Source organism: Ascidiella aspersa, chromosome 6, assembly GCF_963924565.1.
Source record: "Ascidiella aspersa chromosome 6, kaAscAspe10.2, whole genome shotgun sequence".
NCBI classification, from domain to species: domain Eukaryota; kingdom Metazoa; phylum Chordata; class Ascidiacea; order Phlebobranchia; family Ascidiidae; genus Ascidiella; species Ascidiella aspersa.
Genome location: NC_139452.1, coordinates 12874853 through 12995872, shown reverse-complemented (window position 1 = coordinate 12995872; position 121020 = coordinate 12874853). Strand labels below are relative to the sequence as shown.

Here is a 121020-nt window from a genome sequence, read left to right as displayed (position 1 = left end):
ATAAGTACAGGTTTTTGAATTAAATTGTCCTCTAAAGGCAAATGGCTTACTCAATGTAAACTGATTTTCGAGGAAATGATTTCAGAGATTGTGTGTTGATGTATTGAGCGTTTTATTATCATTTTTTGCATCGATTTAGACCAGTGTTTCCCCAACGTTTTTCACACTAGTGCCCCCCTTGGGCTCCGTATTATTTTATATCGCCCCCTCATCTTGCTTTACAGTAAAGTATTATATTAATCGTAACATCATATTGTCTGCACTTTTGTTTCGATGATATTTTAGGTTGTCTAACATACATCTACTATAGGAATTTACATGAACATGTGTATAAATTGAGCTAAATTAATGACGTAGGTGCCTATTAAACAACTAAAGCATGTAGGTAACAGAACATATAATTTACATACAAGAATAATTGCGTTGAGGTTTAAACAAACTTGTGCAAACTACTTTGCTATTAAAATATCTGACGAATGAACATATCAACACGGTTTCATAATGAAATCCATTTTTGTCATTCAACATATAGATTAATTCGTAATATACATAAAAATTCAACTTTCTGCACCGAGACTTTAAATCAGGGGTCGGCAACCTTTTCTAATCGCGGGCACCAACCAAATTGAGAAAGGTCTCTGTGGGTCGCACAAAATTTTAACTATAATAATTGTGTTATTAAAATGTCAGGACAACTGTGAATCAGTGTCTAGCTGTCAAAGAGGCGGCGGGCCAAATCCGGCCCGTGGGCCGTACGTTGGCGACCCCCGTTTTAAATATACAACATTTTGCAGCGTATAAAACGGTGAAACGCAACAACAACAACCAATAACGTTACATAAGAAAGCCAATTGTTAGGCCAGAAGTTAACAATTGGCGACAAACTACCACAAGTTAGCAATACGAAAGTTGCCATTTAAGCTTAATTGTTACCTACAGTGCTGTTTATTACTATTTTTATGTGAACTTTTTATAAAATTTTGCGAAAAGTAGTTTATGTAACGCCCCCTTATGTACGTTCAGCGCCCCCCAAATGAGAAAAATACCCAAAACGCCCCCTTGTAACTCACCAACGCCCACAAGGGGGCGGTACCGCCCACGTTGGGAACCTCTGATAGACGGTCCCTATAAAACTGCCTCGCGGATCCCAGGTTGAGAACCACTGCACTCGAGATATTCAAATATGCAGATAAGCTTTTTGTAAATTTGACCGGGTTGTAGGCCTACTACAAATTGCAATGCATTAACGCCCGTTTATATGCCGAATATCGACGAGATAACAAATAACATCACGGTTTTCACTGATTAGCTTTTCGTGTACTTCCAGGTGATTGTTTGAAAATATTTGACCGGTTTTGTAAAATTATGCCGGAAAATTGTTCATTTTTTTAGTTCAGACTGAATAAGCTTGAGAGCAACTGCTCTACAATATAACCCTTTAACATTAAAATAGAGATAAACGTTACCATATATTTAGCATAGCAAATGTCATCTACCGTCGCGTATAAGGCAGGTAAGCATCAGCACAAAAAGACAACGGTCTTTCTATGCAGTTTAGTTGTATGACATTCTAATGAGCCGTGATGGTTTGCGCTTAACATTCATTGTGCGAAACCTAATTGAGTTAGTTTTTTGCTAGCGCAGCGCCTTCGCGACTGTTTTGATCAAATACAATCACAAAAAATGCAATATACACGGTTGTTGGTAATGACAAATTCAAAACAAATGCGAAGTTGCCTTTGATGTTAACCTATGACGCAAGGTTTATGGCATTCCTCATTCGATGAACTGTACACTTTTGTAAAAAAAACAAAATAAGAGGATGTAACAAATAAAGAGTTGCTAAAATACCCCACAACAATCAGAAATATGAAGGATAACCTGGTGACATGTTGAATGAAAAAAATTATGCACGGCGCACACAGCGTTACTTAGGCCCGATTAAACATGCTAAAAAACAAAAAGATGAAATCCAAGCAACAGCAACATAAAAGCGAAACAAACGGCTTTTAATGCCAGATTGGCATTCGGCGTTTGCATCGCCTTAACCCTTATTAAATGTATTTCGAACAGAGGATTCGAAACTGTGGTCCATGGTCCAGTGGTAGGCAATAAAGGGCATTTAAGTGGTAAATTTTTGAGGTATATATTTATTTCAAGCGTTAAATTATTAATCTTTAGTACTATAACCGATATTAACAGGCTTAAGGTATATCAAGAAATACTCACTAGTGCCAAAGATTTAGGAAATTACAAACTTACAGACGGAGCGAAACAAAACATTAACCGGTTGTATTTGATTGTAAGGCCGGGCCAATAACCGTTTTAACCCAAAATAGGGCCATGTGAATACACACTACGAAAAACACTGTTCTACACCAAGCTAACAAAGCCAATAACCATTAAATAAGCGTGTAAATTCCAAGCGTAAAGCCTCGCATAACGACAAAGGGAAGGGTAGCTGGAAAACGAACATCCGCGACGTGTTTTTGCCTGGGCTTAACCCGGGGCTTCCCAATTTGGTTAGAAAGCTGATCGTTGGTGGGTCAGTGCTGGGTCCACTCGATCTTGGAGAGGTCGATACCTTCCTGCTCCATTTCCCAGAGCGGACTCAGATCCCGGAGTTTGCGGACCTCCTCGATGACGCGTCCCGCAGCGAAATCGACTTCGTCAGCTGTTGTGAAGCGACCGATGCCGAATCTGGCGTGAGAAATTGTCAAAAAAATAAAAAAAAAAAAATTGTATTTTTTAAAAAGCGAGTCTTTTATTCAGTGACTTTTAACCTTTCATCTATAAAGCCGTTTTTTATAACTGCCCTGTCAGGCGATTTACCTTAAACATACTATTTTGAGAACACAGGAACGTTAACTCCTTTAAAAATTGTCCCAGATTCAACATTTGCTATATTGGCGCCGTAACACGCGACAAATTTACGTGGCCTTCAATACTAATGTTGTGCAAATTTATGCATCCGCCGTACTAACTTGTTCCTAAGAGGTTATCGTTACTACGTTACTAAGGGTTATCCCCATCCAAATTTGTCATACAAGAAAAGGCTGAATGCAGCCCCGTGGCAAGCTCGCGCGTAAACAATCATTGGCTCGTGGCTAAAAAACGACGCGTCAAAAATCCTGTTTGCAAGTACTCCTACCGAATCGAGGAGTGGGCGAGAACGTCATCGGAGCCGATAGCCCTCAGTACGTAGGAGGGCTCGAGTGAGGCCGAGGTGCAAGCGCTTCCCGACGACAAGGCCACTTGCTTGAGGGCCATGAGAAGGCTCTCGCCTTCGACGTGGGAAAAGGACAGGTTCAGGCAACCTTTTGGCAAAAATTGGGGTTGGTATCGGCAAGCATAGATAGAATAAGGTAGTTTTATTGATAGATTAAACATCCTTAAAATGTAAAGAATATATTGTAAAAATGTCAGACACTATTTAAATTTGAATGGACTTCTTTGACAAAGACCCCTGGCAGATTATAATGCAAAACCGCTTTCGAAGCGGATAAGTACGGTCTGTTAGAAGAATGTAGTATAACTACACAAAACCATTGCAAATAATTTCGCAAATAAAAATTAACTTTTTGGGTTTTTATTGTAGTCTGAATAAATCAATTGACAATCACACTGGGTTTTGCGACTTAATCAATTATCCGTTGTTTAGGTCCGTGATTAAACAAACGGTAGGCAAAATCGATCGAAACCAGCGACCAGCGTGATAGTTGCAATATGTGTATCACTATTACTATTTTTAACCTCAATATATATCTATCAGAACGGAAATACACGAAGTTTAAATAGGCTAAAAACGACACTTACCAGGGTAGGTCGATTGATCGTCGCCATTCCAAATGACGCTGGGCAATTCCGCCATGATTTTCTCGCGGAGACGGGTAGACAAAGAGTCGACGTGCTCCTTGTCAAAGTCCATGTCAGCCTCACAGATTCTGCAGGCTTCGCCCAGTCCTATAACGAGAGGTGCTGGGGCTGTGCCGCTTCGCAGGCCGCGCTGCACAACGGAAACAAAGTTGTAGTTTGTGCGAAACAAGCACTACTTTAACGTAATAGTTTTGAGTCAAATCAAGTGATTAACTGAATCAGATCAAAGCAAAACTTTTGCTAATCTGGTGCTATCATGGACTCCTGTAGTAAGACAGAAATTAGAATAACATCACCTTTGGAATAAAACACATGTCGAATTAGGACGCAACTAAGCCCACATTACTTTTTCCACCCCCCTGTCAAAACTATGGTATACAGACGTCGCGGCCAATTGTCCCATACCCTATTTGGTTTTGCTATACAATTGATTGTAATACTATCGCATTATTGACAATTACTCTGTACTTAGTGTTGCTTAAAGTCTCATTGATTGTTCCTACGATCACTTTATATTTGTGACATTACAGCAAACCAGCTCAAGGTTCTAACACCCCATAAAAGCTGAATACCCCAACCCCTAAACTCTAAACAGGGATCCTGATGTCCAAATTGTCTACTAATGCTTTTGTTGTGCAATATAACGTCAAACTCTCGGTGGTTGACTATGCGCAATTAGTGATATTTCAGTATTGTGACCGGATTTCAGTATACTGCCGGTGTGACATTAACTAAATTGGGTAGGTTTTGTAGTTTAAGAACAGTTCAGCTACAATTAGCCTTCATTGCTAACTCGCACAAAAGGAAAAGAAAGGTTTTAAATTGCGAAAATTGCGCTGCAACAGCAAAGGTCTGTTTCCGCTTCTAGCAACTTTGACGAAATTAGGACTTTTGCTGTTCTTAAACTTTTTTGTCCACCATTGGTGGACTTGGGGAAAGTAACAGGAAAGTGAGAAAAATAATTGTGGTGCATAGTTCTTCCCATTGGCGAAAAAAAAGGAGACCGGGATTTTTTCGAAAAGGAGACCGGGATGCCTGAACATTAGATGTTGTGTGAACCCCTTTGTGAGACTGAACTGGGATTAAGATCAAGCGAACAATTTGGGTTCTTAACATGTGTCATATATAACCTCCGGCCTGAATATTAGCAAAAACTAAAATACTAACTTGGCTTGACTTTTAAAATACTGTTTAGAAGGACAGCTTAACATTTTTATTAGGTACAACGTTTAAATATCTTACCCAAACTTAAGGTTTCCAAAAATATATATGTATATATATGTAATATTTTTCGATTCGTTAAAGTAAAATGGTGAACACTGTACCACTTGCATGAAAAATAATAATTGGAATATTCAAGTAAAAAGTTGTGACTGCACACTAGTAAGGATAAATACAACAATACCTCCTGTCCACCTCCACTCTGCAGTGGTTCAAGTCTTACTCTTGGCCTTCTTCTGACATAGAGAGCACCAATTCCCTTAGGTCCATAGATTTTGTGACCGCTTATAGACATAAGGTCAATTTTCATTTCATTAACATCAATTGGAACTTTTCCAACAGCCTAAAAAAGAATGCTTGTTTAAACTATTAAAAAAAAATTGAAGTCCTAAAAATATACAACAACCACAACCCTGTCTAGTTAACCTGTTTTGGGAAATGTGAAGATGGAAGAATTAGACCTGCAGGGTGGATTTTACACCAAGATATATTTAAGCAGCCTAATTTTGATTGCTAAATAACATTACTTCAAAAACCTGTGTATCTGTAAATGAGTTAATACTTAAAAAATAAAATAACAACCAAAACATGTACAGATTAAGTATTTTGGGGTTAGCCTACTCTAGTTTGCACACCTGAATTTGTTTTACCATAATTTGTTCTGGAAATGCGCAGCTAAAAGTACAACTACAATGGCCAAAATTTGTAAATCCTGTTATATAATACATGTTTGTATGTTCACTGCAAACTGGCCAATGAAAAAATACTTGGCCAATTGGGCATATTGGACAGTCACCCTACCAACCCAACTTTTTATAATTCTAATGCAATATATACAATAACCCTGTTACCTGGGCTGCATCTGTGTGAAAGAAAACCTTCCTTTCTCTGCACATTGCTCCAATCTCAGCAATGTTTTGCATTGCGCCGATCTCATTGTTAATAAACATTATAGAAACGATTGCGGTGTCATCCTGCAAAGCTTTCTCCAGATCTGACAGTTTAATTAGTCCTTTTGGCTGCAAGCAATATATATATATATATAATTCATCCATTAGAACAATGTAAAGTGTCCTAATAAAAAATTCATAAAAGCGCACATTAAAAACTTAGTAGTAACCTTAAGATATCTTAATGAACATGAATAATCAGAAATTAAATGTAATACATTTATTAATAGTTAGAACTGTTTTCTTAATGCAGATAACTCACTCCAACTGGAAGGTATGTAACAGAAAAACCCTCATTTTCCATGGCACGACAAGAATCTAGAACACATTTGTGCTCTATCTGTGATGTTATGATGTGTTTTTTCCTCGATCTTTAGACCAAAAAAACATTTTACAGATAAATTTAATATTAGCACTAGACCATATTATTAATAATTAATGCAATGTTAGACGGTTGATAAAACATTCCATAATATTTAAATAACTAAAATAAGAAATATAATTGCATATATATGAATATACGCTCTGTAGTTGCATTGCACGTATGGCCATACATGGATATATATTTTTGGAAATCTTCTATAGTTTAGTATTTAAATGTGGCTTTTAATATTTTTTTTGATGTATCATTTTGTTATAATATTTCTAGAAAAAAAATTACTGCAGAACTGCATGATTTAGGATACAAGGTAATTTAATTCCATATTAAATTGGCAAAACATCTCACAACCTAAGACTCTGATTTTCCTAACTGACTCCTTACCCATAAAACCTTGATACGCCCTTAATGGCGAGGTTGTTCGACTCTGTTGCTCCACTTGTGAAGACAATTTCCCGTGTTTCTGCCTAGATTAAAAAAGGCAAATATATGTAGAATATAAAATGCAGGATGGAAATTTAAAATAAAATTGAACAAAGCAAATTGATTCAATTGAAATGTGTTCCAGAGGCTAAACTTCTTAAAGAAGATTAAATTAAATGTGTTTAATAAAAAGGAAGCCAAACCTTAATTAGGCTGGCCACTTGCTGTCTTGCATGATCCATCGCAAACTCAGCCTGCCAACCATAAGCATGTGTCCGACTGTGTGGGTTTCCATAGTAACTGACCATGTAGGGCATCATTTTGTCCAATACACGGGGATCCAGAGGTGTAGTTGCCTTGAAAAAAATTAAGTTGCGAACAATTAAAACCAGTGAATATATATATCCTTTTAATAGAGGTCAAATCATCCATTTTTGAACTGGTGGACCTGCCTATGGAGAATTTAGAATAAGGAACATGTGCAGAAATATCTTGTTTTGATAGAAACGTTTTTGGTATAATTGTAATTTTGCTTAAATACAAATAGTAATATTTTTCAGCGCTATTGATACAAAAATCCTCAATTGAGTTATTTTTTGTTTCTTTGTAAGGAACAAAATAATAATTAAAACAACCCTTTTCAAAATCAATTCTAACTTTTTAGTATTGCTTAACTAAGATTAGGTACCATTTTTTGGGGCTATTCTTATGTTTTCTAAATTCAACTAATGCTTCACCAAAAATATGAACAATGGATTGCAATTTACATGCAAATAAATCATGATTTATTGTTTGGTTGTTCACCTGGGTATCCAAGTATACTGGCCGAGTGTGTTCGTTCCATTCTGTGTGACCTTTGTTGATAGTGGCTTGTGCAATTGTCAAACTCCTTAGATTAGAACTTGTACTGAGCGCTAATCTATTTTGCAAGGTAAGACTAAAACCTGTATTTAGCAGTACTCGGCCAGCCTTTCCCAGTAAGCCAGACATAATAAATTTGTTTGTAATCTAGTAGAAATATATATTCTGCAAAATACTCTGAACAATAGAATCTGTTAAAAATATAAAAAACATGTTAATATAACACTGAGAGTCCTATAAGACTATTGTGGACGCTTGCCATACTTTCCACTGTGGGCCCAGACTACCAGTATGCTTTTTGTGGAAGGTGCACATCAGAGACTTTTTTTAGAAAGCAATTTGTGTGCACACTTAAATTAGTAACTTACCCACCTAAATTTTAGAAAAAAAGTTTAGGGTCATTCAAGATTCCCAAACCTCAGATGTGCATAAAAGCCTGATTGCAAACCTGCAAATTGCTACGGGCATAATATGCGAAAAAGCCAGTCCCCGCAGTCTAAAATTTAAAGTTCGGTAAATGGCTATATAATTATCTTGCAAATAAGAAGTGCCCTCTTGGACTATGCCTACCTCAGAGATTTCAAATTATTAAAGCAACGCAGGATATTGGGTTAGTGTGTCGCATAGTGTTTGGGTAAGGTGGGTGTCAAGTAATATTATATTTATTATTTAATAATATTTCTATAATAATCTACCTGAACCTGAACACTAACCAACATCCTAACCCAAATAATGTTTGTTGTGGTAGGATTCTAAACCACCTGTACATCAAGTGCAAATGCATATTCTAGTATTACCTATATATGAAAGGATTCGATATTGTCAAATATTAACAAACAATAAAATACAAGATCTAAAAGCAGCAAATAAATGTTGATTCATACTTGTGCCAAAAAGTCATTCGCATAATATAAAACACAAATAAATTACATATGTTATAGTTGAATATTCGAATCCCTACAATTACTGTTTATAAACAAACCTCTTATACCAGTGCGGCACTCGATGAATATTCATATTTATTAATAATACCTTTTGGAAAAAAAGTGTGTTTGCTGGATAGCTAAAGCCAAAACAAGGTTTGTATAAAAATTCAGCTTATGAGCGGCACAACATACCGACATATTGCTCTATAAAAATTTCGGTGAACTCAGTCTGCTCAAGTCTGCTTCCAATGCTTTGTAAACAGCAAAAACATGCGTAAATATATTTATTATATAACAACTTTCCGCATGGTGACGCAAATATTGATAAGAGTTTATTCCAGTGGTTCTCAAACTGGGGTCCGCGAGACAATTTTCTGGGACCGCGAAGCACCTAACAAAAAAATCAACACGACGCTCCTGAAGAAGAAAAATTTTTGTGCAATAAAATTTTCAGGCAACTTACTTTTCCAAACCAAGCTCATCAGTTGTTCATTTACGTTATTGCACGCTTGAAGTTGAATTGTCCATTGTGACGTCATAGTGTTGCGTTGTGCTAGTGAAAAATTACATTTTTACAGCTTGCTGCGCTGCCACTGTGGGCACGGTTTTAACACTGTTCGTGATTGCTAGACTAAAATAAAGTGATTCGTTAATTAGAGGTTAACATAACTGATAGCAAAGAAGCAAGAGCACCTGTCCCATTGATACAATCAAAAACAACGTGTTATTTTGAGTTTATTTGTGTATATTTTTCAGGACCGTGAGCAATTCAAAAATTGGCAGGGGGACCGTTGCGTAAATTTTTAACAAAAGTTTGAGAACCACTGGTTTATTCGAATATATTATGCTGTTTAGCAGTGCAAAATCTCTTAAGAATACGTTACGTGACAAACACTAACTTAGTAAAGAATATTGTGGATAAAGCTCAATAAACGCACTATTTGGGCTAACTGAAGTAACAAACTTTTATCATTCTGTTTTTTTCCTATAATCAGATCCATTTATTTTTTTATTTTCATTTTTTTTATTATTATATAGCGACACAACAAAGCGAGTGCAAAAGAAAAAAAAGAGGCGAAATAAAACACATGTCAGAAAGCCACGAATTGGCAGGAATTAAGGCATTAAAATACAGTTGAGGTTTCGGGGTAACATGTAGTGAACTTTAAAATAGCCCTTGCCACTTGCAAAGAAAGTCGTTAATTTTATGATTCCGAATGGCGATAAGATGTTCCGATTTCTGAACCGATTTAACCAGACTTAGGAACATATTGAAATTCGGCACTGATTCGGCGTAGGCCTACTTACAGCGGTAAATTACAAAACGCGCACACGACAACAAACAATTCAAAAGGTTTTCAGATTGATCCGCCACAACACCAAACAACATATGAACAGGGTTAGGGCGTAAATCAATCAGAAGTTTCGCCGAGATCCAGGCAGTTACTTCTTCCCAGAAAGTTTCTACTTTGGTACAAAAATAAAACACGTGCGCTACAGTTTCTAATGCATCGCAACAGAAAACACATTTAGCCTATCTGAGTCTTTAATTCCAAATGAGCACAGGGCGTCATTGGTCACGATGGCCCTAAGGTTAAATTTTATCGGAAAACTTCTAAGTTTGTTTTCCACGGTACAGTCGTAGTTAATTTGGTAAAGTTTGTCCCAAGGGATTCGGTTTGGTAAAACTTGTAAGATCTGTTCCCACTTGATTTGCTGTTTAAATGGGGTAAGCCAATATGTCAGCATTAATCATAGTCTTTCAAAAAAAGGTTTGTTTACGGTATCGAACCTGGTCGTTAATCCACAACGGTCTGCCGTTCCTTGTAAATATTATGTTAATCAAGTGTTTGCAGTCCGCAATTGTTTTTCTGATAGTTTGCAAAGGAATCAGTTTCGGGCTTTTTGAGAGAGGGCAGACTGGCTGCCGCGAAGCCAACATTCTATTTCATTGTTGCTTATATACTTCTTCCAGTTTTTTCCAAGGCGCCATAACTGTCATCGAATAGTTTTGTTACCCATTTCATACCCAGCGCGAGTATGTAAGCATCCACATCGATCATGTTAGCGCCACCTTGACCAACGCTAGCGCATAATTTTGTGCGTTTTATCCTCTCCCATTTAGAGCCCCAAATAAATTGAAAAAGTTTTGTTTTAAGTTTGCGCAGGAAGTAGCAGATCCATTTATAAATAATCACCATTGGAACACTGGCATTTTGCGTCCCCCGTTGGCGGACCTAAATAAATTTTTGGTTGTGGGAATAAGATTCTGTGTACGTAACTTTTTCCAAAAAGTTTTATAGCGTGCTTTTGGAAATTGTTGATTTATTCCAATTTTTCACTTTTCTAGGTGAAAAATGTACTTTTTAGCTAACATTCGTAAGGTGTTTTGATAGTCTTTAGGTAATTGTAAATCAGTGAATATTTTTTTGTGGAGAGAGGGGTTATCTAGGTCAGCGTGGTCCAACTTTTTTTCATGGCGGGCCAAAAACAACTTTTTTTTATCCTGCGGGCCAATGTTTTTAAATAGCGATCCTTAGGCGTATTCTTAACCTTTTTTTCCGCCGCGCCCCTTTGGTAATTTTCATATTCCTTTCGCCTTTGGTAATTTTCATATGCCTTTTAGATTTCAATTATTTTTTCCATGTAGGTAGTAGGTACCTATAGCTATAAGCTTTCCAAAGAAAATAACCGCGAGTGTTTTTGAGTTATAATTCGAAGGATATTACGGAAAAAACAAATCCGTAATATGCAGGGTTGCCATCGACATGGACCAAAAAATAAGGACAACCGAAAAATTTGATTAGTATTTAAAAAACGTTTTTGTACATGCATTGTATTTATACGAGTCGTGTCATATCACATTCCATACTAATGCAATAACTGCTGTTTACTGGTAAAATGTCGTTAGCAGCTGTATTCTGGTACAGCCAAAACCGCTGTAGACTACCCTACCTATCTTACCACCTAAAAGTAAAATCCTGAGACTTGTACGCCACGGGGACGGGAGTACCTTTTCATTTGTGATGTTATAAAAACTCGGCGCAAAAGCATAATTTTAGATTATTATTCAACAACTGTTACCAGAGGAAAACGATCGAAGTTCTGTAGTTGTTAAAAATAAACTAAATACGCAGGTCAAAAATAAGGACATTTCTTAGAAATAAGGACATTTGAGTTTTCTAAGACCTGGCTCTTCAAAATAAGGACAAATCTTATAAATAAGGATGGTATGGCAACCCTGGTTATACGGGTCCCGCACCTCCCCTACCGTCCATATAAACAAGGCAGACAAGGGTTAAATTAAAACTTTGAACCTAGTGCCCGAGTCCTACCGAAAACGTCAAATTTTGATTTACAAAACTTTCAATGGACTCCAGTCGTATAAGATCGAAATACAAACAACATCTACGTCGGAATAAAACACAGTTCGGAATCTGAACCCAAATCTGTCGGAAAGGCCTAAATGGCCAGAACATACACAACATTTAATATAATCCGTACAACCATAACCCAAAGTTCATCACTAACTCCCCTAAGCATTTCAGCCCTAACCCATTTTCTTACCCCACCCATTACCCACCACTAACCCCGGGGCCCAACCAACCGCTGCCGAAACAGCGGCGCCGTTTAAAGTAATCACCCATCCGTTGACACCAAAAATCCGATGGCCCCCGATCGCCCATGTCTAGCTCTATCTACAGTATTTAGGCGTTAGGCCTATCTTGGCCATGGGCCTTATTTCCGATGAAGTTCCGACGGGTTTATCTCTTATTTAGACGATTTATATCTTATTCTGCGGTTGGTATATATACTGCGTGTTTTGCTTTCGCTTTGTGATGTCGTTGGTTTTGATAGGTACTATGGTAGGCCTATTATGGATTTTTCTGCTTTAAGTATTTTTGTGCTTCGTAGGTCTTATTGTGTGTTCTTATTGTCCCCTCTCAATGCGGCAGAAGATATCTGAAAGCAATCGGACTTACTGCAATAAAGTTTTTTCGTTACAATTTTGGCGTTAGGCGCAAATATTTTAGTACATTGCGTCACGTATTCTTAAAAAATTAGGTAGGCTATTACTTTTTTTGAATTAAAAAATTTACTATAGGTTTTACAATAAAATTAAATTTCTCATAGCCAATGACTTGTAGTCATCTTTTATGACTTCTATATTAAGACTGGATTTACGTAGCGCTTCGCCGAGAAAAGCATTCGTTGTAGACAAAATACCAGACAAGGTATTTACCGATTCTTATTCTAAGAAATTACGTGAAAATGAAATATTGGAACTTACGCTCTACTACTGCATGACGGAGTTATAACAATGTTAAATAATTACCGTTGCATAAATAAAGAGATTTTGAAAGCTCTAACCCAGCTTAGCGTGATGAAATAAAATTTAAAAAGCCATTAAGCTTTGACCTTTTTGTTTACGGTTACGTTGTAATAGCTATACGCTCTACAATACCCGATTCCCGTGCAAGTTTGCTGGAGCCGCCTGTTATAGCTGATTAAAAAAATATTTCAGCATTTAACCAAAAATATATTACATATGTGTCGCTTGGCGTGACATCAAGAGAAACAATTGGCAATGAATAACATATAAGAAAATACTGTTTTAATTTTCATACATTTTCATTAGTCCTAAAATATGCACTACCATATATGGCGCAACGGTTCGACAAATAGAAATTTTTTTTATGTTCCCTGCGATCTGAAGACATAACCTACCGTAAAACAAGTGCTTATCCGAGTAAGCATTTTCAAAACAAAAACGTTGTAAGACTTTAGGTTCAAATTGTAGCCTGGTAAAACAAACAAAGTGCAAGAAGTCATCAGCAATAGAATGTTATGCAATAGTTGCCTATAATTGTTTACAGAGGTTTTGCGCTGTGATTCGAAGAACCTTTTAAGCAGTTTGCAATGGGTGATTAACATCTCTTCACAGTAGTAGATGATTACGATGAACGTGAAATTGTCAAAGGGGCTACGCTTGTCTATAAAAAGCTCGTTATAGCAGATTAGGCACAGCCAAACGTATTATTACTAGAACATACCATTCAAAGTAAACCTAACGATAATTTTCCAAATGTATGGCAAAATTATTCTTTTCAACTTTTTAACACAAGGGCAGCCGGCCAACTGAACACTACATTTCTATGTCTTAAGTATGTCATAAATACTTAGTCATATAGGCCCTATGCATATTTTTATTCAAGATGTGAAAGAATTTACAACCTGTCTTGAAACAAAAACGCAGATGTCTTTACAATAAGGCTAAAACTATATAGATAAATATTTCAAAAAAAAACGTGTTACATTTTTCTATTTTTTTCATCCCCGCATATGTCCCGGCTTCTGCTCACGTGCTATACTTGTGGTTAGTATGCCAGAAGTCGATAACCACTGACCTTCACCAGTGCTCGCAGCCCTTTTTTTGCTTGTAACACCATAGCAGACCTAACAAATTCGGCGGCCATTCACAAATTATATGTCAAACGACAATAGCGACTTACTTTTTTGACTTTTCTGTTTATTGGACCAATTTTTTGCACAATATTTTGGGGAAGGTAAACCTCTGTAATTACGCGATTGTTTGAAATCTCTGCCCAACATTTGCGCGGGTAAACAAACTTTAAAAAGTTCAGTAACCTAAGACTTGAGTTGGACACCCCTGCTCTACACTAACTCAATGCAGCTGTCACCAGATATACGTTGTATGTTGGCATCCTGACGTGAAGTATCTGTCCTATTCATGATGCCTGGTGCTCCAGCAGGGCCAGGTGAACCGGGAAAGCCCCTTTCGCCCCTTGCGCCAATCGCCCCCCACTTTCTTGGTCTTGATCTACTCTCATTGCCACGACAGCTTGGATTCAGCAGCAACCGTGCCGGCTTGCACAACAGTAGTTCGTCGTCATTAACAACAACTGATCTTTGTGATGCGTCAGAAAGAACGCATAACAGACAAATCAGTGGTATCAGGGCGTATTGCATTTCTACCAACCTTAGTTTACTTTAAAACAATAACGGAGACCGTAAAAATAAAATCTTTTTTTGCACTTCACAGTTTCGATGTCGATTTCATGAAGCACATTTGTGTTAACTATGATGGCACAGTCAAGGCACTTGTTTATCTAAATTGTAAGTTCATACATGAACTGCTAAACATTTTATAACTTTATGTGACACAATGTTAGACAAATAACCCAATGAATCGTGTTGCATAATTACCGAGGGTAATCGAGGTTAAGCGTGATGTTTTGCAACCATATGTTTTGCAGCCGATGTTTTTCCAGCCATACGTTCAAGGGCCGGAGCAGTGATTCAATGATGTGACTTAAAATGGTAAAGGCGTCGATTTAATCGATACATTCAAGCTACAAAGAAGGTAAACTAAAAATAAATTAAAATGTTGTGCGAAAAACAATAATTCTAAGTTCACAAAACAAATAAATTTCTTTCACGATTTCAACTTAATCTTTTTGACAAAACATGTGTAAAAAGGTGATTTATAAATAAACGTACTTTACCGTTTACCCATATTTATTTAATAAAGAACACAACCGAAGCATACTGTACTTGCATGGTTAAGTAACCTAAAGGGCATATGGTGACAATTATTAAGGTGTAAGACCTTTGATACAGCCTCATTTAATCGGACCAAAGTGCCTATTGGCCCACTTTCTGACGGTAACGTGGAAATGGAGTAAAAGTATCTCTGGCACGAAATCTGAATTAAAGAACCTTGTTTAAACCAATGACAAACACTGAATAAAAAAAATCAGCCAGCATGAAAATATTTATTCCTAAGTAATTATAAATTGATATAAGGTATAGAGCTATTTGTTATTCACGAGGGTAGAATGATTCGTTATTTTATTGAGTTATTTGTGAATCACGCTCAACAAAAATTCAAATCATCACCTGACAGGTAGGAATCGAGTAAGACTACGTAAAACTTCCCCAATCCCTAATTATTTATATCGACATTTATACATTGCCCTGAGGAAGCAAGGTTGACCGGTTGTGCGAAAGCTTGTCGAGAATTCAATACAAGTTGTCTTTAAATATCAGGTCTATCACCTGATTTCCCAAAATATACTTATGACTCTTTTAAATAGACGATTTGTTAACTTAAATCATATAACCGCATGTCTTACAGTGGAGAAATACGTTTTAGCTGAGTTTGCCTAAACAACAAATGATTTATTTGTGCATTTCTTTATGTGTTCGGCCGCTAAGCTGAATGTCTTTTTTACACTATTTATTAACTGTAACTCAGTGGATACGGCTCCTTTAAAAGATGCAAAAAACATTGAAAAACACATTGTGGGCTATTATATTCTTTCACCAAGCGAGTGCGAAACAATGTAACTCCTTGACGTATTTCCAACAGGCGTATATCCTGCATTCGTTTAAGTGTGATGGTGACCATAAAACAAATAGACATTCTAGTGACATATTCGCATCATTTTACAAGAAAAGCACGATCCAATGAGCGTAAAGAGTACGTTATATAAAATACAACTGAAAACAATAATCGCGATATGCCTATAGTACACATTTGATAGGTGTAAAATGTCATGAACAAAGCGCGCGGATAGCAACAGATATAAGTACATAATTTATATGTATAACAATTTGTACTGAATGTATAGGCAATCCAATACTGGCCGTGATGTTGTTGGAAGACAATAAATAGTAAGATATTCTTGTTTGTTAAAAGACCAAAAAAAAAGACCGAGAATATAAAATCAACATTCTGTTATCCGAGAATCACTCCTCAAATCAATAATAACACATTGTGTCAAAAAAAGTTTGACTCAATATTTGTGCATTTCCAGCTAACGCGTCTTTTAAATTTAATTAGTAAGTCGTTGCGTTATCACAGTGATCAACATGTTGATGAAGAACAACCCAGCGCTGTACAATGCATTAATTGCTTTAAGCACGAAATGCAAATAAAGAGTTTAATCAAAAACCATAACGCCTTTAGGTATGAAACAGAATTTTCAAATATTATCTTATACTCTTGAAGTGCTTATGTAGCCATAATCGCAGCGCAGCTAAAGAGTCAGCAACCGTTTGCCGCCAGCAAAAATCAAACTATCCAGGTGCTGGTTTGGCGTGATCAACTCGGATTCTACTAAATGACAACGTATTGTACAGTGGAATAATTTAGAGTCACTTAGAAACAGTTATACATGTGTTTTCGTTTTGAAACAATTGAATTACGCATCGAAACTTCGAAGCGCCAATGTATCGCACCAAAGTATATAAGGGGTACACAGAACGTTATACAGTATGTATAATAGGTGCTGAGAAAGCGAATAGGCAGCGTCAGACAGCTTAATGAGTCATGGGCGAACCCTAGAGCGAGTTGGTGTCGGGCCCGAAGTGTTCGCTGATAGTCCACGAGTCGGCGCGTTCCATCTTCTTGCGCAGCGTCAGGTTTCCTCGCTTGTCGCAGGAGAGGTAGCGACCCGACTTGACGTGGCGCAGCTTAAGTTGCTCGTCGAGCGGCGACATCTCTTTGCGAAAGAGTCGCTTGTCGCTGTCGTCTGTCGCGTCGGACGGGTCGCGACCGCGGCCCACCACGAAGCGTTTCTTCCGGAAGCGCTTGCCGACCTTTGAATGTAAGGGTTTGGTCATTTTTGGTCATGTGCGCATGAAATGCCTTAAATCTGCAATTCTCAGGCTCTAGGCTGCCTTATAGCTTATTCAAACGTGTCGATTTTGACCTTAGAATGTAAGGTTTTTTGGTCATTTATAAACTGTTGCTACCAGGCAAAGCAATATAATTAAAAAACAGCTCCTCTGGTAATTTTAATTGTTTACCAACGTTTCGGCAACCTATGCAAGCGGCCTTCGTCAGGGTGAATGACCAAGAACGTTCGTACAATAAATGGAAAACACACAAAGGAAAAAATGCAGGAAAAAACGCGAGCAAAGAAACGATAAGAAAATAATTAGCGATAACGTTTTGCTGAAAAAAACTCAAATTACCAAAGGAGCTGATTTTGATTTATATGTTTTTTGGTCATGTGCGCTTAAAATGCTTGAATCAATACTTCCCAGGCTCTAGGCCGCGTAGCTTATTCAAACGTGTCGATTTTTTTTTAAATCCTGCGTAGCAGAAGTACTGTTGTTATAACCGGTTTCACATTTGAATTAAAATTACATTTCTTGTTTGTGCTGATGTTTTTTCATGTATCAGGTATTATTGTAACGTTAAACTAAATCTTGCTAAAAAGGTGAGGCTGGAAATATGGCCTGTATCTGCTGTGATGCAAACAAAAAATATTTTTTTAATCCACCAACGGCCCTTCCTTTATAAATTACTTAAAAAAAATGCTCACATCAAAAATTATATTTCAATTTTAAAATATCGTTTTTTCACTTTAAGATTTAGAATTTCAATAACGTCGGTGATAAATCATTTTTCCCATTTAAGGTTTGTTTGTCAATTTCCGGTATTAACAGAAAATCCTGGTAAACACATTTTTCACATTTTATATGATCTGACAGGTATTTTTTTGCTCTGCTCCTTATTTAAAACTCGCTAGTTATAAAATAAACTGTGGGCTATACTTTTAAAGTTTTTACAAAGTTGTTCACCTTTAAATAGAGGCTATCGTTGTGGGGGCACTCGCAGGCAGCGATGCTGAAGACAATTCCCAGTTCAGGTGCGGCCCAGACCGTCCAGGCTCGCATGTCGTTGAACAGGCCAACCGAGACCGCTGACCGGCGTTTCAGGGCCTTTGGCCAGGCTTTCCTGGCTGTGACCCGGTGTTCCAACTCGGCACAGTACAGGCTCCACTGGCCAATAATGGTTCCAGCCGGTGGGTCGCAACACTCGCCCTCTTTGTGAGGCATTTCGTTGACGTCTAGCGTTTTCCTATTATAGCACAACTTCTGCAACACACACTTATGTTTGAAAGTTTTCTGCTATGTTTGCCTATTAATTGGTGGTGATAATAAACGAAATGTAACGAAAATAACCAAAGTATAATATGAGTTAGTTGGAAAACAACCACCCAACTCCACGGTATAGGCTAAAGTATACGCCAACGAAATCTAGCTGAATTTTCGTTGTTCCATTGCAGTAATACTAAATTTGCATTTAAACTTGCTTTTACAATGTGGACGTTACTTTATCGAACTCACTAATGTGACTATTTTACACTTCACTCGAATCCAGCTTTATATCACAAAAATATCTTTCCTTCGGGGATAACCCACTATTTCACTCCATCCCAGTAATGCTAATCCCGATACTGCTGTTGCCAGCCTGCTGCATCACCGCTGTTCTTAAAGTGCGTAGTGTTGTTGTAATGCCTTTATTGAAACTAATTCAAATCCCGTGAGATTCGATACGGTCCTTTCTCACAGCGGCACGCAAAAAGCTGCGATAAATAATGCATTGGATTCACCTTCGTCCTTCTCTAAACGCCTGGGCAGGTTAAAACTATACGGAAAGTCACCTGATTGATGCGTCGTTGCTCGGCCAAAGAAAACAACTCCAACAATAACTAGTGTGTCCGATTCTATATTTTTGCTACTTTAGTTAGGGCCGGGCCCACAAACTACTTTAGTAAGGGCCGGGCCCAAAACAACAAATGTTATCTTTCAACCAGATTGGTCGTAAGATCGTGACTGGCATACGTTTAGTCGATTTTATACTGTAGATGACTATTTATTTAGTTTATGCGTTTCTCTTATACCGGCCAACCCGCCAGTTGTGATGCGGCTTTCTACTTCATTAAACAGCCTTATTTTGGTAAAATATGTAGCATGTTGAAATGAACCAAAAGTGACTAAAGTATATAAATTTAACTGATTATTTGTAATAAATCTAAAGATATTTCAAACAAAATAGTTTGCTTAAAATATATTACACTATTATCTAACATGGGTCTCTGACAACCTTATATTTTATAACACGAAGTCTTGGCTGTGGATGTATAGCTTCTTTAAATAGTTTAATAAGACTTCCGGTGTCCCTTTAAATAGTTTATAAAATGCTTAACAAAACCGCAGTTTATTTTATTCAAACAAGTTATGAGAAAAATGCATTGTTGATTTATTACCGAAAACTGAAAACAACCTGTACAAGCCGTACAATTCGTACATGCTTTGAGCAGCCAAAACATTGCACGTGAGACATTGCTTAACGTGCACATACTTCTACAAGTTAGAGAATGCGCTGATAAACAAATTATATTTTTCCAAAACACTCTACAGCAGTGGTTCTCAAACTTGGGTCCGCGAGACAATTTATTGGGACCGCGAAGCACCTAACAAAAAAATCAACACGACTCTCCTAAAGAAGATAATTTTTTGGGCAATAAAATTTTCAGGCAACTTACATTTTCAAACCAAGCTCATTAGTTGTTCATTAAGGTTATTGCAAGCTTGAAGTTGAATTGTCCATTGTGACGTCATAGTGTTGCTTTGTGCTAGTGAGAATTACGTTTTTACAGCTTGCTGCACTGCCACTGTTGGCTGTACGGTCACGGTTTTAAAACCTGTTCGTGATTGCTAAACTCAAATTTTTGTTATTCGTTAATTAGAGGTTAACATAACTGATAGCAAAGAAGCAAGTGCACCCGTCCAATTGATACAATTAAAAACAACGTGTTATTTTAAGTTTATTTGTGTATATTTTTAAGGACCGTGAGCAATTAAAAAATTGCTGGGGGACCGTTGCGTAATTTTTTAACAAAAGTTTGAGAACCACTGCTCAACAGCAAACTGTTTACTTTGCGACACAAAACGAAAATATATAAGAAAAATAGTGTATTTTTAGAATCGCCTAATTCCTAATACACGCCAAGCTATTGTGTAAAGCTCTAAATAATATTAATTTTCGTATGGGTAGTCTATACATTCATAACTTGCTTGCATGCTTGAATTTCGACTTGTTATACAAATACGTTATTTTCCAAAAATAGGAAATCTAACGAGGCACATACTCTTTTGAGATGCATTTGTTTGAGAATCACTGCTATATGATAGGATCATTATCGAGTTATAATTGACAATTTATATTCAAGAAAGCGTCGAGCTCTCTCTATAACTGACCGGGGCGCATTTAGGCTACTATAACCTATTCCTTTTAGCCAATACGAAATCGGTAGTTGCAGCGATCAGCTAAAATGTTTTTGAAAAGGGAAGGTTAGTAGGCTGCGCTCTCGACTTCCTCCAAAATCCAACGGTCGGCCGCTGTTTCGCTGGCGGTCAAGCGCGGCTTTTCTTTTCGGTTGAGAAACAGGTACTTCTCGGCCCGGACCTGATAAAAGTAATATCCGACGGGCGCCGCTTTCATCTCGAAAATGAACCGATTGGGGATTTTAAGGTGCGCGGCAGGTGCCCCATGTCGGCCGAAGGTCTTCAGGCGTAGCCTCGTCGTGTATTTACGAAATCCAATAAACTTCAGGCTGGACTCGCTTGCTGCGGTCGTCGATAAGGCACACTGGTTACCACCCCTTTGCCACAACGTCCAAGTCCTGTCGACGCCGTCCGAGGCAAACATTCCCGAGATCACTCGCTTTCCGTCGTGCCAGATTGCTCTGTTGTTTACGGCGTGACGCAACTCGTGACTACCTGCCACCTCCCAGCATGGCGCTTCGCATTTCTCATGACTTTCTTTCGCGTTGCCATTGCTTTGATTGTTGCCCATTGGTAGTAGGTCGGGTGAAACAGAGCAGGCAGTTAACTGACCGTTTATTTTTGCTTCACAACAAAGGCTTCAATAAACGCAGCCTAATAATGTTGTAAATATCGATAGGCTTATTTCCATGATAAATCGGAAACAGTTACCAGGTAATACTGTTTAAAAGAAAGGCAAATTTGTCCATTACTTTTTGCTCTTTACCTGCCAAAGCATATTATTGGCAAAGTTAAACCAATACAAACAAACTTTTAAGGTTACCCAAGTTTAAGAGCTACTGTTGCATTTGACAAACATGAACTTGAAACGCAAAAAAATCTTTGCAAAACATTTTTTCGCAAAAGCGAAAAGAGATTAAGGGCCGCAATCCTAATCTATGCCAAGCAGCGTCCACCCTTTCACGGCGTCGACGGGGTTCCTTTGTCGTTTAAAGCTGTCAAGTATTGCCTGCTATTCCACAGCGGTTTATCTTTTATTGCTTTATTGCCGCAACATACTTCAGTTGTTTTCACAGTATTACAGATTTATCGCGGTGAATGTAAACCGGTTTAAGGAAACAGATGAACCTCTACATGGTCAAGGGCCAAGGGCATGGTTCATATAAGTGGTTTAACTTTTTTAATTTTTTGTATGGCAGACCTCTTCCAACTTTTAATTGATTTACGCGTCTATACTATGAAAAATGTATAACAAGTTATATATAAAATATAGTTATAGTGAAAAAAAGTATTACAAAAATACTGAACACCACAGTATATTGCACAAAGGAAATTGAACTTATTATACGTTTAGTAAATGCCCCCACCCTCAAATAGCTTCACATACCTCAGGGTCCACGTTAAGCCGATTTGTTTAAAGGGCTACCACTAAATTACCTTGCAAATCTGTATAATAATATACTCCTTTGTAAGTGTTGTTTATTACCGACTAGTATTCATGCCCGTTATGAATTTTGCGATGTTAAAAGGGTTAGCTGCTAGTCTGAACTACACCTACTATGACATTTAATGTATTTTTTTTATCTGATACACGTATAGTAAGCTAAATTTACATTCGAGTATAGTAACCTCAATTTATCTAAATATTCTTAAATGGCAAAGTGTAGCCCGATTAACCAACAAAAAAAAAACTTTAACAGAAGGCGCTTACTATAATTCAATCTCGACTAATTGGAAACAATTATTTTCTTTTTCATTTGCACAGATTTCAATGGTATTCTGTATACTGAATAGCCAAATTGTAGACCTACTTTATTTTTATGAACTTTTGCCACATAGAAACTTCATAGTAAGCGATCGTTTATTGTTTCATTTTAACATACTGTACTATAACGCCTGTTGGCCGTACAGCCATCACAGCTGTAAATGACAGAAGAAGGCTATAGCCAGTTCCAGAAGTGGGCTACTTATTTTCAACAATCTAGTTCATACGTCTGAATACCGAAATGAAACCAAAGTTGTATGGTCTGAATGTTGAAATAAACCTGTGTGACTGCGTTGTTGGTCACAGTTCACCAAGCTAATCGCAGAAGAGATCTCTCCTTCATCGTGTAGTTGTACTTTTCGACGTTCCCTATTATTATCTTGTTATTCTTTCCTTTGTTTATTTGCGCTTCACGTGTTATCCACGCTTCGTTGGTCGTCACGGATTTTCAAATATAAGATACGTCTGTCAAATATACGCCGTGTCAACATTGGGATAGGACTGTCAACTTATCACACGCCGACTTTTTCCAAATAGGCTATGTCCGGAATTTCATAGTCAATATATAGGCACTGGTACAACGTTCAGTTAAAAATGGTTTTCTTTTATGCAGATTGAGACTTGCATTGATGGTGCAATATAGTCGTGTCCCTGCCCACATACCGCGCAAGTAAATTCGAACCTTATAGTTGTTATATGGATAACCTTAAAGCTGTCCAGGATATGTGTTTGGAATTACATAATTTCTTTAAAACATACAAACACATAGTAAAACGAATAGTTTGCGAGAATGGCAAAAAAAAGTTAATTTTTATTATAGAACGTTAAAAAATAAAATACTGTATATAATTTTGGAAGGCAGTGGCCTAGCTCAAATCAGACTCGCGCAGTTGGCGAGTCGAAATAATACGTTGCAACACTCCTGACGTCAAAATTAGTGCAAAGTTTGTAAAATGCTTTTACACTTGATTTAGAAACGTTTGTTTCATAAAGTGCCATCAATGATACTATAATAATAATCATTGGTGCCATGATGCTTGCTGCGTAATTTGATTAACACAAGTTTTTTTGAGCTCATGTAATCGTCCATCTGGCTTACAACAAATTATTTATTTTATCGTGAAATATCGACCATTATAATGGTCTTTTTAGCACAAAATAAATTATTCTGCTGTAAATGCTAAAATTTGTGACATTATTCTTATTATACAGTAACCATAGAACAGTAATTAGTATTATATGTTAGAATGTTGAACCGCGCTGCTACGGATTAGCTACGACTCTCGGAAGAGGCATGTGTGTTAAGTTAGTGAACTGCTTCAAATATAGACAGGCGGTTTGTTTACCAAACTGAAAAAAAACTGTGTCAGTTTTTTAAAACCGATCTGGTTGTGGCGTAGGTGGTAGTTTGATAGCAAAAATGGCGAGCTTGGTTATCAGAAGATGTGCAACGCTATCCGGTAATTAAAAATTGTTGAAAGAGCTGTATGTTTAAATGTATTTAGAAATTGTCAAAAAAACACTATATTTTTGCAGCTTCAACTTTACATGGTGTCAGCTATTCATCAAAACAGTCAATTTTTAACAAGGTTGGTTATTTGATAAGAATTATTTATCTTTAAAGTGAATAATTTAATCTTAACTAAACAAAACTCGGCGCTCTTTCACTGTTGTACGTAAAAATTAATAAAAAAAAAATTTCTTCAAATGCCGCATACCACAACACATATTGTTTGGGTTAGGGTGCGGGTTAGCGTTTGGTTGAGGGTGGGTCAAGTTATTATTAATAATAAACATAATATTACTCAACTCACCCAAACGCTAACCAGCACCCTAACCCAAACAATATGCGTTGTGGTATGCGGTATTATTATTATTTTTTTTTTGCATAACTTTTCACGTACAATAGTGAAAGAGCGCCCAAAACTCAGTATGACTGCATTCTGTGGAGACAGGAGACTGAAACCTATCTGTTTGCATACCTAACTTACCAGTCTGTATTTGTGTGGTAGGTGCAAGCCGGGTTGGAAAGTTTGGCCTGCACTTTCAGCCGCATTAGCACTTTCAGCCGCGGTCACAGCCGCGCATTTTATAGAAAATGTGTTCAGCCGCGCAAATCTAACTCGAGCAAACGCGCAAAACTTCAGTCGCGCAAACTTCTGTATGAAAGCACAAAAAAATTGGCGGGCCGCATACTGAAGTTGCATAACATTTTTTAACGCTAGTCTATAAGACGTATATCATATAATGCACCATATATAATCCCCTGCGAAACGCTAAAAACGCACAGTTCGGCGTTTTGGTCACGCATCAGTGGACAACGGTCACGTGTATAGTGACGTCAAATTAGGCAATATCGAGTAATATTGCATATTAAATGCTACACTATCCAACTTTTTAAATATTTTCCTGCGCACTGCGCCCGCACACCAACCAAAAAGTGTGCAGCGATTCAAGTATTCTATGAACGCTGTAAGTTTAATATAAATTCGCAATTTACAACTTTCGGTAGCCTGATGGTTTATTTTCAGCCGCGCAAGTTCAAGTCGAAATTTTATTTTCAGCCGCGCATTTTTTCAGATGCAAAACATCTCCCCCGCGCAATATCCAAAGTTTCCAATCTGGGGTGCAAGTGCAAACTTGCCTAATTAAGTAAGGAACTGTGTGCCCGGCACGCCCTGGTACCCAACTTCGAAATTCGCACAGCAGTCCACGGTAGGGTTCCTCTCCAGGAATGTTTCAACGGGAAATTTCTGGGATTTCCCGCGAATTAACAATCCCAAATCCTGGAAAATTTTTTTTTAATCCCGGTTATTCTGCAACAAAGCAAAACCTAAAAAATATGGTTGTTTTTGACCGATATAAAGAAAAAAAGGCGCTCTTTCACTATTGTACGCAAAAATGAATAAAAAAAAAATTTTTCTTCAAATGCCGCATACCACAACACATATTGTTTGGGTTAGGGTGCGGGTTAGCGTTTGGTTGAGGGTGGGTCAAGTTATTATTAATAATAAACATAATATTGCTTGACCCACCCTCACCCAAACGCTAACCCGCACCCTAACCCAAACAATATGTGTTGTGGTATGCGGTATTATTATTATTTTTTTTTGCATAACTTTTCACGTACATAAGTGAAAGAGCGCCGAAAAAAATATTACCAACCCTGCTAAAGTCGTTGCCTGAGTTGCTTTATTTGCGCTTACCAGCAGAAAAACTTATAAATTTATTCTACCAAAAAAAATGTGCTTTTTTTAAATAAAAACAAATAAGGGTGCTGACTTTAATACGAGAAGGTCTTTTATAAGATTGCAGAAGCAAGACTACAGAACATAAATTAGCCAAATTAAATGTTTGGAGCTAATATAAACTAATTTTAAACATCATAATGACGTAATTTTAGGTATAATTTTTTCGTCGGGAATCCCGGGAATTTTCATTTTTCAATCCCGTTTCCCGGGAGAACCCTAGTCCACGGATCTTTAAATTGTAATTTAGGATTGTTTATTTATTTGCTCTGCTGTATCCACAGGGGTTCGGACTAGTAATCCTCTCCGAGAATGTTCCGAAAATCCCAGGAAATCTCCCTGGAATATCTCGCAGAAACCCTACGCCAAAATAGGATGTCATATATAGGGATGTTTAAAGTAGAATATCGAATCCTTGGATTCGAAACCCATCTGGATTCAATTCTGCCGTTTATTTCGGGTAATTGGAACCGATATAATTTAATGTTTTACCGCGGATTGTTGCACCTAATTGCACAATTCTTTTGGTAAGTTGGCCTGTTGCCGCGGCGACCAATTTACAGTGCTTGCTTTAAATGTAACCTGGTAGTGCAGTGTCAGCGTTTTTTTGAGCGACCAATTAACGCGTCTCGTGATAACGTTTGTCTAATAATTAAGTGTCAATCAAGCGTTATTGGGCGAGCGACTAACGTGTAATGCCAGGTGCGGAGTTCGCAATTTCCCTAAATGCGTTACGTTGCAAAAGTAACTTTACATTGTAAAACGTGCTGGCCGTCCACAAAATGCGCTATAGGGTTACTTAAGGTCAACTTTAGGCCAATATTCAGGGAGGTTATGCAGTTATGCGCAGTGTAATTGTCAAGAATTCATTTAGTCAATAGTAACTTTGTATTCTTTGCAGTACATTATTTGACTGCATAACAGATCATGTTAGAAAAAAAATAAGCCCTAAGACCCAAACAATGCTTGAAAAATCAGGACCGAATTGCTTAAGACTTCTGTGTGCAGTGTTGCATTGTACTCAAGGCAAATTATAAGTTTTGGCAACAACCTGGACACTTGACATATTGCAGTTTACACAACTGCTTTAAATGACAGTTGTCAAGAATGTTAAACATATGGGAGATGTTTTTTATTATAATGTACACATGTTAAAAAATTGTTTGGGTGATTTATTGCTGTGATTGTGCGCCCTGTAGTGTAAATTAAGATTAATCCCTTCCCCAAACAAAATCTAGGTTAAATAATTTAATAAAGATATACTAGGATTCGCTATTCTGGATTCGTTATTCTAGATTCGAAACCTATTATTCTAGAATACCTTGGGATTCTACTTTGAACATCCCTAGTCATATACGTTACGAACGCTTATTTTTGTTTGTTAATTCACTAGGCCTGCGGTGTAACCCAGTGTTGTAATGACTTAAGTCAATGACTTGACTTCAGTTGTGCAACTGATGACTTGCACTGGGACTTGACTCGTTATTTATTCAAAAAGACTTAACTTGAGTTCAAGTTATTTTACAAATAACTTGACTGAGACTTCATTTTAAAAGGACTTATTTTTAACACTGGCGGTATCCAGCCAAATGATTCTCTGACATGATTTTGGGCCAGCATTCCATGCCAAAGATCTCTGGCGGGAAGGCACTGGAATACAATCGGTCATAGTGGAGTGTTTGACAGTATATAATAGAACGGATCATGAAACCAGAATACATTTTGGGGACAAATATTTAGGAACATTCCTAAACATATCCCCTCAATTCAAATTACAATATTTACCAATAAAAATTAAGGTGGCTTTATATTGTATTGTGTTAGAGGGAACACATCTCCAACTTGAAATTTATTAGGATAAACCCGCTGCATTAGTGTGATTTTTTAATTGATTTCTGTGCGGATACAGCTGTGGGGTCAATGGCCCTTACACATTTGGAAAATCATCCCATATATTGGGAAAATCATTTAATCCAAATAATTGGATATGTATTTGCATGATGCTTTTTTCCATTTTCTTGAATTAAAAATTTAAACACAATTGCAGTGGCACATTTTCAAATTCAACCGGGGACAGAAAGGTTGTTATATGTTTTTGTGACGTCATTTGTAAAATTTTCACACGAAAAGGTATGCTGATTAGCAAGTGTGTAGACAATTGACAACGCTAAGTCCTTAATTTTTTTTCGTAAAATGCCAAGTTGGGTGCAGCTAATGTTCCTTGCTTTTCACAGTCTTCTCAAATATCCAATGCAATGACATGTTTAGAAGGTTTGCCTGTGACTGTCAGGCGCGTTGTAAAGTTGCCATTTTTATGTAATTAAATAATAGTTACCACAAAATTATTCTCAACAAGCATATTCTAAGACCACGTGTTTAGTGTGCAAATGGCACAACTTATTTTACCTCAAACGTAAATCTATTTAAATTATTTTAGTTTAGTATTGCCTGCGACAAAAGACATGCTTGTAATTTAGCATATCTAGCACATGGAACTTAGGTTACTGTACTGCTGATGGTTGAATTCTGATTCTACTAAAATTAATTACACATATTTAATGGTCTTGGTTTAGTTTTTTGACCAAAGTTAAGGATTGCACACTAAGTGGTTGCGTAGCTAGCACCTGACAGGAGTGTCGACAATACACATTACACATGTTTGCTTTGAGTCTTAAGGTAAAGTTTTGTTGGACACTAATTGGCTCTTTCTGATCTTTTTTTTTCTATTTATAACATCAGTAAAATCACAATTTTATGAAAAAAAATTCACCACAATTTCGATTTTTTCGATAGTCAAGTGTTCAATGTAACTATTTAGGCCGGCACCAACCTAAGTCTCCTTACACGCTCCTTGTAATCTTGTATATATAAATCTGACTCCCAATGAGCAAGCGTCTAAAAATACAGTCCGTCCTTAACTCCTTGAACTCAAGAAAGAATCACATTTTTACTCAGTTGATATTGCTTGTTAAGTATATTTAAAGTATACCGTATACACAATAACGAAACATGGCTATTCAAGCGGCTGATATCAAAGTATCAATTTGTTAAACGCCAATGCCTTCTGCTTTGGTGTATATTGATAACTCTAATGTTTGCATATTGGTAGGTAAAATGCCAGTTCTTACCATCGACAATTGCTGCAAAAAGATGGTATGCAAAGGAGACTCACAGCAGGGAGAAAGTACACATGAACATCGGAACCATCGGACATGTTGATCATGGCAAAACCACACTTACAGCTGCTATTACAAAATGTGAGTCAACAAACTATGTAGCATTAAAAATAATGTTAAATGACTATTTTACTCTGTGCAAAGGTAAAGCGCAGAATAGCTTCGTACATTAATGGACTTATTAAATTTTGTTTTTGATTTGGTCACTTTTTTATTTGCACCATGTTTTCACTCACACATAGCTTTAATAAAAACTCACTTTTTTTAATTGAACATGTCATTCTTAAATAAAATAGAAAATTTTGCTAAAACATTGTGATCCTAATTTTTCTGTCTTGGTAAACAAATAAGTGAATGGATATTTCTTGCATTTAATTCATTACCTCTTTAAGATTTTGATAGTGTTAGTCAATAATATTAGTCAATAATATTATTAGAAAACCTTCCCATTTGTATTCACCTAAAGATTTTTATATTTACGTCACACAGGATAACAAGAAACGTTTTAGGACTGCAATTCTAAAAGTAAAAAAATTAGGAAAACCATAGTTTGGTCTGTAACTAAATGATAAACATTTCAATTCGATCATTAACTTAATACTATCAATTTATTCCTTCAGATTTATCTGAGAAGTTTGGAACAAAGTACCTTGCATATGACCAGATAGACCATGCTCCAGAGGAAAGAGCTAGGGGCATCACAATCAATGCATCAGTGGTATCCTATGAAACGGAAAAACGCCATTATGCTCACGTTGATTGTCCTGGTCATCAAGATTACATTAAGGTTGACCTTTTTTATTTTTTTAGGCTGCAAAGCTTAACTGTCACCAGTGTGTATAAGTTTGGTGCCATTTGAAGCAGTTGTTTAAATTGTGATGTAAAACTACACAAAAAAACAAAACAGAAACATAAAAAATATGGAAACATCAGGATGTTGACCAGGCTTAATTTTTGACCCATACAGTAAGTGCATTGCAACACAATGAACTCCAAAAATCCAGCCTGTTTATTAAAACATTGCTGTGTTGTTGTCTTTTAATCCAATTTGGACTCAAATCTAAGGATCCAATATTTTATGAACATCCCTAGTCATTTTATTTCTTTAACTTGTTTTCACAGAACATGATTACCGGAACATCAAAAATGGATGCCGCAATCCTTGTGGTTGCAGCCACCGATGGAACGATGTTGCAGACCCGTGAACATTTGATCCTCGCCAAGCAAATTGGCATCCAAAACCTCGTTGTGTACATGAACAAGACTGATATTGCTGATGAGGAAATGCAAGAATTGGTAAGTGTTTAATCCCAGGTCGCAAGTAACTGGATTTCAACACTGTATTAGTATTTTAAAACCAGTTGTGTCCAATTTTAATCATAAAGTTTGTGCATCGTTATAAGCTGGTTTATGGATTGATTGTCATTAAGCCTTGTTATTAAACTTATTTTTCCTAGAAAGTAGTTCTTAACCTAACTGAACATGTGTCACTAAACATGTTTTGCCTACTTCCTTACCTGATTTAAAAAAAATCATTATGGTAAAGTTTAATAACCCCCCCAAAAATATGAAAATATGAAAATATGAAAATATGAAAATATGAAAATATGAAAATATGAAAATATGAAAATATGAAAATATGAAAATATGAAAATATGAAAATATGAAAATATGAAAATATGAAAATATGAAAATATGAAAATACCTATTTCAGTGCCAGACGCATTTTTTATTATAGATAGATTTATGTTTGCACTTGCATAAATTTTGTTGTCCTATACATAGGAAAAAAAGTTGCTTGTGGCCCCCCTAGAAAAGTGTCTCAGATCACTGGTCGACCACTGTTATACAATCAAATATTATTATATATATATATATTTCTTACATAAAATCTGTTTTTTTAACATTGCGGTTCTGTAAAGGTTGAGATGGAAATCCGAGAGGTTTTGACTCAGTATGGCTTTGATGGGGACAACACTCCGATAGTGGCGGGCTCTGCCCACTGTGCACTCGAAGTAAGTTTTTAACTTACTTTTAACTTTTACAACTATATGTGTTAGTATAGATAAACTGTAGGCCAATGCTCCCCAACGTTTTTTATCAGGTGCAACCCCATTTTATTGTTATTTTTGTCAGACTCGCAGGATAATAATTTGATTTACATTTTGCACTCGCCCACACAGAATAAACTTTGTTATTCTAGGCTAGTAGCAGTGTCGATCCGATATCAATTTAATTTGTACATTACAGCAATGTTTTGCGATCAAGCGTAGAGTTTTCTACTTAATAGTAATTTTCAGAAAATTTTATATTCTAAATCGGACCTAAATAGGTTTTAGGGCAAAAGCAAACTTCAGCCTAATACTCTGAACATTATTGCCATTGCACCTAACGATTTGATTATCTTTACTTACTTTATTATAGTATTGACGTCATTTAGTATCGTATCGGTGGTATTTTACTCAAAATAACGGTTTTTGATAAGTGGCAGACATCCCTGGTCTGGTATGGCTGGCCTCGACTCTTTGGTGTTTAAGCAATATTGAATGTGATTGTGTAGTTGGACTTTTAAGCTATGCGATGCGCTTTTTTCATGGCATTGTGCAAGCATGAATTGTCCACGATTTAAAGAATTAATATGCTTTCAGTCCTTCACTTCTAACGTAATTGTTGCGGAGCAACAAATTGAGTCCGGTATGTCTCACAACATGAACCAATTTGTGCATAAGGCACTCGCCAGTCGAACGAATTGCACTCGCATTGGCAAGCGGTTGAGTGAAAACACAAAACCCTGTCCCTGTCCATTTAGGGCAAAGAACCATCCATTGGAGTGGAGTCAATTGAGAAGCTTGTCGTTGAAATTGATAACATACCACTACCTGAACGCAATCTGGATGTCCCACCTGTTTTACCAATTGAAACAGCCTATAGCATTCCAGGCAGAGGTAAGTGTTTCTTTTCTAATGGGTAAATAAAAATACAAAAATACATTTGGTTAAGTATTAAATGTTCAACATTTTTAGGAACCGTTGTTTCGGGTTGTGTCAGCCAGGGTGTGTTCAAGAAGGGAGATGCTTGCGAAATTATTGGATTCGGAAAAACATTGAAGACCAAGATTGGAGGTAATATATGATGATTTTAGCGACTTTTAAAAATCAAACTTTTTCGTAATAAACGCACAAACATTTCTTCTGGTTTAATAAACTCCTTAACTATGCTTGAATGAAAAAAGTAAGCATGAGATGTTTTCTTGTTAGTCAACGACATGTTATCAACTGTTTATTAAATGTTGTGTTGATTTTACCTTGTTTATTGAGCTTCGATTAGGATTTATTCGTTACTATAGGGCAATTCACGAAAATGGTGAAACAACGATATCAGAGTACCATTTTTACTCAAGTTATATATTCGATAGAAAATTTTCATTATTTGTTGTAAATTGCTTGCCGAAAAACATTTTGTGGGCTAAATGCTATATCTTGCCAAATCTTGCCAATATAGTTAAAATAGAAAGGTGCCCGGATGTTATCGCACATCCCTATAGTGTGAACATATTTCTCCCTGCGAGTCAATGAAGAGGCGGACTTTTTGGAGCCTCTAACTGAGTGTAGGTCGCGTTAACTGACGGTTTGGCGTTAGACTTATCACAAAGCACCAGCATATAGTCTCGAATCCGCTCGCCCAGACAAAGGCGTTATTTGACTTTACAGGTCTTGAGATGTTCCACAAGACGCTGGATCGCGCCGAGGCGGGAGACAACGCCGGTATTCTTGTGAAGGACGTGAAGCGGGTTGACATGAAGCGGGGAATGGTGCTGGTCAAGGCGGGCACCCTCAAGGCGGCAAGAAGTATATTGGGCCAGGTAAGCAGAACGTAAATAGTTGCGAGTTTTTCGTTGCTTATACACAGGCCTTACAGGCACCGTACTTTTTAGTTACATCAAACTAGTATACCGAAAAACCTTGTTTGATTTTTAATAAGTTTTTTGGGAATAGTTAGTCGTTTAATCAATTGTTTTGTGTTATCAATGTTTGTTGTGCGCAATTAGAGGCTAAATTTAGGTAGCAAACTCTTTTACAAATTAGAGTTAAAATACTGGCAACTTGCAAAAATAGTAGATTGTATTTTACCACAAAAATGTTGAGTTTTGGTCCTAACCTTATCGTTCAAATTTAGAAGTTTAAATCCCATTTGTGTTGCGGCTCCCATAGGTGGATTGCGTGGTGACATATACTCTTGTAAATCATTTTAATGCAGTGGACTTAAAAAATGATTACATGTAAGTTCCTCTTCAAAATCTGTATTATATTTTTATAAGGCTTTACCATTCTTTTAGAAATGCATTAGAACTACCGTTTACCAAACAAAACGTTTAAAAGTTTTTTTTTTTAATGGTAAAATCATTTGCAACAATTTGTTGACTAAATAAAATACGTCTATGAAATATCGTATATGCTCTTTGCGAAACAGAGGTGGGCAACCTACCGACCTTTTTTTTCTGCAAAATTAAAGCATTTACCTCAATTTTTCTTATATTTCTGTGCAACAAATATGTGGGTCGGGTGCACGGCCCGCACACATTTTTGTAAGCTTTTACTATTTGAAACCAAAAAGACTCAATTTTTTCGCGCTTTTTACAAAAGCCTTGTCGCAATCTTGAATATAATTCTTTTTCAATTGCATGAAAATCTTGGGTCGGTCCCTGCTGGAATAAATTGCTTAAATTATACCGGCTTTAAGCAACAAAATTGTTGGAAATGTATTACGCTATGCCGATACCTTGCTAAGTTTGGTTGTCCCGCGCCTGGGAACCCCCTGTTGCAGAGAGAGGTGATTTTATTTTAAGTAACCGTTTAACACTCTCTCTTCTCTTCAGTTCTTCATGCTTGCGGAAACGGAGAGTGGTCGTAAGCGACCGATGGCCCACAACTCGGAGTGCATGCTCTTCTTCAAAACGTGGAGTTGCAACTCGCGTCTCCTCTTCGAAGACGGAATGGTAAGCAGTCGTGCTCGTAAACCTCATTTACACAAGTTATTCCTTGGGTGGCTTGTATATCAGGCGTTGAATCGGTGGTTTAAGTCGGAGGTTTTCAGAAACCGTACGTCGCGACGCCCTGTTGCGTCATTTAAATTTTCCCAGGGCGTCGCACAATGATTTCGTTTTGTATGGAGACTTATTTGTGATACTAAATGCTTGCGTAAATTTGATCACCTAACGTACGATTGCTAACTCAATGTTATAAACAAAAGGCGGTAATTGGTGCTGATTTTCAGATACAAACCAAATTATTAAAATTAGTTTAATAAAGCTTGGTACAAAGTTGTTATCTGACATTTTGTCGTTTTATATTCCCTTTGCAGAATACGCAGGAATCCTTCAAATGTGTTAAGTTTTCTTTTCTTTTTGTGTTTAGAAACTCATAAGGCCGACGATAATAATTTTAATTTTCAGACGTTTCGAAATTGCTCGGAAATTCTTCTGTTTTTTTAAACTGCTCTCTGCTTAAGTCACTGTTCTTAAATAACTTGACTTTTTGAAAAATATCTTAGGTTGAAATAAGTATTTTCTTCCCAAGTATTTTTATAAAATTGGGCTATTTATCCAAATTTTTGCACATAAAACAATTTGCTTGCTATAGGTTTCGTTTTTCTTATTTTTTATTAAAGGTTATTGCTCATATTCGTACTAGTTTAAAAATTCTAATAGTTTTAACATTTTATTTTTATGACAAGGACTTGGCGTTGACGTCCTCTAATTATGACTTGACTAGGACTTTGAATTACGCAACTGATGACCTGGACTTGACTCGTTATTTATTAAAAAATACTTGAATTGGACTTCCAAGTTATTTTACAATGGCTTAACTGGGAATGGAGTCTTTTCAAAATGACTTGTTTGCAACACTGTTTTTCGAAAAGAATATCCGGAATAATATGCGGTTGCATTTGATATTAAACTTCAATCCGGACGCGGAAAGAAGGAAGAAAAAATCGGAAAGAAGGAAGAAAATTAGCGCGGAAGAAAAAATCAAGTGATTGTCGCGTAAACGTCCGCACGTGGCGTAAGTGAGGGCAATTTGCCGCAATTTTTTCAGTGGTGACGCAATACAAGGTTTTTGGTTACAGGCGGAAAAGAAATGGTCTTTAGGTCGTCTTTAACCGCCTTCAAAATTTTAGAACCGCCAAAGGCCATGACTATTTCTGTAGCTCTCCTCTCCGACTTGGCCTCGAAAAATATCTTCAGAAGGGACCTAATCCGTATTTTATTCCCCGTAGCCTCTGGTGATGCCGGGCGAGCAGGGCCAAGTCAAGATTCTTATCCGCGTGCCGATGGTCATGATCAAGGGAGACCGCTTCACTCTGCGTGAGGGCGGCAAGACGCTCGGTACCGGGATCGTTACAGAGGTGGAGGAGGCCGGCAAGGCCGATGTGGTCGACATCTTCGAGAAGATGCGCTACGACGCAAAGATGGCGCGCTTCCAGAAGACGAAAACTGTCAAGAAACGATAAACTTTGCCGCGCAACTTTTGTTGTTCCTCTTAGTTTTTTGGCTCGATCACGCCGTTGGTCCCCCGCCCGCTGTTTTTGCCCCTCTTATTTCTGTATGTGCGTTGATCCACGCTTCTTTGTGGTTCGCACACAAGTGTTTTTGTATCAAACGTAAGGCGACCAAAGCTAAAAGCGGGTTTCCTGGTTTAAACCGTTTTGACGACTCTGAAAATGAAATCTATAGGTTCAATAGCAAAGCATGTACTGATACCTAGTCTGTGTATTTGACTTCGTTAAATATATATCTTTCAGAACACATTATAAAAACACCTAACCTAACATTTATTAGTGTGTGATGATGTCAGAATTCAAATGTTTATACATCTAACATGCAAACCTCCTCTCGAACACTAATATTTCAGTGGCCATCGTTCTACCTTAGCCAGTAAGTTATACCTATTTTCTGTAAAAGCCTAAAATTATATTGATGATTATGCCAAAAGTTGGTGATGTATCGAGTTTTGTTGCTGTCATGTGTTCAAATAAATGTTCCAACATTGATCCCGATTTTAGTTTGTTAAGTGAGTAGTATTAACCATTCAGAATTTGTTGAAAACAATCGACAATTTCCTAGCACGAAGAATTAATTTTGATATTAAGTCAAATAAGGTGGAAAATTTTATTTCTTTCCACCAATCTCCAATCATAACCATAAACTGGCCTGCGGGATCCAGTCTTCAATTATTCGTTCCTTAATAGTTTATTCAAAAAGGTTGGTGACCCTTGTTCTAGCTTTACTTTGGCACAACTAACCTTATTAGGCTGACTGATTTCAGTTATAACCCTTCCGAAAGCATCCGGTGTTCCTGCAATATTACGAAAAAGTAAGGATGAATAAAACTAATTTGTCACAGTTGTGACGTGCAGTAATACTGACTGAAACTGTATACCCTCAATATCTTTTGTTCGGTGTATATAGCTTTGTATACAGGATACCGGTTGAACAGCACTGAGTATTGCTTCCCTGTTTGCCAACATAATCCAATGAAAAATTAATTTAAAAATTTTACACGCTTTCAGAAAGTATTCAAGACAATCCATAGGCTAATGTCCATAAACTAAACTTTTTCAAATCTGTATTTTCTGCCCTAATTGAATTAGACTGTTTGCCAATCTAAACTGGATAAACGATATAATTTGACACACTTTTTAAAATATTCAAGTTGCAATTTTCTATGTGACCATAGGCCAACGGCCTGAAAACTTAATAAGTACAATTAGGAATAAATTTTTAGTTGCACATTTGCGCACAAAATAGGCCGTTAACATTACTGCCTGCGTATAACATAAAGTTGTTTCAGCAAACTTACACAGATATAGAACAACATAATGTGAAATAGTGAAAATTAAGAACCCACAGCTTGATGAGATTCTTTTATTTTGTTTAACCACGCAAGGTAATGATTTACTTTAATGACTGGGACTGCGACAGTCTTCCTCAACAACTTTTTCTTATACAAAGTTTAGGCTGACATAGTGATAAACTCATAAATATACTTTTCAACACAGACAACGCCAGGCGTGCCCTGCTTTAAAAATAATAAGAACATTGTAAACACAAGGTTTATGTTATCTGATTTATTAAATTAGAACTTTCACTTGCGCTTCACAAACTTTTTGCCAACAGCATTAGGATTTTTCCGGTTTCTTTGATCTCTGGGGCCTCCCCTAACCCCAAGCCGGAAAGCTTTGCTGTTTACCTCGTTTGTGCTGAAAGGTGAAGAAAAACAATCATAGTCGTCTTTCCAGACATTGGTTTTCTGAAGAGATTTTTTACTAGGCCGATCATGGGGAAAGCGTTGATCCTCACAGATTACTGGATTTTTAGCATGTTTTCCACCTTGGGGTGTTGGCAGAGAGTAGCGCAGACCTCTAGGATTGAGCACTTTTGGATTACGGGAAAAAAACATTTTCATTGTCCCATCTTCTTGAACTTCAACAGGAACACGTTTCAATGTTTTGTTGCCGCATTTTGGACAAAAAACCTTCTCCATGCATTTGGTAATATTAAAACAAGCGTGGCAGCGAAGCACATAGCTCCTCGCAGATTTGATTTGCATCCCATCCACTGAGATTAAATGCAGGTTGGTTTGTATGAGAACATTCTGCATTGCAAAATCAGTTGTCAGACATGCAACCTTAATTTCAACTTCACCTAAATTATCCTTATTATCTTCCATTTTCATTTCCTTGAGTAAATTTGGTGTAATCCAGCCAGAATCATTGTCGTCAGTCTTATCACTGTCTTTATCACATGATTTATCTTCTTCCGATTGAAAACAACTTTCAACAATCTCTGCATTTTCAAGAGTAATGTTTTCAACTCTATGTGGCAATTCATGATCCAAAGCGTCAGCTATGTTTATTTCTACCTCCTCTGCTGGATCTTCAATTTCTTTTTCAGGTTTTGGCATATAAAAACCTAGTAGCTCCTTTTCCTTAACCTGGTTTCCACCTAATTGGATTTTACTTTTGTTTACTAAGTTTTCATTTATATTTTTTTGTCCTTCATATTGACAAGTCAGCTCATAGGTAAGAGCCAATAACTGAATGTCAGTATGTGACAGACTTGCATAGTCACCAGTTAGTTTTGATAGTTCAGTTACTTTTTGAATAGATGTTGGTGATGGAGATTTGAATTTAATCTCATAGGGTAGAGTGGCAAGTCTTTGTTTAGTTGCCTTGTCTCTTATCTCCGAAATGACATCAGGGCAGGTGTAAATGTTGTGACCGAGTTGGTAAAGGTCTGCATTTCTTATAAATGCCCCAGAATCAGCAACAAGGTGATCTACTTTTGTTCTTTCCATTGGGATTTAGACCTATTGCTGAAATAAATAAATAGTAATGTGTATAAAGTAAACGTTCAGGAGGACCACAGAACTTAATATTTAAACAGCTAAAGTAACGTTATGCCTTATTATATTTATTAGTTAAACATGAGAAAATCTAAGAGAAATACACCCGAAGTGATAGCAAAATATAATCTTAAATACTTTCAGATGCCATATATTTGCTTATAATTAATAGATAACATTAGGAATCTACAAACAAATAATAATGATTTTTCATATTGTTAAGTCTAGTTGCAGCAAACAACGAGCTTGTCTTTTGTTTTTATTAGTTGCTTTGTGGGAGTATGCTTAAAAACATTGTGCATTGAATGCACAACTAATGTGCTTTCATTGTGCGCCGGCTACAAATGGATGGCAAATGTAATTATTTGTAATTTCTTGGTTAAAAAGCAATACAACAAATGGATTTTTTAAGTGATCATATATATACTAATTGTAATACTAATAGGTAAAGCATTATTTGTATTTGACATTATTTGACAGCAGGATAGGTATTAAATGTTAGATGTATGGGCAAATTATTTTATGTCAGTGGTTTTCAATCTTGTATCAGTGCTGGCCCCCTACCAAAGGCTCTTCGTGATTCACCAGCAACCACTTTTTTACACCAAATGCTCAAAATTCATAGAATGGTGTAATCCAGATTGGAAACTTTGGATATTGCGCGGGGGAGATGTTTTGCAGCTGAAAAAATGCGCGGCTAAAAATAAAATTTCGACTTGAACTTGCGCGGCTGAAAATAAACCATCAGGCTACCGAAAGTTGTAAATTGCGAAATTATATCAAACTTACAGCGTTCATAGAATACTTTTGCGCAATTTTTGTTTGGTGTGCGGGCGCAGCTAAATATTTAAGCGTTTCACAGGAGATTCTATATGATGCATTATATTATATACGTCTTATAGACTAACGTTAAAAAATGTTATGCAACTTCAGTATGCGGCCGCCAATTTTTTTTGTGCTCGTTAAGTTTCATACAGAAGTTTGCGCGGCTGAAGTTTTGCGCGTTTGCTCAAGTCAGATTTGCTCGGCTGAACACATTTTCTATAAAATGCGCGACTGTGACAGCGGCTGAAAGTGCTACTGCGCGGAGGATAAATCCCCAACGCAGGCCAAAATTTCCAACCTGGGGTGTAATACCTCCCAAAAGTATAAAAGAGAATAATAAGATTTTTTTACAGTTAAATCCTACCCAACTTAGTCAGTTTACATTTTTAGATGTGGTCTGGGTGTAAGTTAGCGTTTGGCTAGGGTTCGGGTGGGTCAAGTAATTATTATTTTTATTCACCCATATATTTATTTCTTTTTTGCAATTTCATTTTTAACAACTCCTTTCGTTACTGTAAAAAGAGTGATATGATTCTAGAACAGCGCCATTTTTTGATGACGCCTTTCAAATCGGCCTTGTGAAAAGGCTAAATAAGCAGGTTTTTCTTTTTAAAACTGCATTGAACCCCATGCTGTGGTGGTGACAACTGGTATATAATGGCATAACATATTTTGGCGCTCTTTCACTATTGTACGTGAAAAGTTATGCAAAAAAAAAATAATAATAATACCGCATACCACAACGCATATTGTTTGGGTTAGGGTGAGGGTGGGTCAAGTAATATTATGTTTATTATTAATAATAACTTGACCCACCCTCAACCAAACGCTAACCCGCACCCTAACCCAAACAATATGTGTTGTGGTATGCGGCATTTTAAGAAAAAAAATTTTTTATTAATTTTTACGTACAATAGTGAAAGAGCGCCCATATTTTTTTATGTTTTTCAACGTTTTAACGCCTACCTCGTTAAGTTTTTGTACCGAAATTTTGCGCAAGGCGACAACTATGAACTATGTTATAACTTTTACTTACGTTAAAACAGGTTTTTAATATTTCATTGAGCAACAGGTAACCACTGCTGGAAAGTATGGCAGATCTCGACGAGATCTCGCGGGTGCACGGCCGAAAAAATCCGGGTGACCGGGTGCAACAAAGGTCAAAAAAGTGCACCTCGGGTGCACATTCTGATTTTCCGATGCACTCTGACTCTGTATTGCATACATTGCGCTGTAAACGTATTCCGCACAAGTGTTTTACATATTTCCGGTGCAGTTGACATTTTTCGGGGTGCACTTTTGAAAGGTTGAAAAAATCTCGCGGGTGCACTTGCCATACTTTTCACAGTGGCACGTAACCAAAACTTTGCTTACCTTAAGGCTTTCCATGATTCTATTGATACTGTATCACGTTTTACAATTTTACTGGATGAGAGAATGGATGTTTTCAATTGAAATATATTGAGGATTTGTGGATAGCAATAAAATAAACTTTTTTAAAGCACTAAAGTATGATCTTTTTTAAAATGTAATTATTTTAAAGCATGGCCTAATTTAATTCACTAATTAGTTGTTAAAAATAAATAGCATCAGTCATCCATTAAAAGTTCTCCCAATTACTGCTATATGCTCCAGTGAACAAAACTGTGCCAAACAAGAAGTGAATAATCCACTCAAATAGATGATCAGAATTTTTCGCAAAGCTCAATTACCACTTATTACGCGTCAGGATATTTTCTTATACACTTTTCGTTAGTATTTATTTAGTCATTTCATTTCAAACCAGTTATAAAAGTAAACCGGAGCTGTCCGGAACGCCGAATTTTTCCAGGTACCCTGTACCGGTAAAAATTGTCTAAATATGTATTATTCTTACCATGACATGTCCCTTTCTACCAGGCTATCTCGCCCTTTCTTTGTTTTAATATATATCTTGGCTGCATTATGACGATTTATGGATGCCTTAAAGTTTATTGGGACTATGAGCACGAGCTAATACTGCGGAGCGAGAAATGGAAAAAAATCCACAACGACGCAGTTTATGGCACGGCGATAATACTCATAATTAGTTAGATTACGTCACTACACATATTTATGCACGACGTCGAACGATAAACTCAGGTTTCGTAAGGTTTTGTCCCGTTATGACGTAACTTGTGACGCCACCCCCGAAAATTTTCAGGCTTTTCGATTAGCAAAATTATTCTTCTTTCACCTCTGTTTAAAACACAATTAGCGACGACCAGTATCTTTGCTATTTTTTAATATAAAAAGAGTATAGACCAGTGGTTCTTAACCGAGGGGGCGCGCCCCCCTAGGGGGCGCCAAGCAATTCTAAGGGGGCGCGAGCTCGACTTTAATATTTTACCTTTTTGTAGTAATTTAAATGGTTTCGTTTGGGTTAGGCATAATTCCTACATACAAACTCTGTTTTTTGCCAACTTTAACATTAAAACTGCAAAAATGAATCTTCTACTTCCCTTTTAGAAAATCCACGGTATCACCGCCCTATTAAATTAACTTATAGATAAACGATAAATACTATCGCCCTTTCGGACTATTTTTCATCCATATTTTATATATGATAACAGGCTATAGCAACAGGGGGAGTCGAACTTTTTTTGCGCGAAACTATTTTGTTTTTGCAATATTGCCGTTGAATTGTGTGTCGTTACATCTTTTGAAACACGATAACGCAATGTTTAATATTTGCGCTTGACCTGTTTTGCGCTCGACATCATACAACTCTTACAAATGTGGAGTCAATGCCCTCGCAACACGTTTGTCAAAATCAGCTCGATAAAATCAATGTGTCGAGCCCGCGCAATTTGTTGTGTGCCCAATGCGAAACGCCTCTTCGGTTGCAGTTTAGCCAATTCGACCAAATAAAACTCAAAATTTTTAAAACTCAAAAAATTCGCGACCAACAGCATCCCTTGTTTTCCCAGTGATATTTAGTCGCAAAATGTTGAAATATTTTCATAGGGGGGCGCAAGCAGACTTGGACAACTAGATAATTCTAGTTTTCTAATTCAATGAATTAGAGCAAAATGCGGCTAATTCTAATTCTAATCTAATTTGTGAGTTGCTTGTGTGCTCTAATTCTAGTTCTAATCTAATTCGGATTTTACCAAAAATCCTACTTTGTCCAACGGCATTTTTAGTCTCTTAGTAAAAACAAAGAATTTGAAATCAAACTCTTTGGTTGAAACGTAATTTTCACGGACTAAAAATTATATGCTATGCTAAAATGCTTAAAAATTAGCACACACATAATTGACATGCATACATTCCTATTAAAATACTTCTCGATTTAAATGTAATTGATTGTGAATATTAAAATGTAATTTTAGTTTAAATTCTAGTTCAAATTCGTTTTTTTAAGAATTCCGTAATTCTAATTCTAATCTAATTTGGAAAAACTGAAATGCTCTAATTTTAATTCTAATCTAATTTTAAAAAGCTAAAATAAATCTAGTTGTCCAAGTCTGGGCGCAAGGCATGAGAAAATTACCAAAGGGGGGCGCGGCTGAAAAAAGGTTAAGAACCACTGGTATAGACTATGCAAGGGCCACCAAGAAAAAAATTGACTATATCTACATGAAATAAAAACTGCTGAGAGCCGTTATAAATTGTCGTCTTAGTTTAAAATTTCATCAAGATTTAGTTTTAAATCGCATTCGACAACAAGCCTACTTAATCTTTAATAAAGAAATATGCTGCGGACCGGATTAATTAACCCTGCGGGCCGTAGTTTGGTGACCCCTGGTATAGACTAACGCTTTCTGAACATCGCGAAATGCCAAAAAATATCACATGATATAAAATGTAAATTGACCGTAAGTGTAGCTTGACGTAGTGCATCAACGTTTGTGTTAAACGAAAAATAGTAGCCTCAGGGGTCGGCAATCTTTCGTACGCAGTGTGCAAGTTTATGAATAATGTCAAAATATGAACAACTCGCGTGCCAAACATTTTTCTACGTTTGGTTTCGCACTCGCAATTAGGGCTGCGGAGTTGTTTAAAAACAACCCGAGCCCGACTCCGGCCAAATATCAGATTTCATCACGTCCCGAGTCCGACTCAGCCTCTGTATTTCACCAATTTACGTAACTAAATTAAGGTGGATATTCCGCAATCCACTCATGGAAAATATGCCACGAGCATATGCTATTCCACCTTAACAATTTACAGTTTGCTGCCTTATCAGTTTCGAAATTTGGTACTGCACATGCCGCACGCGTCGGACTCGGGTAGTTTTACCTGGTCTTACTCGACTCCCGAGTCTGACTCAGCAGCCCTGCTGTGATCTGACATCTAATATACATATCTTTTTTGAAATATATTTCGATGCTTTTAAGCCGATACCTAGAAGTGTTAACTATCAGTTTTGCTTTTTGTTGGTTTTTCAGTCGCACAAAAACGCACGTGCTTATTTTTAATGTAGAACAGTGGTTCTCAACCTTTTTAGCTTACGGCCCGGTAAAATTTTAAAACAATTTTTGCGAACGGTGGACCTTCAAAAATTAAAATCAGAAGTATGCAACTTAAAAGCAAATAACGAAAACTTCTATGTAATCAGAAATTTGCTGCTGTCTATTTGATATCATACGTGTTATACGTGGTTCTATTGAAGTTTTTTCACGTACAACTCGTCTTAAAGTTTAGGATTTAAACGAATTGTAGCCTACTTTTAAATTAAATAGTTGGGCACAACACTTGCAGAATTGTGACGTAAGATGAAGTCTAAAGTAGACCGTTAACTCTATGTTACGTCACAATGCTGCAAATTAAGGAAGTGGCTAAGTTCTAAATTTGATGGACAAGCCGCCTTCAACATCTTGCTGTTTGCAATTGAGATATAAATTTGTAATATATTTGGCGGACCGGCAGGTAAGTTGACGCGTACCGGCGGTTGAGAACCACTGATGTAGAATGCCCTGCTTTAACGTAGTAAACGTTACGACAAATTTGGGGCATTGTGACGTAATACGAACGGTTGGTAAACAACAAGTACGCCAACAAAAAATAATATTAAATACAATACAGTTAAGACACTTATTTGTGACACGAACTGGCAATGTGTGCTACCATTTAGTTAGCGCTAGAATAGGAATGTTAATGATGTGGTAGTGATGTAATGGTTGCAATTTCTTAAGGTGATATAACGTGCGCGTTAAATCAATTGGCGTGCCATGCAAAATCATCTTGCGTGCCACAAGTGGCACGCGTGCCAGGGGTTGCCGACCCCTGGCCTATGTCATGAATTTAAAACAATATTTTCGCATTACACTGTTATGCTATGTTTTTCGAATTATAGGCTACATTCAATTCCACAATTTTGCGTATTAGGCTTCGAATTCTCAAAGCATTTGTTTAGTTCTGATTTAATGTCAAACAATGTTGATAAAACATACTGTATATGGGCTACAATCTCCCGGCCTACCAGATAGTTCTAAATGTAAATAGCCAAATTGTTCGTAGAATGAGATGTGCCTGTTTTCCGTTGTTACTTAGTCCTTAAAATAACCGCTACAGGCTACAAATCGAAAATAGTCTCAAAACACTGTCAAAATTTGTAGCTGTAAAACTAGGGCCGCGAAGTCGGAGCCACGTGAAAACCGACGTACGAGTCCCGCGCAATAGTAAGTTCTAAAACTGTGAGGCGACATATTGTATTACGTCAGGGTACAACAGCATATAGGTGGAATTTCTTCATGTGGACATCTCATATAACTGCTGTAAAGTTTGGTGAAAACAATAATGTTGTATAATAATAGTTTAAGTTTCGTAGGTGTATATTAATAGCGAAGTAACAAATCAATTGAGAAATTGTTGGCACGTCAGAGAACAAGAAGCAGTCTGTTGTGGGCGGGGGCCGATACAAGGAGGTGGGGGCAAAAACACTTTTTTACCTATTTAAAATACGAAAGTCAAACATTTTTGCGAATCTCGATTACGTTTCTAGATGTCTTACCCCATTTTGAACAAATTATTTTAGCCGGAATGCACCGTGCATCTTATCGCACCTCAGGAAATAGAACAAAAATTCATTGCCTTGCAAACAAAACTACCAGATCCACGCCTAATTGTGGGGGCTACAACACTGGAACAAAAAAAAGGAGTCAGGCCAACATTTTTTTGCGAATTTCGACCAAATAAACGCAACCTTTTGTGCGCCTCGCGCCATTGGACACTTGCTTTATAAGGTTATGCTATGACATAATCTGTAACGTCATCCCTGAAAAATTGTCAGGCAACTTATACAATATAAATATAATTTTCTATACACGATTAATTAAGCCTTGATAAATCACTTTAGTGAAATGTCAGTAATATTGTTTTTGCGAAATATTTTAAGTAAAATTTCTCTCTGAGACCTAACTGAATGACTAATGCGCAAAAGCAATATACCAAAAAAACTAATCTATGATTATAACCTTTACAGCTGGATAAAACAAACAGTAATGCACCTATTTTATGTAGGCAAGTCATATTCATAATATAATTTTGTAATAAAATTTTCTGTTATAACAAGCAAAATATTCTTGAGTATGTATTGTCGTTTGGAAGTGCTCAGCATATTTTGTTTGAAGCAAATAAGGCAAATGTGATAGGCAGCACTGATCAAAATACAAACAGTCGGTATTACTAAAACACTTGAGTAACATACAAAAACTGCACATAAATGAAGGCACTCTTTTGATACTGCACTACTATAAAGGCAAGACAGTGGAAAACAAAAATCCAGTGCACTTAGATGAACTTAAAGATTCCACATGCAGCTTTCAAATATAAGTAGGTTATGTTCAGGCTTAAGATAAATGTACAGTAAATTAGACATAAAAATAAGGAAGAAGGTTGAGGAAAAGTTTGTGTTGAGCTCTTGCTTGAAAAATACAAAATCTGTGGAAAAGTTGTAACTATTTTTGTGTATGTATAGTAGCTGTTGAACAGCGAACAGATTTTTTGCGATAATGATCATAAAAAGAGACACCAATGTTCTATATACATAAAATACAATTTACATAGCACAGGGTAAGGTCACATAAAATATTTCCACAGTATACCAAGTTTGTACAAGCTTGCAACAATTTTGAAATAAATTGCGATAGTTGTAAGTGGGTCAAATAAAAGAAACTTTCCATCCAGGAGAAGTAAACATAAGTGCAAAGGCAAGACTTTGAGAGGGGCATGGGCTTGTGGATTTTAAGGGGTGCCAATCGAATACAGCCTCTCTGTCACCTACAGAGAGAGTAACTCTATAGGTGGTTGGCATGGCCGGCTTAGACTTGCGATTATCACCATCTTCCACCTTGTCAATTTTGAAAGTGATAAATAACCCCCTTGAGAAGTTGTTAAACTTAGTTGATCCTAGTGTACCATTTACATACACTCTTCCATCTGCAACTATGCAGAATGTGCCCTCCTTTGTGTGCAAGCCAGTTGCATCAGTGTCTCTTTTTGTGCAAATTCCAATGCAGTCAGTTTTGTTTTTTGTCTTTCCTTCATTTTCAATCTTGAAAGTAACTGGGTAGCCAATCATGTGATCTGAAATTGCGGAATAGATAACTTTTCCAAATCCACTCTTCTTAGATGCTGTTTTGCATTTTTCAGAAATTAGAAATGACTCAGAATCTTTCAAGGCAGCCCATTTAAATCCAGGTATTGTGGTGACTTTTTCTTGAAAGATGCTCCATGGCGTCCACTGTTTTACACTAATTTGAGCATTGTTGTCACCAAAAGTGCAACGGCAGACTCTGAAAGTGTACACTGTATTTGGGGACAAGTTTCGAACTGTGTAGTTCATTTCTGGGCCAATATACTCATCACGGAAAGTACTGACATCTTTTACACTTTTCCCCTTAATTGATTTTTTGCTAACCTTTCCCAGACAACTTTGCAGCTTATATAACACTTTATGTCCAGTTTCCTTCAACTCTGCAATAATATCAGAGTCATTTTCACCCCATACAACGATAATTCCACCTGGTCTAGGATGTAAATCAGTAATCTGAACGGGCGACTGTTTACTAATGATTCCCGCCTCTTTTATAGCACTTAATATATTCTGTGAAATTGTATCATCAAACATAATCGATATACTGGGCACCTCAATAACACTTGGTACTTCAGGTAAGCTATCCAGGGGCAAACTGTCCGACATCGATAAAAATTTAGAAAGTTGTTTTTGGCATCCTTCAGAGTCAATATCCTGCAACAAATTTTCGCCGGCAGTCACAACGGCTGCGGCTTCTTTAATGTCCTCTTCAATAACAGAGTGACAATCTCTTAAAGGATTAATGGCATTTTGTTCAATTTCATTAACCTGGGCGAGCAGTGAACTTGCTCTTGCTTGTATCGATTTTGTTATCTTCTGTTGCAGATCGGCAAAGTGCAGCTCTATTTCTTTTCGTGTAATTTCGGCTGTTGTTTCCACTTGGGAAATGGCGATATCGAGTTGGCGCCGGCGCTCTTCCAACTCACACTTATGTTGCCGAGCGCTATCTACTGTTTCAATTGCACTCTGAACGTTTTCTTCCATTTCATGAAATTATTTGCTCTTATCAATACAAGAACATCGAAATTGTCTTCAACTAGCTTAGAGAGTATTGATCCATGTCATTCTTGGCCGCCCACCCAGAACGGAAGTTGATGATTAGTGTTTATGACGCATTTTATTTATGTATAAAAAAATACTAAAGTAGAGTCATTTTTAAATGTTTTTATTTTTTAAATGTTTTTTTTTTCAAGTAACTCAGTTGATGATTACTTTAACCTATAATACCATTGCTTTAACATCGCGTTAACAATAGCTGACCAAATGAATAAAATTGCAATACGTCTTAATTTCTAAAGAGAAAACGTCATTAATACAAAGTTGAAGTAAAAAGTTACGGGATGGGCATAGGCATTGACTATTGTGTTGTCATAAATTTATTTTATGAATTTCTTTTCTCTTTTTATGTAAACTAAATAGACAAGCAGTGTTTATGTAAACTAAATAAAAAACAGTCAGCGCACAACCACTTTGTTATAACAATTTTCCGCCTGAATAAATATGAGAAACGTATTCAACCATGTAAAAAAATTTTACCTCCTGTTTAGGTTTTATGAGAAAAGTCACACGGTAATATGGTTATGTTTGGCGTCTGACAGGATAGATCATAAATAAATGTCTTGTTCCTCTTTGTTATAAGATTGAAACTGACTAATACCGTTCGTACCAATCTGTATCTTTTTTGAACTAACGTTTTTTAAACTAAAAAAGGGCCTTTTTGATTTAACTTAATGCAAAAACGGAAAATTATGAATGCACCATTGTAAACATTTCAGGTATTGCTTTAATGATATGAACTTAATGTAACTTGTCATGTCCGTATCTCTTGCTTGAAATCCCGATTAGTTTACTCTGTTGGCGATTCACCTGCTTCACATAAGGATTTATTTTTAAATAACATGTCTAAACCAAAGTTTCGTTCACCAGTGGACATATGTGCTGATTGTGGAGCTCCGGGTGAGTTTAAAATGTTATTCTTATATATTTAGTGGGTATATATGGTATAACAAAAATAATGTATGACGCCAAGGATAATCTGATTTTCAATTGTTATGATGCTACAAATTTGTTTTTTTATTTTGGTTTTAACCATGCATATAAAACAAACCATGGCAATAATATTTAACTATATCTTAACCCATGATAGTATGGTCTTCTTTAAACCCAATTAACATTAAACGCAAATCAAATTTACCTTTAGAAGTAAAAAGTGTGTGTAATTGAATTTAATTTGTATGTGTAGAAATTGTGAAAACAGTTGTTTGCGTATTTTTCATGTCTGTGCTTAAATAAAAACATGAATTTTTGCTTAGTCCATTTCCAGGCCCATGTTATTGTAAATACTATTCAAGATTAGGATGCTCAATGTTTTCTGATTAGGGCCTACCCTTATGCCAAGTTAAGGTATCATCCAGTATAGAAAGTATGGAAGGTGTACCCACAATTTATTTAAACAGACTAGACTGACACCCTCAAAATATGAAAAATACTCCGATTTTTCCATGTACGTTATAGTAGCAGGGTGCATTTTTGGCCTTAGTTGCACGCGTGAGATCTCATTTATATCTGCCATACTTTTCAGATGGGGGTATCATTAGTTATCCACTAGAGCAGTGGTTCCAAAACTTTGGTACGCGAGAGTCTTTCAGGTGGTACGCGACCAACTTCAGTATACGTATAAAATTGTGAAAACTTTCAGATTGGGTAATTTGTAAATGTCGTTTTAGTTACCTTTGGTTTCACGCGTTTATGATGTAACACTTATCTTGTTTAAGATAATAAAACGCTAATTGTTAGCTGGTTTAATATGTATGTTATAATAATGAACCGATAGCAGCAGTGTAGAATTGGCGTATGGTTTTAATGTTTCAATCATTGAACTAAACTGTAATTTGCTTCTAAAATAGAAGAATAGTGATAGAACTAAATTTTGTTAAAAATTTAGGAACGTGTCCAAACAAAAGTACAGTCAGGCTTACATAAAGTACGGGTTTGTAGCTATTAATAACAATGAAGAAGCTCTTCGCAATGTGTAGTTTGTGTGAAATATGTTATCTTGCTTGAACCGAGTGATCAAACTAGTAAATTTCTTCAAAAAATCTGCCCTTAATACTCGGTTGTTTAAACGTCTTACATCTGTTTTTTGTATTGTGCAGAGGTGCGCTGGCTCTGAAATCCATCATATTAAAACTATTTGCTGTGTTTGGTATAATTTATGGCTTTTATGTCTTCCTGTAATGACATTTGTTGAACTTTGATACAGCTACATGCTTATTTTCTTATCTATATGCTAAAATAGTTATAGTTTAGAGATATTCTAGTCAGATGTAGGCCTAACTTAGGTGGTACATGAATACTGTACAAAAGCTCAAAATGGTACGCGAGAAAAAAAGTTTGGGAATCACTGCACTAGAGAGAGATGTCAAAATTGCTGAAAATTATCAGTAATAAAAAATTGCATTTAAGGTAACTATATACTTTGCAGTGACAAAACAACTTCAAGTAATTACCCCAAGCCTGAAACTATTTCCTTTATGTTTACACAATTCAATTTCAGTAATTTTGGTTAAACGGTTGGGAAAGCTAATAAGTTGTTAGGTTTAATTAGAAGAACATTTTGATATATAACTAAATTTAATATTCTACCATTATACAAGACCTTAGTCTGGTCAATACTTGAATATGCTACTCAAGCATGGAGACCGTACAATCAATATGAAATTAATACAATAGAAAAAGTCCAACGAAGAGCAACACGCATGATAACTGAAATAAAAAATAAACCTTACACCACTAGATTGGAGGAAACCCGACTATTAAGCTTAGAAATGAGAAGATTACGGGCAGACCTTATAGAAGTTTGGAAAATAATGCATGGAAAAGAAGGTTTAATGAAAGAAGATTTTTTATACTTAGAAGCAACAAAACACGAGGTCATTCTTTTAAAATCTTCAAGCCTTAAGTAAAATCAATTGTAGAAAATTTTGCTTTTCCCAAAGAGTTATTTCGGAATGGAACGGTCTAGACAAAGAAACTGTAAGCAGATAATCTAAATGGTTTTAAAACACTACTAGATCAAAACAAAACAAATTGACAATATTAAAATGCAAATTTAACTGTATCTGACTTTCATAACAGAAATATGTGGTATTGAATTGAAATATGAACCACCTTTATAACATGGTAGCAAAACAAAAAAAAGTATAGAAACATTTATGCCAAACTTTGTTTTAGAAGTATTTTCCATGCAAGTCACATCTTTGATTTACTTTTACAGTCATATCCCCAAAGGTAAAACAAAGGTAAAAGATAGTGCACATGCCTTCCATTAAATATTGCATTTTTCTGCAGATTTGACTTGATTGGATGGAATTAGTTTAATCTCAGTTTGGTTGCATTATTTGATATAATTATTCATTGCAGATCCCATGTGGGCATCTGTAAATCGTGGAGTGTACATGTGCAATGATTGTGCTGGTCTGCACAGGAACTTAGGACGCCATGTGTCTCAGGTGGTTTTTGAATTTCCAAAATTCTATTTACTTAACAATAGTTTCCAATAAAGATTAAAAAAACACGCATATATATATAAACTTGACTTATAAAGAGTTGGGTCATAGTGATTCTTATCTTACCAAATTAGAGAATTTTCTTCAACTTTTACACCAATTAAAGTATATATATAACTTTTGTGCCACATATTTGTTCACATCATATCGTAAAACACAATGCTAATAAGACAAGTTACTTAAAGGTAAAACATGTACAAAAGAGCTACTGGCACCCCAACCAGCTAAACATGGTGCACCAGCTTGCTAAGGTAGGTGCCAACTCGATATGGGAGCATTCACTGCTCGACCCTGCGCAAGTCAGAAGTGGAAAGAGAAAGCCAAGCCCTACCGACCCGGCACAGTAAGGATAAAAAACAAGCCTATACAAGTTCATTTTTTTGTGAAGCAAGTATAGAATTGGTACCAATATCCTATTTAAACAAGAAAGAAACGGTTTAAATAAATTATATGTATATATATAGAATATAAAACATTCAAAACAAAATATGTTAACATAATTTTTAAGCTGTGGTATTTCTTATTTTATGTACAACTACATTCCACTTATTTTTAGACATGTTACCAATCAAATATAATTTTAAAATTATGATAAGAAACTAAATGTGCAATTTCTACTCTAACATGTATATATAATTGCTATACACAGCTTTGCCAATACTTATAGTTAGCAAGGCAAGAAATTATGTTTTATTTCGTGTTTAAAGGTAAGCATCTTCATTCAAGGTCAGTTAAAATGCTCATTTATGTGTAGCTCCGCTAAGAACGATTTCATCAAAGCGAAGTATGAGCAGCTGGCATTTGTCCATCGGCCACCTCGTCGTGACGATGATGACCTCGGCAAGCAGCTTCACTCCAGTGTGCGCACCGCTAACCTCGACACAAGTCTTCGCTTGCTCTCACTTGGTGCCCGTGCCAATTACTTTCACTCGGTATGTATTTTCTGTTTTGTTTTGCTTTTTTGTAGAGTATTAGAATGACAATTTAATCTTTCTACAAAAAATGTAAGGAAATGTTACCTATGTCCAAGTTTTTTTGAAACTTAGCTGACATCTAGTATTCTAAATTTAAATTTGATGTCACTATATGCATATAATCTTCTTGAAGTTTATTTGTATGCTTTTACTTATTGGCCATCAACAACCTATATCTACTCTACATGCCATTTGGTCAGCTGCTAAATGTTTAAACATTTAACATTTTGTGACATCATCCGGTCATTATTAGCTATCATGTAATCAAATAAGCTACACAGTTTGAACACTCTATGTACAGGAACAATTTTTCTGTATTTATTGTATGTTTACTATTCTCCTAACCTAGTTCCAAACCTGTGGTGAAATTTGGTGTGCTTGAAGTTTATTACTCCACCTTGTTAAGTGAGTAAGAATGACTCACACAAGTTGAGGTTGTCATTTAAGCTTCACCTACATAAACAAAAGCTTTAGGTTGTAGTTTCAACACCAGGCAGTTTTTTACACATTTATATTAGGTAGAAACTATTTTTTGGTGTAGTTGCTTTTTTGCCATAATAGCCCACACTTTTGGTTCACTATTTTGGACTGGGGCTTAGACCACTGTAGGAAATTGTGGTACACCTGCAAGTTTTTTTTTCAACCTTCTAACCCCCCAAAAAATTTGAACTTCACCCCAAATATGTAAAACGCTTGTGTGGCATACATTTACAGTGCAATTTATGCAATACAGAGTGCTTAGGAAAACATAAAGTGCACCCGGAAATTTAAAACTGCACCTGATGTGCACTTTTTTTACTTTTGTTGCACCCGGTCAGCTAGATTTTTTTGTCTGTGTACCCATACGGTCTCCTCAAGATCTGCCACTTTTCAGACTGGCTTATAGATTCATTGTCAAATATTTATGTCTTACAATTTGTTTTCAGGAGCGGGATAACACTCCCCTACATGTGGCAGCCAAGGCTGGCCAAGCTCTACAAGTCGAACTGTTAGTTACCTATGGTGCTGATCCTGCTGGGTTCGACGGCAACAGGCAGACACCAGAGGATCTTGCAAGAGCCGAAGGTCATTCTGACCTTGCCGATCGCCTTGTTGAACTTCAGTATGAACTCTCGGACAGCTTGTCTGTTTTTGTATGGAAGCTTAGACCAGGTATTATAGCTAGACAGAGGTTTCGGCTTTTCTTGCATATTCTTGTATAGGTTGAATTATGGTTGTAGCGATAGCATAATTCATATTTGTTTCATCATTAAGGCAATTTGTTTTGACTTGGCGAAAAAGTCAAAATCTTGTCCAATTTATATGTTAGGTAAAAATTACTTAAGGTCAAAATTGTTGTACAGAACATCGTTTACAAAATTCACAAAAACTGTAGTGATATTTTTAAAATTGTCACTCAGTTTAATATTTTTTCTAATTAGGTTTTGAATTACATCCAACAATATTTTTTTTGTATTATATCTTCATTAAAGCAATATATATATGATATACGCAAGTCGGCAGATTTAACTACGCAGTGCTGGTTGCCAGAAGTATAAACTAAAATATAAATCATTTCAATAGTGATGCTTCAACCAGGAAAAAAAATCTGTTATCAGTAAAACAAAAAACAAATGACAAAAAACAATGATGTCACCAAGACACTAATACTGTATCAATACTTCAGACAACAATCCATCGGTTATATCAATGTATTCCTAATAGGTAAAATTTAAATTTTACATGTTAATCACACTAATATAATGTCTCATGTAAAACATCAAAGCTGCAGTTTTTTAGTTATAAAGCATTACACTGAATAACCATTACACTTTGGTTTTACAACATGTTGCAGTTATGTAAAACCTCCATACACTTATTTAACACCAATATGTCATAATTTTATTGCCTACCTGCCTGTACTACATAGTAAAATTTCCATGTAAATTAAAATTAACAGATCACAAGACTGCAAAGCACTATGCTATCCCAAAATCAAGGGATAATGGTGTTGGACTGGATGGAAGAAAAAGACTTCAAGCAGTAAGCTCAATACATGATAAAATTATTAATTATTATTACTATATATTAATGTAAGTCTGGTGAACAATGTACTGTACCACTAGTTGTGTAAATTTTACAAATCACCAGACCTGACAAAACTACAGGAAAATAGTTCACACAAGGTCTTTCCTGTAAAAATTTTCTTGTGCAAAAGAATAATGTCACAAAACATTTTATACACAAAAAGCATTTTGCTGATAGATGCACATTTGTATATCTTTGACATATTTACATTCATTTTTTTTATTGTTTCTTTCTTTTAAGTCATGTGTTACCACACCACTGGCCATACTTATTGGCATTCTGTAATATTTTTACACTTGTGGAAAAATGAGATATTATGCGATGCAATAGTTTTTTTGTTGTTATAATTATTACATTATTTATTGTGTTCAACAAATTAGGTATTTAGCTAAAATGCTTAAACCTTTATGTGTGTGTAATTTAAATTTCCATCATTGTCTATTAATTACATTACCAGTACTGTTATTTTTATGTTATACAAAACAACATGATGGTTCTCCTATGCCAAATATGTAATATATGCAAAAGTTATTACCAAACTAATAAAGTGAACAAAATTTCAATTTTTTTTTTAGCAAAAAACGGTATTCACACAACTTATTGGTTTAATGCTTATTATTCTGGACTGTTACTTGGCTTTTACCTTGCACATAAACTTAAATGCTGAATTTTTTATTTGGTTAAATAAATAAACTGAGGTGTATTTTACTGAAGTACAAGCCTGTTTAATCTATAATGTATTTTTGTATTTGTTTTTTTAAGTTTACTTTTGTAGATGTAATAAATCAATAATCATGAAGGTTGCATGATTTTAGCAATCAAGGCTATATTACTGGATTTGGTTAATTGTGATTTGTCTTTGGTGTGCTCGACACCAGCTTGCCTTTAAATTAATTTAAATATAGTCAAGTATCAATGCCCACCTAATAATCCTACCTTGGTCTATTTATGAGTTTCCCGCCTAGAAAAATTGATAACTTATTTTCAAACTGTTTTGAATTTTTACTGATAGAATATTTTCTGTTTTGGCAAAATCTTATTTATATGTTTAATTGAAAGGCCAGATCATGTAAGCATTCCAAAAGACACATGCTTCCTTAATTCAAGTTAATGTGCTGCTTTGGACGCATTTTTTGCCGCCTTCAAAATCGCCTTCCGTATCCCAAATGGCGGAAAAAGTTATTTTTCTACTGTTGAAAAATACGATAAACTGGCCTGTCGGGTTGTCATTGTCGTGCTGAGATGTTTTAATGAATATCGGCCTAACGAAAATATATAGCAAAATTAACTTAATTTAACAAAATTTTAACGAATATATATAGCAAAATTAACGAATATCGGCCTCGAAGTGTGTTTAACTCGTCCCAAATCGTTTTCGCAGCTGAGCAACCAGATTTTCGAGGAGCTGGCGATGGACGTTTACGACGAAATCGATCGCCGCGAAACCGAACAAATCTGGCAGGAAATGAAGCAAGCCGCCGCCGGCAAGATAGCGCCCACTGCCGACCACGTGGCAGTGCCTTTCCTCCCCGTTCACCCCGAGTACTCTACAACCAGGTAAGTCCCGACAGAAATCTTGTTGTAATAGCTTCGCGAGATTTGAAGTTGTAAAATATTTTAATGTGAAGTTGCTCATACTAACAGAATGTAGAAAGCACTGGCGTTTGGTTGTTTATCGACCCGCTCCACTCTGAGCCTATGTATCTCAGTTTGTTTTGTAGAGTGACGGTCTCAGTATGGCCGGAGGTCGTAAGTCAAACCTCACTGCTAGCTAGTTGTTTTTCTATCCTGTCTTGCTTGCATCGTTGATCAAATATTAGGCTAGTCCGCGACTCTGCGTTGGCTTTCCGTGTACATTTTAATCAGTTTAGTTTATTTAAGCTCTATTTATTTGAGAGCCTTTAATAACCTCACAATCTTTTTGTTAATACTTTTTTTAATTTTTGATTCAAAATAGAAAGATTTGTTACCAGTTACCAGTTGCCTGTTTAGCCTGCCATCTAAGTAAAACTTAGAGGTTTAGGTAATTACTTTTGAATTTATCACTTTTGCTTTAAAGTTGGTATTTTTTTTAGACTTCTTTTTATCTCCCTACGTTAAATTGCTGTGGATGAATACGCATCTGATTAGGTGATTAATTTTTTTTCAGAAATCAGGGTCGCCAGAAGTTGGCGCGTTTTAGTATCTCCGAGTTCAACGTCCTCGTCACTGACATTCTCCATGACATTATCAGACGTCAGTCGATGTCGGGTAAGCAATTTCTCAGTATAATTTGGGAAGAATATTGGCCGATCACGCAATTTGCGCAGCATTTTTTTGGCATAACAAAATTTGAATATAATAATTGCAGCGGCATTAGTAGATCGCTGGTCCATAAAAGTATCTAATTTGGGTTTGAAGTTTTTTAACACAAAAAGTTTTTTTTGCTGCCTTGATAATCTATATAAAAGAGAAAAAATTGTTACATATTTACCCTATTTTAGCAACGGAAGTTAGGTATAGGTTTGACATCGGTCATCCAAAGCCTACAGCACTTTTTTAGCTTGCGACTCAGTAGAAATGTGGAAACTATTCCTGGTACACTTTTTACAAAACAACAAGTTCATACCTCGTTGACAATCGCCATTAATGCTTGGCAAGGCAGTAGGGTAATGTACAAATGTTATCAGTTTTCCAATGGAAAGTGTGCATCCGACTATTTATTCATATTGGTGTACAATGTGTTCCAAAGTAACAAAAAGTTACGCGGCACACTTGAGAAACAATGAGAAACATTACCCTTTTCTAAATATCGAGTTTGATTCACAATAGTCGCGAGGTCTTCGGTTTTAAATAAACATCACCTGTTTCCATCTATCTGTTTCAGATGGAACTTGTCCACGCCCGGCCCAATCGCCGTTATTCGAGGATCCCATTTACGATCTTCCACCGGACGGAAACCTCGACTACCAGTCGATTGAAGAGTCTGCCTGTAAGTTACAATGTTGTTTTTAGCACAGTTTAGGTGTGTTTTTTATATGTTAGTTATTATTGTATGTATCGGATGGCCCACATATTGTGCAAAGCTGCACTTAAAATATAAAAACGTGTCGCATGTTTTGAGGAATTCCTCCCCGTTACCTTCCTTAACGGCCTTCGTTACCCTTAACCCCTTTGCTTACCCGTAACCCCCCTATAGTGTATCTCCCCTAAATAAATGTTTCTCAACCGCCTTAAAATGTTGATTCAAGTCTAGGTTGGCTTTTGGCTTTAAATCCGTCATCTCAATTATCATCGTTTCGGTTTAAAACTTATTTACTGTTGATTAAACCTTAAATCCTTTATTTGCCCTTTAAGGTAAAAAAAATATTAAAGAACTTGATAATAACCTAATTCAAATGGTAACTGATATTCAGTCACCAACTAAGTTGCGAAGGAGTTGGTATTACAAAAAGCATATAAAATGGTCACATGCTACAAAGTAATCAACACTTGTACCAGTCACGAAATGTACTTTCGTGTTTCGGGCATGTAAACACGGTCGCGTTTGAACTCCCATCTACTTTCATTTGTGTGTGAAAACGTTAGCAATGTAAACAAACTTAATCTTTAAAGCAAATTTGCGCCCGGTGTATATCCTCTCTTTTATTAAATTCTCTCGCGTCTAAAAAACATAAGTTGGTAATGAAAGCATCGGATAGAAAGTAAAAAATGAAGTATTGTTACCATTTTCAAATAAACCTACCGTTTCGTTGATGTTATAAAACATTTCAACATAATATTCTTAAACTCTAGTGGACCCAAAAATTACCAAAAATTTCGATCAAATATATTGTCAAAATAAAACTTTTCAAATGACCTCCTATTTCATTTGCTTTAAATATCCTCGTGTAAAATCATTCGTGTCATATATTTATTCATTGTAGATTGCCTTACAAACTACTGGTGTTTCATTAATTTCCAAATAGGTTGACTAATGACTAGTGTGCCAATCTTCAACCGCAATTCGCAAAACATTATTTTATATATTAACTGCTCACCACGACGTTGCGAACTGTTTACTTTTTCACAAAGGATCTTTATTAAAAAAACTTTACAAAGGGTCAAAACTTGTTGCCTGTTGCTTACTTGGCCTATTGCAAAATCCCGGTTTATTTTCTTTCCTTCAGGCTCAACTATTCAACTGGAAGAGTTCCTGTCGATAAAGCAGAAGCTGAAAGAAGCCCAACAGGAGATAACCAAACTAACCGAGCTTAACAGAGACCTAAGCAACAAGGTACCCTAATTGATTTTTTAGGAATTAAAACACCTGGAATATTTTTAATGACATGGGCCACCTCTTCTTTTAGAAATGGCGCCTAGTACATATATATATTTTTTTTTAAATAAGGTTTCTATCCTATGGTTTAATTAAAAATAAGTTGCCATTACAAACTGCAGATTTTCCGACTTCTATATATATATTTTTTTATTGCATACGAGTGACCTGTAACGATTTCAGGTTACCTCCCTGGCAAAGCAAAACCATGACCTCAACAAGCGTCAGCACTCCTACTCGGTGTTCAAATCCCCCGCCGGCGCCAAGCCCCCTTTATCGGGGGTGAGCACCCCCTTGCACCCCAAGAGCTCTAATGGCCGCCATCGACCCACGTCTTCCTACAACCCCGACGATTCATGTGGGTTTTTACGTTTTAAACATTGCAAGTAGCTGTTCCCGACGTTTATAATATACCTTGTTTTTCTTAGGAATTTTTTTAGTTGTTTGTCTATTTGAAATGCCAGCAATGTCAACTAACCATTTTTCGAGTTTCACACGAACCCGAATAAAATATAACTGATTTGTATTCGACCGGTTGTCTGTAAAACAAAAAAAACAATTACTGACGTCGCCGAGACACTAATGCTACTGTTTTTAGGTCAAGATTTTCTATTTTGTTAGTTCAAAAAATAATCGCTCAATTTAAGAAAAACTTTGTTTAAAGATTTATTTTATTACTTTTTAAAAAAAAATTATGCCCGGGTAATCCTATACCAGTTTCACGCACATGAAGGTTTGAATGATTAACTTTAGGCAGTTACGCAATGGAACAACAACGGATGTTTATTAAGCTGTGCGAATAAATTGGGTATTTCCATAGAATTACTGTATTATATTCGCACAACTCATTAAATTCTCCCTATAAATCCGACAATAATAAGTGGCTGTTAAGCCGATTTTATGTGTAACCTGTCGGCGTTTGTTCCAGTTCGACTTGACGATAAGATAACTCTTACAAAACATTAAAACAATTTAATGATGAAAATAACGGCTCAAATAGACGTTAAAAGCGACATGCTTTATTTTCAAACGTTTCGGCAATTTCTAATGCCATCATCAGTGAGCCGTTATTTTCATCATTAAACTTATGAACAGATCCGTATATAGTGTTCCAAATTAAAACAATTGCTTTAACGTTTTGTATTTCTCAGTCGGAAGCCAGTCGTCGCTCACGCCGTCCGTGGACAACCGCCGAAACACAATTCACGAGACATCGGCCGCCTTTATTCCACTGGAGGGCGGAAACGACGTGGGAAAGCCCGATTCTTATGCAAGTTTATTGCACACCTCCGAACCCTATTGTAGACAGGTTGTCAGAGGATTGGGCCCACACGACTATACTTTGCTCTGAAATGTCCTATTTTTCTTGGCCAATGGGAAGAATCGAGCCACAACCCTTACCTAGTTTCTTTACTTTTTTTTCTTTCTCTTAGATCACAAAGAAATACAAAAACTATGTGTTAACTATTCGTTTTATAACTGTTAAAATTATGGTATTTACCTCCTACCTTACCGTCTAATAGGGGAGTTTTTAAGTTACAATTGTACGAATTTGTGATTTTTATTTTAGTGTTTACCACTGCTCTAGAGTGCAGTGGCGCCTTTTTGACATATTTTGCCCAAATCCTAAAAGGGCAGCCCCTTTTTCAGCGAACCAAGCTTTACCGTTTTTTACGAACTTTTGTTGTTCGTTAGAGCGAAGATAAGAGTTCCAAGAAACAAAGTCACCTGCGCGACGCAAGCCAACACAACAGCGTTGGCTCCGACTATGACAACAACCAGGTTCTTGGGTCAAGCTCTGTGGACGCCGCTGGTACTAGAAGACCCAGTGTTGGTACCGGCGACCCAGGATCCGATAAAAGGTAAGATAGTTTTGCTTTAACCGAACAAGTTTTTATCGTCGCCCCATTAAATATAGACAGTGCGGTAAACGGGGTTGTCTTGATTTGAGCAGTTTTGTAAATGCTTTGGGGCTTTGCTGTCCGGAATTTCGTTGATGACCGTTTAGCCCTTTTTAACTTAAGCTGTCTTCTGACAACCTAAATAGACTAGCAATCAAAAAATTAATGACAATTGTCTTTTAAAAAGTAAAAAGTTGCAACACTCTTGACGCAACCAAATCCCTAAAAGTATTTTCCAAAAGTTTAACATTGTTCTGCGTTGTGTTTTGTTTAGCAGACTTAATTGGGGTAAATTTACAAATTAACGTTGTACCCTAATGTTTTTATCACCTCTATTTTTTAACTTTAAATGTTTATAAAAAAAAAACTTTGCAGTTCCTCGAAAAGCGGAAACGGCTGCGATCCAGGCAACTCGAACGAGAACAACAATAACACCCAGCAGCAAGTCGAGTCCTCCTCCACAGCAAGCTCCTCCGGCTCCCCGCATCCGGATGCAAAGGACCTTTCCTCCTCACCGGGAGCCCCCGACATCCCTTCCTCCGAGCGCCCGACCTCGCTCCCCAAAGCGGAAGAAGTGATTAGGAAAACCGAGACGGTAAGTTCAAGTCGTAAATGGTTCTCTTAACTTTGTGACCTGATACCTTCAATTGGTGATGGATTTTATAATTTGATATGAAAACCTCACGCAAACTCAATTGCCAGACACAAAATGCTCGCCGCGCAAATACAAAATAACACACAGTCATACAGACCCATAAGCTACCACAGATTTACACAAATACACGAACTAACACACAGCCATACAAATACCCGAACGGTCACACAAGCACGCACGCACACAGACACACAAAATCTCACACACAAACTGCCACATAAGAGCACAGACGCACAAACACTTATCCAAAAATAGACAATACCCGCACAGATGCAAACGCACATGAGTACGTGAAAGCAAGCTGATAAAGATAACGATACAGATAACCATTGGAACCAACACCTATTAACACACACAGACCCCGGCCCAAGACACTGAAAAATAGGATAAAAAAATATCAGTTTATGAATAATACATAGACGTGTAAACGCCTGTTATGCAAGACAGGCGCAAATGCTATTTTCAACCTTTGCCGTTTCCAGGTGACCAAGATCATCCACAACCTGCTGCAAGCCGCGCAGAAAAGTAAGCTGGAGAGCTACAGGAGCTGCGCGGAAAACATCTTTACGGCGGTTCAGGAAATCATAATGCTCTTTCCCGAGGTGAGCCCAATGCAAACCACTAAAACTTTTTTCATTACTATGGTCAAGTCGACACAAAAATGCAAAAGTCTTGTCAACCAGAATACTGACAGTACTTTTTTGGATAATATCGACTTCCTAGCTGGACCTGTAAAATGCTGCTTGCGTAAGGTCTTTACGGAAACACCCTTATTTCGGAACTTTGCCAAAACAGTAATCCACAAGATGTCTAAGATGGGTCGTGGTTAATCAATTTGTTACCTCCGATCAGCAACTTTAGCCCGATACTTTTAGCCCGATACTTGTTTAATCTATTCTAGACTAGGGGCCAACCAAACAAATAAAATATCGGGCAATTAACCAGAGATATTTTACATTGGCCACAAAAATGTTTAGAGTAAAAAATACATTTTTACATATATATAAGTTATAAAACAGAAACTTATACAAGTAGGTATGTCCGATAATATCGTGTCGGATCCGATACCCACAGCCAAGTGATAGTATCGGCACTCGTCCGATACTACGGTGGTATCGGTGCCGATCTATATTTAATTAACATAGGAATATTAGACATGATTTACGATCGAATGAAGTGATTTCTATTGAGCTAAACCAAATGTTTGCATATTAACCTTGAAAAATACTTTTAAATGTTGTAATTTCACGTTTTTTGCTTGTTTTAGCATAGTAATGGCATCATTTGGTATCGGATCGCGGTGCTTTTCGTCATAAATATCGTGCATCGGTATTAATGTAAAATTGGTAAACTCTCAAATATCCCTATATACAAGTGTGTTAACAACACACAGTCACTGTTCAACTAAAAGGCAACCAATTTTCCCTTTGTCTAATAAATCAATATAAGCAATGCAAACATGACCCTTAAAAGGGTTAAAGGCATAAAGTCGTAGGCATTTTTGCTCTTTGCACAAGCAAGTAAGATGAACAAAACATTGTCTAACCACACGAATTCCTCTTGCGCAGGACCCGGGTGATGATGAAGTCCAGAAGACGATCGTGAAACTGGGAAGTGGCGCCCAGCAGTTGAGGACGAGGTGCAGGGAGGTCACTGAGCAAGGAGCCGCCGTCAATTCAAAGCAGGTCGGTTTGCTATCTTGCCATCCACGTACTTGGGTGCAAAGGGTTGTCACCAAGCATCATCAAAAATCTTTGTATAGATTTGCGTAGTAGAAAAGTATTCGAAAAACCCTTTTGTGTAAGGCTTTGATTATAATCTTAACTTGTCCCCTCTGGAATTTCAAAATGCGATAATTATTATTGCTTATAACTCAGTTTTACTAAGTTACTAATGTAATAATATTGATTTGTATATATTTTTTTACTGATATAAAGTCGTACATATTAGTATCATAGCTTCATAGGTACCGGTACTGAAGTTAAATTATGTGCATTGTGTATATATTGCCTCTGACTACACTACACACCTCCTAAGGCGCCATGAAATCTTTGCTAAACTTGGCCGAACGCTACTTTGGCTGTGTGTTTTTGCTCAAAGCTTTTTTATCAAGAAACATTTAGTATACTGCTTGGAGTTCATATAGGTCTGGGACATGTGACTAAAGCGTTTAAATTTAGCATTTCATACTCAATTTAGGTGGGCAACGACTTTGACTATATATATTTTTTTCTTATATTTGTAAACAAGTTAACTTGTACTATAGTTGATTGTTGACCACAGTGATTACGAACATACGATTTTTTTTACCGTTTTTCGAACCCCAGGTTACCGAGAGCATTATCAAGACCGCTTACGAAATCGCCAAGGCCGAGAAAGAGCTTGTCACCATGACAACCAAGCTCCACAACTCGTCATCTTCTGCCGGTTCCGCTGCCCCGCCCGTCTCCTCTTCAACATGACGTCATTCATGTTTATGACGTCACCCGGTCAGCGTACTATCGATTTTTTTGGAATGCAGATGATGACGCTTTACAACTATACTTCATTTTTTTTAAGCTTCGTTTTTTTTGCGGCGAGTTTTTTTAGCCCGGGTAGTTATCTTGAGTAATTGCGTTTTGTTACTCGCGTTTTTCTGAATGTCGTATGCCTATTATTATAAAGAGTGTACGTAAAATGCAGCTCTCTGGTTAATGTTAACGAGTACACTTTTTAATTCGTGCTTGTTAGCGGTAAAACGTATGTACGATAAAGTGTTCAATGAGTGTCGCTAACAATACCAGTGCGCAATTTGCGAAGTATTATCAAGCTCGCCGAAGAAAGTACTTTCGCATACTTAATTGAAATGGGAAGCGGCATTTGGTTGTTTATTGTGCGATGAAACGCTTTTGCTAGGTGTCTAATAGAACTCACTGTAGTGGCGCACTTCTATCTAATTTCGGCTTCGGTTGCTTGCGACTATCAAGCAGGAATTAAAATCTTTTTTTTTAAGTGTTTATCGTTTCGTAATTTCAAATTGTATTTTGGTACGCACTACGCAGGCAGCGAAATATTACCAACAGGACAAAATTTCATTTCATACGAAGTTTCGGTTAGGAACCTTTTGAGAAGAACCTTAAAATTTGTTCACGATTGACGTTTATTTCTAAAGCTTTTGGTATGGTGTACTCCACAAAATGTTGCTAGAAATCGAACGGGCTTGTTTGTACCTTTTTGTTCCGGTCGTAAAAGGAAAAAAAATGGGTTAAATCGCCAAAGGGGTTTTTCATTTCTGTTTAGTTACAAAACAATCGTGCTAGACGAAAATAACGCACCATTAATTTTTTGGAAAGAATGAGATAAGCTCAAAATATACTTAGAGGCCGCAGACAAAAAAATAAAACCGCAATCGGAAATGTGGCGAATATGCCATTGGATTTTGTCTACATTGTTTTGCGCAGGTTCACAATCAAGTTGTAACGCGAAATCGTCACCGCGCTTGCAGGAACTTTTAACTGTAATCAATAACCGTGCGTTTTAATACTTCGTTATATCACGTGTTAAATATTTCTGATCCGTTGCGCTTCTTACCGGTTTCAAATTAGAATCCCAGGCAACCGCCGACTTTTTTTGATGTCTGGTGCTGCTTTTTTCTTAAACGAGTGTCGAGCCACGATACTATGATGCTTTCAATTTGTTCTAAAGAAGTAATTATTGCTCTATGGAAGTGGTTGGTTCTCAACCTTTTATGGCTTACGGCGCCCCTTAGAAATAATAAATGGATTGCGGCACCCCCAAAAGATGTTTCCGTAGGTTTCTAATCTTACACAAAAAGTTGTAAGAGTTGAGCAAAAATCAGATTCTCAAATATCTCTCGGCACCCTTGGGCATTACAAATGGCACCCCGGTTGAGAACCACTGCTTTACGGTTTAGATTTTTCCTTTTCTGAGTCATCTTTTTTGTGTTTAAGGTTTGAGCGAAACGTCGATTTCGCAGTGTTTGAATCACTGCTTAGCGCGCAAAGTCGCAGCATGTTGCGCACCGTGCTTTTCATTTTACTCAATTTGTCGAAATTTTTGTAACATGAAAAAAGTAATCGCTCGTCTTTCTTCTCTCTGTCTCGCAATCATCACCTTTTTCGTCTTCGGCTCGCTGGACTTCTGCTCGTGTTTCTTTTATTGTTCTCCGTTGTCGTTTTGACGTAACCTTCGGAATGCCTGTTCGATTGGGGCGAACGTGCTATATCCTTCAGCCCTATACTTGTGTTTCTCGACTTTCCATCATCAATTATATAATCTATACTAGCACGCGATTGGATCCCTATTTTACTGAACGATTTGTCGGCACCCAGACGGTATTCATCTTTAGACCTTGGTCTCATGTAGCCATACATGTCGTTTGAGCTGATAGAACTACAAAGTTGAGTTAAAGGTGTCAGGAACAAAATGTCAGAAACACTACGGCCAAATATCACTGGGCTTAATAATTGTCAAGGGACGAATTTGTATTGATGACTCTCTGTAAATAGGTCTCAACACAAAAAGGCGCAACTGTGGCCATTTTGCTCCCCAATTGTTACACTCGTATATTAATATACCCTAAATGATAAAACACAAGCATTGTAAAGTTGCCTGAGAAGGCCATGAAGGAATGTGATGAAATGTAAAAAAAACTGTGGCGCGGGTCGTCTAAAACCTGAAAGGCGAGTATAAGGTTCCGGCACATTTATATCTTTGCAGCAAGGCGTACAGGTCTTGGCAAAGCGGTTGTGTATAAACTCTTTAATATATAAGTTAAGCGCTTAAAAACAACAGTTGAATTATAAAGAATATAAACCTTACACATTTCTCGTTCAATTTTGGCTTAATTCGCACAAAGCGATTATTTCATGAAATATATTACTAGAAAGCGTTTATTTTAAAATAGTGCAGATTAAATTAAAAAAAAATATTGAGAGTTCGTCAAGTCCTTGCTGCCTTACTAGATTCAAAGGTCCTTCTGCAAGTAAGTGACCATGTAATTCGACCAATTGAACTGCCAACGAGGAACAAACTCCTAGAAAATTAGATCGTTAACTGGCATGAATTGGCTAATTCAACTGTGCATGTGTTTCAACATATTTATTGAAAGGAGTTATGTCAGAAATCATCTATCGAACCTACTTAAAACATACTTTTCTTTCCTAAAAAAAATTATAAAAAAAAAAACGGAACGATACTCAAGGGTAGATGCTACAAGCGTTTGACCACCGTTTCTCCACTAGGTAACAAACGAATAAAAAACGAAAACAGAAAGCTCGTAAGCGTAGAGTACAAGACTTTTGTAGACCACAATAAAGAATTTAATTTAAAAAAATTTATCGGGCCCATCATAAATTTGAAACGTCTTTGGACAATTTTAAGAACCTTTTCACTAAAAGTTTGTGCAAAACTGCATTTATAGCCCAATATCTCAATATATTTGGCTTAGTTTGCCACCGACTGGCGCGGATTTAGGATTGTTGTTTTGGGCAGTTTTTTTCTTTCTGAAATGACGTTATAAAGTAGGCCTAAAGTTAAAAACACTATACACAGTTCGTTTATTTTTTTTAAGTTTTGGTTGGGATATGTGAAGTTTCAATACAAAAGCTATATAGGCTACAAAGATGCTATCGATTCGCTCAAAGCCATAAAACGCTATTTTATTGTTTAATTTTCGATTGTGCGATGAGACACAGAGGACGCCTTTGGGAGAATCTCAGTTTATTAATATGGGTTAAGATATATTGGAAACCTAATTGAGATTCGTGTGGCGTGCGAAAAATTTTTGCAGGTACCATTTTTTGAGGAACCAAGGTTAAATTTCACGTTTATTGCAGCAGTTTAGGCAGTAAGCAATTTTTTTATGTCCAAAGGGGATTTTTCATACGTTTCACGCAGTTTGGTACCGAAATAACGTATTAGCGTAAATATCACGCAAGTCAAGCAATTGCTGCTACAATTCAATATTTTACGTCTGTTAATGATTCCCCATCGATAAATGTCACGGGTTTTCGTTTCTTAAAAGATGTGTGACACGCTTAACCGCCGGGTTAGAATTAAACTGGCTCATAATCTATGAAACGTGGACAATGCCTGGTATTTCGTTCAGTATGCAAAATACGCAACACGGTCTGTATTGGAAAGATGGCCTAAATGGCAACTTACAGTCAAACAAATCTCGCATTGTGTAAACAAAGTTTTTAATTCGCTAGAAGGTCGCAAAATAAATCTTTTCAACTTGAAAGAACGGCGAAAACTGCACGATATTACGGTAATATGTTTTAACAATAAAAATAAGCAGAACAATCGCGATGTGTTTCAAGTAGGCAACCAACCACTTTCTTCCAAAAAGTGGTGTATCCGTCTGCGCTGGGACTTGTCAATGATTGTCGAGTAACGCGGCTTGCTCTGAAGGCCGCAGCATTTCAGCGAAGCATCCTTAAAACGTATCAAAAATCAAACATTAATAACAATCAGATTCAATTGAAGGTCTGCGAACTTCAATAGGGAGCAAATGGCTTAGTAATGGTGATACAAAAAAACTTTTAAACTTGACAAGGCAACGCAGAACCAATTACCGCTTACTTTACTTTTTGTTCCTTCAAAAATGAGACGTTGCACAAGTGTTTGGCCATAGCAATACTGTCACATCTAAATCACTCGTTAGGCGAATTTAGCCTCATATTGGTTAAGGCGATCTTCCTCTAAAGCAGTGGTTCTCAACCTTTTTTTCTTTCGTGGCCCATTTTCATTGCACAAAAATTCTGTGGCCCAATAATTTTTTATGAAAGAACAAACTATAAAAAGGATTTAGGACAAAAAATAGAGGAGCATATAGCACAGATTATTATTGATTAAACCGTGCATTAGTGAGGTACTTGCTTTTGAACAATAAATTTACGTTAATTTGCTTTCCTTCTCAATTCCTCCCCAAACCATTATTCCTGTAAAATTATGTATAGTGAAACAAATAAAACTAAATTCTTCAAAAACCTAGCTTTTTAAATTGGTCTGTGGCCCACCTAAAATGTTTTCCTACTGGTTGAGAACCGCTGCTCTAAATCGAACGCAGCATATCGTCTTTACCTTTATAATTAGAATTTTGGATGTGAGATATTTGGCCGGCGTGATGCTCATCGTTTTGCATTGCAGCTTTTCGCTGGCGGCCAGGAGATCAGAGCCGGGCAACCGACTGAGTTCGGTGCCATGTAAATCTACGTCGTCACCATCTAAATACAGCAACAACTTGTTATTCAATTATTTTTTTTATTATTTGTTTGAATCAGAAATTTATCATCAATTGCTTCACTCCTTCATAACATTAATTTCAAATGCATTTTAAAGGATTAAAAATATTTCCAAGCTATTTATTACTGCTATTAAGTTTAGATCAGAAACAAAATCATTGTGCATGCTCTTGGAAGTTAAGACACGTACCCAGGGCGTAGCAGCGTCTCACCGTTTGACAACCTCTGATTTAAACAAGAACAACGAACACAAAAATAAAAGATCAGAGCACGTTTAATATAATTTTCAGAGCATACTCACATTTAAAATAGCACAATTCGCCAAGTGTTATACCTGCAATAAGACTCAGCGTTTCTTTTTTGACATCTGTCTGTTGAACTTTGTGGGACTTTTCCTTAAGCTTTAACCGCTTGAAGCAGGCTGATTCAAATTCACCTCCACCTAATCAGCAGATTAGTGGATTGAAAAAACACATTGTGATCAAAAACAAATGAAATTACAGAACTAAAATTTATTTTATGGATATATTTACAAACAACGTGGAATGTATTGTAATATTTGTGTATAGCCTAATGTGTTCAATATTTTGTGACAACAGAATTTCCTGCTTACAATATGACAAAAGATTAAAAAAAACTTGCCGTTCAGTTTTGTGATGCCATTTTTTCTGTAGTTTTTCAAGCGTGCCACCTTGCGCTTTAACTGGTTGACTTTTGTCAAGCCTTGGACAAGGCCAGTGAGCTGATCGCACTTCATGAATTGTGCACAACATCGCAATTTGTGGTAGAGGTGTCTAAAAAAAATTAAAAAATCTAAAACAAGAAATTGTTAATCAACCGATATAAAACATTTTCAAGGCGTTTTACTGGCCTTGTGAGGTTGGATTTACCACTAATGTCAGCCATAGAATAGTCAGCATATTAAATACAGAATTGTTGTAATTGCATCATTAACACTCAAACAATTAGATTAATTCTGTAAACAGTACACCTTTCTTGCTTTGAGGCCGATTCTGGTTGTGAGTTAAAGAACTTTTCCACCAGGCGGTATTCTCTTGCAATGCCCTTTCTTTTTTGTCTCTCCATTAGTTTCAGGTGGTACATTTCAACCTTGGCCAGCTTCAATCCTACATTATTTAAAACACTAATAAAAATGTACAGAAAGGGATATGTTACTGTAAAATGTCACCTCTAATAAATAATAGCAAAGTCACTTTGGAAACTACGATACCTGAACCTGGGCCTTTTTTAAGAAAACATCAAAAATAAGTGTTTTTAAAAATTAAACCATGTATATATAAAAATGATATAAAAACATACATATTAATTGCAATCCAACAATACATTTTCAGTCCATGGTATAAACCAAATTGTTTTGAGTGCGTCTGTTAAACATTGCAGTTTTTAATGTGTCTCCTATCCAAGTTTACCTTGAAGTATTCGGTCATAAAATAACAAAAATACCTTTATCGAGTTCATCATCATCTGGGTTGACAAATATGGAACTGACCAGGTTTTCTGCATCATTGTCAAACTCATACTCAAAGTCATCTCTATTTGGCATGTATGCCAATTCCATTTGCTGTTCCTTGCTGACTTCAACATGAGGCAGTTGAACTGAATCTGGCAAAGATATAAGTAGTGGCTGATTTATAAAACAACTGTGTGCATGAAAGAATATAAATTTTGAAAAACGATCATGTAGAAAAAACCTTTTAACAATACTTAAAATGTCAATCCCCAGTACTTTTTAAATCTTGAAGCTTAAGGGATTTTTATACTGAATAGTAGTCAATTGAAATATTTGTCAAAAATATGAAAACATATTTACATTAATCAATATACATCAAAACAATAGACATGTCCAGGCCCCAGGGATGCTTTTTCAGGACTTGACGGAGTCAGTTTATTTTCTGAAGTATGACATGGGACTCAAGTAAAGACTGTAGACATTTGACTACATGAGTACCTAGTCTGACATATGCATGTACAGAGCCTAATTTAAACCTGGTAAGACTGCAATCTGATAGTTATAAATGTGAAACAAAATAATATGGTGAAATATTTTCTGTCCCAAATTCAGGTGGGTGACTTATAAGACACCCCCTTTGAGTGAATTGCTGTTTATGCACCATATTTAGGTTAAGTAAATGGGTAAAGTACATGCTACAAAGTCGGAGTAAACACAATCGGCAAATTGTCAGGAGTTATACTCGGCTTGTTTTTAACTGTGAATCACAGTCCTGCGGCTATGTCCTACCCAGTTTGCATTACATGGCACTTCATGCCGAGATGTCGGGTAGACAGCGCTAAATTTTAAGATGTGCCGGTGTGAAATTAAGGTTTTACGCACAACAGAAGTTCGCAAATTAGCACAGCTCAACCCTTTTGTTGAATTTAGGTGTGCAAACGGCTAATTCAAGTGTGCACAAAAATTGCTTTCAAAAATCTCTGGTTTGCATTTGCCAAAGAATGCAAACTGGTGTCCTACCATGTATGGAGGGAGTGTGATCTGTCATCCTGTTTGGAATGTCCTGTGGAACAACACATCTTCCCAGGTAGCTGTCAATGTAGATTGACATGTAGTGGTTCTCCACATCCTTTGCACTCTTGCCTCCTATATGCTCCGCCACATCTTCCCAATTTCCGAGCCCAAACTGTTCCACGCTGTCTATTAGCTGACGTTCCTCAAGAGCTGACCAACCAGATTCAAATAGCGAGAAAGTTCCATTATCCTACAAATTATTTTATGGCCATAAATATTAATCGTTTGATGATAGCATTTAAATGCCATAACATAAATATTTTTTTCTACTTACACAAATCGTATATTTATGTGTTCTCAAGTGTCCATTTGGTTCGACTCCCAAGGCATAGCACTAAACAGAATATTTTAATCACATAACATTAATAAAAAATACACAGAAGGCCAAACGAAGTGATACAATACAAAAAATGGTGCTATATTATACCTGCATGCATATCTTTATATCAGAGCATTCGGCGCACTTTATATAGAGTTGCGAAACGTCTGAGATACAGTTGGAACACAGCACCTTGATTAATTGAGGTGATTCGGACATGTTAACTGCAGATACAAACACATAAAACGTTTTAACTTTGATCGTTCACTAGCGACGCAAGATGCTTGAAGTTTTTGCACTTGGCGCGCCGATGAAAGAACAAAATACAAAAAGACGTTCTGTAGACTAGAGTACATTCACGAAAACACTTGACCAAGCAAATATTATTAAATATGAAAACGAAATTAACTTGTCGATAATTTTTAAAACATAATAGGGTCAATAATTAAATCGGAAATCTATGCTTTTCCTAGTTGATGTCCTCTGCTTACTCATGCGTATCATTTCGCAATTTTCCGAATCGATATCTTGCAATACAGTTTATGCACATTTGGTTAGTTAGCTGTTTTTATTTTTAATTGACTATTTTGTTAAGTGGATACCCCAAACTGCAATTCACTGCATTTTACACTGAGATTTTGAGTGTGCAGAACCATTGTTTGAGGCACCCGATCCGTTAGAAATCAGTGCATTTCTAAGCAAAAAGGTCTACGACAATCAGGGCATCCAATGGCAGAAAAGTCTAGACTTTTAGACCTTGAGGTCCTGGCAATGCACTGATTTGGACCTTTAGGTAAACTCCCGGCGTAGATAAATTAAAAATATTCATTAAAAGTTCAGAAAAGATAACAAAAAGTATGAGATAGGATTAATAACACTTGACCCACCTAAACCCTAACGCTAACCCGAATCCTAACCCAAATAATGTGCGTTATTTTAATAATTCTTTAAATGCTGGGGAAAAAAGCCCAAACTCGGATGGTTTCTCGTCCATTGTATTTAAGATTATTACGTCACAAATTGAGGTATTGGGGCCTGAAGCGTTATAATTATTAAATTATCGCACATTATTTGGGTTAGGGCGCTGGTTAGCGTTTGGGTTTGGTTGGGTCAAGTATTGCTAAACTTAATCTTCTTATGCACATTTGTTAATGCAAATTAGTGCATTGTCCAAGACCTCAAGGTCTAAAAGTCTAGACTTTTCTGCCTTAGGATGCGCTGATTGTCATAGACCTTTTTGCTTAGATATGCACTGATTTCTGACGGATCGGGTGGTTTGAGGTGTGCAGGTGTGCAAAAGGTGTGAGAGATCATAGGCAGCCGTCAGCTCTCGTATTAATAGCCAGCGCCTTCTTACCCATAACTATACACCCACTATTTATAATCGTTGTAAGCATGGCTAAAGTGTTTTTTAATCGTATGCTCACTTAAATTTGCATAGCTGAACAAATTTTATACACAAAAAGCGAAAATTCAAAAATTACATTTAATATTAGCACTATCTTAAACGCCAACCAAAATCAATGTATGATCACTAGGGCCATTTTTATTTTAACCTAAAAAAAATTTTTTTAACTTTATTTTTATCAAATTTTAACTTTATTTTAACCTAACGAAATTGCTTGTTTGTAGAGGCCACAGTTCTTCCTTGAATTGATGCCAGTACCCAAACATAATATTTTGTCGATTTCAGACCCGAACGTAATATTTTGTCGCAAAGCCAAGGTGTTTTATATGGATTATAAAAAGTGTGTCGAGTTTTTTGGCGATAGATTTAGATTGCTTAGAGCATTTTTGTATTACAGAATATCAGTAGGCTATTCCTAAAACCCAAACTGTGGATCTTCGAAAAGACCACGTTTGTCAAGATGAAGTGTTTTATAAGAATTATTTAAATACGTAACAATAAATAGGAAAATGGACAATTTGCAATAATAGTTACTGCTGATCCAAGTGGGCATTGTGACATATTTCCTGCTTTTATGGGTTGATATGGTTTAATTGTGTCGCAGTTCCTGATTTACAATGCTTCCACGACGATTTTTACAAAAATTACTCTCAAAAAACACAAAAACGTTGTCAAAAGCCATAATTTTTGTTTTGACCTATAAATTTCTTAGAAACAGTCCCCTAGGTGCTGAAAACAACTTTATTCTTTGATTCGTGGACAGACGAGGTCCTTAAAAAATAAAAAAATAAAATAAATAAAAAATAAAAAAAAAAAACTTTATTGACTTTTGCGGGCCCTAATGATCACTAATTGTTGTATGCACTGCTGAACTTCACAGGCAAATATCTACTTATATTTATTTTCCCTAATATACTACTGTTAGTATCTTTGATTTTATGACTTTGATGTAAAACTAATTTGTACAGGTCAAAATTAACCAATCTTTTAGGATATATGGAGCCTCTAACAGATAACAACACCCGCATATATTACAGCAATGTGAGAAAGCAAAAATATCAAGTATACAAGCACACAGGATCTCGAAACAGTATTGATAACTACCAAGCAAACTTAAAAAAGAAAAAATCTGCTTTAAATCAATTTCTTACAAAACTTCCTGAAAAACTTGTTTACCACAATACTCTCAAGCCTCTACGAAAAATATGCTTGGATTTTGTTGTTTCAAACTTTCACTTGGTTGATTCACTTGATGGCTTTCCAGATATAGTTGGAAAAGAGTTATTTGAAGCCTGTGTTGATATTGGGTATTTTCTTCCAGACCAAAGTGGCAACTGGTGCTCTATTCTTGAAATATTTTTAAACACATATAAAGAAGAGATTCTGAAAACTTTAAACCTCTCTGAAAAATGGCTTTTTCTGTCAATGCACGTTGATTATCTTACTCCTTATCAATACTTAGAAAACATAGACTTGTCCCATTGCAGGATTGGTGATGCGCATGACTGCTTGTCCTTAATAGGTGGGTTTTCCCATTTAAGAAAACTTTATCTAAACAATAATTATTTGTCGCTAAATGGAATTGCTCTTTTGACACAATCTCATAGGAGACGGCACCTTGGTCTTGAAAAACTTGAGGTTATAAGACTTGATGGAAATAAGGAAATCACTTCAGAAATATTTCCACATTTAGAAAACTTGGTAGCACTGAAAGTTGTTGTGTTAAATGACAATGACAGTTTCAAAAAAACCTTAACCAAACAGTTAAAAAATTGTTCTACATTTGCAATATGTCCACACAGTGTTCTTTATCATCGAAAGGACTGGCAGCGCAAGTTCTCAGCAAACCTTGGTGAAGGATGGGCTATTCCCTTGATTGATTCCTATATTCAAAAGATGGAAGACGATTTGGAAAAACGAAACTTAGATGCTTCTCATATTAAAAAGAAGCCAACATTTTATTCTACTACTTCAAAGCAGAAATCAGTCATAAAATCTTTGCCAGATTGTGCAGCTGTCCAGAGTCATTTAATTTTTTGTAAATGTGTGCACCAAAATCCTGGGTGTCATAAGCTAACATTAAAACGTAAAGCTGACAATCAGGTTTCCTCTGAAGTTGGCCCACAACCATCTAAATTAAAGTGTCAAACAACTAACTCAGGAACTAGAGTACAAGCGAATATTGACGAAAATATATTGGACTTGTACCGTTAGAATACAGTTTACTTATTACACAATTATATGAAATTAGGTTTTTTGTTGTTATTTTTATTATTGCTTTCTTGGTGGACCTGTGTTGTTTTATAATTTAACATAGATATTGATATTGTAATAGCCTAAAAGGTTTAACAAGTTCACAGACAACAGAATACTTTACAGTTCAAAAACGGAATACTTTACAGTTAGGTCTGGAAGCTTTATAAATCTTCAGAAAAATTAGATGGTAAGCGCAACAAAGCTTAAAAAAATGAATAGACCCCTTCTCCCTCAAATACTGCAAGTTGGTGTAAATTTACTTTTTTCTTTAGTTGACAATGATTTATGGGGTATTCTATGATTTGATATTTTGCCTTAAACTTTTATTCTACTTTTATATTTTTACTGGAACTCATCATGCTGCCTAATGAAAACCACATTCTGTTTTAAATAAAATTGATCCCAAACTGTTTTAATATTATAGTTTATAAATTAAAAATCATATTTTTATTTATACTAATACTAACTTGTTCAATACTGTTATTTGAATTTTTTTTATTTTTAATTTTTCTTTTTTAGATCTAACTTGTTTTGCACTTAGATGATGTTTTCCTAAAATGTCAGACAAATTTGAAGTGTTGCAGGATAATCTTGAGCAGCTAGTTGAAAACGTTCGCCAGCTGGGAGTGATCGTTTCAGACTTTCAACCTCAAGGCCAAGCAGTTTTAAACCAAAAGCTTAACTCTATTGTGACTGGTTTAAAGGATATTGAAAACTGCAAGTCATCCTTGGCTGATGTGCACATCCCACTTGAGGTTTTCGAGTACATTGACAGTGGCAAGAATCCTCAGCTCTACACAAAAGATTGTATCGAGAAGTCGCTGATGAAAAATGAAGCAGTGAAAGGAAAAATTGACGTTTACGGCAAGTTTCGTCAAGAGCTTATGAGCCAACTGACAAAGATTTATCCAGAACAAATCGCAGAGTACAAAACTATCAGAGGGGAGATTTAAACTATTTTTTCCCTTATTTGCAAACCTTTCTTCAGTAGTTACTATAAACTTTACTGCACCTTTGTCAATATTTTTATAATGGACGAAGGCAAGGTTCAGGTTTCTTTTGGTTTTAAAAAGAAAATCGAAACTAAAGTGGATGAGAAAAAGGTTTTGAAAGATAATGATGATGACCATGTCCACAAAGACTTTCTCACACAAGTTGATGCCGAATTACTTAACAAAAAAGAGGAAAAAAAAGAATTAATAATTCCCCTAATTCAAAAAAATAGGTTTGTACAATTTTTATTTATTTTTTTTTTAATAAATTTGTTGTATTTTTTTAATCCTTTCCTAAATATATACTTTTTTAGTTAACATTGGACAACAATAATTTGTTTTACAGTTTAATACAAAATTCCCAGTTTTTATTGGCTGTGCACATGTTTGAGAAAACACAAATGTAGGCAGTTGTATGTTGTTACTAACGTTTTTTCACATTATGCAAAGTCTTCTGAAACTGGTCCCAAAAGTATGCAGGATTTTTATGATATAGCCTGGGTATCAGCTTTCAGTTGGTGGTCTAAACTGGCTAACATGTAACATCTGTGTGTAAAACCTGTGATTCGTGGCTAAATAGAAGCTGAAATGCGTCTTGTAATATTGCTACCTTTTCTATGATTTAACGCTGTTGCTGTGTGTATTCAGCTAGTTAATTATTTACTGTTTGCCCAAATCTATGATGTCCTTGCAAAAAGGCCATTTAATGATAAACAGTAATACCTATCTCACCTCAAATACAAATGAATAAGATGATTTTTTGCGCTTCTTGCTAAATTTTGTTTCATCTTTGAATTAGATTTTGGTCAGAGGATCCAATTTGGATTTGAATTCAAGGATCCAATATTTTACTTGTTACCATCCTGTGTATAGTCACTTAAAGTAAAAAAAAAATTTGCTAAAATGGGGGTACAAAAAAAGGATGCCCTCACACCTAAACTAATTCTTTTTTATTAATTTATTTTTATGATAAAAAATACATTATTAGCCTAACCAATGAGCCATCAACCATCTTCATTTTTTTCTCTGAGTAATGTTATTCTGGTTTAAACAACAGTTGTTAAATTCATATATTAAAAAGTCTTGCAAGAGCAGAAATGTTTGTGTAATTTTTATACAACCAAGTTTATGGCAATGGCCTTTATTCTGTGTTGTGTCATAACATTGATCTAATATATATACCAAAAATACCTTACTTTGCTTGCTGTTTTATGCTTTCAGACATATTATTGTTTTTTTACCCCAATGGTTCTACAGGAATGGGGTAAAAAAACAATGTTTTTTATTAGCCCATGTATTTTTTTTGGTCTATAACTTTATCTTTTAAACTTTAGGTTGAAATATATTGAGGATTGTTTGTCGACCATGAGCTAAAAAAACACTACTTGGTAAACAATTAACAGGCTTATACTTCCTGAGGCAAAATAACCAAACTTGTAGTAGTCTTTAACAGGGGTGGGCAATTATTTTTAACTGCTGGTTGTATGAGAAACTTTTGTTGTGGCAGGCCGGGTTAAAAATGGGATCTCGAATACATGCAATATGGTGTCATGCTTCGATGCTTTAAAGCAAATAAGCTAACAAACTTGTTGTTACATTAGAATGTGCAATTTAAGTCGAATTTAAAAGAAAGAAAAAAATCTGAATATGGTCTATTTGCTTCAAAATGCTAACCTTAATTTAGACAGAGGGGATTGGAGGGAGATGTCACACATTGATCACAGATAACAGAGTGTACAAAAAACATTTTATTCTGATAGCGCTTCTCGATATTTTAAACAAAATTTATCGCAATCCGATTCAATACCACATGAAGATATTATTATGTTCAAATAAGCAAATTACATTAAATTAAAGCTTTTAAGATTATTCTTTTCATGTTAATTGTTTAAAACTGGCTCTAACATTAATAAATTAGTTACCTCGAGATGTTAACCTTCTATGATTTTCCTTAGTAGAAAAATATTTTTAGAAAATATACCAAGTGTCCCCACAAACCTAAACCATATTGAGTATTTAAGATGTGTCCAATAACAGATTGGCCCCAATCCTAAAACTCATATTGTTGAGGTAATTTAATTCTGCTTGGGACTAGAAATACCAAAGTGCTACTGACCAGTTATAATTTCGGAAAGGTACAGTTTTAATTAACCAGAGAAAAATTAGTTGATGAGAAAATTTACAATGCAGGTGTTGCTACAAATTGTGTGTTGTTGTGGCTTAATGGACTATTTTGGTATACTTCTTCAATTAAGGTCAAACATGATCTCATCAATTTTATTATAAATGGTCCTCATGTACACTTCTGTTTTTCCCGGTATTGTTTTTTTTAATCCTTTATCAAGGTAAAAAACAAAAACAGATTTTGTTAAATATTTTTTTTATTTTATAATAATAATAAAGATCCTTTGTGTGATTGGAAATATTGACAGCTCACTTAGAATGAAAAATTACATTTTTGTTGCTAAAAACAAAAGTTAGACAAGTTAGCTAAAATCGTTTTTTTTTTATCTTAATGTTACCTAATGTGCGACCTTTTTTTCAAACTGATGTGACTAAATCCCCTCTCAGCAACCAATGTTTAAAAAACTTAAATTTTCTTAATTTCATTAAGATGGAGAGGAGTCCCACACAGTTCAGAGAAACAAGAAGGTGATAAGTTGCAAATGGAGGCAGCCAAAGAACTCTTGGAGGAGTCGAAGCAATTTCTTGAAACTGGAGGTCAAGTGAATGAAGATGGCGAAAATGCAAGTTTTTATTGACAAAATTTACCAAAATTGTTTTATAAATTATACCAAAAGTGGGTTTTAAACTCAGTTACCTGTCACCCAGTATGCCTCAAGAGATTATTAAGTATATATTATATGCTTAAAAAGTTTTTGTGTCTGAAAAAAGCAACATTTTAATACAAAAAAATAATGACATGTTAATACAAGCATGTCTGGCTGCAGACTAGACATATGATATTTGAATGGTGGTTAAATAATATGACCTGTATTGTGATTAAGGAGAAGTTATAATTGTTAAAAATTGGTATATTATGTAATAATGAGTGTGTGGCTGTATAATTTTCTTAAATCGCTCGAAAGAAAAAAGTTCAACAATTTAAGCTTTCTCCAAGAATTTAAAAATTCTAAAAGTAAAATTAATATACTTTTTCTTTTCTATTGAGTTGAAACTTACATAATTTGTAATATTGTATAGTTTGCAAATATGGCTGTACCTCTGCTTCTAAAAAACAAAGTTCCAGATGGGTTTGAAACAGACGACAGACTTGATGTAGCCTTGCGAGCCGAAGAGGTCAGTGCACTCAATTGACAAACAAGTCGTTATGAGAAACTTTTATTATCTTATTGTTAAAATCACTAGAACTTTTCTTTTTAATATTATGTATTTCATTTTGTTGGATACTCAATTCCCCCCCATAAAATTATATGTACATTGTAAATTTGGTTCAATGGTGGTAAAAGTTGCTGATAAGATTGTGATTTAGATGTATATTTAAACTAAATAATTTCTTATTTCATAGGCCTCTTTAGCTGACTATGACCAGATTCCCATTGCTGCTTTTGGCATGGCCATGATAAGAGGCATGGGATGGACCTCAGAAGTGGGTATAGGACGAACTTTTAAGCAGAATACCAAAATTATGGAGACTTCTGTCCGACCCAAAGGACTTGGATTGGGGGCAAGTGCCCCGAAATCCAAGGATAAACTAAAGCAGGAATCAAAAAACAACAAAGATGCACTTGAAGTTAAAAAGGGAGCTTTTGTTTTGGTACTATCAGGGTCGCACAAGAGAAAATATGGGATTGTTGAAGGAATTGACCCTGACAACTCTCAGTGCATCATAAAGTTTGCATTGGATGGTAAGTCTGCAACGGTGGGTCAGTTTGCTTTGAAGGCTGTGGACCAGAAGGAGTACAAAACCTATGGCAAGGATCTAAGTCGTCTTAGTAGTGCTTACAAGGAAAAATCAACTGATAGTAATAAATATCAAAATGGAAAGGAAGACAGCATCCCACGAACAGTGGATCCTGAAAACAGCCACAAGCATAAGAGCAAAAAACATAAACATTCAAGAGAAATTGAATCTGAGTTGAAACATAAAAGTGGTCCTGGCTCTGTTAATCGTCGAACACCTGAGAAAAAGACCAAAAAAAGACTGTCAGAACCCAGTGAAAAATCTCAACCCAAAAAGCAGAAGTACCGGACTTGGTTGTGTCCTAATCTCAGGGTGCGAATGGTTAGCGAGAAATACAAGAAGGGCAAGTACTACCGTGAAAAACTAATTGTTGACGACGTTCTTGATGCATCTGGCCATTGCACATGCAGGACCGAACAGGGGCGGCTACTTGACGACATAAAAGAAGACATGCTAGAGACTGTGGTTCCTAGGTATGTTTTGCTTAAGCCTGAAGATATTTTTTAAAAGCTTTAAAGCAGATCATTTATACCTTGTGTTTTTACCAATTGTCAAATAAAACACTATTAAGTAGTTTAAAAAGTTATTTTTCTAAATTTTTAGCAATTAATAGTATTGTGGCTTTAAAAAATAATCTGAACCAGTGCTTTTCAACCTTTAAAATTTCCATCCGCACTTTTTAATTACGGAAAATTTGCACGAAACAAGCACAGTAAGTATGCAACCTTTAGTTTTAATTGTGAAATAACAATGAAAGGGTTTGCGTATTAAAACCGTGTGTCTAAGCTAGGGATGTTCAAAGTAGAATATCGAATCAAATTCCGCCGTTTATTTCGGGTAATTGGAACCGATATAATTTAATGTTTTACCGCCGATTGTTGCGCCTAATTGTGCCAACGCGTGTGGTAAGTTGGCCTGTCGCTGCGGCGACCAATTTATAGTGCTTGCTTTAAATGCAACCTGGTAGTGCAGTGTCAGAGTTTTTTCGGGCGACCAATTAACGCGTCGCACCATAACGTGCGTCTAATAATTAAGTGTCAATCAAGCGTTATTGGGCGAGCGACTAACGTGTAATGTCAGGTGCGGAGTTCGCAATTTCCCTAAATGCGTTAAGTTGCAAAAGTAACATTACATTGTAAAACGTGCTGGCCGTTCACAAAATGCGTTATAGGGTTAATTAAGGTCAACTTTAGGCCAATATTCAGAGAGGTTATGCAGTTATGCACAGCGTAATTGTCAAGTATTCGTTATGTCAATAATAACTTTATATTCTTTGCAGTACATTATTTGACTGCATAATAGATCATGTTAGTCAAAAAAGAAGCACTAAGACCCAACAATGTTTTAAAAAACAGGACTGAATTGCTAAAGAGTTCTGTGTGTAGTGTTGCATTGTACTCACTATTGGCATAAATATAAGTTTTGGCAACAACCTGGACAGTTGACATATTACAGTTTACAGAAATGCTTCAAATGACAGTTGTTAAGAATGTTAAACATATGGCAGATTTGAAAATATATTGGGATTCGCTATTCTGGATTCGTTATTCTAGATTTGAAACTTATTATTCTAGAATACCTTGGTATTCTACTTTAACAATCCCTAGTCTAAGCCATGGAGATATAAAATAGATAGCTTAAGCTGCAATAAACCACTATACGAGACTATATTACTGTACCTGTAACGCATAAGTGGGCGGCTGGGAGCACTAGCTTATTAAATTATTGTATTACACATTTAATGAAAAATAATAATATGCAAGTTTTCATCTGTATGACTTCCGCATTACAATTTTTTGAAAATCACTGATCTGAAGAATTAACAAATGAAATTATATAAAAAATTTATGTTATTATTAAGAGTGAGCAAAAGCTTTTTTCGAATAGGTCAAATTCTGATGCCTATGTCATCATAGTCTCTAAAGGCCGTCTTCCGCATGATGGCAAGCTTGCTAAAGTGATGGAAAAGGATAAATCAAAGTGCGAAGCTTATGTCCAGCTTCTTGACGACAGAGACGTTGCTCTTCGAGTTCGCTTTGACGAAATGTGTGAATATGCCGGAGATGCAGAAGCTCATTCAATGTTTTAGTATTTCGTTTTTTCTGCAGTTTTCTGAAATTACCCTTTGTACATTTTTGTTTTGATAAATGTCAAGTTTTGAGATGTTTATGATTGCAACATAAAATAACCCAAAACGTTTATTTTTACCAATTTAATGTGTTCTTCGTTCTGCCACAACATTTATTCTTCCGGATTGAATTCTCGTAGATAAGTTTTTTTTTGATTTAGTAATGTTAATGACTTTAAGCCTAATATTAAGTTATAAATTGTGCAAGTCGACTTTTTTATATTTTCCAAAAAAGTTTGTGCCATTACATTTACCTATTGTTTTAAATCCAAATCAAATTTCCATTTTAATAAATTTCTAGGTGTGGTAGAAACTTTAAAAGATGCAATTTAAGTGTTAAAAACATTAATGGAAAAAATGGAAAATACTGCCTCAGGGTCGGAAAGTAGTTATACAGATAACAGAAGTGAACTTGAAGTGAATGTGTCTGAGTATGAAAATGATGAACTGTCTGAATCTGATGATATTTCTACTGACAAAGTGGTCAATCAAATGTCCACAATTCACAAGAAGTCTCTTCTCGCTGACAAAATCGATGGAACAAGGACTAAAAACATGAGCCTCGGGGACCTGATAAAAGTAAGAGAAAGAATTGGAACGAAAAAATTCAACTCGGAAGTTTTGTCATCTGCCAAGAAAATAGATAAAGGAAAAAACAACTTTAAAAGGGAGAATAAAAACAGGCCACAAGAAATGTCCTCCAAAATACAAGTTCCCTTATTTCGAGAGGTTGGTGTTTTTATGTTGTTTTCTGTAATGATAATGTTGTTATTGTTTTTTAAAATGCTTTTTTATTTTACCTAAAAAGCAATGCATACATCATTATTAAATGCTGGATGGTGCCTACCAATCTTGCAGCATCAATTTTTACCCCCCCCCCCCCCCCCACACACACACACAAAAATCATTGCTATACTTTTTGTTGAAAAACGTTCTTTTTTATTATCACAGTGTAACCACTTTCAGATTATCCCCATACCAAAGCAGCAGAAGGCGGTTCGCGATCCTCGTTTTGATAATTTGTGCGGCTCAGAATATAACGAAGAGCTGTTCGAAAAGCGCTACAGTTTTTTAGAAGATATTCGAAAGCGAGAAAAGAAGCAGTTGCAGAAGCAACTGCGTAAAACCAAGGCAAGCTCTTCTGATGAACAGCAGAAGTTGAGATATCTTCTGACACGAATGAAGCAGCAAGACTTCTCCAAAGCCAAGAGGCAGGAAGAGCGAGAAGCGGCAAGAGAGTGGAAAAAAGAAGAGGCAAACAAGGTATGTTGCTTATATGTTAGTTCTTTACCAATCGATTTATTGATATTTCTAATCCTCTAAATTTACATCCTTATTTGAACAAAGTCTCCCACATAAAGTTATTCTACACTATTAAAATATAAATTAAATTTATGCTTTTAAGGCAGGGGTGGGCAAACTGCGGCTCGCCGCCATGTTTTTTGTGGCTCTTCTAGTCGAATCGTAAAATTCCAAAAAAAAATGTAATGGCTACCAGTAGTACCGTTTATTAGAGTTTCTCTCTTTTTCTTTTCTTATTTAGGCCAGCATTTCTCTTATGACGTAACACTAGACATAAATTCCATCTAGAGTTAGTTAACAGCAAGTCAACGCAATTCCATTGCTAAGGTTTCAGAGGTTAGCAAATCAAACAAAATGCAGATATTGATAAACATTGTGTGTGTTATTTTGTAATTACCGTTGTTATTATTATTGTGTTAATTATTACCGTTTTGTTAATGTACAATTCTGTTATTATAGCTGAACTTAAATTATTTACCGTTTTTGTATTGAAATAATTTTGAGGCTCTCAGTTACTTGCATTTTGTGCAAATGGCTCTTCCATTTAATACATTTGCCCACCCCTGCTTTAAGGTGAATAAACTAGCCTAATGAACCTATTGTTCTAATAATGTTTATCCCCAATCCTAAATTTACATCCTTGTTTAAACAAAATTTCCCTCTTAAAGTTATTCTTTTTCAAATTTCAAGGTTAAACTTGGAATCAAGAAACCTTTCTTCTTGAAAAACTCTGACAAGAAGAAAATGTTGCTAGACATTAGACAGAAAAAGCTAGAAGAGTTGGGCAAAGGGGCTATTGATAAACAGGAAGCAAGATTGGAAAAACGAAAAAAGTCAAAAGAAAGTAAAGTCATGCCCCGTCAGCGAAGGACTGCTACATGAAAGATTTTGTTAACAATTCATGCAATTTGAATTCCATAACTGTTCAAGGGGGAGCACTGCAAGACACAGATGGGCTTGAAAAATAAACTACTAATGTATTTGCAAAGCAATGTGATGTATTGCAGATGTATTATTTTTGTTAAACAAAAACCTGCTGTCAATGGTTTTGGATTTACTAACGATACACCTTTCTATAGTTTGTTGAAATTTATTCATGTGAATTACTTTAATATTTTGTTATTTTGATGTATTTTCATGCTATACATTCTAAAATGTTTTAATTGATTTGGACTGCAATTATGGTGCTCAACCACAATAAATTTATGTTATACGTAATAACTTACAAACAATGTGAATGTCCTACGTATTCTGCCATTTCAGCTCATCTAGTCATAGGCTTCTAAAACAATGGTCTCAAATTTATAAAATTAAAATATGACAAGCGGGAAAACTTTAAATGGTTGCGATCCGACAGAAGATATGTCAACTGACCACTTAGCAGATGTAGCTCAAGTTTATCCAAAGCACCTGAATGATGCAAGTGATGAGGAACTGGAACAACTTGCAACAAATGTTGTTTCAAATGTGATAAACTCCGTTTCTGGATGCTTGCAATCAGAAGAAAGTGCAAATGGAGTAATAGAGAATGGAAATGAAACGGACAAAGGCCATATTCCCATATTAAAAAGTCTTGCAGATGAATCAATTGATCAGGTATTCAAGATAGGTCATGTACAATTACAAAATTCTGTGTAGTAGACTATTATTTTACTGATTTTAGCTAATAAATAAAGTTGTTTAAATAAATAAAAAACTACCTAGATTCTATTATTGCTAATAAGGGTCAAAATATATTACATTTATTCACATTTATTTTTTTGTTAAGTTAGTCAAAGACCTTGAATTATAAAACACTTCTTGATACTCAGTGTTTTTTATTCATCCTATTAAAAATTGTTCATGACATTCCACATGGCTTAAAAATGATAAGAAAACCTATTTATAGTCATGCTAATGTGACCAAAAACCAAAAACATACATTTCTTTTGTATGCAGAGATTCTTTCACAGTTTATTAAATGTGGAAAACTATTCATATTATATATAATGTTTGTTTTAGATTGGCAAGGATGTTCGTGTTTCACCTTGTGATTCAGATGAAAACACTTCTATGCCTAAAGACATTGTATGTGATGCTGAGTTGAAAAGTGACAGCGAGATTCCACAACTGCAAGAGGCTGAATCTGTTTCACAAGAAAGCAACACCTTAGACGTTTCTGCACCTCTAGAAATTTCTGTTTGTCATTCAGTTGAAGATATTGTGAGTTATAATGAAAGTTGCAGTAACCAAAAAAAATCAGAAGATTCACCTATCTCTCAACCTGATCTCGAAAGAAAACTGGCAAACAATTTAAGCAAAGGTGATTCAGAAGAGAAGCCAAATAAGCTGACAGATCAACAGGAAACTGGTGAACAGATTTTAACCTCTTCAGAAGATGAATGGTTGGATGTTTTAGGTGTGTAGGAATAAATGAAACAGATTACTCTTTGTATGAACAAAATCATAGCTTGTACTAGAGATAGACCGATATATCGGTTTACCGATAACATCAACCGATATTTTGCTTCTACCAATATATCGGTATCGGTAAATGTGGGCCGATACTTTGGCCAATACTTTAGTACGAAAATATGTGATAATTTTTCTTCTACAAAAGACATTACCCATTTTTTGATCAAAAAATTTGTGTTTTAGAATCACGCCAAGTTATATGCAAAATAATATTTTAATAATTATTCGAGATACATATATAAAACTAAAACGTTATTTCGATTTTGTTTTCAATTTATTTAAGTTTTGAATATTTCCTTGGTATATAAAAAAAAATCGGTATTGGGTATCAGTTGACAAACGAAAATCGGGTATTGATATCCGTCAAAAAAGTGATAGCGGTCGATCTCTAGCTTGTACACTTCCAGATGTAATTTGAAAGAGTATTTACATGTGTACGGACGTTTGTATTAACTGAATTTTGATGTTACAGGAAATGGCCTTTTAAAAAAGAAAGTTATTAAAAAAGGACAAGGTGACAGCAGCAGACCACAGCGTGGACAGGAAGTAACCATTACTATGGAAACAAGGCTGCTGGGTGGAAGCACTGTGCAAGGACCAGAAACTTTAAAGCTGGTTCTGGCTGAACGAGATGTCGTAGATGTAAGTGGAAGTCTTTAATATAAAATTTAATTACTTAAATTGTTGATATCAATACTATTTAAACTAGAACTGTATTTATAGGAAATCATTGCTCTCCTTATTAAAACAGATTATTTTAAAGCACAAAACAAGAAGTTATTTTTTTGGTAAACTTTATTGTTCATGGATATCCTAGTGACATATCCTAGTGTGTTTAATTTCTAAAGATGTTCAAATTTTAAAGGCTTCCCATTTCAATGGGATTAGTAATAAAACTACCTTATCAATTAAAATTAATACATGACTTCCTTTACTTTGTTATCTAAAGTAAAATAAAAAAAAGGCTATAGAGAAAGACAATTCTTTGTCACAGGCATTAGACTTGTCATTGACCCTTGCTGAAAAAGGGGAAACTTGTGTTATTACATCCGATGCAAAATATTGCTATGGTGCAAAAGGCCTACCTCCAAATATTTTGCCAAATTCTGACTTGGAATTCACTGTTACTGTGGAAGGTATTTTTTGTGTTTTTATATACGTTGTATTGCAGTTGCAGTTTTTTACCTTTTTATGGCCGAGTATGGCTACTTTGCATAACAGTGTTTTATATTTAGCAACCTTTCTCTGGCATGTATTTATGAGTAAAACATCAAATCTATCTATGATCTATAGCAGCGTGGACCAACTTCTTTTCATCGCGGGCCAATGTTTTTAAATAACGATTCTTAAAATTTAGTTTAATTGGTTGAATTGGTGCTAAACTGTAAATTCAGGCTTTTCGCATTGGGCACACAACAAAATGGTGTGCTCGACACATTGATTTAAACATTGCATTATCTTGTTTCAAAAGATGTGAGAACACCATATAACGGCAATATTGCAAAAACATTATAGAATCGCGCAAAAAAGTTTAAGTGCCCCTGTTGCAAGCCTGCTGTCATATATAAAATTCTGGTAAGGACCGCTGGCCTATATATGGCATATATCCTAACTTATGGAAATGTACACCTTTCTTCAGCTACGGTAGTTATGAAATCACAAAGGTTCATTTACGAGGTTTTTGTCAATTACAATAACAAAGAAACAGAAATTAAAGTGATATTGATTGAAGCAAAGCTATCTATCAGTTCGCAGGCCAAAAAAGCGGAACTCGCGGGCCAACTTTGGCCCACAGGCCTGCAGTTGGACCACACTGATCTATAGGGTTTCTATGGGATATTCTAATCACTATAGTTTGAAACTTTCAATGCACTGTTACATTATATTATAGTATCACTTTAACCTACTAATGTCCCCTACTAATGATTAACAGACTAAAAGCTGAAACGTGACAGTGATTGGTGTTTGACTGTTTTTTAGCCTTGGTTGCTTTTTTTGGCAAACTTGAAATCAATTTTATCTTTATGTGGCTTCCTTAATGGAAGCAATGCATTAAAGACGTATAAGTAACTGGCCAGTCTTAACTATTATCTTTCAAAATGCTTAGCAGGAACTACTAATTTAAAGTTACAAATGGAGTGAATCAGCCGGAATTTAGTGAATGTGTTGATCTAACATTCAAAAACCACTCCTATAGAAATATTTCTTTTCTTAAATAAAAAGTTGAAATGGTTAAAAATTATCTTGTGTATTGAGGTTATTATTATTTAATTCCTGAGTTTTTTGGTACTTTTTTGCAGAGATTGAAGAAGGACCTTATAACATTTCAACCCCAATTAACAAGAGACTTGCTTGGGTTGACCTAAAACGAACTAAAGGCAACAAGTTGTATTCTGAAAAGAACTTTAATGAGGCTATTCATGCTTACAATCGATGTTCACGGGTTTTGCAACAAGGTTTGTCACACTTAAAATGTTCACTATTTTACAACCAAAAAATAAAAGACACTTTTCAAGATTTAATAAATTAATTGTGCCAAGTTGTTATTTTTAAGGATATACTGTTCTTTTTTCTACTTTTAGTGTAACTTACATTAAACATCAACTATGTATTAGTGATTTAAAACAAATGTTAAACTACAGCCTCAAATCAAAGTCACCCTGATGATGTGAAAGCTGAAATTTCCTCTCTGTCCTGCAAATGCTACAACAATCTTGCAGCTGCCCATATGATGACTGAGGAATGGGGAGATGCACTGCAGGCTTGTCAGAAGGCTGAAAAACTGGATGAAAACAATGTTAAAACTTTGTTTCGAAAAGGAAAGGTTTGTATGTTTTTGATTAGGTTTCTGTATGTAACATTAAAAACTACTATTTAAAAACCTTATTGTTCTTTTATTTTGTAGATTCTCATAAAACTCGGGGAATTAAACAAAGCACTTGAAGCATTGAAAAAAGCCAGCAAGTTTAGCCCAGAAGATAAAGGTATTCAGGTACGCTTAACTGCAAGTTAATTTTAATTGCAATTCTGTTTTATTTAAACAAGTATTTTAAGTAGCAATGTTACGCTATTCAGTTGTGTGCCAAAATTTGTCAATTTATGCTAGATTCATTACTATGCTTTGTAAGTAATTTTGCTTTTAGCTTTGCGAACACTGTAGATTTAATCTATGTTTACTATAAAAAAACGATATATTAAATGTAGAGCCATTAATTTTTTATTCTTGTTGTTATGCATGCCTTCTATACTCATTGCATTTTTTTAGGCAAGTATTACTTGTACTGTAAAAATGGATTTCGGACATAAAATGTTAGTGCTTTAAATCAGTGTTTCTCAACCAGTGTAATGGAAGCTTATATAGGTTGAGACCATAAACATTTTAGAAAGCTATTTTAATTTTGGTTATATTGCAGATAACTCTATTATGTTAGATCTGGGTGGTCCAATTTCTTTTCATCGGGCCAAAAACAAGGTTTTTTTTATCTTGCGGGTGAATATTTTTAAATTGCGATTCTTAGGCATATTGCTGGCAAATTATACATAGTCTATGGCAGGGGTCGGCAACCCCTGGCATGTGGGATGATTTTGCAGGGCACGCCAAATGATTCGGCCGTGTTCGTGTCACAAATTAGTGTTTTAACTGTTGTATTTAACATTATTTTTGTGGGCCTTAAACTTTGTTTACGACTAACCGTTCGTAATACGTCACAATGCCCTAAAATTGGCGGGATGTTTTCTGCATTAAAGCAGGGCATTCTACATTTAAAGTAATTAAGCGTGTGTGTTTTTGTGCGACTGAGAAACCAAGCTAAAAGTGAAACTGATAGTTAACACTTCTAGGTATCGGCTGAAAAGCGTAAAGTATATTCCAAAATAGGGGGCACAGTGTTGTGTTAGTGACAGTTCGTTTTTTTAATATCTTTACAGAATTTAACTTATAAAATTAGGTTTAATGACATCTCTTCCAAGATTCGTAAATTAGATGTCAGAGTCACAGGAGGGCTGCGGAGTCAACTCGGGACTCGAGTAAGACTAGGCAAAAAGAGTCTGGCGTGTGCGCATGCGCAGTACCAAATTTCGAAACAGATAAGGCATATGATGTCATATTATCTACGATCCCTATGAGTGGATTGCTGAATACCCATCTTATTTTAATTACGTAATTGTGTGAAATACAGTCTGTAGAGTCTGAGCCGGACTCAAGACTCGATGAAATTGCACATTTGGCCGTAGTCCGACTTGGGTTGTTTTTAACCGACTCCGTAGCCGTGGTTGCCAGTGCAAAACCAAACATAGAAAAATGTTTGGCATGCGAGTTGTTGATATTTTAAAATTATTCATAAACTGGCACACTGTATACAAAAGGTTGCCGACCCCTGGTCTATGGCACACTAACTTTATGGAATGTATACCTTTGTTTAGTTATGGTATCAGTTCGCCGGCCAGAAAAGCTGAACTCGCGGCCTGCAGTTGGACCACGCTGTGTTAGATCATGCAATTTATTTTATGCCCATTGATGTTATCAATATTTCGCCAACTTTCTATACATGAAGAAATTTTAATGCAAAGATGCCCTTGTATTCCGATACCATTTTTGGAAAAAATAGATAGTGTCAATTAATACCATTGACTCATTACTACGGTGAAATATGCAAAACTTATAAAACTAAAAAGTACAAAGACAATATTTTTTTAAGTTTATGATCTTTGGTTTTCGACAAATTCTTATTTTCCAAACTATGATTTTAACCCTATTTCGTAGTTGTTTGAGCAACTTATGCTACTGAATTTAAAATTGGTTGTGCAACAACATTGTGCGCAAACCACATAACATCATATACTAGAAAGATTGTTGTAAAAGTCAATAATTGAGTGAATATATGTGAATTGAAGTTAAAGTTTTAATGCTTCAATACAGCTGGATTGTTAATTTATAAATACAGATAATTGTTATGATTGACAGTCTGTTTATAAAAAGGTATTTGAAACGAAATAATCCCATTGTTGTGCGTTTTAATTGTTTTACTGACTCATTGTTTTCAGGCTTGATTGTCATTCTCAATCAATTAGTTGCATTACTTAAGTAGCCTATGTAATTTTTTTAAATTCACTTATTACTTAACCAATAAATGTTTGATATCTGTGTATGACTGTCTAAAATAAACTCTTGACATCGCCAGTCCGGCACCTTTAACACTGCTGTTCTTATTGGTGTTATACTTTTCAGTTGGAGATTACTAGGGTGACGAAGAAGCTTCAAACACAGAAAGACACCCAACAGAAAATGTACCAACGAATGTTTTGGGGAAAAAAAGAAAAACAGATGCCCAACAAAGAAGAAAAAGAAAACAAGGAAAACAGTTCCTCCTGGGTAAGATTAGTGGCATATTTCCAATTCTCAAAAAAAACACACTATTTAATAACGGCCATTGGTTAAATAGTCATTAAACTGTGTATATGATCTAGTTGTAGTACCACTCTAAAACCATTTTAAATTTTAACATAGCCACTGTAGATCCCCAAATTAGGTTGGACTCACATGTAAGCTGCTTTGGTTTCTGCTGAAGGAATTGTGTGACCACTTCAAACAAATTTAAACTATTTTTTTACAATTAAACAAACAACATAACAATTTATGTCTTCTGCAAGTCCCAGGCCTTTTTCGACTTAATTCACTTTAATAAACGATGGGAAATTAGTGACTTCCAATTTCCATGATGACAAATTAGGTTTCATTAAAAAGTGACCCCTTTTAACTTTTAAGGTGAACTGAAATATTTTTCAAAAAAAAAGAATATTTTTATTCCATATATTCCAAAACCATCAACATGTTAGAATTTAGTAGCCAATGACTTATATTATATTTAAAAACCTATTTTGCTTAACTATGATTATGATTAGTCAAGTTAAAATCTTGTTTTCTTGCAGTTTTCACAAGACAGTTTTATAGTTGGCGGTTCATTGGTTGCTATTGGAGCTTTTCTTATTGGTGCCTACTTTCTGCATAGATGAAACAACTTTTTTTGGATCTGTGTTTCATTTTACCATAATGATAAAACCCATTTATATCAAAGTACCAATGGAGAGCTTTCTTCTTTCAAAAATGTGAAATGTTAATGCCTATATATATTGGTACTTGTTTTTGGAAACGACTTGTCCTTCACTATAGGTTGTAACATTAACTATACGTTTTGTTTCCTTAATATTTATCTTCGCTATTTTATTCTATGCCAGCTCAAACCATTCATTCAAGAATAATGTTGTAATACATGTCATCTTAGTTGACTCTAAATGTAGCTCTTTGTTTCCATTGTAATTTGGCATATAAACATATTTTCGCTGTTATTGATGGCTTTTTTGCAGTTATCTCTTTTATGAAAAGTATATGAGTAGTTTAATCTCCATGTTTTTGTAGCTTTATATAAAAATGAAAGTTTAACTATTAGTGAATAATTTTACTTGCATTTTTTATCATTGTACCTTATTTAATGTTTGCTGCATCAATGTATTTTTAGCAAAAGTTATAAAGAAATTCTTGACTGTATTAAAAACCATTTTGCATAACTTATCTTATGTAACAATATCTTTATTATCATATGCCTAAATCATTATAATATTTGGTAAATTTGTTTTAACTGAACCTAACCAACACACTCTCAATAGGTTATAACTTTATTTTTTGTTTATCAGTTGTAATGTAGCGTTTGTGCAAATTTAGGCATAGTATAGAGTCATACCTAACTATCATGGCAACTATTGGGCACTGTTAAAGATATGTATTTATTGACTTTTGTTTAACCTTTGCTTGTTTTCTGTATTTAAAAGTCAGATTTTGTGCCAAGCACAATCAAGTTGTAAAGGAATTTGCTATTCCTCGTCTTATGTATTTCTTTATACTAATTTTTGTGTTTAATTGTTTTTTTGTTGTTGTTGCAGTTAGTGTATTGTGCTAATTTATTTTTGCAGGTTATAGGACATTTTTATAACTGTCCTACCGTAACTTTTTAACTATAAAACCATTGGAATGTATGTTTTTGATATATTTGTAATTTTTTTTTAATTTGATGTAATAATTTTATCACATGCTTGCTTTTCAATACAATTTTCTCACTGAAAATCAGCAAAATAATAATAAAAACAACATTGTGTTAGCTATAATGCAAACAGAATTATGTGAGTGCAATTATGTATTTTTGTAATTTAACTGCTACCATGAATTTTAATGGTTAATTTTCATTGCATATGATATTTGACGTTTTCTCAACAGTAGGTTAAACGCTTAGTATGGCCAGTGCTGCTGTAAGATGGCTGTTTGGTGGAATATTTTTTGTTGTGGGAATATTCTGGTCAATTGTTGCCATCCTAGGCTTTTCTTATGCAGCAATTCGCAAAGGCAGAAAAGGCATTACTGACATTTTTAAGAACAAGCCAAGGAGCTATAAAACAGGCAAGCTGCTCTATAGTTGGTTTTGTGGTGCATGGTGATCAGTACTCACTGGTTTCTATGACTTTGGAGTTTTTACAGTAAACCACTGTTAAAATGAGTATTGTAAAAACAATTTTCTCCGTAATAAATAAGCACTAATTGTTTTTTTAGAAATTGATCAGCCTACAGTATGCCCTAGTTGCAGATATTTTACACAAGTGGAAAGAATTTTTGCAAAATATCTCGATTACAGTAGCTTTATGTCATTAATAAACCTGTATGAAACACATACACAAAGAAAACCATATAGCTTATATTGCTAAGTTAAGACTTAATGTTGCAAAAATATTAAATCATACCTGGGTATGCACATATCTATAATGTAGCTTGATAATGAATTGCAAAGGCAAAAAGGTCAAGTAGATTGATACAGTGATGTTTTGATTTATTTCTTAGTCACATTAACTGAAGATAATACAAGTTCGTTTCCAAACGTCTTAATTAATATGATGTTAATCTACTTGACCTTTTTTGCTTTAAAATTTATTATTAATGTAAATGATACCCCTATTTGAATAAGGGTATATAAAGAAAAAATATGGTACCTAAGAAAAAAATAACTGGATGTGTTTTGTATGAAGTTGGAATGTCGGATAAATATGAGCATGATTATGTTCAAACTAAATCAGGAGTGCAGCTTCACTGTGTTCATTCTGGCCTAAAGAGTAAACCCTTGATGCTTTGTTTGCATGGATTTCCGGAGTGTTGGCAAGTTTTAACAAATAGTTTTCTTGTGTTTTTCCAGTTTGGAGTTGTTTGTTAGCTTGGGACTATATGTTGATAACCATGTTGTATTATAGGTACAGCTATCGCCATATCCTTGACTATTTTGAAAATAAATATCATGTTGTTGCTTTTGATATGAGGGGATATGGAAAATCAGACAAACCAAAAGGTGTGCATTTTGTAAAGTGTTTTCTTTTTTGCAAATGTACATTACTGTCATAAACTTTTTTAACTAGTTACTAAATTTAGTAAACTGTTTAATGGAAAGAATATTAATTATTTGTTATGTTCATACATTTTCTTTGTTATTGTTGTTTGTAGCCGTTAATGAATATCATCTAAATTACCTGGTCAGAGATGTAAAAGAATTGATAAATGCTTTGGGCTATGAGAAAGCAATTGTTGTTGGTCATGATTGGGGTGGCGTGGTTGCCTGGACTGTTCCTGAGTTCTATCCTGAAGTTGTTGAAAAACTGATCATACTGAATGCACCTCATGAAAGAGCTTTTTAGTAAGAATTAAATAATTATTACACAAACCAGCATGTGCAGTTATATGCACTGTATAATAAAGTCATATACCCAAATATTTATCAAAACTAATAAAAAACATTTGTGACATGCAATAAAAGCATTTTTTGTAGTCTGCTACAATGTTTTTTATTTCAATAATGTATATTTTTGTATTGTAATAAAATTGTTGGAAATCAAAAAAAAATTGTTAACTCTTTATCAATTTTTATTTTATTAAGTTCTATTTGGTATAGTGAATACATCTTACCTATTGCAGCACCTTTGTTTCTCAATGTCCAACACAGTTTCTAAAAAGTTGGTACATATTTTTGTACCAACTTCCATTTCTGGGCGAGTTCTTTGTGTCAGCGTATGACTACAGGGCAATTGAATCTGCATTTAATGGAAAGTCAATGGGAATTAAATCGGCTCATAACAAACTGAGTGCTGAAGAGGTTGACATCTACAAGCTAAATGCTAAAAGTAGTTTGAGCACAGCAATAGCATATTACAGAGCATGTGAGTAGCTAATCTTGATTTTGTTAGTAATTGCGATATACAGCTATGCGCTTAAATATGAAATATATAATGTAAAAATAAAACAGATACAATACTAACAGTCATAGGCGCCAAACTTTTAAAATCACCTGGCATATTTTTAACCGGTGCATAATTATTACCAGCAAACGTATACAGCAGGTCTCGCAAACTTATTTTGCATATTCGTATATTAGTTTTAAAACAATGCGTTTGTCTCATAATTTCGTCGGAATAAGTTGTGCTAAAAGGTAATGCGTGGTTGGCTGTGTATAAAATGACGAAGATTAGTACCAATCTACTTTTGAGCAGTGTTTCATAACTTGTTATCCGTCACGACATACATGTAGAAAAATGAAGCGATCACAGATTTTTGGATTATACCGATATTACTTGGTCAAATTTAAAGGCGTTTTGACGCCTTGCAAGAAATCCAGGGTGTCAATAAACCCTCTGAACACCCACAGTCAGCGCCTATGCTAACAGTTAATAATAGTACATGTTTGATCACCAAACATAATAACATTTTCACCATATTCCATTGCAACCATTAACTCACTTAAATGTGCTTAGTGAAAATTCTTTAAAATTTTGAATCCTATTTTTCAGTAAATCCTATATACACTGGTTTAAATATAAAACCGAAATGTAAAACTATCAGTCAACAAGTTCTTCTCATTTGGGGGAAGCAAGACGCTGCATTGGATTTTAGAATGATCCCCTTTATTCAAGTGAGTTTAGTTTTATAGATTAAATATTCATTTTAAAATTGGTAAAAAAAATGGATATTTTAATCGATATTGAATAGAAAGAATTGATAAAAATAATCCTGCTTTAATTACAGAAATATGTACATAACCTTCAAGTCCACTTTATTGATAAAGCAAGCCATTGGGTGGCACTAGATGAACCAGAGAAGGTCCACAGTGCCATGGAAGAGTTTTTAGGACAATGATGTATTGTTATATTAACAATGATAATTTATTTTTGCTAACTAATCAGATAAAATATTTTTTACAAACATATTAATCATCTATTTGATTTGCACAAACATTGTTCTAAAGATTGAAATAAAAGAAATAATAATTTTAATAAACCAAAATGTATTTCAATTTGTCAATTATGATTTAGTGTTTAACTTTAACAAATGTTTTATGTTTAAACAACAAAATGACCGTGGTCAGTTTAACAAGGGTTGATGATATGTGCTATTTTTAAACTTCCTAGGATTCTGTATTTCATATAGTTTTTATGATTTATCCACTCTGCAATTCCTTATGCATTTGCTTTTTATCTAATTAAAATGCAAAGTAGGGGTGTTGTTTTTAATGATATGCTCGCCACAATAAAATATTTAATTTAAAGATTTCTATTTTGTTTGTGTTTATCACAATTGTAATAATAATTAAATGGTAGTACTGTTTCTGTTATTTACAGTAACGTACCAGTTAAATTTGCATCTATTGAGGTCACATCCTAATTAGGTGTCAAAGATATTACCAGGTCTAGGTTCCACTTTATTAGAAATAGATAATTCATCAAATAAGCTCATAAAATTTATTGATGTCATCAAAATGAGAGTTGAATAAGCAATATGCAGTAATCAATATCAATTTAAACATATCATGGATTGTGAGCTGATATATCTTATACTGTATTTTGTGTTGAAATTTATAAAAACGGCTAGTATTTCCAGGGTCTAAAGAAACTTTTGTCCATTACATTTAATTTTTTGCACTAGCTATAACGATCATCACCTTCAGTTTTGTTGATTTATGCCTTGTATTACATAATATTGGGCAATATATTCTTAAGATCTTATCGTCCAATTTGAAGTCTGGGATTTTATAAGTTGCAAAAGAAATATATTTGCCAGATGGGGAATATCAGCCTCTTTATTAGATTAACCTATAAGCATGACACTGTATTTATAGCGTAAATTTACACCTACGACAAGTTTCCACAAACTGCTCTTGCTCAAGTTAAGAACTTAACTGGTATATTTCTGTATATGGACAAAATTTTGACAAAAACTTGAAGGTTGTTTCATGTTTTTAGTTTGTTTTTACAAGTCATGCATTACGCCAAATGGCAGTTTTTAGAATGTTAAACATCTGAAAATTTTTTTTTTATTACAATGTACATGTGTGAGCTAAGTGTTTTGCTATTATTTGCATTTTAATCATATTTAACTAAAAATGTTCAACAATCAAAATATTTTTTTGAAACATAGTAATAAATTGTCATACAAAAACATGTTGAAAAAATTAACAGAATGCACCACCGGCATAATTTGTAAAACTAGGTAAGCTATGTTTTTGTATAATTTTGTCTTTTTGTGTGATAAAAATATCTCCTAAAAAGCATTGACATTGTCCATTATTCATTCAATGGGTTTTACATATGTTGCTATGTCTGACATTTTGAATCAAGATTCTTCGTGTTTGCTGTTTGCAAACAAACTAAAGGTTGGTAGGATATTATGCTGATTATGTTTACTTTTCTTGGTCAAACAGAAATGAAGTTACAATATTTCAAATATATACGCATTTATAACCCTGTGCTATATGACAAATGTAAGTATAGCTTTAAAAATGGTATAAGAAAAGTAATTTTCAGTACTAAGATTTGTTTCTATTGGTTACAATATTTGCCAAATTGTCAAGTCAGTGATTTTAGTAAAAATGAATGGTTTAAATTAGGCAGAAGGTTTAATTTAAATAATTTTTGTATGATAGCAAAATCACCATATGTATTTTATTCAGAGAATTTCGCAACATGCCGTCTTTAATTTCAAGGTGGATTACGGGATTGATTTTTTTTGGAATTGGAATTTTTTGGTCAGTTTCTGTACTCTTTGAAATGCTGACAATGACATTTAAATGGGTAAAAACCAAGTCGCACAATCCTCTTCCAAAAGGTACAAAATATATTGTTTTTTACCTTATAAAATTCAAATAAAATTATTTATAGAAAGACCATTTTCTTAAAAGTATAAATTAAATTTATATCTAAATTGATAATTACAATTAAATAAATAAATCTATATTTATAGAAATAAACAAACCATTATGTTTAAGTTGTTCAAAATCCAAAGTTTCGACATGATTTTGTCCGGACAAATTCTGGAATGAAGTTACATTGTGTTCATGCTGGTGAACAAAATAAACAACTTATGTTGTGTATTCATGGATTTCCTGAATGTTGGTATGAATCTTTAGTGGAGCATTTGTTTGCATGAAATCTGAAGTTTTGCTGATATTTTATCATATCAATTATCAACCTAAAGATATAAAACAAACAATGAATTGTTGATAAACCTTATTTTCATGATAATAGTAGACATTTTGAAACAAAATAAATAACCATGTTATGCAAAAATGTTTTATGTTAATTATGATTTTTCCTACAGGTACAGCTACCATTCCATACTCGAATACTTCAGTAAAACATATCATGTTGTTGCTTTTGATATGAGAGGTTATGGAGAATCTGACAAACCAAAATGTATGTTACCTTTAATAAAACATTTTATTTTTAACATACTGGCACATTTCATTTCACAAAAAGTCGAGCATTTGCCTTAAGATTGGATGAGTGGATGTTAATTTATTTTGCAAAAATATAAATCTCTGCATTGTGCCTTTCAACGCAGATATTAATGACTACCATATTGACTACTTGGTTTGTGATGTGAAAGAATTGATAGAATCCCTTGGATACAAAAAGGCAATTGTGGTAGCTCATGATTGGGGTGGTGCAGTGGCATGGGCACTTCCATATTTCTACCCAGATGTTGTTGACAAACTCATAATTATGAATGCGCCCCACCCTTTAGCTTTTATGTAAGAATTTATTATATACTTGTGTTGCTTGTCAATTTTAGGTATAATTGAATTTATCCAGCAAACATTACAGAAAATAAGTAGTTTTTGTGCAATTTTCATGTTAATGTCATTTATCCTGTTTGAAAAGTATTATTTTTCACCACATTTCGTTCCTCCTTATGATTTTGTAGTTTTTTAATTTTACTCTATTCCCACATTTTTTACAATGTCGGTTGTTAGTAGCTTGCCTTTTATTAAAATATATTGTAAAGCTTTAATCTAAAATTAATAGTGCGAAAGGTCAGTTTAAATATATTGCACAGTTTAAATATATTGACTTTTACTTTCAGGAAATATATGAAGGAACATAAATCTCAGCTCCGCAAAAGTTGGTACATGTTCTTTTTTCAATTGCCTTATCTTCCAGAGTTGTATTGCTCCATGAATGACTATCAGTTTGTTGATTTGTGCTTTTATTCTGATCAGTATGGAATTAAAAACGCATCAAATCGTCTCACTCTAGAAGAGGCTGGAATTTACAAGCATAATGCTGGAAAGAATTTCACATATGCAATAAACTATTACAGAGCAAGTAGGAGACCATAATTATATATGTTAAGGTGCTTTATTAACATGTTGCAGCTAATTATTTATTATTAAACCCTTTTAAATAAGATTTTCTAATGTGGATGTGATTTGTTACAATCAAATCAAACAAAGTCTTTTTGTCTTGAAAAAAACTTCCATATTAAATAAATTTGTTTTGTGAATTGATATGCATGACCATATATATGTCCCATATTAACAAATGTCAAAAATCAAATTACTCAAAAAATATTTTTTTAGCTAATGCTATTTACACTGGTATGAACTTGAAACGATCAACAAAAGCCATAAAACAACCATGTCTTATAATTTGGGGAAGACAAGATGGTGCATTGGAAAGCGGATTGGCAGAGTATAACAAGGTTTGGATGGGATTCAGAAGCTTGACTATATTACCATTTAGTGTAATCTGTATCAGACTTGGATACCTAGGTTAATTTTAGCTTTTCCAAATTATATTAGAATTACCAAATTCTTACAAACTGTAAAATGAAATACAATTTGAAAGAAAATACACATTTAATTAAGTTACAATCAATTTAGTTTAAATCGCAATTTAATCTCATTAGAATGTGAATTGATAATTTTCCTGCACTAATTGGTATTTTTATCATAACTAGGGCGAATATTTTTTGACTTTTTAAAAAAAGTCAAAATTTTCATGTTAGGTCAAAATTTGTCAATATTTTTGTAGGTGAAAATCGAATAAAATTGCACATAAATCGCTTACAAAATTAAAAAAAAAACTAAAGTCAGCTTTTTGAAATTGGTTGTTCGGTTATTTTGAAATTTATATTTCATTTTATCAAAAAAAAAAAAGAAATTGGTTTTGATATAAGTTCAAAGTCATTTTAACCGTATTATATCTTTATTAGAGTAATAGTATAAAAAAACCTAACAGGTCAAAATAAATTATTTTTAGGTTAAAATTTGTCAAAATTTTAATTTTTAAGGTCAAAATTTCCTTTTTTTTTTGGTCAAAACATTTTCGCCCTAATCATAACCAATACTTTTCAGATTGCTAGATTTACCTACAAGTTATTTCTACCAGAGAGTTGTATTTGACATTCGTCGTTCCAACTAAAATAGTAAAAATGCTGTTGGACAAAGTAGCATTTTTTGTAAAGCCCAAAATAGATTGAAACACAAAAGCAATTCAAAATTTAAATTGACAGCACTTTGCTCATATTTTTTTTATTTTTTTCATATATTCTTTTAAATAGAACATATGTAGCCTGATAATAAATCCCAAAGCCAAAAAGGTTGTGTAAATTTTATAAAGTTGTTCCAATAACTTTTTGTATCGTCATCAGTTAATGTGACTGAAGAATTGCGTTCTTTCTTTTTTGAGCTAAAATTAGTTAGTTATCCAAGTCTGTTCTACATTTCTTGCTTTTTATTATTATGACAACACCACTTAACATGCAAGTGAGTTATAGATATTTGAAGTGACCATTAAACTTGTTTTCCAGGATGTATAATTCCACCTAGCACACACTTAAAAATAAACTGTGTCATGACATAATTTGGTGATAATAGAAGTATAAACTTATTTGTTTTTGTATAAACTTATATCTTTTTTTTTTGTATAAACTTATTAAAAATAAACTGTGTCATGACATAATTTGGTGATAATAGAAGTATAAACTTATTTGTTTTTGTATAAACTTATATCTTTTTTTTTGTATAAACTTATATATTTTTGCTAAACAGTTATATAATGTTGTGAATTGTATTACCAATACAGAATAACATAATTTGAATGCTAATAGACTAGTGGTTCCCAACCATTGATCTGAGCCGAAAAGGGTTCACAAGTGGTACTCTATGGCTGTATGAGCTTTGTTACGTCATATTTGATAAGCAAAATTGGGCAACTTAAAATATATATGGCATTGGCTGCAGTAAACCAGTCATGTTTATGATGTAACAATTATGCTTGTTTTAAGTTATTGGATCATGCATACAGCATCAGTCAAACAGCATGAAAATTGTAATGTACAGAAAGGGGCTTAAACTGTAAGTACTTACTAACTGTTTCAAAACATTTTGCCAAAATTCATGCGATTGCAATCTGATTATGTGCAATACACCAAATATGGGGGGATCGCTAACACAAAAAGGTTGGGAACCACCGATTTAGAGGGTTTGGGTAGCATAAATATTTAAAAACTCAGGAGGGGTATTGCCAGAACTAAAAGGTTGGGAACCACTGTAATAGACATACTTGGAGGATTTTAAGTTTTTTTATTTTTCTGATAGGATTGTGTTCCACATGCAAAGGTTCATTATATTGAGGAATGCAGTCATTGGGTTTCGCTGGATCAGCCAAAGGAATGTATAAAAACCATTGAAGAGTTTCTTCAGGAAAATTGTTAAATACTGAATAATTAATTTTTATTCTGGGTAAAACATTCCTAAATAAAGCAAGCTCTACTAAAAAGATTGAACAACAGCTTGGTTTTGTTGCAATGATAAAAACTTCTCTTTTATTAGCACCATAATAAACAATAGGCAAAAAAGCTATACATTATACATTCATTCTGAATACACAGTGTATGCAGACAAAACAGTAAATCTACTGCCAGTCTTAAAGTGCAAAAGTGTGCCAATCGGTTTTTACAAAACACAACAAAATAAAAACGTATTATAGTTTCTTCATTCATTCGCTATTTACACATATGTGCTTTTAAGTTAACTATATGTACAACTATTGCATATAAACATAAACATAGATTTAAAGAATTAAAACTGTTTTCTTTTTAGTAAAACAGAAGCAACTATAAACTGGGGAATTCTAATACATAAAAATAAATAATACAATCTGTATACAACTTGAAATGCACTTGAAGGAACCTGAAAGAAAGAATTAGATATGTACAAAACATAAATATTACACATACATAGAGCAGTACCCTAATAGTCAAAATAAAATGTCCCGGTGCACAAAAAACTCCACCTCAGATCTCAATCCAGATATTAAAAGCGACATAATATATGGTAAAGTAATTGCATAAATGTATGCTTGTGCAACCAGGCATTATCTAGTTGTAAAACTATTAAGGTTATGCCCATTTTGCCATGTGTTTTAGGCAAACCAGAAAGGAATGTTTTGCATCATCTGTGATACATATACTTATGCAATTGCTTGGGAAATAATTTTATAGGTTAGTGTTATAATCCTCATCACCAACTATGACATCAAAGTCCTGTTCAATGGCCATGTTATCCAGGTCACTGTTTAAGTTGTCCTTGTAGTCATATTCGTCTTCTGGTTTATAAAACTCCTTAATTTCGTTGACATTCTCACCTACCTCAATACCTCTTTCAGGGAGTATGGCTGTGTCAGTATCATCGACGTTGTTTTCTATATCACCTTTTTGTTTGTCCCCCAAATAAAAATCAGGATCTTTGTTGACATCATCACGATAATGTTGTTCTTCAGTTTCAGATAAATCAGAACCTCCTCCTACTTCTTCAGAAATGGGATTGCTGTCGATGACATTATTAATTTCACCTTGCTCAGGAAGATATTTTTCCTCGCTGGCTATGAATCTGTTAAGTGGTTCTGTAGGATTAAAATTATCGTTTATTTTAATGCCATCTTCTTCATCAGTTAACTTATTTTCAGCTGTTTCCTGAAAACTTTCATCTATATTTTCGACTTGATGTGTTGTGGCTAGATCCGAATGACCAAACTCGAGTGCTTGTTTCAATTGTTCAGTATCCTCTTCATGCATTTGACTCAAGATAGGTTGGTTTAGTGGGGCCAGGCTAATCCTGGTAGCCATTAAATCACTTTCCCGCGCTTCTGCATTTTGATCTGTACCAACTGTATCACTAGAAGGGTTTTCTGACATTTTTTCACTATTGTCAGCTTGTAATTCGTTGGTGTGTTGATTTGAAAATTGTCCCTTGTTCTGGGATGGGACTTCTGCATTTTGATCTGTACCACCTGTATTACTGGAAGGATTTTCTGCCATTTTGTCACTATTGCCAGCTTGCAATTCGTTGGTGTATTGATTTGAAAATTGTCCCTTGTTCTGGGGTGGGTTGTTGCTGTCTGTGACATGATCATTAGAGGCTTGCGGAGCCATGTTTTCACTGTTGTTCATTTTGTATGTCTTTGTGAGTGGTTGGTTTGGTGAGCTTTCGGCTGGTTTGTTTTGAATCCAGCTTAGCTGGTTTGTGTCAGTGTTTACTACCTGCTTATCTGACCTTATTCCTTTGGAATTTTCCACTGCAGCTTGCATGTTCTTTAGATTTTCATTTGCCTTCTTGGTTTGATCCTAAAAAGGAAATGTGTTTTATTTTTAAATAAACATTCAACAGATAGATAACCAAAATAAAAGTAGTACCATTTTATAGTTTGTTTAGTTTACCACAAAGGCTTAAAATATTTTTATTGTATTCTTTTTTGTTATAAATTTGTACAAAGGAGCAATAACAATACATGTCCTGATTTACATGACACAGTTGCATTGGGTGATCTAATTTAATAGCCACTATGACAGGAAATCAAATCCTTTGTTTGTTTTTCCTGATATTTCTTGCAGACTGACAATATTGTTTAATTTAACAGAACTACACAACCATTCAATGCTTACAAACTTATGATGTAGAGTTTGAAAAAAAATTCTACCTGTAAAGATTGATTTTCTGCTAGAAGATTTGAAAATTTTCCTTGCAGTTGAGTGAATAATTGGACTAACTTTTGGTACTCAGCTTTTTGTTGTTCATCAGTTTCCCTGTAATTTTGAAGCAATTCTTCATTCTGTGAACTAAAAATATGGCAATTTTTTATACGTTTGAAACATTTAAAACCAAAACTGGTTGTGTAATGGCACACCTGAAATGACGATAAAATAACATAAAATACAACTAACAGATCTCATCAATGATACTTTCAAAATATACTACCCATGATATAACTTAATTGAAAATTTAAGTTCTGTGCTTCCAAATGTATTTTATATACATGCAATCTATTGGTTAGGAAATAAACAATAATATATTTAATACTTTTTAGGTTTGTTTAAATCAATGTCCTTCACCCTGTTGCTTTGGCAAAAACAATACTTTATGAAAGAGATTTGTTATCATACACATGACAAAACTAAATCTACTATAAGTCCTAGTCTCATTGTAGTAAGTAAATTATTTGTTTATAGCTGGAACTTCGGGAGTAGAAGCTAACAATAAACACTGTTTATTGTAAAATTGGCATAATACAGTTTGCTTATTCTGTATGCTTTCTAAGTTGTTAGGTTTTCATTTTATGTTTATATGAAAAAAAATATTGTTAAGGCCTATTCAAAATTGAGGCAATAAAATATTCCAATGATATTTCAAAAGAACAATATTATTTTTTAATATTTGGTTTAAAATTCAAATTTTTTTTGTTATACGGTAAACACTCACATTGTTTGGCTTAATTTATTTTGTTGAGACTCCATCTGGTCCACTGTGCTTTCTAGTTGGGAGTTTTGGTCTCGCAAGGCTTGAATCTTTGATTGATCTGCATTCTGAAAAGGCCATAAGTTATTAGTATATAGTACACACATTGGTACAGAAATTTGGTCCATCATTATGGTTGATCTTTTGACCAATAAGTATTTTGATTTATCTATTTTTATAATTTGAGTGTCATTATTAACACGTACATGAGTTTGTAGGTGCTGCTTTGCCTCCCGTTTTGCTTCATCTAGACGACCCTGAATTAAAACTTTGGCTTCACGAAGTTCTGTCAGTTGTTCTATAAAAGTTTTTTATGTTAGAACTCATTTAACAATAAACAGTGCATATTTATTATCTGCATTACATGACTTAGTTACGTTGATGAGAAAATGGCTGAGAATATACACTTAGCCAGTGTCTTTTAATTGAAAAATAGTATGGTAGAAAAAGGAAAAATTTAAGTATATTTTCCACCTGAAAAAATAAGGTGTATTATTTTACCTTCCTTAGTTGCAAGCAGACTTGATTTTTCTGTTAGATCAATTATATTTTTAGATTGGTGTGCGGAGAGGTCGGAATTCTTCACTCGTACAATATCACACTCTTCTCTCAAAATATTATTTTGTGCCTACAAATAGCATGTCATTAAATATATATATTTGATATACTATAATTTGTTTTCCTAAATTGTTTAGCGGTAATTGGGATTTGTTTCTAGTTATATATTGAAGTAGGAATAAATAAAAGCATTAATATAAAACCGTATAGTTTGTGTTAAGCTTATGCTTTATTATATGCTTTTGTTACACATTGATTAACAGGAGTTAGTTCTGCAATTGTGCTTAACATTATTTATAAAAAGAAAGTAATTAAGCAAAACTTTTACTGAAATAGTCATAATTATACCAACTCATGGAAAATTTTCATAGAGCCAGTTTTGAAATCGCAAAATAGGTTATGTATGTAAAATATAATGTGAAAACTTATTGTGCCTTAAACATCTGTTAGCCCACAGACAAAGCACCAATCTAAAATGAACTAATCTTGTATAAAATATCATGTATCAATATTGCAAAAATAACGGACTTTAAAACACAACAGGACTTTACTTAGATTTTATATGCAGTACGTATTATAATTTTGCAAATCTGAAGTGGTAATTGGATTTGGCTGCCTGACTTTACTTTTTATATAATTTAGTTTGATGTCATTTATAGAATTGACAGATTTTTAGCTAAGCAGGACTAACGCAAAAACTTACATTATAATCAAAATAATATTTATTAATTTTAAATAGATTTATTTATATATAATACCTCTAAATTTGCAGCACTGTTTATGTACACCAAACTTAACAGAGTCATTCCACACAATGCACTTATCAACAAGATAATGAACCTTGCTCCATTGCTTCCATACCTTACTGCATATTGTAAAAACAATGTGGAATACCTTTCAGATTTTTATTAGATGTGTAGATAATTAAATATAATTTGGTTCTAAAATATTTTATGTAACATTTAAATAAACATTTCTTTTTTAAAAGTGTTCACTAACCAATAAGAATTAGAGAAGGGTTAGTAAATAATAATAACCAACATCAAAGGTATGTATAAAACATATAATTCACACTACCTTTATCTAGGGCATTTCTTTGGTAATTTGCAAAGTTATCCATTTTCTTTATTATAACCATATGCAATGGAGGAGCCAAACACTGAAAAGAAACAGAAAAATAAAAATAATTAATTAAAGTAGGCTACAATAAACAATAATATAACATATTATTGGCATGCATTCTGTCATTAAGGTTTAGGTCTAAAATGATTAACCTGTAAATGTTCACAGTTGTAAAAGGGCGAGTCGCAAAACCCCATAAAATCCAGAAACAGTTTTAACAAATCTTGTGTAATTTATTAATAACAAATCCCAGTTACCTTTTAGCTACGTGAATCCCTCGTCCTTCGGTCTGATATACATACATATAATAAAATATAACGCAAATGACATTCCACAAAACAATGAATACATTGCAATACAATGCAATATGACTAACACGCGTTTCCTGCAGATCAGAGGTAGCAACGTTGCTACGCGAAACACAAAACAGCTGATTTCAAAAGAATAAAAAAAAATGTACCGGCAGTACGCCGTATCAAAATTTTAAGCTGTACAAATCCAAAAATAAAAGTTTTATTTGTTACGTTAAAAATATGCTTGGGCATACGCAACACAAACACAATTTTAGGTGGAATTCAAGATCAAGTTACCAAGTAAAAGAAAGTATTTTAAACTGCAGCAAGTTTTTCTTATTGGCGTCTTTTCAAACTATCACAGGGTCATTTTAGTTATGCGCGTACTGCAGTTAATAACTTTATGAAAGTAAATGGATAGCATTTTTTCGTTTATCTTGTTTTCAAAATTAATTAAATAGGAACTTGTTGTGGCACATCTTTTGTTGAACAGCAGCAAACAGCCCCTCTTTGTAAAATAATTTATACTAACGTTTCTATCCACGCCTAAAAGGTCGCGTTGTTAGCGACCAGTATGAAAATGTATATAAATTAGAAAACAATCTAACTTCAAAATTTACGATTTACAGTTTGCACTATATTTCATTTGTTGCAGTAGTCAAAAAGCTGATCTAGAATCCTACCACGACTTTGAAACATTTATTAAAGTACCACGTAATATCTTGGTAAGAGTGTCGGTTGATTTTTGTTTGGGTTAGTTAATGTTTCATTTTTATTTAATAATATTGTCTAACTTACCCAAACTCAAACGTTAATCCTAACCCAAACAATATTCATTGTGGTATGATTCTAGACCAGAGCCAAAACGTTTTCAATACTGTTTCGTCAATTTAATAGGAAACATGGTTAATTCTAAACAAACGTTTGTTTAAAAAAACAATGTTATGACGGAGATTCGGTGCGGTGGATTGCTTTTTACTTCAAAGTTTGATTCTGGAAACTTGGCACAAGTAGAAAGAGTCGAACACAGCGACAGTGACAGTGACAACGGAAATGGAGCAAACCCCCTTTATGGATGTACTCTAACTCCGGATTATGAATTTAATGTGTGGACTAAACCAGACGGGGCAGGGACGCCGTTTGAAAATGGAAACCGCTCCTGGTTTTATTTTGGCGTACGCGGATACTCACCCAACAAGTTGATTAAAATCAATATTGTCAATCTTAATAGACAGGTAATAATTTTACTGTATATTATTTGTTTGTTCTAATGCCTTTGTTCCGTTATGATGGTATAGTGAATTGCTATGGATCATGAATCTTTTTGCATTTAGTTTTTACTTGTTCTACTTGTTCTACTTGTTCTAACATAGTAGAAAAGCAGCAATTGTTTGTCAAAAAGCTGCTTTAGAAGGGCTAGTTCAGCGTTGTTAACACACATGTGTGTGCATGTTTTTTTTCTGAAATGTGTTTTTTTTAATTCATTTTTCAGGGCAAGCTCTACAGCCAGGGCATGAGTCCACTTGTAAAGACTGTTCCCTCCAAACCTAAATGGGAGAGGGTCCGTGACAGACCTCACCATCACATGGTAGATGGACAGTTCACTCTCTCCTTCACCCATCGCTTCATGGAGAACAGAGGTGGAACCACTTATTTCGCATTCTGCTATCCATGGTCATACAATGAAAGCCAAGATGCCTTACAGGTACAGAATGATTTCCAATTTAAAGAAAAACATGTATATGGAAAGATAGATAGATAGAGGTCAAATAAAGGTCACAATTTTGTTATCCATGGCATAACCAATCTGTTTTGTCGCTATTAGGTAATGTAGTTGCCTGGTAATTGTTGTTACCTAGTTACGAACCTAAACAGTAAAAAACAACCATTTATATTGTTCCAGATACTTGATGACAAGTACAAGGATTGTGTTCACCTCCATCCTGGGGAAATGCGACCCAGCGACATTTACTATCACCGCGAGCTTGTATGTCACTCAATAGATAGGAAGAGAATTGACCTGATCACTGTAAGCGCGTGCAACAACATGACCTGGCAGCGAGAACCAAGACTGGACAAACTTTTCCCAGAAAAATTCACCCCAAGAGCTCACAGGTATTTTTTTAGCAATCTATAAATTATTTTTTTAAGTGTCGATAGACATTGGTACTAAGTGGTTAAAATTGAATCATCTGAATTTATTCCATTTTACGCAAATGTATTTATATAATATTTTTTCAGGTTAAAATTAAACTAAAATTTTGCGCTCGCCAACCAATTCATCAGCACTTACCAGGACGAAAAACATTCACCAGAAATGTTTGCATTTCATCTACTAATTTTCGTCTTTCCTATTTGTTTTTATCAAATAATTTGACCTGCCCTTCTATGTTGATACATTTACATAAATGTCTTCCCTTCATCTTCAGTAAAGAAAGACCTGTTGCATGCTGTTTATAAGGCCTGGCATGATATTCAGCAACATTTTTGATATGAGATACTTGTAATGGTTTGAAATAATAGGCAACTCTTAATCAAGTATATTTCTCAAAGTCAGTCAGGCAAATCTTTTTATAAAGGCACTATGGTATGCACTAAATTCAACATAACTATAATGTATCAAAAACTTTTTAAATAGCATGTGTGGACATCTAGAAAAGGAAAATTTGCATCAGAGTAAAATAGTTTGACTTGCAAAATCATTAGAAAGAGCAAGATTCATTTAATCCGACAATATTTATTTAAATTTTATATCATTCGCCAGGTGGAAAATCTGAATTTGTGTTTTTCGTGTTGCCTTGCAGATTTTACAACAAGCGAATCTACTTTGTAAGCAGTCGTGTACATCCAGGGGAGACTCCAGCAAGTTTTGTTTTCAATGGTTTCCTGAAATTTATTTTGCGGGAAAATGACCCAAGAGCTGCTGAATTGCGAAAACGGTATTTGTAGGGTTACTGTTGCACTACTTATTGAATAAAAATATAAATGTACTTTTTTAGTTTAATTTGTTTTTAAACCTTCATTTTGCTTAAACAACTACTGTCAATGTTACATGATATTTCTAGTGTTTTATATAAATGTTACATAATACTGCATATTTACAATCATGGTAATTTACCAATAACTGTTTTCCTGGTTCAAAAGACTCACTGCAATCAGTCAGCCTAATTAGTATTATAGTGCCAGCAAGGCTGGGCTAAAAAACAACTAGTTTGCGGTGAGGTTTAAATTGCCTAAGGTTGTGATTTTGTTATTTTTTTTTGAAAAATTATGTTAAACTTACAACAAAAAAAGAAAAAAGGGAATATTTGAGTTTCATTTTATGACTGTGGTTATATAACTTTCCAAGCATCCATGTCTTATTGTGCTCTTTATTACCAGGTTTTTTCTGCCTACACAATCTTTAACACTGATTGTACTTTATCCCAGGTTTGTTTTCAAGCTTATACCAATGCTTAACCCCGACGGGGTGTCGCGGGGTCACTATCGCACAGACCAAAGAGGGGTGAACCTGAACCGGGTCTATCTGAACCCAGACCCGGAGTACCATTCCGGGATCTTTGCAGCGCGTTCTCTCATTCTCTTCTATCACCGCTTTTACCGGCTCATCAGGACACATGAGGAATCGGGGGCTGAGGGAAAAACCCTTGGCTCACTAAAACTGAGAGAGGCTGCGACCCCAGAAGAGAAGAGTGCAATGGAGACCAAAAGCTCGCCCGATGAGTGCAAAGAAATCAGCAAGAGACTCGACGCCGAACTGAAGGTTAGTGTTTAGTGTTCATGCCATTTAAAGCTGATGTGAGCTCAATACCCATGGACCTAAAACAGGCCTTGTTTGCACCAACAATATGCTGATAACAGTAAAATTAGAGAATTCCTATTCTTGGTCTAGTATTCATCTAATACAGGTACTTAGGCAATCGAATTGCATAGATAATAAAAGTATCCGGAAACAGTATTTTGTTGTATTAATAACTAGGCAAGGTATACTACTGTAAGCTCTGATTGGGTATTCCACGCAATGCACTGGAGGAGGCCTGTCAAAACGTTTACCCACTGCATGTCATTATTATTTTTTTTTTTTTGGGGGGGAGGGGGGTGGAGTGAAAGTCTGCTCAATTCACATTCAGATATTTAACTGGCGTCAAATTTACGGTCAGACCCAACAATGGTCCAAAAATCGGCTTTGTTCTATAGTGTAATTAAAGTGTTAAAGCAAAAAGACTTGCTAAGCAAAAGATAAAAAATAAATAAAGCTATAGTTGCAAAATTAACCTTAATGTTTATACGCGGGCTACTTCAAATGTATTTGCAAGTCTTTAGTCCTCAATTTTATAATTGTGAGCTCTCCCCATAAGTTTTACAGCACCGCGTGTCAATGCTTTTGCCAACTCCGAACGCACACTGGTTGTGGCGGACGGCTGTGTCCAACACCTGCTGCTTATCACTCAACCAAGTAGACCGCGATTTCCTTCCTAATCAATATCTCGTACACAGATCGACGAGATACGTCGCGACATGGAGCACCCGCCCGCCTCACTGTACGACATCCCGCCTGTGGTATTCAAGGGCGACTGCCTGGACGTAAAGCCGTGCGACAGTGGAGTGGCTTTCTACGTCGACTTACACGGGCACGCGTCAAAGCGCGGATGCTTTATCTACGGCAACCACCTGGAAAACGAGGAGGACCAGGTGCGGGTTCGGTCTGGTGTCCGACTTTGCTTCCCACTGGTTTGCAGACTGTTACAATAGCGTCTGATGAAGACGTTCTGTATAAGACGTCAAAACGTCGGTTGATCGTATAGTTTGGAATGGGACGTGGAAACGCGATGGTCTACAACAGTGTTCGGCAAACTTTTATGTCGCGGCCCTAATTGCGCTTCTATCAGTCACACGACGCAACATGCTAGTTTGTATAGCGTCTACATGCTAACATTTTACAGTCTAAAAAGCATAAAAATTGGCACACACATATTTACCATTTACGTTCTCATAAGAATAAATTGCAATTAAATCAAATTGATTTTAAATAATTAAATATGATTCTAGTTCAAATTCTAGATGAAATTTGATTTTTTAGAAATTCGGCAATTCTAATCTAATTTGAGTAAACTTAAAACGATCTAATTCTAATTCTAATCTAATTTGGAAAAACGAGAATGCTCTAATTTAAATTCTAATCTAATTTTAAAAAGCTAAAATAAATCTAGTTGTCCAAGTCTGGTTCTAGGCCCGTGCTTCTTAACTTCTTTGCAAGGCATTCCAGAGTTTACTTAGAATTTACTTTTTACGGGCCTAAATTTGGTATAACATGCAACAAACAACAAACAAAATGGTACAAACCTTAACACCAGAGGTTATCATACTGTGCGTCGCGGCGCCCGCAACATCGCACAAATTGCAGTACCAAAATGCTTGCAAAATTATTCAGTTCTGACATCTGCATTAGAAAACATATTTACGAAAATCCTCAGGAATTCATTATAATATAAATTTCGGATGGAATAAAAAAAATAAATAAAATAAGTATGAAAATTATCTTGCTGGGTGCGTCGCTAGTGAAACAATATTTTTGAAAAAAAATTACCTTTGTAGCTTCTATAAGTCACACGACGCAACATGCTAGTTTGTATAGGGTCTACATGATAGTTTGTATAGCGGCTTTGGGCTCAAACGATTTAATAAAGTATAGAATTTTGGAGGGTGCATAGCACGGTGGCCCTATGATGCAACAACGAGCAATTAAAAAGGCCACAGCATTTTAAAACACAGTATAGTGAATGTACCGCTATCACAGCCCCGCAATTAAAAAATAGTCCGCGGCCCAAAGTTTGCCGACCACTGGTCTACGAAAAATTTTTCGCCTGAAGTTAACGATTGCACACTAAGCGGTTTCGCAGTTGGCGCCTGGCAGGATTGTCGATAACGCACGTGTTCGCTTTGCGTCTAAATGTTCGCTTTTGCTGGACGTTAATGCTGTTTCGGATGATTTTTTTTCTTGGTATGACGTCATTACCATCGCTATTTTATGACGTGTTATCCGTCACTATTTTATGACGTCATTAACGTCAGACGAAAAAACTACGGGGAATTCCCTAAGTTGACAATTCGGACCCCCCTCCCCCCTTTTTGAATTTCTGGATACGCGCCTGACTCTTGTACCGTCCTTCTCAGGCTCATCAGTATATTTGTGCGGCGTACTTACAATGTACGCTATGCGAGGTAGCTATACCGATTGTTCCACCAAGGTTCTCTCAGAATTGGCAAATTCTGTAATATGGTTGTGATTATTTTAACCCAGTCGAAAATACATGGTTTAACTACCAGTCGAAATACATGCAAAGTTCCTAGCAGTCCATTTTTCCATGTGTCTACCCCTTGTATTTTTTGGTTTCGTTGTATAAAGTAATTTCTTAACAATTGGACGAAAAATGAACCGACTTACCAACAAGCAATGTGTGTTCGCCCACGTTTTGATATGCTAAGCGGTCCAGTAGGAATAAGGCGCCTGTTTCTTAACTTTCCGCAGGTGAACAACCTCCTCTTTCCCAAGCTGATCTCCCTCAACACAGCGCACTTCGACTTCAACGGCTGCAACTTCACCGAACGCAACATGTACCTCAAGGACAAGCGAGATGGCATGTCCAAGGAGGGCAGCGGGCGCGTGGCCATGTTTAAGGTCAGCTACTTCTGCACGTCGTGCACATAGACTTTTTAGGATTGTGCATTACAGGGTCAATTACGTGGCTCACCCAGGAACGTTTATTCTTCGCACCTTGTTGTGGATATTGCTCGTGTTTTTCTACTTAGCATAAATGTACTGTTTGGCTAGCCGCATGTTCTATAGGCCCGTTGTTCAACCTCTTTTCAAGGCATTTCCGGGTTTTACTTTTAGAATTTACTTTTAGGGGCCTGCATTAGGTGTAACATTCAAAAACAAAATAGTACATCCATAACACCAGATGTTTTTTAACTGTGCGTCGCGGCGCCCTGGTACTTAATTCTGCTTCTTATCACACCCAATTGTAGTACCAAAATGCTTGCAAATATTATTAAATTCTAACATGTGCATCGCACCACATATTTACGAAGAAAACTCGGGAATCGATTATATTATGAATTTCTGTTACAATCAAAGATAAATAAAAATACTAAAAAATATCTTGCTGGGTTCGTCGCTAGTCAAACAATGTTTTTGAAAAAATAAAAGAAAAAAGTTTGAAAACCACTGCATTACTCCGACAGTGCCATTGGTATGCAATAGTTAGGAAACCGTTAAAGGCTAAAATATCAGCGGAATGAAAAGTTATATAAGGCTTAGAACTACCATAATAAAAAGTTTTCTAATGATCACGGTATTATACTTTTCTTAAAACTTTCTATTGGAGCAAGTTATTATTTTCATCGAATGCCCCTGTTATGTATAATGCCTTACATTAAATCTACGTATGGTTTTACTAAACAATTCCCTGTCACCAGGCGGCGGGTCTGGTCCACAGCTACACCCTGGAATGCAATTACAACACAGGTAGGACTGTCAACTGCATTCCGCCTGCGGTGCACGACAACGGCAGAGCGACACCGCCTCCACCAGCAGGTAAAGTAAATATGAACCAAACTTTAGAAAAATAGCAACCTTGTTTAATAATGCTACCATATACAGCCAAACATGACAAAAAATCGTTTGAAAAAAACATACTCGGTTTTGGCTATACTTCGCAACATCTCATATTCGTAATGTGACTTAAATACTTTGGTCTCTCGGCCTCTTCCTATAGACAAGTAGTTATTATCCTTTTTTATTATCACGAACCATTTTTTAATATTCTTGTTTTATGAGCCCCGTGAGATCAGAAAAATTCTAGAAGTAGGTTCTAAACGTAGGTCTGCTTTTGTGGATAAACATCAGTAAGGTAATTGAAATGGCTTCTTAGCAACTCGATTTTTGAGCGAGGTTCAACTCGCATAGATACGGATCTAGGACTTTTGTTTTCGGGGGACTATGGAAATTGTGAGAGTGACGCCAAATATTACGTTGTAATGTGACGTAAAAAAATTGTGATTATAAGAAACCTGCAGTTCTCGGGCGTGTGTAAACATGCAACTAAAGTTTTTCGGTTTCCTTGACTGCAATTGTTGATCTTTTTTAATAACAACGTTCGCACATACGACAAAAAGTCTGACTCAGCGCTAGCCTGTTTAGTGTTAGAAAAATGGGAAGCAGGATAACTTTTATCGTTTTCCTAATTTGGCAAGAACATAATTTAATTGGGTGGGGCCACTTTACTTTCGATGATATTTTTGAAATACACGAAACTTATACTAGTAGAAAAAATGGTTGAAGAGACATGGCCTTGTGCCCCAAACACTGCACTAAACAAATTGTAATGGTATACTATGTCGAAAATGACACCTAGTAATTTTATTTTTTACTTGACTTTACCTTCATTATAATTAAAATCCGGCCGCGTTATACAAAAACTTATAAAAACAATTCTAGTTTTCTTTCGCCTTTATGTTAAAGTGTAAGAAAAATAAAATAAAACACTAACATAGTTAATAGACAACGTCTATGTTTTCTTGAACCGCCTCTGTTAGATTTTTCATCTCTATTTGGTTGGTTTATTCAACTGACATGATTTCCTCAGGTTTTCCGCCCAAGTACACTATGGAGATATTTGAGGAAGTGGGACGGGCCATGGCCGTTGCGGCTCTCGACATGATTCAAGCCAATCCGTGGTCGAGACTGCAGAGGTCAGAGTTCACAACCTTCGAGAACCTTCGAAATTGGATGCTGAGGTAATAGAAAGGGTGCCTGAGTTCTTACAATTGAGCATAATAATGTAATCAATGATTTGATTGCGGCACTGGACCAAAACGTTTTAAGCTGTTTTGTCGATGTAGGGCCGCGGAGTCGTTGAAAAACATCCCGATTCCGACCTTCTAGTCTCAAGCTGAAAAAAAGTTGACTATAACCTGTCCTTTACACGTGGTTAAAAAATATTACAAATACGCTGTTCCAACCGGACAATGTTTCGCAATTTACAGTTTCAATTTCTTTGGTATTGCGCATGCGCACGTTGGACTCGGGACTCGGGTAGTAACTCCGCAGCCCTGCTTTACCTGACCTCAAATTTGTAAGGCGTGTTATAGTGTTTGGGAAATAGGAATGGCTGCGGATTACAACGGGATATAACTTGTATTTAAAAAAAAGCTTCCGTTTAATCTTTATTTGCACCAGTACATAAAGCCAGTGTTGTAAACAATCCATTTTGAAATGATTTAAGTCCCAGCCAAGTCATTTTTTATTCAAGTCCAGTCTTTTTAAAGACTATTAAGTCCCGGTTCAAATCACTAGTTGCCCAACTTGAGTCCCGGACACCTATGCAAAAATTAAAACGATAAACCGGTGAAACTGGCAACCTCGTCCGATTATTAGCAACAACTCAACTAAAAAATAGCAAAAAAGTTTATCAATTTAATCGTTTTACGTGAAAATGAGATAATAGCTCAATATATAATAAAATTAAAAAAAACACTTAAGTTCTACCCGAATCATTTGAGTCAAGTTAAGTCATTTTACCAAAACGTGTCAAGTCAATTTAATTAATTTGAAAACAGTAACTTGAGTGCGCCTAAGCCAAGTCACACTGCACAAAGCTGTGACTTTTGTTTTAGTCTATACCCTTTTTTACCCCCTGTTTGCATATGTAATGCACATCTTATTATCAAGACCGCAATGAAAAAAGTTAGGGTTTACGAACTTTTCAGTACACTATACAAAGTGTTTCACATACTCTATAAATAATTTTATTTTATTCAACTGTTCGGAAGATATTCAATCCATATATTGTATAATCGGGACGTGCAGCAACTAGGGATGTTCAAAGTAGAATATCGAATCCTTGGATTCGAATCCAGATGGGATTCGAATCCAATTCTGCCGTTTATTTCGGGTAATTGGAACCGATATAATTTAATGTTTTACCGCCGATTGTTGCGCCTAATTGTACAAACGCGTGTGGTAAGTTGGCCTGTCGCTGCGGCGACCAATTTATGGCGCTTGCTTTAAACGTAGCCTCGTAGTGCAGTGTCAGCGTTTTTTCGGGCGACCAATTACCGCGTCTCGCGATAACGTTCGTGTAATAATTAAGTGTCAATCAAGCATTATTGGGCGAGCGACTAACGTGTACTGTCTGGTGTGGAGTTCGCAATTGCCCTAAATGCGTTAAGTTGCAAAAGTAATATTACGTTGTAAAACGTGCTGGCCGTCTAAAAAATGTGCTATAGGGTTACTTAAGGTCAACTTTAGGCCAATATTCAGCGAGGTTATGCAGTTATGCACAGCGTAATTGCCAAGAATTCGTTATGTCAATAGTAACTTTGTATTCTTTGCAGTACATTATTTGACTGCATAACAGATCATGTTAGTCAAAAAAGAAGCACTAAAACCCAACAATGCTTTAAAAAACAGGACCGAATTGCTTAACACTTCTGTGTGCAGTGTTTTATTGTACTCACTATTGGCAAAAATATAAGTTTTTTTTCAACAACCTGGACAGTTGACATATTACAGTTTACAGAACTGCTTCAAATGACTGTTGTTAAGAATGTTAAACATATGGGAGATTTTTTTATTATAATGTACACATGTTAGCAAATTGTTTGAGCGGTTTATTGCTGTGATTGTAGGCCCTGTGGGTAGATTAAGATGAATCCCTTCCCCAAACAAAACCAAGGTTAGATAATTTAATAAAAATATACTAGGATTCGCTATTCTGGATTCGTTATTCTAGATTCGAAACCTATTATTCTAGAATACCTTGGGATTCTACTTTGAACATCCCTAGCGCAACCTAACTTGGTATAGTATCAGCTTTAGTCTGACATGGGTGATATTCTCGGTGCCTTTATGATGCGTGTGCCACATTTAAATTAGTGCTATCGGATTTATAATCAGAATTTTCTTTCGAATAACAAAATTTGCCTGATTCCGAAAGGTGAACAAAGGACTCTGGTTGCACATCAATAATAAAGAATAAACTAATTCTATTTGAATAAGTTACTGATGATGCTTTTAGTAGAGAAAATCCGAACAAACTAAAGTTTTGTACTTAGTTTATTCTCTGCTTTCGGGTCTGCTCGTTTAACTGTTTTCCTAGACCTAAAACATCGTCGCATCAAAAAATGCCTCAAACCAACATTTGGCAAAAATAACTTTGTTTTCCACCTTCACCTTCTACTTCAGGTACGTGCGGAGTTCCTGTGGAAACCCGATCCTTCCCCGCAAGATGGCACGCATCAGCACTCGCATGTCCGGCACGTCGATCGCCGTTGCCAATAACAACGCGACCGGCGCGGGTGCGGGTAGCCATGGCAACGGAAACGGGGGTAGCAACGCAGGAAGTGGAGCGGCGTTGAACAATCTCCGGAACAGGTTAGACACAAAACAATTGGCTTGCTAGTATATTATATTTGCCCTAATTGGTTTGCGGAGGTTGCGGGTCAAGCAACGCACTTACTGGGATATATTATAAGTATTTATTGTTGTTTTTTGACAAAGTCGATTCATTGTACAAAAAAAAATATTACATATAAGTTGCAAGTTTTTTTAGATTTGATTTGTGATTCGAAGTAAAAAGATCCATAGATTTCGATGCTAATTACCAACAAAATAACCTTATTTCTAATTGTAAATAGGTTATACAGTAGGGGTTATTAAACTGGAGTAGACGAGCAATTGATTTTATTGGCATTGTGAGTTTGTGGCGATTTTCCGAAACTGTTATTTAATGAAATCGCTGCGAACGTTTATATGACGAGCGAAAAAGGGCTAGCTTACTAATTGCATCAGCATGCTTAGGACTTACTGCTAGACATTAATGACTCAATGTTATTGGAATGCTATAAGTAGCAGGCAATTGAATCGTCCCACTTTAACTAACGTTTTCTCTCATTTGAGATTCCGCATTGCCTGTTTTATAACAAATGGGCTTTTATATTGATTTGCGAATATACTGGTCTTAATTACAGTGACAGTAGTGAATTTCAGCTCATCTTTTTCCCTGCTGATTTGGATATGTAATAATATCGTCGTTTATTGAATAAATGTGCTTGCATTCAGTCGCAGCGAAACCTCAAAGCCGCCCGCAAGCACTTTCGGCTCTTCACGCTACTCAACCAACGCCACAGCAACCGGATCGAACCGGTTGGCGCCGGTAAAAAACGGCGTATCGGCCGCGACCCTTGCCGCTCAGGCCCGCCAGGCTTCACAAGCGGCCAAGCCGGGGGACGCGATGAAGCGCCAGCGGAACCTGATCCGCGCCGCCGTGAACGGAAACCAGAAGGTCGTCGGTTCGAATCCGGCCACCGCTGCAGCAATGGCGTCGCAGGCCCACAACGTAAGCAACGGCGACGTCGCCCATCATCTACCAAACGTAGCGAACCAGCTTCTAATGCAGAATGGCGGCCACACAACGGCTGCGATCAGATTAAGCGCGGGCAGCAACTCGGACGGCGAAGTGTCGCGGGACTCTCCAACCCGCAACTCGGCGCAAGGCTTTGAGAGCTTCTACGGAACAGGTGAGCAAGTCGGTAGTTTCAAGATGCCAGCAGCGGGGGCGCGACCTTCTCTCACCCGCAACCAAACCTTCCCGCGTGCCGTCGCCCAGCAGAACCGCTCAAACCTCTGGTCGGGCGCCATCGGCAAGCCGCAGGGATCGAAAATACCGGTACGGTCGCCGGCCAAGGGTATCATAACATCTCAGGCCACCAAGCAGCCGTCGTTGAGCTACAGAGGCCGCAGCCCGGCGCAGAATAATGCGCGCTCGACACCCAACGGTTCAATGCGGTCGGCAGCGGTCGGGTCGGGTTCGAATCTCAGCCAGGTTGTCATCGGCCCTGGCGGCGCCATCTCTATTCCTGTGAGCCAGACGCCGTCGCGCTTCTACAACTCGATCCCCCCGACGCCGCATAATGAATCACTCCGTGCGTCCCTTAACGGTGCCTTCGCCAGTCCCGCCGACCTCGGCATGCAGCCACTGCTCGTCTCACAGAAGCCGCTGCTGATGGCGCCGGCCAGGGACGAGGGCCAGTACATGCCCAACCCGGATCGCTACACGCCGGTCAGCTCGACCTTCCGCAAGTCGGCGTCCGACGGCAAGCTGACCAACAAGCTGCCCGCCAGGTCGGTTCGCAAGTCTGGCAAGGGTAAGTTCGGCAAAAAGAAGTCGGGCCGCGCGTTGCGAGGAAGTAAAACGCCCCTAAAAGCCGCCACGAAACGGGAAATCCCCGATCAGCCGGACGGGCGACCGCATTTTTTCGAAGCGGTAGAGTCGTCGGTCCCTTCGTTCGATGAGCGATTCTCGTCGGTGCGACTTTCGCCGCCCGGTGAACCTGACAATCCGAGAAAGACCGAGTTTGACCACGGCGGTGATCCTAATGTATCCCGACCGACAGAGTTGGACTTATCCGGGCCATCTGGGTATTACGCAACCGGGTCGCCAGTTGCAGAGCAACCCTTGGTCGTCACAGTTGGCGGGGAATCACCCCTGTCTTCCGTTCTACACTCTTTTATGGACGTGAGCTTGGACTGACGATTGAGTTTTTTCTCAGCAGACCGAGCTTACGACTCTTGTTCCACAGTTGGAATATATATTCTTGGAATCTGGCGCTCATTTAACTAGATTGAGTGCGATTTGCGCAACTTGACTAGCAACTATTCGATGAACTTCTGTTAGTGAATTGTAATAATAGTTATAGTTACTGGGTTTTGTGACCATTCTGAAATTAATACATTTTTTCTACAAAAAGATGGATAGCCAAAAAATAAATTAATGTAATAAGCAGGTAGGGATGTCCCAAAATATCGGATCCGTTACCCGATGGAAACTGATAGTATCGGTATTCGTTCAAAACGATTCCTATCCGATACCAAATTAATTGTGCATTAGAGTCATGTTTTACGCCTAGCTTTCTACTTATAAGCTAAATCTCTGAGGAAATATAACATTAAAATCAAAGTCAAATATGCTTATCAACACAAAACAACACTAAACTCAAAACCCTTAAGTTATGCTCATTGCACTTATCATTCTGATCAACTTTTTACTTATTTGACCATAGTAATGATATCG

The 121020-nt window shown here is 35.6% G+C and overlaps 14 protein-coding genes across 14 annotated transcripts; 9 read left to right on the top strand and 5 right to left on the bottom strand.

The window, feature by feature from the left end:
* Window positions 1-744: 744 nt before the first annotated feature.
* On the bottom strand, window positions 745-8465 carry LOC146139958 (cysteine desulfurase-like). Its single transcript, XM_083391157.1, has 9 exons — window positions 7654-8465; window positions 7053-7205; window positions 6811-6893; window positions 6310-6418; window positions 5949-6116; window positions 5282-5440; window positions 3817-4006; window positions 3152-3317; window positions 745-2700 (listed from the first exon to the last, which is right to left on the bottom strand). The coding sequence occupies exons 1-9, from the start codon at window positions 7837-7839 to the stop codon at window positions 2547-2549; spliced, it is 1368 nt and encodes a 455-aa protein (XP_083247283.1). The 5' UTR covers window positions 7840-8465; the 3' UTR covers window positions 745-2546.
* A 7908-nt stretch (window positions 8466-16373) lies between these two features.
* Window positions 16374-18544, bottom strand: LOC146139957 (uncharacterized). The gene is made up of 2 exons (XM_083392235.1): window positions 18252-18544; window positions 16374-17261 (listed from the first exon to the last, which is right to left on the bottom strand). The coding sequence occupies exons 1-2, from the start codon at window positions 18507-18509 to the stop codon at window positions 17004-17006; spliced, it is 516 nt and encodes a 171-aa protein (XP_083248361.1). The 5' UTR covers window positions 18510-18544; the 3' UTR covers window positions 16374-17003.
* Window positions 18545-23815: 5271 nt separating this feature from the next.
* Window positions 23816-36194, top strand: LOC146139956 (uncharacterized). Its single transcript, XM_083391298.1, has 11 exons — window positions 23816-23969; window positions 24046-24098; window positions 28867-29014; window positions 29554-29720; window positions 30056-30229; window positions 30856-30948; window positions 31743-31878; window positions 31957-32055; window positions 32644-32795; window positions 33810-33929; window positions 35210-36194. The coding sequence occupies exons 1-11, from the start codon at window positions 23930-23932 to the stop codon at window positions 35441-35443; spliced, it is 1416 nt and encodes a 471-aa protein (XP_083247424.1). The 5' UTR covers window positions 23816-23929; the 3' UTR covers window positions 35444-36194.
* Window positions 36195-36673: 479 nt separating this feature from the next.
* LOC146139955 (RNA-binding protein NOB1-like) lies at window positions 36674-40573 on the bottom strand. Its single transcript, XM_083391851.1, has 2 exons — window positions 40537-40573; window positions 36674-38307 (listed from the first exon to the last, which is right to left on the bottom strand). The coding sequence occupies exon 2, from the start codon at window positions 38287-38289 to the stop codon at window positions 37078-37080; it is 1212 nt and encodes a 403-aa protein (XP_083247977.1). The 5' UTR covers window positions 38290-38307; window positions 40537-40573; the 3' UTR covers window positions 36674-37077.
* Window positions 40574-45713: 5140 nt separating this feature from the next.
* LOC146139954 (cytokine receptor-like factor 3) lies at window positions 45714-47777 on the bottom strand. The gene has a single exon (XM_083391988.1). The coding sequence runs from the start codon at window positions 47705-47707 to the stop codon at window positions 46289-46291; it is 1419 nt and encodes a 472-aa protein (XP_083248114.1). The 5' UTR covers window positions 47708-47777; the 3' UTR covers window positions 45714-46288.
* Window positions 47778-48503: 726 nt separating this feature from the next.
* Window positions 48504-65029, top strand: LOC146139953 (ARF GTPase-activating protein GIT2-like). Its single transcript, XM_083392570.1, has 17 exons — window positions 48504-48679; window positions 51146-51234; window positions 51477-51634; window positions 52046-52223; window positions 53192-53417; window positions 54205-54287; window positions 55714-55889; window positions 56482-56582; window positions 57199-57303; window positions 58481-58587; window positions 58813-58987; window positions 59781-59974; window positions 60325-60491; window positions 60906-61125; window positions 61668-61787; window positions 62754-62870; window positions 63513-65029. The coding sequence occupies exons 1-17, from the start codon at window positions 48622-48624 to the stop codon at window positions 63645-63647; spliced, it is 2409 nt and encodes an 802-aa protein (XP_083248696.1). The 5' UTR covers window positions 48504-48621; the 3' UTR covers window positions 63648-65029.
* A 2347-nt stretch (window positions 65030-67376) lies between these two features.
* LOC146139952 (transcriptional adapter 2-beta-like) lies at window positions 67377-71694 on the bottom strand. The gene is made up of 9 exons (XM_083392082.1): window positions 71405-71694; window positions 71252-71311; window positions 70924-71167; window positions 69897-70055; window positions 69424-69559; window positions 69075-69226; window positions 68767-68874; window positions 68272-68414; window positions 67377-67623 (listed from the first exon to the last, which is right to left on the bottom strand). Exons 1-9 carry the CDS (start codon window positions 71513-71515, stop codon window positions 67504-67506), a joined length of 1233 nt encoding a protein of 410 aa, XP_083248208.1. The 5' UTR covers window positions 71516-71694; the 3' UTR covers window positions 67377-67503.
* Window positions 71695-73562: 1868 nt separating this feature from the next.
* LOC146139951 (leucine-rich repeat-containing protein 42-like) lies at window positions 73563-75351 on the top strand. Its single transcript, XM_083392247.1, has one exon. The coding sequence runs from the start codon at window positions 73701-73703 to the stop codon at window positions 74916-74918; it is 1218 nt and encodes a 405-aa protein (XP_083248373.1). The 5' UTR covers window positions 73563-73700; the 3' UTR covers window positions 74919-75351.
* A 134-nt stretch (window positions 75352-75485) lies between these two features.
* Window positions 75486-75913, top strand: LOC146139950 (mediator of RNA polymerase II transcription subunit 10-like). Its single transcript, XM_083393026.1, has one exon. It carries the CDS (start codon window positions 75518-75520, stop codon window positions 75911-75913), a length of 396 nt encoding a protein of 131 aa, XP_083249152.1. The 5' UTR covers window positions 75486-75517.
* Window positions 75914-75991: 78 nt separating this feature from the next.
* On the top strand, window positions 75992-82306 carry LOC146139949 (G-patch domain and KOW motifs-containing protein-like). The gene is made up of 5 exons (XM_083393024.1): window positions 75992-76185; window positions 78567-78699; window positions 79157-79252; window positions 79482-80350; window positions 81765-82306. The coding sequence occupies exons 1-5, from the start codon at window positions 75992-75994 to the stop codon at window positions 81964-81966; spliced, it is 1494 nt and encodes a 497-aa protein (XP_083249150.1). The 3' UTR covers window positions 81967-82306.
* Window positions 82307-82353: 47 nt separating this feature from the next.
* Window positions 82354-92928, top strand: LOC146139948 (uncharacterized). The gene is made up of 13 exons (XM_083392569.1): window positions 82354-82734; window positions 82972-83268; window positions 83998-84180; window positions 84238-84284; window positions 84633-84903; window positions 85309-85705; window positions 86234-86403; window positions 86756-86897; window positions 88062-88217; window positions 88404-88585; window positions 88667-88753; window positions 90989-91132; window positions 91690-92928. The coding sequence occupies exons 1-13, from the start codon at window positions 82354-82356 to the stop codon at window positions 91771-91773; spliced, it is 2541 nt and encodes an 846-aa protein (XP_083248695.1). The 3' UTR covers window positions 91774-92928.
* On the top strand, window positions 92929-96374 carry LOC146139947 (epoxide hydrolase 3-like). The gene is made up of 7 exons (XM_083393025.1): window positions 92929-93208; window positions 93829-93955; window positions 94048-94142; window positions 94295-94484; window positions 94763-95004; window positions 95632-95753; window positions 95867-96374. Exons 1-7 carry the CDS (start codon window positions 93046-93048, stop codon window positions 95975-95977), a joined length of 1050 nt encoding a protein of 349 aa, XP_083249151.1. The 5' UTR covers window positions 92929-93045; the 3' UTR covers window positions 95978-96374.
* A 1519-nt stretch (window positions 96375-97893) lies between these two features.
* Window positions 97894-101834, top strand: LOC146139946 (epoxide hydrolase 1-like). Its single transcript, XM_083392568.1, has 7 exons — window positions 97894-97942; window positions 98103-98229; window positions 98435-98529; window positions 98678-98867; window positions 99200-99441; window positions 99696-99817; window positions 101718-101834. Exons 1-7 carry the CDS (start codon window positions 97894-97896, stop codon window positions 101832-101834), a joined length of 942 nt encoding a protein of 313 aa, XP_083248694.1.
* A 5995-nt stretch (window positions 101835-107829) lies between these two features.
* Window positions 107830-120480, top strand: LOC146139945 (cytosolic carboxypeptidase-like protein 5). The gene is made up of 11 exons (XM_083392567.1): window positions 107830-108120; window positions 108378-108590; window positions 108789-109000; window positions 109690-109824; window positions 110315-110648; window positions 111383-111577; window positions 113415-113564; window positions 114365-114482; window positions 115534-115684; window positions 118134-118322; window positions 119010-120480. The coding sequence occupies exons 1-11, from the start codon at window positions 107830-107832 to the stop codon at window positions 120478-120480; spliced, it is 3459 nt and encodes a 1152-aa protein (XP_083248693.1).
* Window positions 120481-121020: the final 540 nt, after the last annotated feature.

What these genes read in the sequence shown, in the direction of transcription:
- LOC146139958 (XM_083391157.1), bottom strand. Translation starts at nt 7,839, where the DNA reads ATGTCTGGCTTACTGGGAAAGGCTGGCCGAGTACTGCTAAATACAGGT. An exon ending in GGCGTATCAAGGTTTTATGG is followed by an intron (nt 6,419 to 6,810) that starts GTAAGGAGTCAG and finishes TTTGGTCTAAAG; the next exon opens with ATCGAGGAAAAAACACATCA. An exon ending in TTCACACAGATGCAGCCCAG is followed by an intron (nt 5,441 to 5,948) that starts GTAACAGGGTTA and finishes ATTCTTTTTTAG; the next exon opens with GCTGTTGGAAAAGTTCCAAT.
- LOC146139957 (XM_083392235.1), bottom strand. Translation starts at nt 18,509, where the DNA reads ATGCCTCACAAAGAGGGCGAGTGTTGCGACCCACCGGCTGGAACCATT. An exon ending in ACGATAGCCTCTATTTAAAG is followed by an intron (nt 17,262 to 18,251) that starts GTGAACAACTTT and finishes TTACATTCAAAG; the next exon opens with GTCGGCAAGCGCTTCCGGAA.
- LOC146139956 (XM_083391298.1), top strand. Translation starts at nt 23,930, where the DNA reads ATGGCGAGCTTGGTTATCAGAAGATGTGCAACGCTATCCG. An exon ending in AACAGTCAATTTTTAACAAG is followed by an intron (nt 24,099 to 28,866) that starts GTTGGTTATTTG and finishes GCATATTGGTAG; the next exon opens with GTAAAATGCCAGTTCTTACC. An exon ending in ATTGAAGACCAAGATTGGAG is followed by an intron (nt 32,056 to 32,643) that starts GTAATATATGAT and finishes TTGACTTTACAG; the next exon opens with GTCTTGAGATGTTCCACAAG.
- LOC146139955 (XM_083391851.1), bottom strand. Translation starts at nt 38,289, where the DNA reads ATGGAAAGAACAAAAGTAGATCACCTTGTTGCTGATTCTGGGGCATTT.
- LOC146139954 (XM_083391988.1), bottom strand. Translation starts at nt 47,707, where the DNA reads ATGGAAGAAAACGTTCAGAGTGCAATTGAAACAGTAGATAGCGCTCGG.
- LOC146139953 (XM_083392570.1), top strand. Translation starts at nt 48,622, where the DNA reads ATGTCTAAACCAAAGTTTCGTTCACCAGTGGACATATGTGCTGATTGT. An exon ending in GAAGAAAAAGACTTCAAGCA is followed by an intron (nt 54,288 to 55,713) that starts GTAAGCTCAATA and finishes TCGTTTTCGCAG; the next exon opens with CTGAGCAACCAGATTTTCGA. An exon ending in ACAGAGACCTAAGCAACAAG is followed by an intron (nt 58,588 to 58,812) that starts GTACCCTAATTG and finishes TAACGATTTCAG; the next exon opens with GTTACCTCCCTGGCAAAGCA.
- LOC146139952 (XM_083392082.1), bottom strand. Translation starts at nt 71,515, where the DNA reads ATGTCCGAATCACCTCAATTAATCAAGGTGCTGTGTTCCAACTGTATC. An exon ending in TCGGCCTCAAAGCAAGAAAG is followed by an intron (nt 69,227 to 69,423) that starts GTGTACTGTTTA and finishes AATTTTTTTTAG; the next exon opens with ACACCTCTACCACAAATTGC. An exon ending in CCAAAATTCTAATTATAAAG is followed by an intron (nt 67,624 to 68,271) that starts GTAAAGACGATA and finishes ATACGTTTTAAG; the next exon opens with GATGCTTCGCTGAAATGCTG.
- LOC146139951 (XM_083392247.1), top strand. Translation starts at nt 73,701, where the DNA reads ATGGAGCCTCTAACAGATAACAACACCCGCATATATTACAGCAATGTG.
- LOC146139950 (XM_083393026.1), top strand. Translation starts at nt 75,518, where the DNA reads ATGTCAGACAAATTTGAAGTGTTGCAGGATAATCTTGAGCAGCTAGTT.
- LOC146139949 (XM_083393024.1), top strand. Translation starts at nt 75,992, where the DNA reads ATGGACGAAGGCAAGGTTCAGGTTTCTTTTGGTTTTAAAAAGAAAATC. An exon ending in TGAATGAAGATGGCGAAAAT is followed by an intron (nt 78,700 to 79,156) that starts GCAAGTTTTTAT and finishes AATATTGTATAG; the next exon opens with TTTGCAAATATGGCTGTACC. An exon ending in CTAGAGACTGTGGTTCCTAG is followed by an intron (nt 80,351 to 81,764) that starts GTATGTTTTGCT and finishes TTTTTCGAATAG; the next exon opens with GTCAAATTCTGATGCCTATG.
- LOC146139948 (XM_083392569.1), top strand. Translation starts at nt 82,354, where the DNA reads ATGGAAAAAATGGAAAATACTGCCTCAGGGTCGGAAAGTAGTTATACA. An exon ending in AAAAAGAAGAGGCAAACAAG is followed by an intron (nt 83,269 to 83,997) that starts GTATGTTGCTTA and finishes TCAAATTTCAAG; the next exon opens with GTTAAACTTGGAATCAAGAA. An exon ending in TGAATGGTTGGATGTTTTAG is followed by an intron (nt 85,706 to 86,233) that starts GTGTGTAGGAAT and finishes TTGATGTTACAG; the next exon opens with GAAATGGCCTTTTAAAAAAG.
- LOC146139947 (XM_083393025.1), top strand. Translation starts at nt 93,046, where the DNA reads ATGGCCAGTGCTGCTGTAAGATGGCTGTTTGGTGGAATATTTTTTGTT. An exon ending in CATGGATTTCCGGAGTGTTG is followed by an intron (nt 93,956 to 94,047) that starts GCAAGTTTTAAC and finishes GTTGTATTATAG; the next exon opens with GTACAGCTATCGCCATATCC. An exon ending in AAAATCAGACAAACCAAAAG is followed by an intron (nt 94,143 to 94,294) that starts GTGTGCATTTTG and finishes TGTTGTTTGTAG; the next exon opens with CCGTTAATGAATATCATCTA.
- LOC146139946 (XM_083392568.1), top strand. Translation starts at nt 97,894, where the DNA reads ATGACATTTAAATGGGTAAAAACCAAGTCGCACAATCCTCTTCCAAAA. An exon ending in GCACAATCCTCTTCCAAAAG is followed by an intron (nt 97,943 to 98,102) that starts GTACAAAATATA and finishes ATTATGTTTAAG; the next exon opens with TTGTTCAAAATCCAAAGTTT. An exon ending in CCCCACCCTTTAGCTTTTAT is followed by an intron (nt 98,868 to 99,199) that starts GTAAGAATTTAT and finishes TTTTACTTTCAG; the next exon opens with GAAATATATGAAGGAACATA.
- LOC146139945 (XM_083392567.1), top strand. Translation starts at nt 107,830, where the DNA reads ATGACGGAGATTCGGTGCGGTGGATTGCTTTTTACTTCAAAGTTTGAT. An exon ending in AAAGCCAAGATGCCTTACAG is followed by an intron (nt 108,591 to 108,788) that starts GTACAGAATGAT and finishes ATATTGTTCCAG; the next exon opens with ATACTTGATGACAAGTACAA. An exon ending in GACTCGACGCCGAACTGAAG is followed by an intron (nt 110,649 to 111,382) that starts GTTAGTGTTTAG and finishes TCTCGTACACAG; the next exon opens with ATCGACGAGATACGTCGCGA.